General features: G+C 41.5%; 1 protein-coding gene across 9 annotated transcripts; it reads left to right on the forward strand.

Annotated features, from left to right (window-relative positions):
- The first annotated feature begins 14,540 nt into the window (after nucleotides 1–14,540).
- Nucleotides 14,541–104,845, forward strand: LRRC3B (leucine rich repeat containing 3B). Of its 9 annotated transcripts, none has more exons than XM_047738450.1 (4): nucleotides 14,541–15,202; nucleotides 21,582–21,612; nucleotides 22,132–22,134; nucleotides 103,590–104,845. In XM_047738450.1, the coding sequence occupies exon 4, from the start codon at nucleotides 103,754–103,756 to the stop codon at nucleotides 104,531–104,533; it is 780 nt and encodes a 259-aa protein (XP_047594406.1). In that variant the 5' UTR covers nucleotides 14,541–15,202; nucleotides 21,582–21,612; nucleotides 22,132–22,134; nucleotides 103,590–103,753; the 3' UTR covers nucleotides 104,534–104,845. The 9 variants fall into 9 exon arrangements, with proteins under 9 accessions (XP_047594406.1, XP_047594423.1, XP_047594383.1 ...); XM_047738457.1 differs by lacking the exon at nucleotides 14,541–15,202 and adding an exon at nucleotides 16,620–16,718; XM_047738443.1 differs by lacking the exon at nucleotides 14,541–15,202 and adding an exon at nucleotides 16,737–17,492.
- Nucleotides 104,846–144,179: the final 39,334 nt, after the last annotated feature.

The following is a 144,179-nucleotide window of genomic DNA, read 5'->3' on the forward strand; positions in this document are numbered from 1 at the left end:
TCCCCTTGGGTTTTGCTCACCACACCTACAGTGCCTGCTGTTTTGCCAGACACTGAGCGAGCAGACCAGCATACAGACACAGAGTGGGCTGTGAAGGTGTGTTTACAAAATCATGGATAAAACAGAAAGTCAAACCCCACTGCTATGTATTTGTGTTGGTGTTGTAAGATGACTAAACGTGTGTCTGTGTCCTCTATTTGGATGACCTACATGCAGGGTTCCTACTTTACGAGATCTATCGATGCTTTTTATTAAATGAAAAAGATAAATCAACTTTCTATATTTATCCCTGCATTCTAGCTTCTCCAAGCTTGGCCACTTCCAGAGCCTTTTAAGGAAAGCAGAGTCAGCTGAATGTGCCTGCCTCTTTTTTGGCTTTTCCTTGAATTCTGGATGGCCAGAAACTTCCTTCCTGGCCACATTCAGTGGTCAATGCTTGCAGCTAATTGGTGAGTTAATTTGTGGCATTGATTACTTTAAATTAATCAGTATATGGGGACACCTAAGTGGCTCAGGGGGTTAAGCCTCTGCCTTCAGCTCAGGTCATGATCTCAGGCTCCTGGGATCGAGCCCCGTATTGGGCTCTCTGCTCTGCAGGGAGCCTGCTTCCCCCTCTCTCTCTGCCTGCCTCTCTGCCTACTTGTGATCTCTCTCTGTCTTTGTCAATATATAAATAAAATCTTTCAAAATTTTTTAAAAAATTAATCAGCATATGGGTAGAGTGGTCCCAAGAGGGCTGGATCTGGTGACTCAGACCAGGGCAACCCTGAGATGACTTTCATTATTCTGGTGACAATCAGGCAATTAAGCTTTAGGAAGATGGCAAGCATGTTACCCACCATGGAGAAGACCCAAGATTTATTGAGTGTTTTGCCTCTGAAAACCTCTGTTGAGCAACACTCTGCCTGGAAAAATGGTTGGATAAGAGAGCAGAATACATTTATTGCCCAAGGCAGATCAGGAGCATACCTTTGAGTCTATTATAGCTACCTATAAGAGGTTCTAAAATTCTCATTGGCTGGAGGAATTACAAAAATCAATTACTCCTTTTATGCTTTCATTCAACAAATATTTGAGTATTTGTTTTGGTGGAGCTTAATGCAGGGCAGGAAGGAGAATAGAAAGGTCAGTAGGATGTCGGGCCTACTTTTAAGGAATCCATGAAGTTGTATGGGTCAGATTGCTACAGGTAGTTCTAACTATACTACATGTATGTGGCAAAATAAACACATACCATGATAGAGGGGTGGTCAAATATTGTGGAATAACGGGAGAACGTACAATTCATTCTAGCTATAAAAGGAGCTGTATGTAGTGAGTATATTACTTAGGATGCCTCAAAGGAAGGTAACATAATACTCTTAAAAGTGGCTTAAACTGAAGCTGGGGATTTTATTAAGATGCAGATTTTGAGTCAGAGTTTCTGGAAGAGTGCCCAAGATTCTGCTGGGGTTTTTTTTGTTTGTTTTAAAGATTTTATTTATTTATTTGACAGAGAGAGAGAGATCACAAGTAGGCAGAGAGACAGGCAGAAAGAGAGGGGGAAGCAGGCTCCCCGCTGAGCAGAGAGCCTAATGCAGGGCTCGATCCCAGGAGCCTGAGATCAGGACCTGAGCTGAAGGCAGAGGCTTAACTCACTGAGCCACCCAGGCGCCCCCCAAGATTCTGCCTTTTTAACAAGTTCCAGTTTATGTTGATAGATTTGGTCCACTGATGACCCTTTGAGTAGCAAGAACTTTTAAAACAAGGCTTTGTAGTGTTTCATAGAACAAAAGTTTGGAGGTAGATGGTTTCAGGGTGGGTTTAAAAGCTCAGATGACATCAATAAGGAATCGAGTTCTTTCCATTCTTCTTCTCTGATCCTCAGCATAATGTCTTCTGTCTTCACACTTTTCTCTCATGGTCTCAAGATGGCTACCACGGTTCTAGGCATCACACATAGGCATGACAAGGGGCACACCCCTTGCCATTTCATAAAAAGATAAAGCTAATTTAATCATTATTTAATAATTTATAATTAAAATTTAATAATTCTATTATAAATATTTTATAATAAAAATTTAATAATTTTAATTAAAGATCATTTAGTACAAAGACAAAGATAGTAGAAACAGAAGAAAGATACTGGTCCTCTGGTGACTCTGTATAAAGAGAAAGGCCTTTACTAAAAAAGTCCTGGCAGCAAGCTTCGCCTCAGTTTTCACTGATTGCAGTCATGTCTGATGCCCACCCTTCACTGTAAAGTCTGCTGGGAAAAGCAGGTTTTCAGCTTCTATAGAGAGGTAAGTCCTCCACTCTAAGAATGGTGGGGAAGAGAAGGGACATTTGGTTGGGCAGCCAACTGCATTTGTCAAAATGGGGCTGGGATTCTATTGGCCATAGAAATCTTGATGGGCTAGGAATACCCCACTGAGTTAGCATGTGGAAGGGGAAATTGGAATCCATCATACAATGTGTCATGTAGAGAACATCAGATGCCTTAATTTACCTTAGAATTATCTATGTCTCCCCATCCACCCTCCTGTTGTCTTGATTCTAAGCACTAACATTTCTCACCTTGATTATTGTTCTAGAGTCTTTTTTTTTAATTTATTTGACAGACAAAGATCACAAGTAGGCAGAGAGGCAGGCAGAGTGGGGGTGGAGGAGAAGCAGGCTCCCTGCTGAGCAGAGAGCCCAAGGTGGGGCTCGATCCTAGAACCCTGGGATCATGACCTGAGCTGAAGGCAGAGACTTTAACCCACTGAGCCACCCAGGCGCCCCTTGTTCTAGAGTCTTAAATGCTCTCATTATCCCCACCCATCTATTTGTACCCCCCATCCATCTCGCATACAGCAGTCAGACTGCTGGCCTGCAAATGTGACTGTGAAGTACTTGTTCAAAACTCTTCAGTGGTTCCTGATAAAATATTAACTCCATAATATAGTCTCCAAGTCTTGTTATAATTTCCTGTCTGCTACTTGTCTTGCTTCACCTCCCAACACGCCCCACTAAAAGTCAGTCTTCAATGCTAAGGAGAATAAGAGAATAATTTCGCTGGGAGCTATGATTAAATCCTATAGGTATAAAGTCATCCACTTAAGAATTCCTTTTAATATCTCTACAGATCATGAGACATGATTACGGCATTCCCATTTTGGAGCATCTACATTTTCTGATCCACTCCAAATGCTAGATGCTTGATAATCACAGCAATCCTCAAATATGCTTGCAGGCATTAATAGTGAGAACTCCAGGGGCCTTCCACTCACCAAGGGAGTGGGAGTCCTTTGGAGTCAAAGTACTTATTTCCTTAATAATACCCTTAATTTGTTTTTCCCTCCATGATTTATTAAATTTTACCCAAGACTCAAGGACTTTCAGGCTTATTGACTTTTCAATATGCATGATTTATTATTATTAATATCTCTGCCCATCCTCTCATTATTTTTATCACTCTCCCAGATGTAAATCAGAGGCTGCTTACTTTCTCTTCCTATCCTGCACTTCCCCAAAGTCAAACATGGAGTCTATCACATCTTAGGTGCTTAGAAAATGGCTCTTTCCATTCTCATCCTAAAACATTTATTGAGCACTTCTTAGCTAGTGTGGTGATAGGGAGTGGAAGGTCTACCACGTGGTCTTAGCCTTTAGATGATCATGCTTGAATTCTCCCTGAAAATGCTAAGTTTGATTATAGCCATATTGAAAGTATGTACATGGAACATTGGAAATGAGAAGGAAGTAGTCCTTGGTGTGTTAGGACAGGCAATTTGGGGAGGATGTTGGTGAGAGACACATAAAAGTTAAGGAGAACCTGGAAGCAGGAAATGGGAGATGCCAACCATAACCCACCGAGGGGTACACAAGTTTGGTGAATTTGGGAGAACCACGAAGAGCTAAGTTTGGGTGGACCCTTGAAAAAAAGGAAGTGCCAGAGGGTGAAGCTAGTGAAATTGGCAGGTAGATTACAGTGAGACTTATAGGCTGTATGATGAAGTTCAGGTTTGATTGGGAACCATTGAAGAATTTTGAGCAAGGCATGTGACCAACACATTCGAAGGCTAGGGGATCAACTCCTGTTGCTGAGCGGGGAGTGTAGGGAGGCTGGGAGCAGAGCTGAGGACAGTGATACCTTTAGGAGGGTAGTACAGTACCTGGGTGAGAAATGATAACGTTCTGAATCAAGACAGCACTGGAGGAGGGATTGATAGTGTGGTGTGGACCATTAGAGAGATATTTAGGGGGCACACGTAGCTCTCTTTGGTGATGCATAAGGAGGCTGAAGGTGAATATGTGGTGAGTAGACAGAAGAATAGGATTTTAGTTTCCTTTATTTTGAAAAGCCCCTCCACACCCCTTGCTGGAATTGTTGCGTGACTCCTTGCGCCTGGAAGTGTGTGGCAGGCAGATTCACCCAACCGCCTAGAAATCAAACTCAGGGGGCGCCTGGGTGGCTCAGTGGGTTGAACCGCTGCCTTCGGCTCAGGTCATGATCTCAGGGTCCTGGGATCGAGTCCCGCATCGGGCTCTCCGTTCGACAGGGAGCCTGCTTCTCTCTCTCTCTCTCTCTCTCTCTGCCTGCCTGCCTCTCTGTCTACTTGTGATTTCTCTCTGTCAAATAAATAATAAATAAAATCTTAAAAAAAAAAAAAAGAAATCAAACTCAGTCTTGATTCCTGCTAAATGCTAGCAGCATCTCTCTCCATTTAACTCTTGAGGAATTGAGGGCTGTGGCTCAAAGAACTTTGGCCGTGTGTGAATACTGCCCCTCTCCTCTTGGGTATGATCTCTATTTTTATTGAACAACTGTCAGTAGCCCATGAAGCATTACCAACAACACTCCAAAAATAGAATGAAGGCAATTACCTCAGCAAAGATTAACGCAGAAAGTAAAGTTGCACTTATGTAATACTCCTTTTCCAGGCACTGAGACCAGCCTTCCGTTGCTTTCTCTGTGTTTCAGAATCGTAACAGAAAGCCACCATCCCCATCCATGCTGGAGGCATCCACTGTCCCCACAATTCCTTCTTCCTGTGTTCTGTAAATCTGTTCTCAGACCAGACACCAGAACAGAGGGCTGCTCCCAGGAATGATTTCCCATCAAGATGCTGTAAACAAATGAGAGATAATATTAGCTAACAACATATCAGCACTTGTCTAGTGTTTGGCAACTACTTGTCAGTAAACTTCAGGAAAATGGCTTGTGTTGTGGAGAATGTCAGTCCTAGGAGGAACTAAGAGTTACAGAAGAGATGATTTAGGCCAATCCTCTCATTTTATAAAGGAGACACTGACGCCTGGAGAATTAAATGGCTTGTCTGAGGCTTCCTTTGTCCCTTAAATCTAGAGAAAGGACAGAAACCCCAGCCTCCACTACAACAAGGGCATTTCCCCCCACGCCCTTGGCTTCTTACAAAGAAACAGGGACCATGGGTAAAGCTTCCTTGTCACATCCCTAACACCCCCAGTGGGTGGAGAAAACTTTAATACAAAAGAAGAAAATCAACCCCATAATTAGATACAGAACTGACTCCAGACCAGCCAGCAGAAATATTGTGCTGGCTTCCATAAGTGCTACAGAAGGAGGAAAGGAAAGCCTGCATCAGCAACTTGAGGCTTACATGTGGGTCTGATGGAATGATACCATTTCACAAAACACAAGTAACAACAAAAATAACTATGATGGGAGGCAAAAGAAACAAGAACAACTAATTGCTAAGGCGGGCCACTTTGGCATCCATTGTCAATGTCATCCAGCTTCTCTGCTCCCCCCCACCCAAATTTTTGGCATTGCAAAATGAGTTGGCTCATTATACCTGTTAAGTTGTAGTAATGAGAATGTTAACCTCTGATCACACCTTGTCAGGCCAAACCTCTTATCTGAAAAGTAACGAGGAGATAGGAGGATAACGGAGATAGTGGGGGAAAAAGGAGTGCCTGATACACACTGTCAATTCTGCCTTATGCTCCTAGGTCTCGATGTTAGTTAGAAAGAGAGAGAAGGGGGTGCCTGGGTGGCTCAGTGGGTTAAGCCACTGCCTTCGGCTCAGGTCATGATCTCAGGGTCCTGGGATCGAGCCCCGCATTGGGCTCTCTGCTCAGAAGGGAGCCTGCTTCCTCCTCTCTCTCTGCCTGCCTCTCTGCCTGCTTGTGATCTCTCTCTGTCAAATAAATAAATAAAATCTTAAAAAAAAAAAAGAAAGAGAGAGAGGTTATTTGCCAGATATAGTAGTGTTACAGACACTATCTCAGTTGATTTATGAGATGATTATCATAGTACTGTTCTCCCTTAAGGTAGGGAAACTGAGTTGGAGAAGTTTTGGAACCTGTCCAAATTTAGACCCAATTTTAAAAATTGTTTATTTTGAAATAGTTTTACTTCTATAAAAGAGTACAGGGACGCCTGGGTGGCTCAGTTTGGTAAGCGGCTGCCTTTGGCTCAGGTCATGATCCCAGCGTCCTGGGATCGAGTCCCACATCAGGCTCCTTGCTCGGCGGGGAACCTGCTTCTCCCTCTGCCTCTGCCTGCCACTTTGTCTGCCTGTGCTCGCTTGCTCTCTCTTCCTCTCTCTCTCTGATTAAAAAAAAAAAAAGAGTACAGAGCATTCTCATATACCTTTACCTAGTCTCCCCTCATGTCATAGGTTGCATCACGGTCTGGGCCTAACTTTGAGAGCTTTGTTGAGATATAATTCATATACCAAAAAAGTCACCTATTTAAAGTGTACCTTTCAATGGTTTTTAGTATATGAAGAGATATGGGCAACCACATCACTCTACTCAATTTTAGAACATTCTGATGGCCTCAGAAAGAAACCCTACACCCTTCAGCTGTCTCCTCCCTTCCCCACTCCCCTCCTCACACCCTAGACCTAAGCAACCACTAATCTATTTTATGTCTCTGCCGAACTCCTAGCCGTTGCGTATGAGTGGAATCATACGATATATGATTTGTGACTGTATTTTTTTACTTACCATAATGTTCTCAAGATCTATCTATGTTGTAACAAGTATGAATATTTCATGCCTTTTAAAAGTCAAATAATACTCTGTTCTCTGGCTATAACATATTTTCTCTATCCATTCATCAGTTGATGTTTATTTGGGTTGTTTCCACATGTTGGCTTTTATGAATCATGTGAGTCTAATCTTCATGGAATCAAAATGTCCACTAAATTGCCGATAAAGCTGATTGGAGAACATGAGTCTAGTTCTGTAAGGACCTGGGTAGTGTCCTAATACATTGCTCCTGAATTAAACTGACTCATCCATCCAGTTGCTAACTGAAGACGTTCCCGTGAAGGCAAGTCTTTTAAACCCATGCAAAGAGTAGTCCAAACATGCAAGTCCTGTGAACTTGCCCTCTTCAAAAGAGTTGAAGTAATAGACAGTGCTCAGTTTCTGCTTTCAAACTCATCAATCACATAATTTGATCCTCTCCATTAGGGATGAAGATTAAAGAGTCAGAGAGATGACTTAGCTTAGGCTAGCCCAGAAGTAGAACCTTGAGATAAATGTGAGAGTTTGAGTAGTTTATTTGGAAAGTTCTGGGAGACATCTAGGTAAGTGAGAAGGGAAGGGAAGGAAAGCACTAAAGGATTTGCTTTTGAGCAAATTAGTGTTATGGGTAATTGAGGCACAGTCACACTGAGGACCTCTCAGAGACAGTGTAGAATATTCCAGAGAGTCAAACCAGCAGAAGAGTAGTGTGTCGGGTATTTATCCATTATTCCCATTAGTCTTGGGCGTAAGGAATAAGGCCCCTAACACTTCCAGTGTTTCCCTTTAAGGGACCAGGAGTAGCGGGAGCTTGCAGTAAGAAGCTGTGGGATTAAGAACAGTGATGCCAAAGGGTTGCAGTGAAGCACCAGTAGCTATCAGGGATTGGGGGTGTAATGAAGTTCCCTTATGGGAAGATAGGGGAAATAAGAGGAGAGCCTCCATCCTGATCATGAGACTTTCTAAGCAGATTTTGGAGTACTGGAGGCGGCACTGTAGACATGTACTTATTTGTCTATAAAATGAGGACTTCGTCTGTGTTCACTAAATCCTTGATAATTAGAGCTGGAATTATACATAAAGCAATACTCCAGTCCAACACTATCCCCTTTAAGTTTATTGCTCCAGAAGAAATCTCTGCCCTATATGTTAATATGTGAGTGTGATATGTTAGAGAGAGCACACATTTTGGAGACTTATGCTCCTGAGTTCAAGTCCTGACCCTCAGCATATAGAATCTGCATGCAAACTGGAAAAAGTGTTTAATCTCAGAACAAGTTCTTTTCATCCCTAGTGGCCTCCCAACTCCACTCCAAGGTCTGGTAATAAACTAAATGATGGGTCTGATGAGAACATTGACTAGTTTATAGGGTGAGTTCAATAAGTAATAATTTTTCATATTTTTACTAGGAGTGAGGAAGAGATACAACAAATAAATGCATTAGCTCATTCAACAAATATATATCAAACCCCTAATATCTACAGAATTCTATTCTGGTTATCAGTGTACAGTGGTAAAAAAAAATCCAAATTTCTACTCTCATGAAGCCTACATGCTAGTAAATCACAAATACGGGGATCCTGCTTTTACATGACACATCCTATTTTTATTATCTGGAAAAATAGGGTTCCAATTCTATTATTCACTGGGCTTTTAACTTCTCAAAGTACAAGCCTCATCTCAAAGTGTCCCCAAGTGCTCTCTCTCCAACCTTTTAATTAAACATACTCTGAGAAGCATTTCTCAAATCTTTTTTGATGTTGCATTTGTTGGAATTTTTTTTTTTTTTGGTCCCAAGTGATGGGAACTAAATTTGAACTAGTTTAAGCAAAAAGGTGATTTCTTGAAAAGAGATGATGAATAAAAGAGAGGATGAATAAAGGCAGAGAAAAGCAGAGACATTCTGAACTCCCAAATGGCTGGACCCAGGGACTCAGACCCTACAAGGACTCACTCTGCCTCTCACCTCTGTCCCCTTGTGGCAGCTTCGTCATTCACGATGCAGTGTGGCCTTCTTCACATGGCAGATGTCATGCCATCTTCGAAGCGATAGTTTGCTTCTTGCAGTGTTAGCCATCAGAGAGATGAGCCCAGTCTTCCCAGTTTTCTTTCCCAAAATTCCCAGGAACAGACTGATAGCTCCATCTGCTAGGATTTCTCTATTGGATCACTCAGCTTTGTAGTTACCAGACATTTCCAACAGAAATTATATGGCTAGGAGACTAAGCGTGCAATCCTAGAATTTCCTAAGTACCCATACTACATATCAAGATGTAGAACCTCCACAAGGCTGATTGTCATATCATGGGTACCTTTCTGGCAGGAAGCTCATATAATAGCAGTTCTGAAAGCTAGAGAAATGAACAAACAACAGAGCCAAAAGAGGCCACATCTTATTCAGTCCACACAGGTGTCCATTAATAGAAATAAGCCAACAATGCATTACTTCTTGCAAATTTGTTGAGCATATTCAAAACAAACACATTAAAATGGATTATTTGCCATTTATGTGTCAGGGAAGTAATAATAATGTCTTTATTACACATATTAATGTTCTTGAGTACTTCCAAAGTACTGTGGAACTTCAAAACATTTTCTAGTTTCAGAGAATTAATTAGCTCCCCTGTGGAGCAGCTCACGAGCAATATTGCCATTTTGGAGATAGAATGAATTGGAAAGGCAAGGGGTGTTGAATTATTCATCTTTTCAATAAATACGTATAAGCACCCACTCCTTGCATGGCTCAGCTGACAGTGTGGGGGAATATGCTGATTGGAATAAAGTCTCTGCTCTCAAGGAACTTTAGTGCCCTACTATAAGTCTACTAAGAGGGGTGAACTTGTCAATAGCTAGCCTGAATATGAGTCAACATCAGGCCCAGATGAGATGGATAAACGTAAGAAATTAGAGGAAGCTATGAGATAGAGCTAGAAAAAAAGTTTAATTGCAGAGGCCTATGAAAATCATGATAGGGAAATTGGTCTTTACTATGTGGAACCATCATTAAATACACACACACACACACACACACACACAGAAGTTATGATGAATTTATAAATGGCTAGTCCTCCAATCCCTTTATTTTTATTAAACAATAAACCCATTTCTCCCATCTCCCCCAACCCCCAGCTCTGGCAACCACCAATCTGTTCATTGTACCTAAGGTTTTTTTGGTTTTTGTTTTTGGTTTTGTTTTGTTCCTTTAGATTCTACATAGAAGTGAAATCATACAGTGTTTGTCTTTCTCTGTGTGGTTTATTTCACCTAGCATAATACCTTCAAGTTCCACCCATGTTGTCACAAATGGCAGGATTTCCCTCTTTTTTAGGTTCAATAATATTCCAGTATGTGTGTGCACGCGCACACACGTGTGTGTGTGTGTGTTTCTTTATTCATTCATCCATCAGTAGACACTTAGGTTGTTTCCAAGTCTTGACTATTAGAAATAATGCTACAATAACATGAGGGTACAGCTATATTTTGAGATAGTGATTTTGTTTCCTTTGGATAAATACCCAGAAGTAGAATTGGTAGATCATGCAATAGTTCTATTTTTAATTATTTTTAGTAATCTCTATATCGTTTCCCATAGTGGGTGTACTAATTCACATTCCAAATGATCTCAGTAAATGGAAGAAAAATTGATCCATTTACCTAAATCGTCCAAAGGATGAGTTAGATTCACTGGTCTACACTGCCCAGTGAATTCTGGATTAATATTTATAATATTGTATAAAGACTAGATTGTTTGTGTAATGGGCAATGATTAACTGTTCAGGTTTTCACTATCCAGGCAAGTTCTGATTCCTATTGGGACTCTCTCTGTGAACTTTAATGCCACGAAGTGAGGAAATCTATGAGAAACTATGGAGAGATACGCATGGAGTGACCATGTGTAAACCGAGGTCCTTGACTCTCAGCTCCTGTTGAACAGCAACAGCCAGCAGAGACTGCTGGGTGTGTGAATGAGTCATTTGGGAAGCGAATCATCTTGTTCTGAATCCAGTGGCCCTAAGCTGACACTGACAGGGCCCGAAGTTAGACTTCCTTCCTGAGCCTTATCCAAATTCCAGATTCAGGCCAATAAAAGATTGTTGTTTTTTAAGCTAAGAAATTCTAGGGTGGTTTGTTGTTATGAAGAATAGTTCACTGGAACATGTTCCACAAAGGATTCAGGATATTAATGTCTTCTTGCCTTGATCCCATTCATTTAAGGTGCCCCAACTACTTGGATTTCAGAAAATCAACTCAGGTGGTCAGAGAAATGCATTTTTAAAGATTTTTTTTTTAAGATTTTATTTATTTATTCGTCAGAGAGAGAGAGAGAGAGAGCGAGCACAGGCAGACAGAGTGGCAGGCAGAGGCAGAGGGAGAAGCAGGCTCCCCACAGAACAAGGAGCCTGATGCGGGACTCGATCCCAGGACGCTGGGATCATGACCTGAGCCGAAAGCAGTGGCTTAACCAACTGAGCCACCCAGGCGTCCCGAGAAATGCATTTTTAATTTCTCTAGAGAGTTTCAAATGGAGAATACAATTCAAAATTCAAGGGATTTCCTTTATATGCAAACTTACTTGACTATATTGATTTTAAAACAATGCTTGCTCCTATTTCTAATGATAGTTAAACTGAAAAAACATGCAAATGATATTCTCTTGCACATTTTTGCAACATTTGTGACACACACAGTAAGTTTTACAAAAGCTCCACCTTTGGCCCAGAGGGGTCACTGCTATAGATGTGAAGGTTATTGAATCCCATGACCCTTCAATGTTAGGTTTCCTTCTTACTTCACTAATTAAGTTACAGATATAGCTTTTGATACCTTCTCTCTTCTCTTCTTCTTCTTCTTTTTTTTTTTTTTTTTGTAATGGGCTGTCAACACAAGTCAAGGATAATAACCAATCAGCTCCTGGTATTAAACAGCATATTTTGCTGAGCTGGATTTGACTCCTGGTTGCTACAAAACAAATCTAAGTTTATATCAGAGGTGACAAACTCCATGCCCTGTCGTTTATCCTTTTTATAGCATGGGCGACACCGATGGTGAGCAACTATTGTTGATGATTATGTGAGTCAACTAGAGCAAAAAACATCCAACTTTAGAGGTTTCCTGTGTCAATAGTTAGAAATCATTTGTTTTTAATTAAAAGAAAACTGAATTAAAAACAAATTCCTCTGCTTTTGATTATCCTATATTATTTAAAAGATACCTGTAATGCCTGTATTAACAGGGATATGCACTGTTAATACTGGAAAGTTTATTGCCTTTGACAAGAGCCTAAATATATGTAGGTATTTATATTATACATTTAATGATTTCCAAGAGAAAAACATATTGAGATTTTACCATGTAATAGGCACTGTAGTAAGTGTTTCACAAATACTATTTCTTGTAAAACACAGCACCATGAGCTAAATAACATCAACCATTCACACAGTTGAGGAATTCAAAGTTCAAGTCTAAGATCACATAACTATCAAGAAGAAACGTCTAGCTCCACACCTACATCTGTTGACTCCAGATATTAATTTTTATTATTGCATCTCTCATCTTGTGCATCTAATTTTTTTTTCCATCTAAAAGTGTAACTGTCATTGTTGACAGTATTCACTCATTCACTTACAACTACGGTTTAATGTCTGACCAGTATCCCACTTATAGACTTACAAAATATTTCACCGTTTCTATCCTGTTAGACATTTCCACTTGGTTTTGTGTATTTTCAGTTTTTCACTAGAATTAAACAACACCGCAATGAATACCCTTGTAGATAAATCTTACTGTAGATCCTTATTTATCCCTAACGATGAATTTCTAGGAGTAGAGTCTTAGGGACAGTGGCATGCAAAAATTTCATGCTTTCAAGAATAACATGATATTTCCCTTCAGAAAAATTATACCAAATTACATACCTGCCATCCATATGTACCTGTGTCTGGGTCCTAAAACTTCACTTAAAAAAACAATAAGCAAAACTTAAGCTACAAAAAAACACAAAATTTCCAATCACAGTATCATCTTAGAAACATAGTGGTCATTTTCTCTGATCTCCTACCCATTCTGGACCCTTTTCATAAAGCATCCCTGATCTAGGGTATCCATCCTACAATGGTTAGGAAGTGGGCCCCCAAAATTAAGAACAATTTTAAATATCCCTAAACTCCACAGAACATTTCTCACCTCTCAAGAATGAAATACTGTCCAAACTATTCTAAAATGCATCCACAAGGAGACCCTCATTGGAAATGAAGACACCTTGACAGGCTTTCAACATACTTGACACAGGTCTTGAAATGATCAAAGAGGTTTTGGTCATTCTCCACCTGGAAGGGGTTTGCTCTAGGTGTTGGCAGCTGAGTACGAATCTCTTGCTCTATGCATTTGTCCAACAGCTTAGTTTCCCTTGCTTCTGGGAATTCAGCAAACAGAGGTGGGCTTGTAAGTAGAAGAAGAAAATTGTTTAGAAACACAAATGAATTACATAGTTTTACATTACTAGGTCAGGAGAGCTGTGAGTAGAACTCTATATGTGTCCTCCCCTGCCCCAAACTCTTAAAAATTTCATCACCCAAGTTCCTTTAATTCTGGAGACACTAGGATTTAGATGTGTTTAAAGGAGAAAACAACCTTCAATTGGTTAAGCTTTCCTTGAATACCCATTAGCTACATACAAAGCAAGGCTGGATGTTGCAGGGGAATCCTGAAAAAGGAGAAAAAAAAGGTGAGTAAAGCAATAGAAGTCTATAAAAAAATCTATAGTATGTGAATTCTGCAAGTGATTGGCAAGTAGGATAGTGACAGCAAAGAGAAGGAGAGAAGTAATTCTGCCTAGAGTAAGAGGTTAGGGCTGTAGAAATGGGCTGTCAAAGAAGATGGTATCTGTAGATGCTGGAAAACAGGTTCATCTGGCCCAAATTTCTTGTTTGTTTGTTTATTCATTTATTTATTTAGGAGCAGATCTGATGAATAATTTAAATCATGACATAAAACTTCTAAAAGCAGTAATTTGCTTTAATCTTAACAAACACGCACACACACACACACATACTTTCTTAGGGTCTATATACACTATACACTCCATTTTGGCTGTAAATTCAGAGTCATCCCTGCAATGGGAAGGCAAATTCAATTCTCCTTGCACCTTCTGCTTTAAGAAACTGGACTGGTTGGGGGTGGGGATGAGGGGCCACAACTCATCCCCAAAACTTTGGGCTTCAGGAGCTGCAGGGGATCATTCTGGTATTAGATCATGGAGCCTTGGACGGGTATATCTCACTTTAGTCATCTTACCCCAGAACAGCCTAATACAGTACTTGGCACCCAGTAGACATTCATTTGTCAAATAGATTTTAAGCATCCGCCTTTTCCCCATTAGAGGACAATCAACCCATCACCATGTTACGCTGCTTCTGCCAGTTTTATTCAGCTCTGATCTCAGTAGTTAGAAAAACAGGAGAAAGAATGGGGCCATAGCTTCCTGAGAGTGGAGCTATGCACCGGCGGGGCGGGCGGGAGGTTGGAGGGGGGGGGGTGTTGGTTGCGAGGAAGGCAGGCAAGGGAGGCGGAGGGAGCGAATACTCCCACCTCAGCTCATCTCCTCCAGCAGTAAACGCTCAACCCCCGCCCTCCCTCTCCATTCCGGACCCTCCACCCGGGTGGCGACAGGGCAGCGCGGGCGAGGCGGCGGCAGGTCTCCGACTGTCACGTTCATTCCTTGCTGCTTTTCCAGTCCCCTGCCTCCTCGCCCCTCCTCCCTCATCCCCAGCCCGGGTTTGGAGGCGATTCCCCTCTAGTGACTGAGACGATCGCATCTGGGCGAGCGGCGCTTCGCCTCCCTCTCGTCTTTGTCTCCTCCTCCTGCGAGGCTCCGGGGCCGGACGCAGGGTCTGCAGCAGCCGCCGCAGAAGCGGGAGCCCAGCGGTGCTCTGCACGGCCGCCCGGGGCCGCACCCTTGCTCGGCGGAGGCGCCGGAGGACGCCAGCTAGCCACGCACTGCCCGCGTCCCGCGCTCCAGCCGCCGCGCACTAACGCCGCCGCGGAGACCCGGAACGAGCCCTCCCAGCCGGCAGGGTTCGGGGTGGGCAGCCGGGCTCGAAGCGGGGTGGGAAGAGCGGCCGCTGCAGTTCTGGCAGCGCACACCCCCAGGCATACGCATCCAACGCCTCCTCCCTGCGCCACGAGGATGGAGCAGCCACCCCGGCCCGGGACTGGCGCAAGGTAAGGTGCAGCCGCCTGTTGCTTTTCGCAAAGCGCGGTGTCGTCCCTCTGACCGGGTGCCTAGGCCCTCCCTTCCGTAACAAGTAGAGGAGAACTATCACTCTAGGTCAGAGCCATGTCCAAACCCCCGGCCCCCTTGGCGCCGACCCTGGAAGAGACCCCTCCTGGTGAGGGGGGAGTCGACCCTCTGTTCGCGTGCAGTCGGCTGCGGTTCAATAGTCTGCAAACTTTTGTGCCCCCCTCCCTGCGCGGTGCTCACCCCGTGCTGTGCAAGTTGCACGTCTAGTTCTCGCGTGCGCCCTTCCCCCAGTCCTCCCCCACTACCACCCCCGGACGTTTGCATCTGCCCATTTCTCTCTCGGTGTTCTTGCTAGTCGACTTTTCACTCTCTGCAGCTCCCGCTAGGGAGGCGAGGGTTTGGGACCCAGCAGTGCTCATCCTGCCTGTGGGGGTTGGATAGGACCAGAGATAATGAAATAGGAGGGGTGGGAAGTGGGGATAGGAGGAAGGCTGCGGTTACCCTTGGGGCTCAGTCTAGCACGGCAGGAGCCGGTCCATCCTTGCGAATGCCATCCCCAACTCGGTAATGAAACCCTTGGAGTGGCTTGCGGCTGTGTGCCGCGGGAACGGCAAGTGCAGATCCGGGTGGGTTGAAGTAAGTCATCTGGGGAGGGAAATGTTGCTGGAGGGGTGGGGGAAGAAACCGAGGGTCGGGGGTAGATCGGGTAGAATCGGTACCAAAGGGCTCTGCTTTTAAAGTGGGCGAGGGGCCAGCCCCGAACCGTCACCTGACGTGCAGGAAAAGGGATTTGAGTCTGGAGGGCTCTGGCTCGGGTGTGTAAATACAGATGGGGGAGGAGCTGGGCACCTGGGGAGGCGCAGAGAGCCAGAATGGAGCCCCGGAATGCCAGGGCCCGAGGGGGACTTGGGGAGGCAGGCTTCTGGGTGCCTGGGATGGGGCGATCTTCCTTTCCAGGAGAAACAAACCTCCAGGCGAGATTCTGAATGCGTTGGCATCTTAGGCGGTGACTGAGTGGTCGGATCATGGACCAGGGATGCCTTTCCTGGCTCTAAGAGGACTGTCGTCCCCTCCTTTCTCCGGCACCCAGTTATACACCCTTCCACCTCCGCAGCCGGGTCCGTAGACCCACGCCCATCTTCCCTGCCCGGCGCTCGGAGTCAAAGAGGTCTGCACAGCCGCAGCGTGGGAAGGGGATTCCTGGCCCCCCGGGGAGGCGTGTGTGCGGGGTAGGGGGGAGTCCCCAGCGCCTGGCGAGTAGGCAGGGGTTTGAAACGTTTGGAGGAGAGCGCAGGGGCGGAGGCTGCAGTGAGAGCCACCTCCCCCCCGCCCCGCCCCTCTGCAAATCGCACCTGGGCGGAGCGAGGGAGTGGGGGAGTCCCACGCTGCTCCCGGAGGTTCCAGAGCGCAGAGCTGGAGGGCCTGTGGGGCAGGCAAGGGGGTGTGGGCATCAGGTGAGGGAAGACTTGGCTTCAGGCTCCGGGCGCTAGGGCCGAGGTGGGTCTATCCACCTTTGGACACTACGTAGATCCTTCTGGTTGTTCCAGACGCTTTGGTGGATGCGGGAAGGCGAGGTTCTTTTCCTCCTTTGCACCCCAGCAATCTGGAATGGAAGACCATCTGCGGGAGGGGACCTAGATTGCTGTTGCAAAGAACGGGCAGTCCCCGGGCTCCGTTTGTCCAGCTGGGGAACAGACTGGGCTACCAAAGGCCTGGAAGCACCTCTTTTAACCCTTCTCTCTCTGGGGAGGTGCACGCCCCTTTCCAAGCAGCGCCTTTGGCTGAGAGTCTGGTTCCCAGTTCCTACTGGCCCATAGAAGAATTTGGAGGTTGCGTGGGTTCTGGAGCTGTTGAAAACCCTCTGGCCCTGCCTGCTCGGCCTCCCACGTGCAGGCGTTTAGGGGCACAGCCTTCTCTGCGACCGCCCTGTATAAGTCTGCTGCTCTCCTGGAATCAGCGGGGAGAGAGCAGAGCTCAGCGCAGTCCCCTTTTCTGGGCCCGGCGCCTTGGCCAGACCCTTCCGGAAGAGACGTCGACTCCTCAGGGCTCCGCGGAGGAATCCTGAGGTCGGTCACCCCCCTCCTGGGGCACCCCTGGAGCAGCGAGCTCCCAGTCTCCCCACGGCAAGCTTCAGAGCCCCAAGGAGCGGGACGGGGATTCCCTCAGCGCAGACTCCGGGTGCAGCTCCTGAGCACAAAGGCCACACCCTCACAGGCCAGGCATCGCGGGGGATAGAGAATTGGCTTCTGCCGAATTACCTGGATACCTGAGGTAGGATCCCAGAACTAAGTCCCTCATCCCGGGAGAGCTAGCTTCGGACACCCCAGGGTCCATTTCTTTCCGGATGCTTATTACCTGGGTTTGTGCTCAGACCACTTCCCTTTGCCCATAGAAACAGGTTGGAGCAGGTCCTTCTTGTAACTCTTGAAGGGAGACTTGGACTCCTCACCAAAGTGTCCCTGCTCGCCCCCTCCACCGCTGCTGCGCTACCCGAGACAGGTAGCAGTCATAATCAGCGCTAAATTTATTGAGCTCTTACTCTTTGCCAGGCACGATTTGTGATATTTTGCGTGAACTGTTTTTGGTTTTACTCTTAAAACAACCCTGGACGGCAAAGTCTAGGTTTTTTTTCCCGTTTTGTGGGGAAGAAAACTAAGCTACGGAGAAATTAAGTTATTTGCTCCTTGTCGTCCAGCCAATAAGTGGTGAAACTGGTTAGTTCTTGTGGGTAGAGAACACTGGGTGTGCCCCCCAAGTTCTCAGCCCCATTTGGTACTAAAGTTCCTTTGTCCATGAGAGAGTATGGGTGAGGTCTCCAGCCCTTTACTCCAAGCCCCAGGGGCATACTGTGTAAGTGTCTGTCCTTGCCTGTGATGATGGGGAGACTCATGGTGCATATTTGATCCTCTGGAGTCTGTTGAAGTGCATCTTGGTAGGACGAGATCCTGGTACTGGAAGTAAATTAGGGAATTGTCTACTGGCAATGGACTTCTTTTCTGGAACTTTTGGTAGACATTCCCTTTTTAAATATGAAGAGAAATGGCATGATGGGGGAGATTCAAAGTTGTGGGGAGATTCTGTAGTCACAAACTGTAGGCATTTTTTTTGGGGGGGGCAAATGAGTACCTTTTTAGTGATTGAATCACAGAATATTAGAGCTAACGGGACCTCAGAGAGCACTGCTCCCAGTCTCCAGGCAGGAGATTCAGTGATGTGCTCAAGGCTGCTCAGTGTGTTCCCACCATAACTAGTACTAGAAGCATTGTCTTCTGATTCTTGGTCAAAATAAACTGTATTGATGCAAAATAGATTATATTCACTGCTGTTGTTTTTCATTATCTTAAAATTAATTAGGGAAAAACTTGTCTATTAAAAAAAGTTCACTTCTCTATTTTTCATCAATGCCTCAGTCTGCATAAGCAGCAAAAGTAACGATCATATAATGGATAAACCATCACAAATGTGCCTCATTTGCAAAAAATTGTAACCCAATACTTATACACCTTCTGATTAACAGAATCTAACTAACCATGCAAACCTTTAGGTGACTCTAAATAAAATTAAATGGATTTTCAATCATTTTAGCAGTCTTTTTGTCAAGTTGAATAGCTCTGTCTGGCCTCATGCCCACGTATTTGAGAAAACAAGAGAAATCCTCCTGAGTACAATGAAATGATTCGGGATTATTTTTTCTGGATTTCTGACTCTCAGGTCAAACCTCAGGCTGATGCAAATCTGAGGCAAAACAGTATCTTTCTAGTGGATATACTTGGGACTCAGAAAGGCGGAAAATAGTTCATTGCCGCTTCCTCACCCACTGAGCCCCTATAACAAAGGGACCCTCTCCAACAGCTTAGGGGTTCCATATACCTCTAGGCATTCTTGTAGGACAGAACTGTGGCTTCTAAGAACATCCCCTGTCTTTTCTCTGTAGTAATAGTATCAGGATGTCCTGCCCCTGGAGACAAATCAAGAAAAAGTCAGCTGGAGTAAACAGAGAGGGGGACTGGGAAAAGCCTGTTTCTCAGAATCACATGAGGGGTAAGAGTTACAGGCAGACAGATGGTGGAAACTTGGTGCCTTGTATGTCGCCTGGAATAGGATTTCCATCCCTGATGTTGCGGCAAGCCAAGACAGAAGCCCAAAGGCAGGGAATGGGGGTGGAGGAGGAAAAACTGGAGGTGGGGGAACAGAACCTGGGGTGGGGGTCTACGGAGGTTGGGCTGATAAAGGGTTTTGGGGTGATGGGAATGGCCATGGACAGCCTGCACAGATGCTCTTCTGCCCTCTTCCCTGCCTGCCCACCACTTTAGTTTGCCATCTGTGTTGGGTTGACCGATCAAAATCCCAGAATCCCTAGTTATCTCAAGCAAAGCATTCACTTTCTAGAGAATTTATTAGACATGAATATTGTCTTATGTAAGTCAGAAAAAAATATGCATAGTTACCCTAAGCTTCAGGGAGAACCATGAGAAATCAAATTATCCCAGAAGAGTAGCCTTCTGAAAGTGGAGATGCTGGTTTAGTTAGATTACAGCAATGTGAGAGGGAAAAAGATAGAACATTGACATCAGGTATGACAAAATCCAAAAGAAATGGTCTCTCTTTTAGGAACCACAGGAAGAAGAATCCTTTTTGATCCGGGCAGACATCCTGGTTCCCAACTCATAGCTTTTCAGGGATGATAGGAGGCTTAGCTGGAGTCTCATCCTGTTTATGTGTGGGCACTGCAGGCATCCTCCCTACCCAGTTTACTGTGGCTTCTGTGCGGTGTGCTTTTTTTCTTTTTTTAAGATTTTTATTTATTTAATTGACAGATCACAAGTAGGCAGAGAGGCAGGCAGAGAGAGAGGAGGAAGCAGGCTCCCTGCTGAGCAGAGAGCTGGATTAGGGCTAGATCCCAGGACCCTGGGATCATGACCTGAGCCAAAGGCAGAGGCTTTAACCCACTGAGCCACCCAGGCACCCCTGTGTGGTGTGGTTTTAAAGGGTCCACACAGCACTTCTGCTGGGACAATTCCTTCTGCGTGTATTTATCTTAAATCGTATAAACTGATGTCAATGTGTTGGCAAAATCACAATTACGTGTTAAACAACATGTTCTGGGGGAATGTTATGAAAAAAAACGAAGCTCTTTTATTCAGAACACAATGAATACACTAATTGATGCGATATGTAGCATGCATTAAAATTCTCAGTCTGGGTTAGATATTTGAAAATAAGAACATAATCAAGGACCAGAGAATCTGAACTTGACCTAGTTTTAGTGACAAGAGAAGCCACATAATAAGTTTCTGTGGAGTTTGAAAAAGATGTTGGCAGGGGTAAAAAAGTATCCCTAACGGTGAGTGCTGTGAAGTGTGTAAACCTGGTGATTCACAGACCTGTGCCCCTGGGGATAAAAATATATTATTTGTTTATAAAAAATAAAATTTAAAAAAAAAGAAAGAAAAAAGAAGAAAAGGAAAAAAAAAAAGTATCCCTAAGAAGAACCTGAGAAGTTTTACCCTCATAGATTTTATTTTAAATAAATATCTGAAATCTTAATTTATATTTAAGTTTGAATATTCCATATGATCAATAAATTTAATATTTTATCTTCAGATTGTGGCTTTGAGGAGCTTTATTCTACAAGTGGTTGGGAACTATGAGGAACTAAGAGCTAACAGGTTTGGAACAGACAATTTTCTCAAAAGGGATGAGTTCATAGTAAGGGTGGTATAATTCATTTAAAATAAATAAATGGGGGCTCCTGGGTGGCTCAGTGGGTAAAAGCCACTGCTTTTGGCTCAGGTCATGATCCCAGGTTTCTGGAATCGAGCCCCGCATTGGGCTCTCTGCTCAGCAGGAGGCCTGCTTCTCTTCCTCTCTTTCTCTGCCTGCCTCTCCGCCTACTTGTGATCTCTGTCAAATAAATAAATAAAAATCTTGAAAAAAAAATAAATAAATGAACAAATATTGAAAAAGAACCACCCTGATAAAAATAGATTTTCTTTCTTTAAGAGGATCAAAGAACAGATCAGTGAAGTTTATAAAATTTGTGGTTTCAATTTATCCTAAATTCTCTGAGCTGCTTTTTATGTTAGCAACTGTCCAATGAAGTGTCACTACACTCTCAGTTTTTTTTTTTTTTAAGATTTGTGTCCTTTCTTAGAAATAAGATAGAAACAAATAAAAAATATATTGTGAGCCTGGTTCAAACACAGAATAATAATAAGTATAAGTAATAAATAATAATAAATAAATAAACAGAATAATAATAAGTAATAAAAATAAGCATATTTTCAAATGCAGATTAGGTTCTTTGTTTCTTTCCTTTATTTCTTTCCATTTTTTTTGCTTTCTTCCTTTCTTTTTTAGGCCATTGATAGGATTTTCAGTCTACATGTGAGTATTCAATACCTTGCTGGGAGAGTTGGCTGTTTCAGGACAAATATTTCCCATGGTGAGGGCCGGGAGGAGGTCCGGTGCTCTTGTATGTTTGTCCAAAGCTAAAGCACAGAGGTCATGAAGTCACCCTGGCTTTTCCCCTGGTCTAACCTCATCACTTCTGATTTAGAAAAGCGACGCTGGTCTAGGCCTGCTTACAGAGGGCTCACCCTGTTAGCAGTGACTAAGCAGTATACTTTCCTTTTGCTACTCTGGGAATTTATGCCCTGAGAAGACTCCTTGTCCAGTCTGCTGACCTTCCTTAGGCATCTGGTCATGAGGGATTATCAAAGATTCTCCTACAAATTATATTTAAGCTTGGGTTGGCAAAGATAGGATACCCCCTTACCATGGAATGTTTTGTTGCCCTTTGCCCAGGTGGTCAGTCTGTTTTTTAGTTGCATCTTAGAAACACACCCTGTAGACAAAATTAATTCCCTTCCCTAATGCAAGGAATAGTGTAGACTCTTGGTGCCCAAAGCATGTACTGCAAAACCCAAGAAGGAGGGATGACTGATAGCCAGCCAGGTCAGGAGGGCCAAGAGAAAGGTAACTGAGATGCGCAGAGAGTAGGCAGAGGAGAGAAAGAGGGGAAGGGAGGAAGACCAAGAGGGAAAAGAGACCACCTAAAGGAAGAGAATGCAGCCATTGGACAGAAAGACTAAATGAGATTTGATTGTAAGCCAAACCTAAAAGGGCATAGCAATCAGGGGCTAAAGAAAGTGAATGGGAGTGATAAAGAGCTAAAGAAGTGTACAAGGAAAAATAATGTGCCCAAATAATTCTTCAAGGTCTAGGTCAACACAAAGGCAGGCCGACTAACTGCTCAGACAGAGGGCATGGTCTCGTATTCACATTCACCTGTCCCTTGTTAATGTGGCTCCTCACTTACCAGGCCAAGGGCTCTTCATCTCTTTGATGCCTTGCAGCCCTTTGGCAGTCTGCCAAGCATAGAGACCCCGGAATGATGTGTTTAAATGCTTAAAAAGCAATGCAGATGATTATAACCTACACACACACATACACACCCCCCACCATGACCTGCTAATGCATGTGTAACAACGAGATCTATTGATGGGATGGATGGCTACCATCTCTCCTAAGTAGGGGTCAGCAGCAAAGCTGCCTCGAGTTAACGGCAACAGCTGTGTTCTGATATGAAAATATCTGATTTATATCAGTGGCGAAATCGCTGGTTCTGCTACTACATATCAGGTTTGCAGCCTGCATTCGTAATGGAATGAAATACTAAATTGTAGTTCAATGTTAGTAAACAAAGTTGTGACTTTTTTCCCATTCAAGTTTGTAGATCGCTGGAATTCTATTGATAGATGCCCCAGATGTCTGTGACCCCCAAGTACCCGAACCCATATGCTTCAACGTCTGCAACTAATACTGTACGTGTGCATTGGAACAGATGTGGGCAAAGTGTAACAGGGTCCTCCTAGCTCTTTTTACCTCTCTGGACTAATTTTCACTTTTCTGGCCTAGGAAACTGGCTTAACCTGCCCTATTCCCAGGGATGTGGTTGCATGGCTATTGGCAAATAAGAACACCTTTAGAAGAAAGTCATAGGTCTGGGGCACAGCCAGGCTATGGGATGCCTTTGTAAGAACTAGAAAACGAGCTTCCTTGGAGCAGCAGCAGCCTCTGGCTCCTGGCTAGATGAATACTGGCCTGGGTTTCTGTTCCCAATGGCTGCCTTGGCTCCGTGCCCTGTAGCCTTGGCTAGTTTCACCTGAAGTGAGGTTGAATTATCAGACTGCATTGCATTTCAGCTGAAAGTTTTAAGTTCTCCCCTCCGACGATTTTTTTTTTTTTTTTCCCCAAAGCAGAGCTGCCACAATGGCTTTGAAAGGTTCACTTCCTTTCCTTGCTCGTTTCCTGATTATCAGGAAATGGCCTCAGTGCAGGCAGGTAGATGGAGATCCATGGAAAAGGTCCAGATCTAGAGAATTCTTAAGCTGGATAATAAGGCCAGGAGTGATAGAGAGGGGACTGTGGTCATAGATTGTTTTCTAAACAGATGGTTCATGTTGTCCTACGTGGTGAGAAGATGACAGGATGTCCCTGATCTTGGAGATCACCCTGTTTCTGTCTGTTCTCTTTGGTGAAGTAGAACATGCTCATGGAAAAAGCTCTCCTAAAAAAACCTTTGACTTTGCAGGGGGCAGCAACATTTCAGAAAACATCCTTTTGATATGTAGGTAAAGTATGTAACTGGGAACCAGGCAACATCATTCTGCTTCTAGCTTTGACCTTAACCAGCCTGATGTCTTTGGTCTGGTTAAGTTGACTGTCCTTGGCTCTATTGCCCAATAAACTTGAGGCTTTCTAGAACCCCTACCAGTTCTGTGGTATTTAATGTCAAGGGCACATCCGACATGGTTTTATTTATACTCCCCATGATGGCTTTCCTGTTCAGCTGGTTCAGGCTCACTTCTTTGCTTAGGCCTTCCGGCCCTGACATGCCACAGAACCAGTAGTGATAGTAGACACTCTGCAGTCTGAAAGACTGGTGACACTCAGAGCACTTCTAGGAGCCCAGAAGAAGGGGATGGTGGTGGTTGTCAGGAGTAGTGGTAAAAGGAAGTGTAGCTGATGCGAAGTAGAACAGAGTAAGGAAAAGGGTAGAATAGTTGATAAGTTTCCTTGCAGCCATAACTGTCAGTCAGGAAAGTTGTAGGAAAGATGAAGGAAAGCTGAAAGTTATCGATTGCTTCTGCATTGCACAGTTTTGACTGTGTGCCCGTCTTCATAACCATGTGATGTGTGTCACTTCCTGCTTAAAACTTGAGAATCACTCCTTGTTGCCCGGAGAAAGTTACATCCTTAGTATGGTTTAATAGCTTCTGCCTCACCTGGTCCAGCCTGTCTCATCCTTAGTCACTTTCCTGGGCATGTCCTGTCCCCTCGTGTGTTCCAGCTGAGGGGCTGGCACTGGGGAGTTCCACAACTGGTCACATTTCCTCCTTCCACCTCTACATTCAGTGATATCATGTTGGTAGCCTGAAATCCCCTCTGGTAGGATTACTGACACCACAGAAACTCACAGACACTACAAAGCAGGGCTTTTTATTGCCAGAGAACCTGTTGTTAAAATTTGCCAGCTCACACAGCTGCCCTTGCCCCCAGCAGCCTTGTAGTTCCTGCCACAGAATGTTCACCTGCCTGGTTCTCCCTCCTTCTCTTTCTCTTTCTTTTCTTCTGTCTCTCCCTTCCTTCTGGCTTTCTATCCACCCATCTGTCCAGAGGTAGCCAGACTCGGTTCCAATTCCTCTTCTGCCACTTAACAGCAAGCTTAGTGACCCCAAGAAAATGCCTCAAACTTTCAGAGGCCTCCATTTTCTCCATGTGAAAGCCTTGTGAGGCTTAAATGAGTTCCGATGTCTAAGGGGCTCGGAACAGCATCTGGCACATGGTAGGTACTACTTACTTCTTTGCTTTTATTATTGATCAACACATTGTTGATTGCCTATCATGGTCCAATACTGAATATGCACAGATGAAAACAGGTGTAATCAAATAAACACAAGAAAATATTCAAGATCCCTGAACAAAGGCCAGTGAGTTCTTCCAGGAATACGAGGAACTGACCTTATGGAGCCAGAGGCCTTTGAATTGAATTCTGAAAGATGGCTCACCTACCCCCTCCGAACTGGCGAGACAGACAGACGCATACGGGAAGAGGAAAGTCACAAGAGCACAGGCATGGACGCGGGAATAGCACAACAGGCTAGCGGGAGCAGCTGAGTGTGAGCAGCTGAGCGTGAGCCCATAGAGGGAGAGGGAGTCTTTGATCATGTTTTGGTCATGGGTTATCCACAGGGAAGTGAGCTATGGTCTCCGCTTAGCTCCACTCCTCTGTTGCCTGTGTTGAGGATAGATCTGAGCTTTGATTTTCCCAAAAATGTCAGAAATCCCAGTTGTTAGGTGAAAGCTCCTGATGTTTAATGGTTGAACTAATTCAATTAAAAACAGGACAAAACAAAACAAAACAAAATGCAGAACACATCCGCAGGCTGTAGCCAGCCTCCTGCAGAAGAATGGAGTTCTAGTTCCCAAGCTTGTGTGACGATGATAAAATCTGCACTTGGAATTCCTGATTTTGAATAGGATTCTGCCAGTAACTGTGTGACCAAAGGCGAGAGTCTCTTCAACTCTCTGAGCCCCAGGTTTCTATGAAATGGCTGTCACATTTCTCGTCCCATGTAACTTGCTGTGAGGATCCTTCTGGACTATGGAGATAAAAGCCCCTGCAAAGAACCAGACGTGCATTAGAATTATTCCCAGACCCTGAATGTGTGCCAGAGCCATACATTCGCACAGCCCCAAGCGTGGGTTAAGTCACCCAAAGATCCCTGAATATCCTCACCTGCCTTTTAATTTTGACACTAGATGGGGGAAGAGAAATGTAGGAGTGCTTTTTCCCCTTCATCTGTGAAAAACATGAAGGAGCTTGACATTCCATTTTGGAAGTCTGTATGTCAGAGACCCAGCTGAAAGTTATTGATTGCGTCTGCATAGACTCAGGACCCTGGAGAAAGGCACGTTCAACCTCTGTGGTTTGTTCTGGTTGTTTCTTTGAGGCGGCAGAAGATCGTCGGAAAGGAAGTCAGCTGCACAAAGTTTTAGTCAGAGTCAAAGCCTGAGCTTGGATTTCTGGAATTTCTCCTCTTTGATCCTGTCTGTTCCAGGCTGGGTTTGATCATATGGGCTTTTAAGGAAATGATCCAGGCTTGGAAGAGTCAAAGCATTTCTAGTCGAGGGGCCGGGCTGGGTGGATGTTGGCTTTCCTGTAGCGGAGGGGTGAGTATGCAGCTGGCCAACTTCCTCAGGCCTGGTTAAAAGGGCTCCGGAATGGCAGCTTTATGAAAACCCCAGCCTAGTATCCTACATTGAATCTTGCTGTTACTCTGATTTTGTGTTATTTTTATTTGTTTTGCTGTATTGCCTGATTGAACTCTACCATGAGGAGCTTCAAAGAGGCAGGCAGGCCTTGAAGTAAGGACACCTGATTTTCAGAAGCCTATCATTTCTGGATTTTTGACCTCACTGCAAGAGATCTTATGTTTTCTGCTTCAGATGCTGACCTGAGCTTGTGTCACCCTCCTCTAAACCCCAGACCATCTGGGTCCTCAGGACTGAGGTGTCTGGTGCTGCTGTAGCTCTCACCCTTTGTTGGTGTCTGGGCCCTCATCCCTCACCATAGCGACAGGCAAATCGTAGAAGAACCACAGTCCTGCTCTTCTGAGATGGATTTGAAACCGCTAAGTCTACTGAGTTGACATTGTAGGTGACAGCACATTTGATATTAAAGAGGTATTGAAGCCCTAACCCCTGACATGACTGTATTTGGTTATGGGGCATCTGGGAGGTAATTAGGTTTAGGTGAGGTCATGAGGGTGGCCCCGTCATCGTGAGTTAGTGACCTTATAGGAAGAGATACCAGAAAGGTGGCCTCCTCTCTTTCCACCCACACCCACTGAGGAATGGTCTTGTGAGGATACAGCATACATAATGTATCTGTATACATACAGCATACATAATGTATCTGTATACATACAGCATACATAATGTATCTGTATACAGATACATTAAGAACAAGGCCATCTACAGCCCAAGGAGGTATCCTTCAAAAGACATTGGCCATGCTGTTCCCTTGGCTATAGTATTTTGTTACTGCAGCCTGAGATGATTAATATGGGAGGTTATTCTAGGTTAGTCCAGGCACCTACCCACCTTGTGAAACATTTCTTTGAGTAAAGACATGCCTGTGTTTAGACCTCTGAATGTGATGTTCTTTACCAGTCAGACACATAGTAGGCCTTCATTAATAGCTTGTCGAATTAATGAACACTAATGAATGGACTGACCAGCATCCATTTTAGAAACAAACATTTGGAAGAAAATTCATTTGAGTATTGGGGATTTTCTGCAGTCATGGTTTGAGATGAAGGAAAAATAAACTCTTTTAGCATATACTGTGTGTGGGGTGTGTGTGTATGTATATACCAAGCTGTTAACAGCTTGCACTTTTTTACTAGCCCACCCCATGGAGACATAATGATAGTAAAATAAATATAGTCAGCATGCTTTCCTATTTACCCAGCATGCAAGCAAGTGACTATTTCCAAGCATTTCCAATTTCATCAAGGTCTCCTCGAACCATTCTCCATAAAGAAATACTGAGTTGGGCTGCTGACCTACCAGAACCTAATTACCCAAAATTTAGTAAAATAAAAAAGAAAAGGCATTTAAAGAAAAGTCGCAGAACCTCAATATTAGAAAGGACTTCTGAGATCCCTTTGGATTTCAAATCCCCAGTGGGCAAGTTGCCATGGAAGGATGTGATTTTTCCTGACAAAATGGTGGCTTCAGGGTTCTTTCTTGTTCCTCTGAGAAATCCCTCAGATACTGTGAGGTGTTTGCTCTATGGCTTTTGCCATTGGAGAATGGAGAAGCTATTTCCTCAAGATGCTATTCATCTTTATTCATATCTGGGTGCAGATGAGTTCAGAATGTGTGGGTGTGGGATTTGAAGAGTGAAGTGCTTAGGTAACAGTTGGTGTGCCAGTTGTGTAATGAAGAAAATATATTGACAATATTAAATTGTGGGCTGAAGCTGGCTTTTGGTGTTATTAAAAAAAAAGAAGAAGAACAAAATTTCCAAAAGTGACAGCATTGTTTTTATGCCAGGGGTTTCTAAATGTTGGAACAACAGTGCTGAGAAATACGGGTCTTCAATGTACGTCACTTTCCTCTGCCTCGCCTGGGTTTACCCTCTAAGCCCCACATCGCTTTCTTTTAAATTGGAAGGTGTTGCAGTGTTTCTAAATATACATTCATGTTGTATTTAACTGAGGGAAATAGATTCAGTAATAACAGGCAAGGTTTTAATTCACTTTGCATATTGCAGGTGGAAGAGCCAACTGGTTTCTAGAAAAATTAATTTTTTGAATAATTTATTTGATTTATTATGGTAATTTATTGAGTCACTAAGAAGTTACTGTTCACTTCCCAAGCTCCAAAACCTCTAACGCATCTTAAACTTCTAGGGTTTTAACAGGTGAAATTGTGCATCTTTACTTCTTTTTAAAAAAATCGTGTTCTTTTCTCTACTTTAACTTTTTTTGGTGCTGATAACAGTAGAGACTAATACAGAGAAATCTTTCTTCTCCGTGTGGGTGGAGGGGGTCGGGGGAGGTGAATATGACTGTGACCAGTGCCAGGTAACATTTGTGGATTCCACCTGTAGCAGATATTTATAATAAATACACATGGGTGTTCAGGGTCCTGGATTAGTCATGCAATGCCTAATTCATGGGGTTTTAACCATTTTTTCTAGCTATGTATCCTTTTGGAAGTTTTCTAGCTATGTATCCTTTTGGAAGCTATGTATCCTTTTGGAAGTCTGGTTAAACCTATGTACTCTTTTTTATTTTTTTAATGTAAAATTAACATTTTTTATTTGTTTAAATTAAATTTTAAAATATTTTAAATGTAAAAATTAAAATATGTAAGATTACAAAGAACCATAACAACAACAAAAATACCCAGAAAGCATTGATTCTCAGGGATTCTTGAAATTTCTGTCAGACTGAACTTATAATACTATGCATGACCTATATCACTACCAAATCTGTCATTACTATCAAAAAAATAACACACTTCAGTAGTCTGCTTCACCATAAGATATGTTTGAACTTGCCTGGTCTAGACTTGTAGCCCACATACCTGTCATATTTCAGAAGACAGTGCTAACTTACGAAGAATTAAACATTCTCATTTAGACTGTCCAGTTTTGCAAAACTATAACAAATAAATTAAATGGTTGACTTCTATTTATCCATGAAGAATAAATAAGTGTAGATAGAAATAGCCATTAAGCAACCTAGGTGTCTGGATCACTGAGTGAGGAGATGCTCCTTTCCCTTTTGTGGCAGCATGACTACCAGGTGAGAAGTTGACCAGTAATTGTCTCTCTGTATTAGGAGGCGCTTTGGTCAGGAGAAATTAATTATTATGACTTTGAAGTTGTGATATGCATAAATGATATTTCAAGATTTCTGAACAACTGTGTTGCTATATATAAAAAAAACAAAAGGTGTGATTTTTAGTGGTGATGTCACAGGCCCTGGTGACAGTCGTGTAGTCTGTTGCTTGTCTTTAAAACTCAAGAAAATACCAAATCCCGGTTGTTGATCAGTGGGGGAAAAAAAAGTCAGAAAAGACCTCCCACAGTTGTGGATTCCCTGCCCTATAGTCATGACCTCTCAATGGGGGACTGTGGACCCCTGGAGACAGAGGACCTCATCCTCTGTCTCAACATGTGAGTCAGTGCCTGATAACATGCGAAATAACAATGAGAGCAGTTTTGGACAGATGAAACCCACAGAAGGGGTTTGTAAAGAATGTCGCTGTCTGGTAATTTGTTTAACAAGCATGCTAGAATTCTACCTAAAGAGTATGGTTGGCTTACTCATTAGTCTCTCTGGAGAGAGATGCTGTTGCCTTTATGCAGTAGAGCATTGGGTCTTCTTTGAGAGCTGGTGGCATGTTGTGAATAGTCTCATCAGAGAGAATTCTTAGACTGTTTAAAGGTGGGTCTGGTGTTTTGAAATAAGCCAAAGTCATTTGAAGTAAAGCTGCTAAAGGCAGAGGGTGATCAGGTGTGTAAACAACAGCCTGAACCTTGAAAATTCTGAGGGTTCTTTTCAGCAGGGACTCATTAGCTATCCTGGAAGCCACTCCACCATCGGGGACGCAGGAGGGATGAGATCTGGAAAAGACTGAGTTTCCAAAATGATAGCATCCTTGGAATCTGCCTGCAGTCCCCGGGGTGACTAATTTATAAAGGAACAGTCATTTCCCTCTATAAAGTAATGTTCCAAGATGGTTTCATAATATTTAATGACAATATTCAATAGACACATTCTATACCATCTTGAATGGAATTGTGTTCTCCAATAGAAATATAATGCTAACTACTTACAGAATTTAAAAATTTCCAGTAGCCATATGAAATGTAAAAAGAAAAAAGTAAAATTGAGCTTAATAACATTTTTTACTTAACCCAATATATCCAAATTGTCATTTTGACATGTGCTTGAGTTAAAATTTATTGATTTTTTTCTTCATAGCAAGTATGAAACTAGTAGGTATTTTATACAGCACATTGCACTTTGGACACGGAATTTTCATCAGAAACATCTGACCTATGTTCAGGTTTCACAAAACTGACAATTGAAAAAGCAGGTTCATATATCCACATTGTTTCAAATATACTTGAATGTTTTCCAATAACTGACATATTGGGTTTTAAATATAAATTAATCACAAATAAAATTAAACATTTAGCTCCTCAATCATGGGAGCCACACTTCAGGTGCTCGGTAGCCACGGCCACTAGTGGTTGCTGTATTGAGTGGTACTGAGTGGGTCTAGATTACGTAGGGAGACAATGGGAGCAGGATCCGTAAGCATCGTGTGGACACTGCAGTTCTGGAAAACTTGGGAGATGCTCATCCTTCCAGATTTTTGGTCCTTTCTATGAAACAGTTCTTTTGGTCTTTTTGTTAATCTAGTATTTTCCCAAAAGGTCCCCATCTTCTCCATAGAATCTATTTATATGACCCTCCAAAGGGTCTTTCCTTATGAGTATTTACCATTACATCCTGGGGCACCATATGGTCTGTGCATCATAGATGGAGGTTCAGGAAGGAATGGCAATGATTGAATGAATATATGAAGTTAATACCCCTGCTCCAGTTCTTATGACTAAGCACTTTAACCACAGGAGTAAAGGTTCCTGATTCTAAGCCCCACAGGATGCACCTCTGATTCTGACTCTGATTCTTATTCTGATTCTGAAGACTTGGGGCAAGTCTCAGGAAACCACATTTTTATCAAGACTTCCTTACTCTCCCTACCTCCCCCTCCCAGGTGATTCAGCCCAGCCTAATCTAGTAACCACTGCCCTGAGTGTCCCTCTCCCCAGCCTATTATTTTTGCTAGTGGTTCATAAAGTGTGTTCCAAGGACCCCCATCATCAGAATTCACCCTGTGTTTTGTTGAACTGAAGCGTTCTAGGTCTGCCCCCAAACCAGCCAAGTCAGAATTGCTGCATCTGTAGAACTAACAATCTGCATTTTTAACAAGCTCCTTAAGTTATCCTTGTGCCTAGTGACTTTAAAAATCACTGCTTCATGCAGACCCCTCCCCAGCTTGGACATATGACATTCTTTGATCCCACCGTTTCTCATTCATTCTCTTTCCCCTTGTCTGATGTTTTAACATCCATTGTCACATTTATTCCACCTCCCCTGTGTTCAGGTCATTTAACAAACACGTATTTGTTCCAGGGACCAGGGATACAAAGATATAGATTTTGAGATTCAGTCTCTGACCCCTGAGGACTTGTGGATGTAAGAGGGAGAGAGAGATCTATGGAGAACTGAGCTCATAAAGAAAGCATTACAGGCAGAATGCAACATGTATGTGCTGGGAGCAATGAGGTCAGAGAGAAAAGAGTCATATTTTCTAGGGCCGTGAGTTGGTGAGAATGGCTTCAAAGGGGCTTTAGAGACCCTGGATGGATTGAGAGAAAGATCAAACTGATAATTGCACCTGACAGAGAGGAGGGGCAGAAGACCTAGAGATCTAGTATGAATTAGGATATGAACAGGGAAGCAGAGCTATCATGAATGAGGGATTTACTGTATTTACTCCATACTGTATGGAGCATTAGTTTTTGTTTATGTGGATTATAGTATCCTTATTTACCATATTAGAAATTAAAACTGAAAATTAATAAAATGATTACCATTTCATTAAAATAATACTAAACCCATTACCTATTAACATAAAAGCGCATATTTATGAAAAATAATTTATTTTCCAGAACAAAAATTCAATGAGAATAGTGACATCCTTATACATTTCTATACATCTCTAACATCTTGCTTAATAGAAGACAGTCTGATTCTCATATCTGCTCCTGGTTTCACTCTGTTGTGATATCCCATGTCAGAAAACCTTTGGAAAACTCCCCATTATACTCTTGATAGAATAAGCATAGAAAAAGCAAGTCATATCTTTGATATTATATCTGTAGTGTTGTGGAAATAGTCTACATAGTGTCTATAGTCAAATCATGTCTACAGTATCATGGAAAGAGTCGTGTCTTCATGTAAGGTCTCAGGGACCCCCCGGAGTCCCTGGACCATACTGCGAGAGCCATTGGTGTAGAAGGCAGCTTGGTGGACAAGCAGTGGGCAGGGATACCGGAGTGAGGGGGGTACCTTCTAACAGCGTAAGGGAGGAAGATGAGGGCATGCACCAAGGTGTATCGGTAGGGAAGGAGAAGAGCGAATGGAGGAGACAGACTCTGGGGAGAACTTAGTAACCAATCGGATGTTGGGATGAAAGAGAGGGGAGAGCCCCTGAAAGCATCCAGGGCCAATGGATATTGTTGTCTACCAGCTGCCAGTACAGGTGTGGGCTTTTCCCCAACCTATCCTTGAGCCACCCAGGCCTTCTGCTCCACAAGGCCTTGACCTGAGATAGGAAGGAGGTGGAAGGTCTAGCCCTAGAATATTTTTCTGGAGGTCTAATGCTGAGTTTCATAGTATGATTATACATTGGACGAAATTGGGATGGGTAGAACTACTAGAAGCATTTGAGTGTGGGCTGGCCTAGGCTACGTGTTTCATATATGAAAGGCCACAGGGAAAGATGATTATTTTGTGAGTAGCCAAGATGACAAGGGTAAGGTTCAGAGAACGGCCTTTTCATGGGGGGTAGGAACATTTGTGGTTAGAAGAACTCTTAGGAGGGATTCAGGAAGCAAGAGTGTGTGTGTGTGTGTGTGTATGTGGTTATATATGTGTATATATATGTGTGTGTGTATAAATATGGTTTTATATGTGTAATGGTGTATATATGTATGGTTTTTATATATTTAACAACAACAACAACAAAACTATATTGGCTCAGGCCTCAACACGAGGTATGGAATGAACTGGCCCTGGGGATCTGAAGTTGTAGATGAAGTTCCTTATTTGCCATCAATGGCAATGTGACCTTGGACAACCCACCCAGCATCTCTGGGCCTCAGTCTCCTTCTGGAAGGCACAGGGGGTATGAAACATCAGGAATTCTGCGATCCACTATGCATATTTCGTGGGCCACAAAGAGTGATCTTCTGGAGGACACAGTGATTCCTTCCTTAGTGTCTAAATTTGCCTGAGTAGCGTTTTCCTGAGCCTGTTTTCTATCTTGCCTATTGAGGGCTGGGAAATGAATAGAGAAGCAATCACTCTGGTGTCAGGGGACTGGAGATAGCAGCTGCGCCTCGCAGGAACTGCAGGACTTGTCATTTATTTGGATGTTGTTCCTGGCTTGGCCCGACAGCCTTGGCATCTTCTTGTTTCCTTAGTTCTTGAGAAGGCCTTTTATGCCAACTTTGTCTTCACTCACACGCACAACACACACAGCAATATGACTACACTCTACTCAGTATTTCCCCAAGAAGCCCACTGTGGGACCGGAAGTCATTTTAGATGTGCATAAGTTTGCTTTGGGTATTTTTGTGTACTTTGATAGGTATTAGAAAAATAGAGCATGCATAGCAAAACCATTTTTATGGATATTATTCCTTAGGATGACAGTTTAAATAAATAGACTGAATTAAAGCAAAAGATAGCACACATGTTAACACACATCAAACCTGGGCATAACAAAATTCTTGAAGGTGGTATGTGTGAGAATGATATGTGGGAAGTACTAACTTGATTGCATTTATGAGACATTTAACAGATGGAGAAGGCTCTTCTATCAGGTGAGATCTGGTACCTATGTCAGAAGTGTTCTTATTCTTCATTGGTTTGGTGTTTCAGCCTAAATATTCTTTTTGGGAACCATAATTATTTCACATCTACTTTATATTGGTCATGTTAGGTTCTTCCAACAAGAGACTTTAATAAACTTGGATATAATTAGAGGAAACGATCAGGTTATTTTAAAATGAAAGGAAATTCTGGAAAACAGCTGGCCCAGGACTCTACACAAATGTCAGTGTCGTCAAGGGCCTGAAATAAACAAGCAAACATGGCTGGGGAACCATTCCAGATTAAAGGAGACTCCAGCAAGAGGACAACTAAATATAATGGGTGACACATGATTGGACCCTGGATCAAAAATAAGTTATGAGGCATTTAAGGGATTTGAAAACCAACTGCTTATTAGAAAACCATATAGTTATAAATTTTACATTTCTTGAGTGTGATAATTGCAATAGAGATGACTATTCTTGGTCTAAGGAGATTTATGCTGAAGTATTTAGGGATGAAGTACATCAAAGTCTGCAATGAACTCTTAAATAATTCAAGCCAAATATACATAGATACTCACTTGTGCACCTAATGCCTGTGTATATGTAGACACAGATGTGTACACACACCACACACGTGTATGTGCATGCACACATCCACACAAGCAGACTCACATATGTACAAGAAGAAAGAAAATAAATGTGACAGAATAGTTATGTTTTAAAAAGATTTATGTATTTATTTGGGGGAGAGAGAGAGAGAGCAGGGAAGGGACGGAGGGAGAGGGAGAATCTGAAGCAGACTCCCTGCTGCGTGTGCAGTCCAATGCAGGGCTTGATCTCATGACCCTGAGCAGAAATCAGGAGTCCGTTGCTTAACCAACTGAGACCCCAGGCGCTCCGAGACAGAGTATTTAACAGCCGGCCAGTCTACAGTGTTCATTGTGCAATTCTTGCATCTACTCTAAAGGCTTCGACCTTTAGATTTTTCAAGATAAAAAGTTGCAGAAAAATCCTGGAGTTTTGGAGGTAGAGAAGTCTCAGAGATAATGGACGATTTTCATTGTGCAGCTCAAGAAATAGGTGTTGAAGAGTTGGATGACATTTTCCTTGAGCTTACTTTGGTGTGGAGAACCAAAACTGCCCTGTAGCTGTCCCACAACAAAGGTTCCCTCCCCCAAGGAACTGTCAGACATGCAGCCAATCTCTCATCAGCAGATGGTTCACGGTGACTGCCTGGATTCTTGCTTGCATAGGCTTCATGGTTACAGCTGATAAAACAACATGCTTGCACACAGAACGACCTTTGCTTTTGTATAATGAGGTTTGTGTGAAGTCCACAGTCTTTCAGTTTGTATTATTGAGTGCCTACTCTGCTCCAGGCATTATTGTTAGAGGCTGGGGGAGGGTGGTTAAAATTCTCCTTCTCATAGAGATCATGTCCCATCTCGTAGGATGGGAGGGATGGAAGTAGCCAGTCAAGTAATGAAAATTAACTGGGCGATTTCAAAACTTGTTTCATCTTATAAAGAAAAAGAAAATTATGAGGGTAACATGACAGGGAGTGATGAAGCGGGGGTGGGGGTGGGGGAAATAGGATGATCCTGGAAGACTTCTCTGAAGGGATGGCCTATCATTAAGATCACAAGGGAGAGTACTTTACTTTAATGTCTGTGCTATTTATTCCTAATTATCCTGACCTTTTAGTTGGCTGTCAAGGTCTAGGGTCTCTTGAAGCCCTACTGTCCCCCTCCTCTGCCCCCTCCGGCTGCCACAGGGTCTGTGTTTCTGGCATTGGTCCATGCCAAGTGACCAGAACGGAGCCAACACATGGATGTGCCCTTGCTCTCACGTGTGTCCTCATTGTCTGGTCGGTGAGTGCAGATGTTCTCTGTGCACTTTTCATCCCTATGGTGGGCTTTTTTAAAAGGGTGAATCCAAAAGCCACAGGGAGCCCATCGTTGGCTCATACTGACACATGGTGATGAAAGTGAATTATTGTCCCCAAATATTCCTGCAGAGGAAGCCTTCCAGCCAACAATTTTCAATAATGCCACATTGGCACCCCTCTGAATTACTATCTTCTTTTGCTAATTCAATATGACAGGTTTCTAAAGCAATTTGAACTTAGGTAAAAGCAGTGTCAGAGAGAGTATTCAAACTTGCTTAAAGGAAGGTGGTAGAAATAACTTATATTGGATCCTGCTCGCAACACTAATCAAAATCCATTTGGATTCATTTCCTAGAGGCATTAAATATGCTTTATTTTTTTTTCTTTTCCAGTCACCTTTTTAGTTTCATCTGATAACTGTACTCTATCTTCAGTGCTTGAATTTGCCTCAGAGTGTAGAGACAGTCAGCTGAATCTTTTTTTTTTTTTTAAGATTTTATTCATTTATCTGACAGACAGAGATCACAAGTAGTCACAGAGGCAGGCAGAGAGTCGGTGGAGCGGGGAAGCAGGCTTCCCGCTGAGCAGAGAGCCCGATGCGGGCGGATCGCAGAACCCCGAGATCATGACCCGAGCTGAAGGCACAGGCTTAACCCACTGAGCCATGCAGGCGCCCCATAGTCAGCTGATTCTTTAGACCAGAGGCTGCCAAAGATAGGAAGTGAAGACAGTATTCTTTTGCATTTAGAGAAATTGCAACTTTTTAAAATTTGGGCCAAAATTATGCCCCTCCTAGGAAATCACTCAGGACATAGGCCAGCAGGTAAAAAGGATCCTGTGTGGGATTCAGAATATTATTATTTTCCTTCCCTTTCTCGTTTCCACCGGGATGAACCAAAGCTGGCCTTCCAGATGGCAGGGTGTGGGCCAGGCAGCATGGCGTGGTATAAGGCATACAGGATTTGGCCTCAGGGAACGTTGGTCCCAGCCCCCAACACTTAAGACTGTGAACTGGGCTCAAAGCCCAGCCCATAGTAAACACTCAATAAATAGGAGCCCCGTTTCTTCCCCCTCCTCCATCTTGTTTCTTTATACATGGTATAAAGAGGAGGGAGACCCTTCCCACCTCCCCAAACCACCTCTTACCATTCTCTCCAAAGCTCGCCTCCATCATGCTGACCTTCCTGCTGTTTGCAGGATATGCCAAGCAGGTCCCTGCTTCACAGTTGCTGCGCTTCCTTCCGCTTGACACGACCCTCCCTCAGATCTCCCCATCGCTTTCTATTCGCTGCTTTCAGTTCTCAGCTTGAGCATCACCGGCCGAGAACAGCCTCCTTATCTCTAACACATGGCCCTCCTGGATTCTCTCCACGGCTTCTCTCACTATCTTACGTTATCTAGGTGATTCATTTGTGTTTGGTATTGATTTATCTGCCTCTCACGCTCAGCCCTGAGCGCCAGGGGAGCAAAGGCCTTGACTACCATGAGCCTACCAGCACCTGGTACGCACTGGTGGCTCAATACGTGTTTATTTCATGAAACTCACTGGAGACTCCCTGAGAGGTGGAACGGCCTCACAGGGTTATTCTGCAGATCGGATTGCCCAGGTTTCTGAGAGTCCTTTAGAAACTTAACCCCATGCAAATAACATTATTAATAGTAAGCCTTCTCCACCTCATCCATGAAGTACCCCTTCCATTGCCCCAGCCTGAAGTATCCTTTTCATATTCTTAGTAGCCCTCTCGGTTAAGATCTCGTGTTTGTGACATTGGCAAGAGTTTCACATAAAACCTAGAGGAATTCAAAGCAAGAGAAAAAAAAAATTCCTCCAGCTTGGAAATTGGTGCTCAGTGAACAGTTTACAGGTGTAAGCTTCGATCCTCTAGAGTGCACTGAGTGTGCAGCATTCAAACAATGGCCAGCGTCAGAGGGAGACTGTATCAGAAATTCCAGTTACACACAGCTTCCTGGGCCAAGTTCAGCTTCAAGAAAATGGCATCATACACCTGGTTCTGAGAAGTCAGGATAATGCAGAGGCTTCAGCTTGGAGGCAAGCACAGTGGGGTCCCAGACCCTCTTTGTTCCTTGCATTCTTTCACAATGTCAGTGCAGTGATGGAGGACAGTGTTGACAATGAGCTGCTGAGTACATCTTGCCTGTGTATTGATGGTATTAGGAGTTTTTTGTTGTTGTTCATCTACCTACCTTTGTGGAAAATTTTCAACCTTTACTATTTATAACCTTTACAGGCTTCAATCAAGATATAGTATGTGGCTTTGAAAGAGCTTGATTTAAATTGTGGAGGGAAAGGAAGGGGTTTCAGAAATCTCCATCCATTATTCATGATGTTTAGAAAGATGGGTTTTTGTAAGTGTGAAAACCATCCTGATGGAGACTGAATCAGGCAGGGAACGATGTTGATTTCACAGTAAAAACCCCTCTCTCTCTGCCACCTTGTAGACACTGTTTATAGGGCTGCTTGCCTTTTCCCCTCCCGACTCTCTCTGCATTTCCCCAGGAAATTAAAAGGGCTTCTTTAAGTTTCAGTGGAAATTGAAATCTCTAGTTTAAGAAACTGAAACCAAATCTTGAAAAATGTTGGGAAAAATGACTTCACCTGGTGGCTCTCAAAATGGGTGTTCTACTCCCTGTTTCTCAAAGTGCAAGGATTTTGATAAACTGACTCAGAAAAGGAGACTGAATATCCAGTCTGTTTCTTCCTCTCCCTTCCCCAGAAGGTCAGAATCCTGCCCTCATCTCCTAGGATATGAGCATTTTTTTCTCCCAAGAGAAACCCTCACACAAATGCTCATGTCTACTGAAAAAAATTTTTTTGGGGTAGCACGAGGACTTTGATCCTTGATGCATAATATTTCATTTATATTATTTTGAACTTGAGTGACTTGAAGAATGGACATGAAATTTGTAATATGGACCATACCTTAAATTCAGAAAATTATTTATAATGAAAACCAATATACCAACTGTCTAGACTCTCTTAAATTTGCATCTCTCCCTTAAGACAGCTCACAAATGAGAGTGAGATATTTTTCTCTTTTGAAGAGCTGAAGATTTCTTGTAGGGAGCTTTATTTAAAGAGGAGAGGTGAATTAGCACAGGAGAAATCACAAATTAAATGCAGCCCTGAAATAGAGCTCGTTTGGAGGATTAATTTTGGGGTGTGTGTGTGTGTGTGTTTATAATTGAAGCCACTTATGTTTTCAAGAAAAGAATTAGAAATAGAAAGTAGATCTTACATTTCTAAAGGGTTTCATATTATATCAGCTGACTTAAGGCTGGGCTGTCCCAAGTGGGGCCAACCACCAAGACAGAATTTTATTGGAATTTCATGCGAGTGATTCTTTTGTTTGTTTGCTTGTGTTTGAGGATGGAAAGCTTCTCATTTTTGTGGAGAAACTAACGTTTGAGCTCTAGTGTTCAAAAAGAACTCTTTGCCCCTCTGACTTTTCTATATTGTTCCTGTGGGAATGTAGCTCAGAATCTTTAGCTCCGATTACCATGTCAGCAAATATAAGGGAATTTGACTAGATGCCAATTGTGTGACTATTTTCCCCAGACCCATACCTTCACATTCCCCAAATTAAAATTTAATACAAACTCTGAGTTTTCATTTTGTGATGTTTGACTCTTTGTCTAATGTCATATATTCCATTATATTTGAAGGAGAATTTCCTCAAATTCTTTTATCACTTCATGCCTGTATCCAAATTTGCTCCTTCTTTACACCCTTCCTTTACCTCAGTCCTTCATATTACTTCATATCACCGCCAGATTCATTTTCCTAAAATGCCACTTTGATGTGGTTACCGCCTTGCTTAAAGCATGTGGTGACCCTTGGCTGTCAATAAAGTCAAACTCCTTAACCTGGCTTTCAAGGTTACCCTTGGCCCCATTCTATTTCCCCTAATAAATTTCATGGTGCATCTCAACGCTCATGTTGGATATCATCAAAACTGTTGCTTGACTGTTTAACACACAGCATTTTCTACACCCCGATATAGTCTTCACTGAAGATTTCCTCTCTCCTCTTCCTTTTACTCGTCCATGTCATCGCATCCTTTGTTTTAAGAGGATTTTATTTATTTACTGTAGATTGAAAGAGAGAGAGTGAGAGAGAGAGAGCGGAGAGGCAGAGGAGCTGGGAGAGGGACAAGCAGACTTTGCATTGCGTGCAAGCCCGACATGGTGTTGATTTCAGGACCTGAGCCAAAATCAAGAGTCAGACGCTCAACCGACTGAGCCATCTAGGCTCCCCTCATTGCCTCCTTTTGAGGCTTGGGTCAAACCCTAATGCAGATGTTTGCCTTGACAACCCCTAATTAAAGTAGTCCCTCCTTTTTAATAAGCTTCTGTCTCTTGAATTTATTTGGTCTATGTTTTTTGCCTTTTCTAAACCATGTCCGATCTATGTCTTAGGTTCCAAGACAATGTCTCATAACTTTGTGAACCCCTATTCACTGCCTCGCTTGCCATCTTACATATTATAAATATTCAGTCAATATCTGTTGCCTGCTCTCAAGAGGGACGTAATGCTCTTTCTGAAGGGAAAACACAAAGACTGAGTGGCTCCATTCATATAGGCATCAAGCAGGTTTTCCTGCTGAGCCTCGGTAACTCTGTCATTTCGCTTTACTTGCAAGATATGGACTGTTGTATTCCAGAGCCTATAAGGTGTCCATGAAGGAGTGTGTGAAACATATTTTGAAGGCAGGGTCACACTTAGATCTGGAAATGAGGAGAGAGGGATTACTCAGCTCATCCCATCCGTGGCATGTCCAGGGTGGGACAGGGAAGGTAACATACCCTGGGGACAGGCATTAAGCAGGTGCACAGAGGATTTAAAACTGTCATAAAAGCCACTGAGTTCTGCTTATTATTATCACCAAACACTAGCACGTCTAAACAACATCAGTGATAAAATACTCTTTCCTCCCCAAAATATGTGTTGCTATGGGTACTGTTAAATGTTAGTAATATATGTAAACTTCAAATTAGCACATTATTATTGTTATCTAATAAATGCTAAATTATACATGGATGTTCATTTGGAGAAGTTCCAATATGCTGACTAGCACACACGGCCTCAGGGGTCCACTTAATAAAAGGACTTAACAGATCCGGGATCCTTCCCTTGCTTCAGGCAGACTTGTGTCCCCAGCCCCTGTGGTATCATGTATTCCACATTTAAATCATAGATTGGGAATTAGCAGTGGAGAACAATGATCATAAGAATGAATAGATCTCGAGTTACCTTAATTCTTTCATCCTCTGTGAGCACTTGTGGTTTTTGTTTGTTGGTTTGTTTGTAACATTTGGATACTTCAGAGTACATGGATACATATTTACGTGACACAAATATATATGTCCCATTTCATAATTATCATTGAAAATCATTTTTCATGTAGAGAAGGGGTGTATGATAAGAATGGTGTAGTCCCAGAGTCATATATACTGAGAATTCTTATGTGTCACATGTGTTTGTTTTACTGAAGAACAATTTCCTAGGGGGTCCCCAGAGAAGGTTCTACGCAATGTCACCTTATTAGATAAGTTTCCTCTGAGCAAACATCTGCAATGAGCAGTCACTCCCCCCACTCTCTATCAGCTTACCCCAGATTGTTTTTCTCCATAGCACTCATCATCCCCTGACATATTATATGTGAGCATATTATATTTGTGTGTGTGTGTGTGTGTGTGGCTATTCACTTGTTTAGTATTTGTCTTCTCTGCTACTCTCAATTTCCATGGGGCCAGGAAATTTGCTTTATCAGTGCTGTATCCTAAATAGCACGAAGATAGTCTGACATATAGTCAATGCTCAGTAAATATTTGTTAAGTGAATGATTGAACGAAGTGTCATCATACACCCCACAGAGACCTTTCGTTTATTTTCTTCTCTCTGGAGCTCATCTGAGTGGGGAGAATGAGCAGACCTTCAGATGGGTTAAAGAAGTGCCTTTTTGCCCAGACTTGCTGTCAGTGGAAAATTGCCCCCAAATTTTCTACCCATTGGTTCAGCCTAGAGGCCTAACTCAGAAGGGGGTATATAATAAAAATTAACATTTGTTGAAAATTTACTATGGTTAGGACCTTCAATATGTATTAGCTCAATGAATTCTTAAAAAAAAAAAAAAAGGCAGTTTAATAAGTGAGAAAATGATAATACCAGTGTGATTATCTGGACCTGCCTTGTCCCTGGAGTCAGGGAGGAAGGACAGCTGGGCCCGGTGAGGCAAAGCCCGACCCTTCATGGGGTCCTCTCCATTTCTCACAGACGCCACGGCTTTGGCACCTGCTCCTTCCAGCACATGCTGCCGGAAAGTGTTAGATGTCACCGCACAGCTGTGAAGCGGGGTGGAAGACAGAAGCAGAAGGAGTCGCATGGAAGAGCTGGGGAACTAAATGCAGGGCTTCAGAGGGCTCGGAGAACAGCGTCAGCGCAAATCCCGCGAGAGTGAAAGAGATGGTCCTTGGGGGAAGGAAGGTGTAGAAACGCGTTAGTTCACAGAGTCAAGTGTGCACAAGGAGGATGGCCGAGTTTCCAACATCCACATACTAAGAATGCCTCCACAAAGATACTCACTATTTTCTGTCTCATTCTTGAATTACCCACCCCTCGACCCCCCTTTTTTTTTTTTTTTTGAAACAACTCATGGACGTTTTAGAGACTTGAAGTCAACTTTTTAGAAAGTGCATACTTTTTTATTTGAAACTTCAAATTTCTACTATAAAATACTGCCATGACAAAGTTATCACAACACTAGGGAAGTAAACAAAGCATCTCCTGAAATTTCACCATGCCAAACAGTATTTTCAGGTTTTTTTCTGGGTTCTTCCCTTCCCAGTTTTTGTCGCTCTTTATGCACAATTTTATTTTGGCATAAGCCTGTATCTGGAATGTACTGGAATCTGCTTCTGGAGAGGGTTGCCATTTCCATTGCCGCTAGAGCAGGACATGGCCAGGGTCAAGGAGGACGTGAAGGGATGACAGCATACCCATAGATTCACACATAGAGAGAGATCACCTCAAAACCAGAGGCTGAGCTTGTGAGATTAAAAAAAAAAAAAAAAAAAAGAATGAGATGTCCAGGAATAGACTAAGGAAGAGAGAACAAAAATGCTTAACAGAGTGTATTAAAAAAATAAACAAATACAGGTGGGGAAGGGAAAAATGAGCTAGGAAGAAGATATTGAGAATTAATGAAAGGAAAATGACTTGCACCTTCCTGACACTCAGTTCAGCCAACTTCTGTTAGCCACAGCCTATATCTGGGCAGTTTCTCCATGAAATCTAGAATTCCTGTCATTTTTCTTCAGGCAGAGTAACAAAGACTGTGGAAAGACTGATTTGAAATATTCTTAAAGATGGGCTTGGATATACATGTGAGTTCAGAAGTTGCAGAAATTGGCCTGTCATTAATAATGTTTTAGGAGAAACTGACATGCCATTTCTCACTGATTTAAGCCTCTGGGAGGATGAGAGAGATGGAGTATAAAACAAAACATGTAAACTGTCAGGAAGAAGAACTCACAGAGAAGAAAGCTGACAGTGTCCTTTAAACAACAGTAAGATAACCTGAGGTCTAGCAGAGATTTTGAGAGCTGTTGATCGTGCTGGCTGTTTTAGACCATTAAATCATTTATTTGATTATTGCTCTGAGCCAGGTGTTAGATTTTACTATGAATTATAATATAACCCACTCTGAGCTGTTTGTTTTCGAGAACAGACTATAGCCAGGTGCGTGTCATGAAATAGTTACGCACGGCCATACTGAAAGCCACCATATTGAAAACAACACTTCATCTCCTGGGTGGCATTTAGTTCATTAACAGGCAAATTATATCATGTGGATATTGGAGAAAAAGTTTGTAGTGTCCATACTTGGTGGCACCAGATGGCTATTTTTTCCATGTCTAATTAAGAACCTAAAATAGCCTGTATGATACATTTCCTAGATGCAGAAGCAGTCCACAGCCTGGCTCAATTGTGATGCCTTCCTACTCCTGGTGGTCTGTTTCCAATAATCTGCACAAGAGTATCATAGGATCAGACTGAAAATCTGTCAGAAACCTAGAGGTTCTGGAACGAGACCAGCATAGCCTTTTAGCCCAGGCTGGATCCGTTCAGAATGTTGAAACGGAGGCTTGCCATCCCTCTGTACCAAGGTGGGCAAACATAAGAAACTCACGGTCCAATAGCAGAGGCATGGAGAAGACTGTAAGTATGTATATCAATGGTTCTCAAACTTCACTATATGCCAGAAACTTCTGGAGAGGTTCTAAAATCCTCCAAGTTCCACCTACACTCTGCACACGTTAAATCAGAATTGCTAAGGCTAGGGCTAAGCCATCAGTAGTTTCTCTGCCAGGTGGTTCTGATACATAGCTATCCAATAAGATTAGCGTAATAAATGCTGGCCAGAAATGTGGATCTCTGGAGGTACTGCAGAGGAAAATGAAATCGCAAAGACATTCCCGGCAGGGAGAAAAGACGATGTTCCAGAGAGCAGGAACAGGGTAGGCAAATACAGAGATGAGAAAGCCTGTAGTGGGAAAGTGCAAAGATTTTTGTTGTTGTTGTTCTGTTTGGTTTTTTCGCTGTGGCCTGGAGGCGTTAATGGAATAAATAGCAGGAGATAATATCACTGAGGGTCATTATATGCTGTAAAGGGGCTTGGCTACCAGGTGGATGAAATCTTACATGTAGTTTCCTAGGTAAAGGTAACCATTGCAGACAAATCTTTGTTTGTTTTCATTCATTTTTTGGATGCTTTATAGTCTCCCCCCCCAGATACCATTTTCCCCTGCTGATAACCACAAGCATTTTAAAGATATCATCTAAATGTTTCTTACAATAATATCCCTTTGATGTTCGGGTCACATAAAAGAGCCCCATTTTATGGGTGACAGAATTGAGGTGATTATCCAGGTCATATGTTTCTTAAACCATTGAGAAGTGGCATTTGGTTCACAAGCCCTCCTCTGCCTGGCAGAACTAATTTTTGCTGAAAAATGGGACCATTTTGTTGTATTTTAACCTCCCCTTGACTATGGTAAAAGAGAGAAGAAAACTCTTTCTTTTCTTTTCCAGAGTCCTGTTGGGTGCCTTGTCCTCTAAGTATTTGCCTGTGAACCCAATTTCTTCCTGATGAGAGTGGGGTCCCCGGACGGGGGTTAAGACTCTAGCAGGAGAGTGAGGACACAGGGGTAGTAGACCTGAAGTTGTCATTTGCAACTTGGCTGAATGAGTGGTACGTGCACTGCCTTGCTGTCCAGGGAACCATTTTAGAGAGAAAAGAAAACAACCATCACCACCAAACCTATTATTTTTGACCTCTTAAAAAAATTTGCTCCAGGGCGCCTGGGTGGCTCTGGGTTAAAGCCTCTGCCTTCGGCTTCGGTCATGATCCCGGGGTCCTGGGATTGAGCCCCGCATCAGGCTCTCTGCTATGTGGGAAGCCTGCTTCCTCCTCTCTCTCTGCCTTGCCTCTCTGACTACTTGTGATCTCTGTCAAATAAATAAGTAAAATCTTTTAAAAAATATTTGCTCCACATTCGATAAAGCTGAGGAAAAAAGCACATTTTCCTTGGACAAAGCAGCTGCCATTTCTTTTTTTTTTTTTTAACATTTTATTTATTTATTCAACAAAGAGAGACATAACGAGAAAGGGAACAGAGCAGGGGAAGTGGGAGAGGGAGAAGCAGACTCCCCACAGAGCAGGGACCTGATGCAGGACTCAATCCCAGGATCCCAGGATCACGACCTGAGCCAAAGGCAGATGCTTAACGACTGAGCCAACCAGGTGCCGTGCAGCTGCCATTTCTTGCAGGATACCTGCCCTGCCCTTGAAGAGGGGCTACAGCCACTGTGGCCTCGGAGGCCGTGCAGTGGCATGTGAGCCTGGGCAGATGTGAGCTCCGGGCAGGTGCGGCTTGCCTTCCAGCCACTGTGGTTCTGCTGAAAAAGAAATGAGAGCTTACACTTCAGGACTCACTTATCTCCAAAAGGCTGCTTCCTAAAACTGCCAATTGTGCATGTTAAACAGAAAGCAGAGGCTCCCAACGGCATCTCCAACTCCTCTATGCCGATGTTTTATTCTACTGGTTTTTTTTTGTTTTTTTTTTTTTAAGATTTTATTTATTTATTTGACAGAGAGAGATCACAAGCAGGCAAAGAGGCAGGCAGAGAGACAGGAGGAAGCAGGCTCCCTGCTGAGCAGAGAGCCCGGTGTGGGACTCGATCCCAGGACTCCGAGATCATGACCTGAGCCGAAGGCAGCGGCTTAACCCACTGAGCGACCCAGGCGCCCCTACTGTTTTTTTTTTTTTAATGAACATAGCACTGGTGGGCACCAAGTGCCCACAGGAAAGCAGAAACCACGACCCTCCATCACATTGGGAGGCTCATGTTGCCATTCATTTCCTAACTTTAGTCAGTCATTAGCTTATATCTTCATGATTTTTGAGTATAATTTCCTAATATATTTCTTTAAATGGACTTATTTTTTTTCACATAGGTTTTATTTATTTGAAAGAGAGAGTGTGAAAGAGAGAAAGAGCACAGAAGCATGGAGGAGGGGCAGAGGGAGAAGCAGGCTCCCTGATGAACAGAGAGCCCCATGAGGGTCTTGATCCCAGGACCTGGGATCATGACCTGAACCAAAGGTAGACACTTAACCAACTGAGCCACTCAGGTGCCCTAAATGAACTTATTTTTTACTTAAATATATCTATAAAGAATATGTCCATATGTATCTCTATCAATACTTACACAACTCCCTCAATGGAAAACTAGTAGTACTTCTCATAGATAGAAGTTTAACCTTAGGTTCCAATACTATAGAAATAAAACAAAGTCATTTCTTGTTAGTAACTTTCACCTGCTGATGATTCTGACTTTGAGGCTTGGACTTTCAGTGAAGAGGGAAGATTTGCTAGAGGTGTTAAAGACAGAACAGCACCAGGCCCGGTGGTGGCCATGAGTCTGGAGAAGCGGGGATAGAAATGAGACCACTCAGAAGCAGAGGCATCCAGTCTTTGGCCAGTGGCCCTTGTTGGCTCTGTTCTGGGGCAGTGGGCATTTTGTCAGTGTTGCCCCAAAGAATTCACTCACAGCCTGCCATGTGTCAGTTTGAATGCACAAATTCCTACAAGGGATGTGGCTGAGAAACATGGTAAAAATCACAACAACAAATCTTTGAGGATTCTTTGAGATCTAATCATTCCGTTTTATTCTGCGGGCAGGAAAGGCAACTCCCGATGGTTTGACAATCCCAAGAAGAATGTACTTGCTGTCAGTGTGAATGAACTTAACTGGTAATGTATAGTATAACTAGATACACTTGGATTTAGTGATTGTCATTTTTTAAATAGATTTATTTATTTACTTTAAAGAGAGAGAATGCACACATGAGTGGGGGGAGGGAAAGAAGGAGAGAGAGAGAGGGAGAGAGACAATCCTCAAGCAGACTCCGTGCTGATCACAGAGTCCCAGGAGGGGCTCAGTCCCACAACCCCGAGATATGACCTGAACTGAAACCAAGAGCCAGCCACTTAATTGAGTGAGCCACTCAGGCACCCCATGATTGTCATTTTTAAAATGCAGTACCAAATAAGAGAATAATGAGAATTTGGAATGCAGTGGAACTTGAAAATCACTTACTGCATGGCTGTAGTTTTATACGGGCACATTTTATTTTTGAGAAGGGTTGATCAGGGTTGAAGTAATGGTAGCACTGTGGTATCCATCTACGTGTCTGTGTGTCTGTGTTTTATATTCACTAAACATTACGGTAAATGGAAACTTTCCAAAGTAGTTTCAAAATTACTAGGCAAAGAAAGTAATGAGAGAAATAAGCCTGTAGTCATAGAGCAAATATTATGACCCTATCTTTAAAACCAGTGACCAATGGAGAAGGAATTGTAATTCTTGCTAACCCTCTGGAGTTCTCTTAAAGCCTTTGAGAGGCATAATAATGTCCTTATCTTGAGCTACATGCTGCTTTGTTTATGAAGACTATTAGTAGAGTCCAATCTAGAGCCTGCTACAATTGCATGACTAAGGCATTCTGCTGGTAAGTAGATTTACTTGACAGGTTGACCTAGGATTATGAGTAAAACCCAGTAGTTCTGGAGACAAATATACTTGGGTTCATTTCACTAACTCATCTGCCCTGTTTGCATCAACAGCAGCTACCTGTATCTTTTAATGGTTTTTACTGTCCTTTGTAGCTGTGTCCTCTTTAGAATACCAAATGAAGCAGAGCCCATATCTCTGCTTTTTTATTACTAATTACCCATGTTACCTTCGGCTGCAATTCTAGTTGTGTTGTGGGGACAGAGAAGTCCAACAGTGCACGCGCAAAATGTTCATGATGACTGCTAGTTACTGGGCATCCTGTATGGGCCAGGGTCTATGCCAAGCATATCACTTAAACTGTGACATGGCTTAAAATTCACCATCACATCATTGTTGCATATCATCAGCATTTTATAGATGAGGAAACCAAGACTCAGAAACTGAGGGACCAGCCAGAGCTTGCACAGCTAATGAATGACAGAGTGAGCCCGAGACTGAGGACTGCTCTCGGAGTTACTCTCCTCTGCTTCTCTACACTGCCTCCAAATGGCTGTGCCTGAGTGCTCATCTCCCCACGTTATTTTGGTTCTGTGATTTATGAGCACTCTGAACAATCACTTCAGGGAAGGATTTGATCGTCCCTGTGAAACAGAGCAAGACTCACGTTGCTGCTGCTGCTGCTGCCCCAAATGAGCTGACATCCACAGAGGCTGGTTGTGTATCATAGCCAAGATAATCTCACCATTTGAACAAATTGGCCTAAACATGTCATGACTCAACACAACCCAAGTTTTATTTCTGAATCACATGGTTGTCCAGGGCAGTTTGAAGCTGATGGGAAGGTGGGAGGGAAAGGTAACTTGCGACAAGAAGTCGTTCAGGGACCTCAGGCGACTATGGCTCTATTACCACCAACACGTGGCTTCTGTGTTTGCTATGGTTCACCCTTTCAGCCAGCCAGAAGCAAAGAGGTTTAGAGGAGTGTGCGTGGGATACTTTTGTAGGCCGAGCCTTATGAGGGGCACGTATTCTTTGCACACCCATTCCACTGGCCAGAATTCAGTCAAATGGCTACCCCTCATTACGGGGAAAGCTGTGGAATATAGTCAACCCAGGCTTCCAAGAAGAGGAGGAAATAAATTGCCGAGAATACCCACATCAAGCGAGCAGAGGAGAAAGCTCCCCAGTCAGGGAGCCCAAAGACTGGGTTTTCAGTCCTGGTGACCCATTACTGAGAGCCACTGGTCAAGTTTCCTATCTGAAAATCAGAATCAATCACCTCTGCTGCTTTCTCCACAGGGTAACTAAAGATCAAAATTAGAGCGAGGTAAGGTATGTGGATATGCTTTGTATGCAACTTAGCACTTAGCATGGGATAGTAGACAAAGACCTAGATTGAGTTAACAGAATCCAAGTTCACGTTCTTTTTCTTTTGCCAGTTCCAAGCTATGGAAGCATGACTCACTCATTTGAGCTCTCTGAGCTACAGAGCTTTTTCTCTTCAGTTAGGAGGAAAAGCACCTCCTTACCTTCTTTGTAGGCTTCCAGAACATACACAGATCAGTAGCTTATATGTGAAAGTGATTGAAAAAGACTTAAATGTCAAGGAGATAATTAAAGCATTTAATATTTCATTTTTTGTATCATCGGGGACTTCTCCTTAAGGTCCCATTACCTGGTGAGTGCTTTCTGAACCCCAAACTCCATGCTTTGCCCTTTCCCCACTGACTGAAGTAGGGCATTGATGCATGAAAATATTGTTTTTTTTTCCCCCAAAGATTGCAATAAATGCTTGCTGTCAACGCACACCATGAGCTCCTGAGGGAACAGCGGGAATCACCTCCATGGCTGAAGTTCCCACCATCTACGTACATAATCGCAGCCCAATTGGTGCTTACTGAATTATATTCAATTTTAAAACACATTTTCTGGCCAAAAACAGAGTGACCAGAGGGCCGGTACAATAGTAGTTCGTGACTGACTCCCCTGAGATATAACGTGGGCTCTCACCGCTTCCATTTCTCTCTTTTAGAGTAATTTATCCTCAGGGATCCCATTCCAACTTTCTTATTCGCCAAATCATTTTTCAGAATTGACGGTATCAGTCAATTAAACAGACTCGGACTTTCTTTTCTGCATTGAGTATTGCCACAACTAGAGGGATTCAGTAAGTGATTTTCCTCCTCCTGTTTCTTTCTTTCTTTCTTTCTTTCTTTCTTTCTTTCTTTCTTTCTTTCTTTCTTTCTCTCTCTCTCTCTCTCTTTCTTTCTTTTTCTTTCTTCTTCTTCTTTTGTTGTTGTTATTGTTGTTGTTGGAATCTATAGACACTTCTTAATTCTGGCCAAGGAGCTCATGATATTAGAGGTTGCTTTCTAAGCCCAGTTTCACAGAGGGCTGATTGACCTGGGCTTTCATTCATTCCTGGGCTCACCCAGCTTGAATCGAGGAGCAGTGCAGCTCTTCAAATGGTGGAAATGGGATGACTCACTCTTTTATGGTTCTGAGACTGGCTGTCTTTAGTTCTAGAATGGTTGCCGATGTGGATCCTAGTACTGACTATCAAATTCAGCCTAATCTTGACTTTACCTGCCCACTAGACAGCTAGCAGGTGTCATTCCTTCAATGGCCCCTCCAGTAAAAGAGAAAATTGCAAATAAATGTCCCACAGAGAGGTTGCCCTGGGCCTCTCAAACTTTCATGTGCATGGGAATCGCCTAGAATCGTTTTAAAATGCAGAGCCTGGGGACACCTGGGTGGCTCAGTTGGTTGAGCAGCTGCTTTCGGCTCAGGTCATGATCCCAGCATCCTGGGATGGAGTCCTACATCAGACTCCTTGCTCGGCAGGAAGCCTGCTTCTCCCTCTGCCTCTGCCTGCCATTCTGTCTGCCTGTGCTCGCTCTCTCTCCCTCTCTCGCTCTGACAAATAAATAAATAAAATCTTTTAAAAAAATAAATAAAGTGCAGAGTCTGATGCAGGTGCTGTGAAGTGGGGCCTTTGGCATTTCTAACAAGCTCCCCAGAGCTGCTATTGGTCCAGCCACCACACTTTGAGGAGGAAGGAGGAGTTGATGCAGCTGAGACCGTTCTTTCTTATCAGGCCTTTGGCGGGGGAAGGGGGAGAAGCAGTGAAGGGGAAGGCAAGCAGTGAAGGGGAAGGAATACACATTTATTGAGCATTTTCACTGACTGGCTGTAAGCTAGGAACATCACATAACACCTCATTAATACTTAATGCCTACAACTATTATTATCTGTATCTTAAACCTCTGGCAAATGAAGTTATGATAATTTTAAAAAGCAAACTCTAAGCTTCAGCTTTTTCAAAAGTATGTTGTTCATGTAGCACATTTCATTAGCTCATACAGTATGGCTATTTCCTCTGAACGTATTAAAATTTAAAGAGAATAATGACCATTCATCAGAAATAGCAACTGACAATGAGCTCTCCAAGGAATATTTTTTTTCCAACGCTCAGTTTCTGGGAGTTGAAATTCAGGGTGATTAAGACGACCAATCTGGTAGGTTCTGCAAGGCCTCCTTCTTTATAGAAAATATTTTCAGGTGATGTGGTCTCTGCAATAAAGAGTAATAACTAGGTTGCACTTGTGACGGTAGATAAAAATTGCGATCAGGAGGAAAGGGGACCTTTTATTTATTTTTTTTTAATCTACAGTATTCTGCAAAGTGCCTCTTCTGGGTCCGGATGAGTTGGCGTAATTCAGGCAGCTCTTGCTCTAAGATTATGTCTACACTGTCAGTGAATGGGAGGTTAACGGAGCCCATTCTGTCTGAGTGGTACTATGAGCATGACTACAACTAATTACCCAACAGAAGGCATGGTGAACTGTAAGAACAGGGGTATATCGGGATCACAGAGCATTGAGAATCTGGCTTGGGATCAAATGATAACTTGCTAATGGTGTTGCATACTTAGTGCATTGGGAGTTTGGACATAGCCACATATAAATATTGGAGACATAATTTCATAAAAACATTTTTTATGTTTAAAAGGGGAGATGGAACCAAATATCTGTACATAGTTAATGATAGTACTTACTGGGCACCAGGCACTTTGGACATATTAAATCACTTTATCCTCACGACAGCCCTGTCCTTGTCTCCACTTTATAGATAAAGTAACTGAGTCACGGAGAGATGAGGAACAGTCTCCAGTTCAGAAGAGCTCAGATTTAAAATCTGAGCAGGCTGGCTGCCAAGCAAACTCATCATGTTTGTCCTGGGCTCACGTACGGCAAGAACATGGGTGTTCAAGTTCAGATTCTGCCATTTGCAGTTACCTTTTGAGTAAGTCCTTTGGTCTCTCCGTGTCAGTTCCATCATCCATGAAATGGGTCTAATGAGATCCTGCAACCTCTCAGGATTGCTGGGAAGTTGAAATAAGATAATACATCAAAATTGTGCAGATCCTACACAACCGTATGGACAGTTCAAAGATTAGATGGACACATTCGAATTACCATTGGTAGATTTTAAATATGATTGTGTAAAGACCCAACTTATGTTTCCCGAGTCTCTATTTTTGTATTTTTGCTGTTTCCTCAGGAAGATCTAGTTTTACTTGGACACTTAAACAGAAAACAACAAAGAGAAGTCTTTTTGGACTTAGTTTCTTTAGGTTTTCTGAAAATAGATTATTTTGCAGAGGCCAAAAACCAATAGAAACCCCATAGCTGCTTTCATTCATTCCTATTTTGTGAAATATTTTTCCCTGTAGGTTCTTCTTTGAAGTGTCAGCCCATCTGGATTGCAGTGATTCTCCAAGGCCTCTAGAATTTAGCTCTTCCTTTGGAAAGGTGTTTTGTGATGAAATCCATTTCACCATCGAATTTTGCACTCAGATTTAGTCCATGATTTTTCGTGTTGCCTTGTCTCATGCCAGCATATTTCTCATTCTGCAAAAGCCGTCACTTAGAGTTTTAGCGTTCCAGCTGCACACACTTTTTCTCCCTCTGAATTTTGTTAAGCGATAATGTAGGGCTCCCCTCATAATTGCATTACTATATCCCTCCTCCACCCAAGAATTCAGTAGACCTGAGAATCGAGATCACAGGGGCTTTGCTTGTGTTGCTGGGGTCAGGATATCTACGTCTCTGGTTCCTGGATGAGTGTGGTGGAGGTGTCTCCTAATTATTAAATTATAAAAATTATAATTAGAAATTAATTTTCTTTTCTTTTTCTTTCTTTCTTTTTTTTTTTTTTTTAGGTCAGAAAGCCACGGAAGTTAAGCAAGTGAATTTTAAACCAGAACATTATTCTATTCCATTTAATTTTGCCAGATCAGAATGTGTTTCCTTTTGGGCAGCAAGTCATGATAAGTCTTTCAGAGTAGATGTTAGAGTTAGATATGATTAGCTCTCTTAAATAAATTAGCAAATTTGAAACAGAACAAGGATGGAGTGAATTTTATGTGTGCAAGGAGATGACATTTTAAAGCTGATTTAATCAAAAGAGAGCCATCAGACAATGATATCATCATTTTCCTTTACCTGTAGCTTCTACGATAGGGTTCATGTAGGTATCTGAAGTGGCCAGTATAAGAAACTGCAGTAGTTAATCTGTGTCTGGGTGTTCCTGAAAATGGCTTGACATCTCTGGTATTGGTTTAGAGCAAACATTGACAGAGAAATATGGTCTGTGAGGACTACTGACTTCCAAGGTATCTAGGTGTATATTCCTCCTGTCCAAAAATGCAGACAGTACAGGACATGGTCAAAGACACAGACCTTGATGTCAGAGAGCACGCAGTTCAGATCCTGCTTTTTTTTCCTTTCTTAATTGCATGGCCCTGAGAGAATTACTTATCTTGCCCAAGCCTCTGCCTCACCCTTACATGGAGTGAAAATAGTTTCCACCTCAGTGATGCTATGCCAACGTGTTGTGTGGATTACCATGTATTTCTTATAAAAAATAATAAAACTTATCAAGGTAAAAGTCAATTTTGAGATAATATTATCTTTGGCTTGCTATTAATCCATGTGGGACCCTAATAACTGCCATGATTTGTGTTAGACATTTGAAGAATCTCAAAAACACACTGAATGAATCATGAGTGCCTTTTCAAACCAGTCCATAGAGATGCCACCCCAGAAATGTGTGCATTTTTAAGAGGAGCCCCCTCACTACACAACACACACACGTGCGCACATGCACACGCACACACATTAACATTGGCCTTTGTTTAAGGGAAGGTCTAAAAAGAGAATACAAAGTATCATGACTTCTAATTTGGAGCCAAAGGGTAATTCCCTTCCGAAGACCACATTTATTACCTATAGAATCCATGTAAGTATGTGTATTTCATCCAAGACACATTATTGTTTTTAATTCATTATGTTAATACATGCTTATTTAAAGTAAATTGGGAAAATACTAATAAATAGGAGGATGAAGGAATGCCTCACCCAAATATTATTAATGTTTTGGTGGTTTTTATGAATGTAGGTGTTTTGTTGTTGTTAGTTGCCATCATACTATACAGGTAGGTAATTTTATATCCTCCTTTTTCATTATGTATATTAAAAAAATTACAGTGTCTTTACAAAGATTATCTTAATGGCCATGTACCATCACACTGAATGGACGTGCTATTGATGGTCCAGCTGCCTTTGTAGAGTAAAACACTTATGCTTTCCCAGTTCTTCGCTGTCATACTGACCCTTCAGCGTTTGTGGCAATGGTCATGCACATCCTGCATAGGCCAGATCTGTCAAGTCATGAGAGCTGGAACTTGGTTGATTCAGCTGCCACCAATGTCCCATGCTATATTTCCTGATGGTCTTAGATTCCTCCAGCTCAAGATCAAAGCCCAAAGTCAGTCTCTGACATTTCTGCCTCTTTTAAGGCTAGAAAGTCAGGAAAGTGCAGAAAGGTCTGGAATGGAGAGAGGTTACTCATCTTGCTCAGATACCCATGTTCTCCGGGTTACAGGTTGTGATCTCTGTGACCCCTCAGAAACCTTTAATAAATATCTGAGTATCCTGATGCTCTTCTGAGTGCTGCTGCCCTTGACCTACCACCCCAGCATTCTGATACCAGTCCCAGAAAACCAGGTATATTAACTCTTTACAGGAATATGAATTTCAGATCTTCTAGCCAAACCTCTTCTTTTTCCTTCTCTTGAGTTAACATAATTGAAGTCATTTCTTCTAGCTATTAAAGCTAGCCTGCCTTATCTCCCCCCTTGATCATTATAATCAGTTTAATTAATTACTGTCCTTAAATTCTCTGGCATGCCCTACCTGTGCTCCACATTTTGGGATTTAGAGAGTTTAATACAAGAAAACTATTCTTGTGGGGCACCTGGGTGGCTCAGTGGGTTAAAGCCTCTGCCTTCGGCTCAGGTCATGGTCCCAGGGTCCTGAGATTGAGCCCCACATCAGGCTTCCAGGAGGGGAGCCTGCTTCCTCCTCTCTCTCTGCCTGCTTCTCTGCTTACTTGTGATCTCTGTCTGTCAAATAAAAGAAAGAAAGAAAGACAGAAAAAGAACGGAAGGAAGGAAGGAAGGAAGGAAGGAAGAACTGTTCTTATTTGCTAGATGGTACCAGCACAGCCGTCATTGAGTTATTGAATGCATTAGTACTGAAAATAAATAGTTTCTACCGCTCTGTCCCCTGAAAGGGCCCCCTCTCACTCCTTAATTTTCTCTCTCCTCCGCTCTACCCCGGCACCCCCTTGGAAATCTCTGTGCCATGTAGCTTCTCAGCTCTGCTATAGATGTGGCACTGTCCACGCTGACAGGTTTCTGCTTAATCTTAAGACAGACAGATGCCTTTGCTTTATTCAAATTGGGTTTGGAGTCTTTACGAATTTCTTGGACAGAATGCAGCTACTTTGGTGGTAAGGACAGCCCTTGATTCCCACCACTGCCTCTCACTCTTGCCAAACCCGACTGCTTCTTTAAAGGAAGACTTTTCTAAGGTTGATGAGGGGATGATGAAGCCAACTGACATCTCCATTATTTCTACAGAAGCCTGAAGGTGGTGTTTCTTATTGCTATTTCTCTTATTGTGCATACCACAGAGTTGAAGTCAAAGGGAGCAGAGAGGAAGGAGAGATGTGAATCTGTGCAACTGTATTACCCAGGGGGCCTTTCTAAGAGCCCCAACACTTGGACAGAAGGGGAGCTGGGTTCTTGTGCTGGCTTGGCCATTCCATCACTTTGCTCCTGATGAATCATGTGCAAAAGGATGGAGCTATACTGGGTTACTCAGTAGGCCCTCCCAGGTACACTGGCCTCAGTTAAAAAAAACTCTTCCAAGTCAGTTCTACCAACTCCTCCCTTTTGCGGGCAGCAAGTTCTGGCTTTGAGAAAAGGGGCACATGTAATGGGAATATTTATGTACCAGAGTTAGGTGTTGTGTTTGTTTCTGTCCAAGTAGTAACTTGCAGGATTTCATTTTGCAGGTTGCCTTGTTGGCGGCTCACATTGGTTATGTTTTTGCTCCCTGCACCCCGACACACACACGTACATCTTCATTTGACTGTTGGTTCTCTAGTAAACTTTTGCTCTACATCTAATTCTCTCCAGACTTAGAATTTTATTAATTATTTAAGAAATCCTGGGTAATTTCATAAACTTTCCATTTAGGTAATCCTGACTAAATTGCATTTAACTGAAAGGGCTTGTGTATTAACTGTGCCTGGTGTTTTTGTTGATTAGGCAATTCTGTATCTGTGCTAATCAGAGTTGCCTTGTGTCTGTCGACACTGATGAAGTCTTCCGTCAACTGTGTTGATTTAAAATATTGTTATATCTTGCTTTTCCAAGGTAGGGGAGCAGTTCTCAGCATGACTGTTTTAGTCCTCACTCTGAACTCACAAAATGGAAATGATTATGACTTGAAGTTAATTGCATCACTTAAACCAGAAACCTGGATTTGTCCTTGCCTCCTTGTTCCCTGCCCCTGTCATTCAGCACAACATTTATGCAGTCAAAATCCTGCCAGTTACCCCCCCTTAAATATTTCTTGGGTTATATATTCACTTCTAGCTCAGGACCGTGGTACATCTTGCTTGGACTATCTATCTCTAGAGTCTTTGACTTGGTCTCCTGATGATGGAATAGCTCCTCCTAATTCAGCCAGGAGGATCTTTCTATGCACTTCTGAACAAGTTACTCTCATGCTTAAAAGTTATCAGCAGATACCTACCATCTACAGAAAAAGGCCATACTACTTTGCAGGGCACAGAAGTCTACTTGTGCTTCAGTACTTTCCCATTTTTTTCAGCTTCATCACCTGGCCCTTTCCAATTTGAACTTGACACTACATGAACACCAAATCACATGCTTTTTTTCTCTGTTGCTCATTTTCATGTTTTGGTCCATGGCTTGTGATAGAATATTTTGTTCACTTTGCATATCTAGACTCACAAGTCCTCATCCACACTTCAGCGGCGAGCTTGGCCTATTGCCTCTTTCAGGAATTTGGGGTTTTCATAGCACTCTTGAATTTCAGTTTTGATATATTGATGATATCCATCCATGTGTCTGCTTCCCACCACTACTGTCAGTAGACCTATGTTCTCTGAAGGCAGAAAGGGCTTTATTCGTCTTGTTATCCCCAACTTCTGGGACAGTGCCCGGAGTCTAGTAAAAATGACAATGTCATGCTGGACCACCAAGCTATAACCAATGAAATGAAGTGTTTTTTCACTACAGGACATATTTTTGTATAGATCTCTAGACTCAGACTCTGAGCTGAAGACTCATGTGAAAATGATTTATTAGGAACTGGTCCTAGGAAAAAACTAGTAAAGGAGTAGGGCAGTGAGGCAGGGAAGTAAAGGGAAGGAAGCCAATATGGGAGTGCTATCAGGAGAGTCTCAAAGAGGGTAATGTTGGCTCAGTTCTGCAGGGAACTGAACTTCAATTTGTCCCCACCAGGGGACAACACCCACCTGGGGTGTTGGATACACTCATATCTACCAACATTGGCCCAAATTGCCTCTCCCCAAAAATATAAACTCCCAGTCATTTGGCTTTCAATGTATACAGGTAGGTCCGTGGAGCTCAAAACTGCACACAGGTTGGAATCACCTAGAAGTCTTATTAAAATACAGATTGTTGAGCCCTCCCCACAGTGGATCTGTAGTTGGGCTTAAGAACTTGCAGTTCCAACAAGTTCTCAAGTGTTGCTGATGCTCCTGATTTGCAGTTCATACTTTGAGAAGCACTGATTGATGCAAAGTGAGTTACAGCAGCCTGAGGCCTGAGAGTCCTCCTACAATAAAGTCATGAGTACAGGCTGCCAGGAATGAAAACATACCAGAACCATCAAGGGATCCAAAGGAATATGGATAGAGCATCAGCAACATCTGCTTCCAGAGGCTGGGCCCTGACTTATGCCCAAGACGATTTGAGCTGCCCAGAGCAGAGTGGTGCTGTCCCCATTTCTACTCCAAAGCCAGAACCCAATTTGAGGGACTGGAAAACATGAGTATTTAAGCTCTAAATCAAATTTTACTCGGCTGTAATTGAAGATCATACTTCCTAAACTATTTCTTCATATCATCTTTGGTTCTCTTATCCTCCTCATTAATATCTGCTAAAAGTACTTTCTGGAAGCACTATTGGACATTGTCTTGTTAACATGTCTTTCCAGCTGACTTCTTTGTGTGTTGTTTTTTATTATAATTTACCAAGAGAGACGACAAAATATTATCTAATCAGAAAAGAGTAGAGTGTAGTAATCTAGAAGAGAGTTGAGGCAACAAACTAAAAATACAGTGGTAGAAAAAAAGTGTAGTGTAAGAAATGAGTAACCGGATACTAAAATAGGCTAAATCAGCAAGAAAGGACCTAGAATTAAAAAAAAAAAAAATAGAAATTAGTTTGTTGACTTGTCAGATGCTCTTTGGAAGTAAGTGGAATCTTGGCAATTGTGGAAATTTTGGGAACCTTAGGCATGATATTATTTTACTAAAAGAGGATTTCCTTCACTGTTTTTATCCTGGTTGTTTGAAAGAGTTCATGGAGCTCCCAGAGGCATCTGATTTTCACAGAGTAGCTTATGATGTACTGGAAAATTTGTCTAACTTGTTGTTTTGAAATAAATATAAGAGAGCTAAAAGTTTAGTGTTGTAATTAAATCTGACATCATGTTGGAATCTTTGCAAAGGTAATAAATCATTCAGGAAGCATGAAATGGTCCTTTCACTATACTCTTTGTTTATTAATTTAAATCAATTTAACAGAGACATACTGAGAACCTACTCTGTGTAAAATCCCAGGGAGAGAGAGGAGGGAGAGAACCATGGAGAAGGAGGCATTTGCCCTTACAAAGCTTATTGTTGGATGCCTTTGTGAGAGCACTTCATGTGACTTGACTCCTAAATTTACTCATATGTTTAAAACTTAGAAAGACTGCAAAGAAAAAAGACTTTAGGGAAGAAAGAAATATAAGAGGAAAACTTGATGACAAATAGGTAATTGATGGTGAAGAAAATGATTAAAAAAACCATCTTCAAATTTATGTAAGTTTATGATAGAATAATTTTTTCAGGTATGCCTAGAGAGATGAGGTACATATCAAAGAATTTGTCTGTATTGAAAGAGTTGATGGGATTTCAAGGGTTTCCTTGGAAGGAAGGATATTACTACTTATTGGATCCCTTCTGTAAATCCATGGTTTTATACCAATTATTACAACCAATCTACCAGACTATGGAACAATAGATATTGCCATTTTTTAAGTAAAATTTTAAAATTTAGAATGATTTTAGATGAACAAAAAAGTAAAGTTAGAACAGATAGTTCCTGTGTGTATATATATATATATATATATATATATATATATATGCACTCACTTTCCCCTATTATTCATATCTTCTGTTACTCTGCTTTATTTGTCACAATGAAAACTCCAATATTGGTGCATCACTACCAACCAAGCTCTGGACTTGAGTTGGATGTCACCATGGTGCTTTTCTTTTCCAGGATCCAATCCAAGATCCACACTACCCTTATCATCTTCTCTGGTCCCTGACAGTTTCTCAGTCCTTCCTTGTTTTTCATGATCTTGACAGTTTTGAAGAGTACTAGTGAGGTATTTTGTAAAATTGAGATTGCCATTTTTTAATGGAAGTTTATCAACTATAACATTTTCATCAAAGAGATTTGGTCTGAAAAGAAAGGTATCAGTAATAACTTTTGCCAGCAACAACATTAAAAACTAAGAATGCACTGTTTTGTAGAAATGCCTGGGCTCCTTAAATTCTAGGAATGCTCTCCTTGTGATTTTTTTCTCTGTTACTAATGGCCCCTTTTTGAGAAAAAAGAAACATACTTTCATTTAGACCAGTATACCCAATCTCCTGGCCTTTCAGTTCCTGGAAGATTTGATGAGGATGCTAACCTTCTAAGTGAATACTTAAGGATCACTAACACTTTACTATTCACTAACTGAATGTAGTGCATTATTAAGTTTATTAAGAGTTCTAATTCTTCATTCTGCTAAAATGTCTTATTGTCATACAAAGCTTCATATATCCTTTCATATTAGGTAGGGCTGTAAAGGCAGAGATTTGGAAAAAAATGACTAGTAAATATAGAGACTTAAAGAAGGCAAACATTTATTTTTCTCTCACCTAGAAACAATTCAGAGTAGACAATTTAGAACTGGAATCAGAGGTGTAGAAATTATCCACTCAGGGTCATAGGCTTCCTTTGGCTCACTATTCTGTCATCCCTAGAGTATGGTCCCATTCTTCTGGTCCAGAAGGTCTGGTAAAACTCTGTTCATCACATCCACAATACATGCAATAGGAAGGAGCAATAAAAGAGTGTGCCTTCTCCCTTATAAGAAGATTTCTGGAAGTATAACAGAATGCTTCCTCTTTATATCTCCTTGACCAAAACTTAGTCACTTGAATACTCCTTAACTACAAAGGAGACTGGGTATATGACCTATATTGTAGGTGGTCATGTACCTAGCAAAAATTGAATATCTCTTATCAAAGAAGAAGGTGACACTGGAAATTGGGAAATAAATAATGGCCAACACTACACTTGGCAATGATGTACCATCCCTCCCACATATGTAGACACAGATCACTGGGTTACTAACAATTTTCAGTGCACCATAATGGTTGAGTTTTCAGACTCAACATTGAACCTATCATTAATTTTTACACAAATAGTCTTTTGGACCTGTATTTTTCAAATTACTAGGTGATGGGAATGTATCTGGATTGTGGCTAAATCCTAAAGAAAATGGATTTGCTGTCTTGGTAATCTCTTTTAGGAATGGATAGAACAGTGGAGCTGTCTTTTTCCCTCCATAAATGAATTGGAGAGGCTTCGTTCCAGAGTATGTGCTCTGGGAAATGACTAAACTCTTTCAAGAAGTAGCAAGCAAGATGGCTCTGGAAGACCATGACTGAGCCAAAGTTGGTTACTCAACAGAGTGGTTAGGCATTAAGCTAGAGAGGTTAGAGGGGCAGGATAAGAAAGTTCTGAGAACTTTGAAATTTTCCTCCAGGTCAATGGGGGAGCCATTGAAGGATGTAAGCAGAAGCACAACAGGATGATTTTTGTGTTGAAGATGCAGTTGTTCTTGCCAGAAACTCAGTTTTTGTGGGATATGTTGTGGTAGTAGAATGCACATTTACATTCTCATAGTTTCCCACATTGCTTTGCAGGACTGGGTCTCCAAGAGAGAGTAGGAGCAGCTATTAGGGACATTTTCCAAGAATCTGGGTGGTTTTTTTTTTTTTTTTTTTAAAGATTTTATTTATCTGTTTGAGAAAGATAAGAGAGAGAGCATGAGAAAAGGAAGGGTCAGAAGGAGAAGCAAACTCCCCCTGAGCAGGGAGCCGGACACAGGACTCCATCCCCAGACTCCAGGATCATGACCTGAGCTGAAGGCAGTTGCGTAGCCAACTGAGCCACCCAAATGCCCCCAAAATGCAGGTTTTTAAGTTTACAGAGGATGGCTAGGGTCTTCCTAATATCATAGCATGGGGACCTTTTGTTAAGTTTTCCTTGGCTTTTTTGTTGTTTGTTTTTACTACAAAAGGGGTAAATAATTGCTGTTGAAATTTTGGAAAATACAGAAAAGCAAATAAACCTCCCTAAACTATCGTAGCCAGCGATGAATACTGTTACCATTTTAGTGTATGATACTCTGGCTCTTTTTCAATGCAGATAGACTGCAAATTTTTGCAAGATAACATGCTGGAATGCCTTCTAAAAGTCTATTTTTAGTCCATGGAGTCTTTAGTAGAAGAGAAAGGGTTTAGTAGTTCCCATCTGGCAGCTGAGGAATCCGGGGGAGACACAAATTACTCATAAGGGTCCTTAAATCCGTTTATCAACGTTTATCAAACATTGTCCGTGGATTGAACAAATTAATATGTTACACACACATGTATAACCATTGGGTAAACATACGAAGATGCTCTTCATTGAGATTAATAAATGGAAATTCATTCAAAAGTACTACTGATTTAGAGTAGCTTACTGTCATTAGTTATTTTTTAAGTCAATGAATATTAAATAAATTCAACTATCTTAGAGTAGGCCCACAGATGTACTGAAGTTCCAAAGGGGTCTTTGTGCTTGTGTTGAGGGGTGGATGACCTGTGGAGCCATCGCTGTTTCCGCCATGTCCTACTTCAGTCCATGTGAGTCACACGCTTCCAGAACACCTCCTTTGCCTTTACTTTTCTTACTTTGTTCCTTTCATCAAGAAGAAGTGAATTGCTCACATTGTTGGAAGGTCCTTCTTCCTTAGTTTCATTATGAAACCTGTACTGGCTTAGGTAGAAAATTAAAGCTTTGATTATTGAAGCAAAAATATTGTCAAAATGTACCAACATTTGTAAAATAAGGAGATGATTTTTGCTCTTTTACCTCTGATGACTCCAAGATTCATGAACACCAACTTTCACTAATTGCTTGATTCTCATTCCTTATGATTCACTCTCTTAGTGAAATCTGCCCTATTTGAAAAGAGTAAACCATTAATTTGGAAAATAAAGGAGGTTTCTTATTTGCCATTCTGAGGAAAAAACTATTTCACACTTGATTACATTACTCTGGCCAAAGTTGAATCTTACTTAAGGTCCCACGGTTGCTGGTGAAAGATGATTTCTTGGATTTTCCATAAGCAGTATGTGTTAACAGATGCCCTTTCCAAGCCAGTTATTTCAGTTTGGTTTTGTTTGTTTGGGCTCGGTTCTGTTACTTGGGGGTGCACACTGGCTCCGAGGCAAAATTTGAAGTCCTCCTCACCTGTTTCAGTGCATTCCAAATGTAATCACATTTCCCAGAGCTTAATAAAATGCTTTCCCCCACTCCACCCCACTTAGACTTCTCTTTTTAGGTGGTTTGAATTAATATTCCTGACCTTTCTGCCCCTGATTGAATTTGCCATCCGTTTAGCACTTTGTTCTAATCATTTCTATCCTTTGTCCTGTTCATTTTTATCCATGGGTGCTGTTAATTAATCTATTTTTTTCATCACAGATAAAGGGAGGATGGTTTAGGGAAGGAGCTGCATTTCCAGGTGGATGCTCAGTTCTGAAGAGAAATAATTTCATTACTTTGCCTTTCACAAGTGAGAGATGTGAAGCAGTCTTCTAGAATATGGAGAGACACATGAGTGCCATGTTTCCCAAAATAACCAAAGGGATTAGTGTGGAGTCCCTTCTCTCCTACCCCACGGCTTGATAAAAGGTCTTGGTGGGTGATACAGGGGAATGTTTGTTGTATTATTATTTCGGAGGCTTGAATTCTGTCCACTATGCCACTTAGATCCTTGGGCAAATCATTTCTTCTTTCTGAGCTTTGGGCCTTTTAATCTATCAAATAAAGTTCCTGCTATTCCAAGGTTTTCTGGGATTCCCATGAAATACCATATGTGCTATAAAAATATCAGGAATCAAAGGTTTTATTAACAAGCTGAAGGCAAAAGTCATTTTGTTTCTTATTTTTTATTGAACAACAGTCCAAAGAGATAATACACCTGGGTGTGAATTTCTTCTAGTCCTACTCATGTGTCACCTTGAGCAAGTTACTTGACTGCTTTGTGTCTCAGTTTCCCTGAGCATAAAATAGAGTTGACCATAACTATTACCTCATTAGATTAGGCAAGTGGAAAGCAGTAGTTTACAGAAAGAGCTCATTGCGGTACTGAGCACATCGTAAAAACTCAGTAACAATTAATGTCTTTATCAGTACATACAAACAACTAGCAAGGAGAATTCTGATATTTCAGTTCTTTCATTCAGAGTGTGTTCATCACATCCTACACCAAGGGCATCATAGTGACTCTGCATTGAGAGAGGTGAAGAGAGTCCTTTTCTCATGTATCTTACAAAAAAGAATATCTCTATTTAAAGGACCAAAACTAGTTCCATTCTACTGACAGAGGAAACAAGGCTCAGGGATGTAAAGCAGATTATTTTAACCAGGACCATTGTCTAGGTCTTCAGATTGTGTCCTAGAATTCTTTCTTCTGTATTTGCCAACTGGATATTGACATCCTTCCTTAACACAGAACTCTCCTAGAAAGGCCAGGATATAAATGTAACTGAGGTGTTCATCTCCCCAAAAAAACCTTTGCTTTCTGGTTACACAACTGTGTCACTCTGTATATATTTTTAGATTTACAGGAAAAATATTGAATATAATAATATCCAATACATACATTCACATTGATAAGGCAATGTCAGTCTTTTTAAATGGAATCCTTAAATTTAAAATTGAGTAAGTTTTTTGTAAGACAAAATGTATTTTGAAGAGAATATTCTTGATTTTTCAAAAGGCAAAGCTGAAGATATATCAAAGAAAAGGGAACACAGCTTTTAATGATATGATATCCTGGCAATCACAGTCAGTAATTTCGAGGGAGAAAGGTGGTGATAAGTCATTTGCAATATGCCATGCAGTTGTCAGCTGATTTCTTCTTTTCATTGTTCAGTCACAAGGTGAGTTCTTAACTCTCCGATAAAAGTTGTGATACAAGCATATGGAAATGTCTTCCCATAATGTCCAGTTAACTATGAAGAATCAAAAAAAAAAAAAAAGAAGAAGAAGAAGACCTGGGTCACCCGGGTGGCTCAGTTGATGAAGCGTCTGCCTTCTGCTCAGGCCATGATCTCAGAGTCCCATGTTGGGTTCTTTGCTCAGTGAGGAGTTTGTTTCTCCCTCTGCATCTCACCGCACTCATGCTCTTTCTCTCTCGTGCGCTCTCTCTCTCTTTCTCTCAAATAAAAAATTAAAATCTTAAAAAAAAAAGAAGGAGAAGAAGAAAAAGACTCTTTACTTGGGTGGTTACATTGGGAAGACCACCCACCTTTTGAAAAAAGAACATTAGGTTTGCCATGCATTTCCTAGATGAGCAACTCATACTGAGTCTCTGCTCCCAAACTCCAACATTGTCAGCCTGGTTTTAACATTTTTATTATTAGACATAAAATCTCAAATTGATTACCCAGTTTCCATCAGAGGCTGAAACCTCGGCCTCAAGTCTGTTGTTCAAATTACTGTAGCGATACTAGTAGCAACTTAAGATTTTTACATTCAACATATTTGATATTTTCTCCTTTATCATATCTTTGAAATCAATCCATTTTGAATAGAATATATCCACATTGTCTTTGAACATCTTAATTCAGAAAAAATTTCATAGCATACTATTTTTAGGGGCCACTCTTTGGAAACTTAGCAATATTCTTTATCATTTTTCACCTCAGTAACTCTATAAGGTGACTGTGAGGAACAGCAAGGCTGCTCATGAGATGAGAATGCTGGGTGGCAGGCTAGGTTTACTCGCTGTTCTAAAGTTTCACTCCATTTGCCCAGCTTCAAAGCATTTGGAATTCCAGTTCTAACTTCAACAAATGTAAACGTTGCCACAAGAAATGAATCTTAGAGATCGCTCTTGAATAGCTGGAAAGCAACTTTCTGTTGCAGTATTTTTTGCACGATTGTCAAATCAAGAAAAATTAAAGTGTTCATGGATGACTTTTTTGTAGAAATCATATCCTTAAAAAATCAGAACACAAAGGATCTGAAACTAAGTTTATGCTGTCTTTTATTTCTCTTATGCTAAGGTTTTCAGTTCAAGCAGCAACTGTAGTGCTACATCTTTAGATAGTCCTTGAGTGAGATGAAAACCCAATGATATTGAAGGGGTAATTGCAAAATATGTAGATAAGGAGAGAAAAATGGCAACAGAGTTGAGGCGCAGTACAATGAAATTGTACTTCTATTAAAGTTTTCTCAGCTGTGTAGGGAGATTTTGAGGGACAGTTTTAGAAAATGGGACAGTGCAGGGGGGCTAGGGGTTGGATAGAGACACTTACTAGTGGGGGCTTACCTGTTCCACACCTATTCCCAGCGTGTAATCCAGACAGAAGAGAATTCCAGTGGAGCTAGTCCCCTGGCACAGGATGGGGTAGAAGCTATGCCCTCAGTCTTGCTTCCTGTTGTGGATGTGTCTGGCTGCTTTGCCTTCTACTGTGTCTATGGCATACAAGACACCCGGATAGGTAGATAGATACCATAGAGGTAGAAATTTAAGCCATTTTATTAAAATAAAAGAGAGACATGCCGGTATAGTACATTCCTGAAAATGAACCATGGATTATGTACCGCATTGGAAAGCTGGCAGGCTGCAGGGGACCCAATCTCATCTTCTGGTGTAGTGGAGATTATAAATAACAAATAATAAATAAGTAACAAGGAAATAAATAGGTTTGCTGCTGATGAGATTTTGGACTAAGTCAATTCCATGATTTAATAGAAATTCATTTAAACCCCTTGAATTTTCAAAACAAGCATACTCTGCATTTTACAAGAGAGGTTTGTGTTGGGGTAGTTAGTGGATTCATGATGGAGCCCTATCAGAAATGTGGCTATGGGGCACCTGGGTGGCTCAGTCAGTTAAGCATCTGGCTCTTGATTTCCAGTCATGATCTCATGGTCATGGAATTGAGCTCTGTGTCAGGCTCCGTGCTCAGCACAGAGTCTGCTTGAGATTCTTTCTCTTCCTCTCCGTCTGCCCTTCCCCCTGCTTGATCTCTCTCTCTCTAAATAAGTAAATAAATAAAATCTTTAAAAAATAAATAAATATGGCTGTGACTCTCACCCCGAAGTTAATTTATGGAGGTATTTTTGAAGCCTGTGGGAGGTTGCACCACCCGATTCAACAGGTTACTATGAATATTTGGTAAATATATTTTGTCATACTGTCATAGGACAAAAGCAAACACATTTACTCATGAATGTGAAAAATATTAAGATAAAATTAAATGAACTGAAATAAAATGTAGGCTCTTGACTAATTTAGCCAGATCAAAATAACAAAAGTAAAATGTTAGGATTATGCAAATGTTACAGTACTTGATTCTATTCCTTTTTTCTTATTAAAAAAATGGAAGAAGAGAATAAGGCATATGGCTGGCTCAGTCAGTAGAGTGTGCAACTCTTGATCTTGGAGTTGTGAGTTCGATCCCTGCATTGGGTGTACAGATTACTTAAAAAAAAATGTTCTTTAAAATTTTCCAAATAAATTATGTATTTAAAAATGAGTTTTTTTCAAAGAGTAAAAGCATTTAATCAGTTATTCCAGAAATTGTTCCTATTAAAATGTAGGTTCTCGTACCGCCTGGGTGGCTCATTGGGTCAAAGCCTCTGCCTTCGGCTCAGGTCATGATCTCCGGGTCCTGGGATCGGGCCTTGCATTGGGCTCTCTGCTTGGCAGGGAGCCTGCTTTCCTCTCACTCTGCTGCCTCTCTGCCTATTGTGATCTCTGTCTGTCAAATAAATAAATAAAATCTTTTTTAAAAAAATGCAGATTCTCTGTGGAAGCAGAGTCCATGTTCTTGTTTTAGTCCCTAGAACCTAGGGCATGGTTTACCAGTCATTAATCACACAGTTGACCCTTGAACAACATGGATTTGAACTGCACAGTTCCGATTATATGTTAATCTTTTCGGTAAATTCTGCACAGTATTGTAAATGTACATTTTCTTCCTTATGATTTTCTTAGCATTTTTTTCTCTAACTTAGTTTGTTATAAGAATTCAGTATATAATACGTAGAACATAAAAAGTACGTGTTAATCAACTGATTATATTCTCAGTGAGGGTTTTGGTCAACATAGGCTTTTCGTAAAGTTTTTGAGGAGTTGAAAGTTACACACAGATTTTCAATTATGAGGGGCTGATAGCCCTAAACCCTGTGTTGTTCAAGGGTCACCTGTATTTAACAAATAGTTTTAGATGATTAAATAGATTATAAGTACGTATGAGATCTCACAACCTGGAAGTCTCACAAGTACATCAAACTGAGCATTCCTGGAAGGGAGTTCAAATTTACCCCTTCCTTACCTGCTCCAACCTACAAATTACTCCTCTCATATTTTCTTTCTTAGTGAAGAGTCACCAGGTTCGACCTGTGACCTGTGACCTGAAACATGTTGACTATCAACATATTTGACATCCTATTCATCATCCCTCCTGATTGTCTCTCAAATAGCATGTGCTTAAATATAATCTGAAATGGATTTAGGGGCACCTGGTGGCTCAGTCGGTTACCTTTGGCTCAGGTCATGATCCCAGGCTCCTGTATCCAGCCCTGCGTTGGGCTCCCTGCTCAGCGGGAAGCATGCCTCTCCCTCTCTCTGCCTGCTGCTCTGCCTACTTGTACTCCCTATCTCTCTGTCAAATAAATAAATAAAATCTTTTAAAAAATAAAATAAAAAATAAAATGGATTTAACATAATTTTATATTGGACTCTCATGTTGACATTCCATGACTTGACTTGAAGTCATTGGAAACATCCTGGGGTATCACAAGCAGGAAGGCCCACAAATCCTTCTCTTAATGTTTTCTAGTCTTTGAATTATGTTTTCTCTATACTCTTATAGAATGTCTTCCCTATGGAGTTTTCCCACCTAATTTCTATTGCATATAGGAAGATACCCATGTAGGTAGATAGACACCATGTAGGTAGGAACGTATGTCATTTTCTTAAAATAAAATTGAGATATTCAGGAATAGCATGTAAACACAGCCAGTGATTCTTAAAATCAGATTGGCAGTGCAAATGCCTGTGATACCCCAGTCAGATGATTTGGAGCAGGCAGGGTTGTGAGTCAGGCTTGTGCCTTTGGCTCTGGGTCTCAGCAGTGGCTCCAGGTGCTGCAGCCCCCTTCCTGCAGTGCTTGCTACCTTCAGCCAGATGCACACCCTGCCAACTACCTCCCACTGTCTTCCTGGAGTTCCAGGGGGAGAAAGAGTCAGAAAAGCAGCTAGTGGCATAAAAACAATTAATTCTCAACTTCTTTAGGTTTGCCCAAAAATATTCCAAACTGTGTGAAGAAGCCCTAGTGAGTATCATTTCCATTTTTACCAAATAGTATGTGAAACTGGAGGTTTGATAATATTGACAGAAATGAAGTTAATTGAAATAACTGGTTTTCCTTGCAGTGTTGAATATATCTAGAGAGAGACACACTCGGATTGACAGTGTCAATTAATAATTGCATATAAAGTATAGTTAAAGGAAAATTGTTTTCATTTTTTCTGCATTTTAAATATGAAAATATAATTATTTTTTTAAAAATAGAGTGGAGTCGTATAAAACGATTTAATGGTTGTTTTTTAGGCAAGACTAGTTCTTGATCTAAAATGTTTTCCTTTCTATTTTTGTGGTGAACATGTCACTTCTTTTATGAAATAATGGTGGTAGCTGGCACGATAAAATGTGACAGCACTATATCAATCCTTGATTTGTTTCATGCTTATATTTTGTACGTCCATGAGCATTGGTTTAGAAGCATGGTTTTGGAAGGTGGGAATCTTGGCTTCAGTGCAGGCACTGAGTAGATGGGCATATGGAATGGAGATGTTTGTGCTTCAGAATCACAGCCTAAAGTAGGACTTGGGGGCAGTGTCATGGTGGAACCAAAAGGGCACTAGTCTAGGGGTCAGAGAGCAGGCTTCTCAGTCTAGCTCCATCACTGACTCGTCATGAAGATGAGCCATTAATCTCATCTGCAAAATGGAGATAGAAACTATGTCTACCTAACCCACAGGGATGTTGAATGATCAAAGAAAATAATGTGTATGAAGGATTTTGAAAATTTTATGGGACTATACAATAATAAGGCATCATTCAGGGAAGCCATATATTCCTCTGGGGAAGTGGGAAGGTGTCTAAGTTGATTTTGAGACTACTTAACCCCCAGTGCTGTGTTCTGCAGAGACTGCCCTTCCTGTCAGCTTCCACATGAGGGCAAATATGAGGGAGGTTGGGCCAGTGATGGGCAATGGTCACAGTGGTGGGGGTTGTTGGGGGTGGGCAATGGGCTTATCATGGAACTAGCACTGCTGCCAGGAGACAGGCTTCTCCACCATGGTCCTGGCCCACTCTGGAGGAGCTCATTGGCTTATATGTGAATAAGAGATAGTCTATGTGAGTCAAAGCAGATTAGTTAGTGGGCCAGTTGGTTGAGGAACGCTGGAAGCTCCCCTGTGCCAATGTCATAAAAATGTACAGGTTATTTAGAGCATGTATGGACAGTAATGCTATAATTCCAGAGAAACACAGGTACACATGGAACACATTTTCATTGTTAGCCAAAATTTAGCTACCAAGATGATCAATGGCAAGATTAGGATTTTTAAAATATGTTTTAAGGACATTCAATGCACCAGAGAGGGCTTCTTGATGAAACTTGTGAATGTCTGGCAGAAGTAGAGACTGTTGGTTAGTGTTGGTGTCTGAGGAACCAGATTTTACCCTGAGAGCCAGGGGACCCTCAAAGCCACATGCCAATAATGATGCTGATTCTTGAAGCTTATTCTGGGAGAAAGTTTGGAAAAGCATCACAATCAGAGAACATAAAATCATGGATTCATAGAACCAGAGATAAAAATGATTTTGAAGGTCATCTGATACCCAATTCACATTCTGTTGAAGGTTACTGTAAATGTCTTTGAGATAAGGAGGGGAGACAACCTTCCTGGGAGGAATTTCTTAAGTTCTGCCTATGAGAGAAATGTTTGTTTTCTACAGTCTCCAATTAGAAACAAAGGGAAATCTGAAATTCTTTAAAAACCTCAGATCTTCCAGGAATATTTGGGTGGGCTTTCTGCTGATGATTTGTCTGTTATCCTACAGCAAATTCAAATAGATATGGTGAGAAAAGATCTTCATGAATACGGCATACGGTTATTTGCTTTGGGGTAGCCCAAACTGGGGCAATCAGAACCCTTCACTCACTTATTCATTCAGTTTTTGACCCAGTCATCAAATATTTAAGCAAGAAGATACAAAACCCTTAAGGATGGACAGTCTGGGACATTGTAAGTGTTTCTGCAGGAGAGGTGATGGCCAGCGGCCTTGGTATGATCACAGCCAGCCAGAGTAATCTTTTCAAATATGTAAACCAGACTGTCTTGCTTCTCTGTTCACAGCCCTCCAGTGGTGTCTCATCATGCTTAAAATAAAATCTAATCCCCCATTGTGGTCTTTGAAGACCTCCAGGGTCTGGCCCCTGCTGACCTCTCCAAACCTACTTCTATCACTGTGCCCCATCTGCTTTGCTTCAACTAAGCTAGAGTTTTCACTCTTCCTCAAAGTAGCTGAGGATGTCTCAAGGTCTTGGCACATGGTGTTCCTTCTGCCTGGCACACTGTTCCCCCACTCTCTTCAGAGATGGGTTTCCTTACTTCTGTTAGTTCTCTGCTCCAAAGTTACCTCCTTGGAGAGGCTTCTACCAACCCCTACCTGAAATAGCCCCATTGCACTGCAACATGTTTTTCTTATCCTGCTTTATTATTACCCAGAGTTACTCCCTGACATGGTTTATGTTTGCCTCCTGTCCATCTTATTCTCCTCCACCCTCACTGAAGCTTTATGAAGGTAGGGACCTGGTTGGCCGTATTCAGTGCTGTACCCTCAATGCAGGCAGGGATAGTGCCTGGCACCTAGGAGTCTCCTAGAAAAGTAGGTGCTTTGTTGCTTTGTTGAATGAGCATATGCATGAATGAAAGTGAGTGACAGAAGGCCAGGGGTGGCGAAAAAGACAAGGAATGCCACTTTCAGGAGAGAAGGGGGTCCCTGGGCTTCATTTCTTCCATGGGCCACTACCTGCCCCTCTGCCATGCTCATGTGCTCTCCATCAGTCTGCAGGCGAGGCTGAGGCAGGGTGAGTCACACCATCAAGGGCAAGAAAATCACCTGGACCTTGTGAAGGGTAGATCCTTATGCAGGAAGTCTGGGTTGGGGTCTGAGATTCTGCGTTTCTAAGAATCTCACAGGTGCTGCCAGGGTTGCCAGTCCATAGGCCAGGGGAGGCCAAGGGTCATCAAAGCTGTCTCCTCCACACCAGGCCACAGGTCCTACTGACCTGCCACCACCCACCCCCTTTCCCCACCTTTGGGTTTCCAGTGAGGTGGAGTCTTGTGCAGTAAAAGGCAAAAGGGAGAACCTGAGGATGGTCGGAATCTGCTCCTCACCCCAGGGCAGTTAAGGTAAAATCCCTCCAAGTGAGTTCTCCGGAAGATCTCATTCCATGCTCTTTTTGATTTTTAAGGAAGTTATTAAAGGTCAAGGAAACTATAAAATAACAAAACTCAAACTAGCCAGAATTGTGGGATTTACATTTTCTTAACTCTATGTGTTTAAAAAAAAATAAACCATGTTTTCCCAGGTGTTGTTTTGCATTTCAAGGGGAAAAAAAGCTCTTTTGCTTGTCCTAAATCCTCCTCCTCTTCCCTTATAAATTGCATAATTTCAATTTCTGTGTGTCTCATCTTTGCTGAAGAGTCAAAATAACCTAAGAGCTTTTTAGTTCTTTAATGCATTTTGATAACAATTTATAAAGAGTTATTTATCTTTTTTACTCTGTTTCTACTGATCGTGGAAATGATGCCCACTGTGACAGACTGGTTACACATTTGGTATCATGCTAGCATGACTAGATAATTTCTTGAACTGTTCAGAGTCCTGAGGTAGTCAGTGAATTATGATGGTGGGTAATCTCCTCTAAGAAATGATGGCTGAGTGCTGGATAGTATTAAGAATCCTATATTGACAGTCCTCCTGAAGATTTTCTTGTCAGAGCAAGAAAGTCACTTCTCTCTGCATTTCTTTTAAAATTAACAGGTAGAGACAAAAGAAGATACACTAGAGGCCGTATGGTTTTACTTTCATTTGAAAAATAAATTCATAGAATTTTAGAAAGGTTAAGTCATCTGCCCAGAATCACACAGCTGACCCTGGACTCAAACTCTTTCTTCCTCCCCATGGCCCCTGTTGTCACTAAGATTGAGACATCAGAAGTCATGGTTGAATAGGGAGGTGTGTCCATCTCACTCTCGTGGTGTCTGTAGTCCTTGTTGTGAGGTTAGGGGCTCCTTCTGTTGTCTTAATGTCTGCATCCATGGCCCTTTAATCGGTGCCTGGGGCATAACAGACCCCCAGGAAATGGCTGTTGAATGACTGCATGTCGTTACTCTTTGTTAAGGTGAGCAGTCCATTTTGCGGAGACTTGTCTGGACTCCCAGGATGTGGTAACATCTGTGCTAATGAGAGAGTGGATGTTTCCCTAGTCATCTTCTTTCCCTCTAGGAGGATTTTACTGTCTCCTTGTCCTCTATGGGTTTATTCTCTTCTCCACCCCCAACTCAAGAGGCACAAGGTTCTGCCCAGCATCCTCATCCAGGACCCCTTACTTGAAATCTCTGGCCCTTTCTTGACCACCACCGCTCCCCAATCAGATACATGGAAGAAGCAAGGCATACCTTATGAATGATTTAGACACTGGAATTTAGGAACCAGACACCAGTCTACCACCTACCCATCACAATCCAGCAGGAAAGTCCATATTTATATAACATTAAGGATGTATTACATCAGTACAGGTAATGACCGTGCTATATTTGGCAAGCTGCAGAAGAGAACAGCTGCCCTGAAGATCCATTTCATTGTGAGTTTTGTTTTGTTTTTTAAGATTTTATTTATTTGACAGAGAGAGAGATCACAAGAAGGCAGAGAGGCAGGCAGAGAGAGAGAGGGAAGCAGCTCCCTGCCGAGCAGAGACCCCAATGTGGGGCTTGATCCCAGGACCCTGATATCATGACCTGAGCCGAAGGCAGCTTTAACCCACTGAGCCACCCAGGCGCCCTGCAAGTTTGTTTTTTTTTTTAAGATTTTATTTATTTATTTGAGAGAGAGCAAGTGAGTGAGAGAGCATAAGCAGGGGGAGTGACAGAAGGAGAGAGAGAAGCAGGCTCCCCACTGAACAGAGAGCCTGACTTAGGGTCGACCCCAGGACCCTGGTATCCTGACCTGAGCTGAAGGCAGATCTTAACCGACTGAGTCACCCAGGCACCCCTCATTGCAAGTTATTTTTTTTTTCCCATTTTGGGAGAAGGGTGTTATGAACACTATCTTTGCTAGATTATCAAACGTTACTTGGTCAGCATGACATTCTCTTCTGTTTCACCTGCGGGCCTGGATCACCTGTCCTTACTGTTCCACCTAAGAGTCAGATGGAGAAGAGAAGAATGAGACTATGGAAGCAGATAAGCCAATCCTGAGGTAGGAACAATCAATGTCCCCATTTTATAGATAAGGAAACTGAGTTACAGAGAGGTTAAAGCAACTTGATGAAAATTACAGTTGATAACCAGCTTTGTTTTTATACAACTTTGTACAGAACAACTTTTTTTTTAAAGCATTTTATTTATTTATTTGACAGAGAGAGAGAGAGAGATCACAAGTAGGCAGAGAGGCAGGCAGAGAGAAAGGGGGAAGCAGGCTCCCCGCCGAGCAGAGAGCCCAATGCGGGGCTCGATCACAGGACCCTGGGATCATGATCCGAGCTGAAGGCAGAGGCTCAACCCACTGAGCCACCCAGGCGCCCCTGTACAGAACAACTTTTTAAACAACTTTGTTTTTATAGAAGAAATGTCAAATGTGCTTGATAGTTAAGCCTTTTTCTTTTCTTTCTTTCTTTTTTTTTTTTTTTTTTTTTTGTTTAATTGAGAAATAAACGCACAGGGCTTTAGTATTAACTGTAATTGGTGGGAGATCCTTGGAAAAATTTCCATAAAAAGCTGAATCTCCTACTTCTTGCCATATCAAAGATTTTCCTACTTATGTTAATCCAAAGTTGCCAATAAATTGTGAGGATTGTCCCAAAGTTTCAAGAACTTTCCCAGTAAAAATATTCTCTGAGAGAGAAAAAAAATTATACAATAAACTTCCTTGAAGTTTCTAGGTTTAGGAATCCCGCTAAGTTGAACTTTTGAAATATAGGCCTTGTTAATCTACTTAGGAATGGACCATGTCTTTCTTTCACAAGTGAAACAAAAGAAGATTTTAATACCATTTCCCCTGGATGAAGTCTAATGCCATGGGCAGAAACTACAAATTTCCCAATGACCCAGAAACAGGATTTTCTGTCTTATCCAGTTGTTGGAAGATTATCCCAGAAATGTCATGCATGAGGCACTTTTGTAGTTCCTGAACCCCAACTCACAAATGTGCAGTTTCTACCCTGGAGCCCAGAATTGCTCCAACAATTGACTTCTCCCACCTTCAAATAATGCAGACAGCCTGTGGGTAATATGCAAAAATTGTTTGGGTTTGGGATTTGTAGAGGAAATGGTAGCTGTCTTCTCCCTCTTGGGCTCAACATCCTTTGTTTTATTGTGGTTAAAAGAATCAAAGTAGAGTCCAGCCCAGAGAGGGGTCCTATCTTGGTATATCTTAAAACACAGATTTCCAAATATTTCAAGCAAGTATCCTAATCCAGAAAGATGGTTTTCTCTTTCCTATTTCATTATTAATCATAGGATTTACTTTTGGAAGCTAAAACCCAAAGGCTCTATTGGACAGAGAAAAGAAAAACTGTTCTTTTTCTCTCCCAGATGTGTATTTTTGTCACATACATAATACACAAGACAGTTTAAATACTGTGATCTGGGTCAGGCTTTTTAAAAAATAGCTTTTGACAGAGCAAGAAAGCAGTAGGGAAAGGTTGGAAAGTGAGATAATTAATATATAGTTTCTGTTTCCATTGGCATTTACTTGTCCTTTTTTTGTTTTTATTGTTCTTTTGTGTTCATATAAGTTATTTTTGCCTTATGTAATGTAACACCAATCCTTTTGGTTCCCATTATGGTTAATGAAAGGGTAACGTTAAATACGTAGCTGTAGCGGGGAACTTATTTGAAAACTAAGGCTGAATTAAATATGTGTATGAGAACATATTTGTGGCACATGAAACCCTTCCTCACAGGGTTTTCCTTCTCTAGGAAGGAAGGAATAGATATAAACCCCATCAGTTCTGCCCAGCAAGAAATGAGGTCCCATAATGTTGATGAGCTCAGACTCTTGAACTGGCAGACCTGGGTCAAAATCCAAACTGTGCCCCTGACTCAGGCATGCTTCTCAGAGCCTTGATTTCCTCCTCTGTAAAAGGGAACCATAGCGGCCCCCACATTTCTAGGTAGTGTGGCATATGAAATAAGATGATATGATGTATGCAAAGCATATAGCCCCAAGTAAAGGCTAACGAAATGTCAGCTACTCCAACTACAATCATCATTCTTATCACCATATTTTCATTAACATCAATCACTATCAGACACTAGAGTAGCAACCAGATGGTTGATGAACTTGGTGTGACTAAAAGTATTTCTGCAATGGGCAAAGGCTCTTGAACTGAAAACTTACCAACAAAGTAATTCATATAATAAATCACCATGTGCAGTGTATTCACCAGATTGAGCCATTAACCAGATCCATTTTACTCTATAGCCAATTCAAACAGGGACCTCCCCCCCAAACCCTTCTCACTCAGGACTCGCCGAGCACAGTATAGCCAGAATGTCCTCTTTGTCCAGTCACTTATTTCACACTTACTTTGTTCTTCTTGCACACTGCCTAAGATTGAGACCCGTGCACATATAATGTGTGTTCCCTTACTGTCACCTTCCCTCTCAGGTTCACTCTCTCTTTCTGCTCCTATGCTCCAAACCCGCCAAGCGCACACACATTGTACCCTGCAGAAGAGACGTCTTTGGTTGCTCTCTTGTCATCTGGTTTACTCCTTTACTACGTTTCATTTGCTTTTGTTTCTGGTGGGCAGAGCTATTTCTTTACCCCCAGGAAGTCCTGTCATGGAGACGGGAAAACATGTTTCTTGGCCGAGTGCCACTGGAAAGACAGTCCCCAGCCTAGAGAAAAATCAAACACTCCTTTTGGTGGTGACATTGTTCACTTCAAAGCACCGCTGGACCTCTGAGCAGCCCCCACATTGGGGCGCTCACCCCAGGGCATTATGACTGAAGTAGGATGGTGCTTCCCGTTCCCCTTGTGCACCCACAGAACGATAGCATCAAAAGATTGCTGTTTTTCCTTCTTCTACATCAATTAGCTCTGTATTTCCTATTTCACTTTCCCATTGTGTTTACCCAAAACAATGCAACATCTGAGATTTCCTAATTTACACCCTGTATTTCTCTGCACAGGCATTCCACAGCGTGTATTAAGAATGACACACAAAAACAATTCTGTCTGCATTTTTTAATACCAGTTAAACCCAAGCAGCTCAACTCTGAGGTCTTTTGTATTCTAGTCATGCTTAGCTCCCAGGCCCATGGGAACTACAGAAACACCATGTGGATACGGGAGGAGGGAGGAAAGGTCGGGATCCGGGAAAGTGAAGCTAAAGCAGCGATGGGGCTTCCCACACCCCATATGGGAAGGGGACAGCCGTTCAAATCACACTTCCATGGGCATGGTAAAAACTGGCTTGGTATAGATGGCACCAACACCCAGCTGGCATCTCTAATCATCGGCAAAGCCAGATTTCAGTTGCGGTATTAGAGTTCTTGGGGGCCCACCAGTTTAGACTAAGCAGAAGCTCTAGCAAGGTCTAGAGAAATGAAGAAGGGTTTGGCAAGGATATGCATGGAGCTGGATCCCCCAGAAACAGAGAGGTTCATGGCAGGGCCCCACCAGGGATTGTAGGATGCAGATCAGGAGTGAAAGCTCAGCAGTTTTCGAGGGCCTGATTCAACACGGAAGGGCAGTGACAGTGTGGACACACACGTGACTGCAGCTCAGCAGGGAAACTAATCCCAGATTCCATCCCTGAAATACTGCCTACTCAGAGCAGACAACTGCCACCAGTCTGTCTGTCAAGCCCAGAAGTTATCTGTTCTTCTGGCTCAAGAGAGCAGCCTCTCCACATTTCCATGTTGTAACCCTCTGCTTCTCTGTGCAGAGCTGCTCACTTTTCCTGAGACACCTGTGGCAGAATTTCTTGTGAATAAACCTCTTCTGAATTCAAACCATGGTGCCTGCTCTTTGGGCACTTTCCTGAGTGTAAGACATGCTGATGTCTGACAGAAGTGGACCCTCAGTCCTCGGGGCTTGTCCCTCTCAGTATTTCCTCAAGATCCTTCTGGCTGAATTGTCTACTGTGGCCTTGTCTAGTTTCTGCTGGTGCATCAGCCAGTTCGGATGGTTTGCTCATTATTCAGGCAGGATCACAGCTAGATGAACAATTCCCCTGGAAGCTTCCCCCACTTAAAAACAAAGTCAGGAAAGTTCCAACTCTCTCTATGAAGGCTTTACATTTTCTGATGGCAGCAGAGGGATCAAAGGTGAAAGCCAATTGCACGAAACTGGTGGGTCCAGCTGGTTCCCAGGAAATCAAGTCAGAATCTCAGTCCACGTGGCATTGAAAGGACCATGCAGTGGCAGGAACTGAGCTATCTAAAAAGTTCGAAATGAACTCATTATTCAAGTGATAATCGGAACTATTTTACTTTTCCTCCAGTCAGAATCTCTCTCCATTCAAAAAAAAATGGAATACTTGTAGTTGTTCAAATATACTTTTTTACCTTCTTGACTGCTAACATTGGTCTTCCTTTCTGAAATGATACTGGCTCTCATTCTCTGCTTGTCAAAGTGCTTCCCATCTTCCTGGTATGTGACTGCGTGAGGCATGAGACTTCTCTGAGCCTTAGTTTCTTTATCTGTGGAAGGGGGATAAGCAGCTATAATAAACCCATATCTCAGTGGGATAAGAAGACAAGTTTATTTCTCATTCATACCATGTGTCTAGCATGGGTCAGGGAGGGGGTTTGCACTGACCCCGGAAGACGGAAGTAGGAGGCAGGGAGGCCTGAAAACTCACCTAAGTTCTGCTCAGAATTTACTAGTCAAAGTGATCACATGATCACAGCTAACCTCAGGGTGGAGAAGTACAGCGCTACCACTTTCCAGAAGAAGGAGCCCTGAAAGTTTTATTAAGCCCTGATAAGGCAGCCACATCTCCAGAAAGCCCATGATGAACCCATACAGATGATATCATTATACTTCTCTCGGCCGGCAAGGTCCAGCTTCAGTTAGGTGAGAGAGAGAGATTTTTTTTTTTTAAACTAACCCCTAGTTAACCCCTAAACCCTTTATTTATGCAGGTCTGATAAATGAGAGAAATAGTTACTTTTTTTTTTTTTTTTTTTGGCTCTATCTCAATTCACTCAGGCAGTTTGAGTGGTGAAAAATTCCTATGAGACAATTCGGGAAAACCTTGGTTTCATGAATTTCTACTCACTGAGCTGTTTCCTGCTTTATTCCTCTCAAATGGAGGGTCCAAAGACTGTGTCTAATGCCATTCAGTGGGAAAGTGTGTTCAGATCTATCAGTCATTTAGTCTAGACTCTGTTATGATCTTGTCTGGTGGCAAGCATGCTCTGAGACTGTACTGCCAATAATTCTCCCAAATAGAAGATACCATGTTCTTAGGCTTAGGGGAAAAAAAAAAGATAAATTTCCCATTAATGGACTCAGCTATGGTATAGGATTCATTCATGCACACTCTGCCTCTTGCCTTGCTCAGGTAAGCTCAGGCTGTCCCTTTCCCCATTCTCTCCCCAGGGCTCCCCTGGTATGGATATGACATACATATTTCTTAAATAATGTTGTTGTGACTCCTTGGTGCCCAATATTTTGTATGGTTAATTCAAAACTGCTTCTTTAAACATTGAATCCAAAGCCCAGTCTCTTTATTCTATTCCCACTGGCTCATTCGTAGTCTTGTTCTCTCCGACATCCCCTACCTCCCCAACCTGGGTCTCTGAGTGTTTCATGGCTTCTCTTCCTGTACATCCCGATCTCATACATAAGAGTAACTCTTAAGCTCAGAGAAGCGATCAGCTCTCCGTGCCAGGTAGAATGAGGAAAAGTAGTGACCATTACATGCTGAGCTGCACAGGTAGAAGTCTCTGGAGGGAGGATTCTGTATAGGAGAGTTCCTTGGGAAGTAACCCGAAGATCCACATTTGTGAATGGGATGGGATGGACTAGAGAGAGAAACTGAGGGGTACGCTCACCCAACAGCAACCTCAGCCAACCCCTCAGGCAGTGCTGAGTCTAGAATGGCCCTTCAGAGCTGCCCCAGATAGAGCTGAGAAGGCCAGGCCTTTGTCCTCCTACGTTGCTCAGTCACTGGACGTGGGCTGTTCCTGGAGGGCAGGGTGACCCTCTGCCACAGAGATGAGCCTCCACGGGGCTTACAATGGGGAGTTCTCCGCCACCAGCACTCTCAGCAGGTGGGACAAGCCCTCCATTAGGGGAACATCAGGGTGGCACCTCCCAGTGCCCACCACGGACCAGGACAGGGCATTGGTAACCACAGTCCTGCTCCTTCCTATTCCTGAAGCTTAGAGAGGAGGGCATTGCCTTCTGCAACAGAGTTCCATCCTCTTCCTGCCATCCTCTTTTTGCTGGGGAGAGTGGGTTTAAAGGTCTTACTGTGGTTTTCTTCCCTTTCAGTATCCATTAAGGTTTTCATACAGTCCTTGCTTGCTTCTGCCTTTGCTGTCCTTGGCATCATCTTTCAAGAATACTTTCTCATTTTCTTTTTGCTGCTATGACAATCAGTGCGTCCTCAGCATTATAATTGCTCTAAATACGGTCTCAGCATCCCGTTTCCTCCAGTTCTGAGGGGATAAGATGCTTCCAAACATGAGTTTGTTTAATAAAATTTGGGCTACTCTGGGTGGCAGGCTGCCACTGAGCATATAATTCCTTTCCCTCTTATTTGAAGAAGCTACTGCTGGAGGCAGCTTCCCCCTCTCCTTTTTTCTTTCATCCCACAAATCATTTCCATACAGCCCACTCGATATTGCCTGGCAGCACCAGGGACCAGAATAGCACAGAGGATTTGAAACTCTCCTCCCCCTTGTATACTTGCCAGCTAAGCTATTCCCAAGTGGCGGGATCGATTCATTTGAATTTCATCTCCCTTCATTTCCTTTGCCTTCTCTCTGGTGCTTATGATAATGAGCAGTGAAAATGACCCAGAACCTAGGAGACAGATGGAAGTGGGTGAGAATCCAGGGCTTGAAGACTCAAGAGTTAGCTTTGGTTCTTTCTCCTCCCACAACTTTATCTCAGATGGCCACTGAACAAAGCCACTGAACAAGGATCCACTCCACAAGTGGCCTCTGGAGAGATTTCTGTCCGATCCTCCTTTTTGTTGACACTACAAAGACACCTCCTTGAAGCTTTCATCTCAGTTATCTCACAAAGAGGCTCATGAGTGCACTTGGGGAGACATAACATGGGAGTTTTACAATCACAGGTTAATAGAAAAGGGATGATGCTTCAAAAATCTGTCCACAGCCCTTTCCAGACTCCTGGGCATCTGTCCTTCTCTGGTCAGCAGATAAGGAGTAAAGCACTCACCTGCGGAGGATAACAGGGAGAAAAGATAGTACTTGCTGCGCCTCTGTGGGGGATGGGGAGAAGTTGAGCTTAGTTGGGGAGTGTCTGTCAGCACCAGCGGAGGATAATGACTGTTCCAGTCTCTCCCACACAATCCCTGCCCGGAGTACACTTTTCTAGGACTTCCTTCTAGCTTTGACTCTCACAGGGCAAGAATGGCATACCTCTGTGACGCTGAGGAGTCAGTGCCAGACCAAGGCAATAAAGTGAGGCAGATGACTTTTTTGGTGTCCCAGTGCATAGAAAAGTTACGTTTACACCGTAGTGTAGTTTCATATGTGTGCAGGAGCATTGTGTCTACAAAACAATGCCTATGCCTTAATTAAAAAAGACTGTTTTGCTAAAAAAACAATGCTAACCATCACTGGAGCTTTGAGAGAGCTGTAATCACTGATCACAGTTCACCATAACAAATAGAATGATAACGAGAAAGTTTGAAATATTGAGGGTTCCCGAAATGGCAAATGCCATTGGAAAAATATCACTGACAGATTTTCTTAACTCAGGATGGCCACAAACCTGCAATTTGTTTAAAAAAAAAAAAAAAGTATTATCTGTGAAGAAGGACAAAATGACCTACACCAGGATCTGTCCCTACTTGGTCAACAATAGTGAGCCCTCCAGGAACCTGACTTCCTGTGACCAGGGTCATCTCTGGTGTGGTTTGTGTGGAGTATAGGTGTCACCTTCCTTTATCCTGCTAGATGTCAGGTTTCATGAACTTGTTGCTGTCTTTTCCGTGTCCACAATGTGAAAAGCTCTGTTTTTATTCTGAACCTGATTGCATATTAGTGGCTCTTACTCTCCTCCTCCATTTCTACATGGACTGCCATGCAGATAAGTGGAAAAGTCTGCACTGGGAAGGGGAAGGTGGCTCATCCCCAGGACGCCAGTCTCCCCCAGCCCAACTTTCTGTGTCAGGGGCTTTAGGTCCTTGAGAAGCTAACATCTGGCCCTTCATTGAGCAAACATGTCCCAAGCACGTCCTCTGTCGCTGGCCCAGAGATGCTCACAGCTGAGACACTCATAGGGTCCAGAGGCCTACCACATAGTGGAGTTTGGCTCTGCTCTACCCAGCCCTTCCATCTGTGACTTGAGGAATTGCTGAAGTGGAAAGAGAGAAGCAGAAAAAGAATGCCAGGGGTAGGGGTGAAGGGGCTGTGTGCTCACGCTCAGACCAAGTGTTACCAAATCAGGGAATCAGGGAGACCAGTCCAGCCTCACTGCCTCTTCTGTTATCACATTCTGAGACTCCGTGCAAAGCAAAAAGCAACAGGTTGGGTAAAAATAATACATTCTCTCCTGACCAAACATTTTTTCAGCCGAACATGTATAAGAGCTGGTTAATACGATTGCAATTTACTCACAATTCCAGAAACCATGCTGCAGGAAATGAAATTTGTGACTGCATGTCAATATCATGATGGCCTTTTTTTTTTTTTCTTTTCTTTAATTGTGCAAGAAGTTAGAGGAGACAGGATGGGATTTTATATTATCTTTTTCTGGGAATGGCTGTCTCTTTTCTGTTTGACTTAGCTTCACCTGGACTGATTCTTACCTTTTTTTTTTTTCTTTTTTTTAACTTCTCTTAACCTGGCTGGTTGGTTCACTGAGATGGAGTAAATACTAGGATGGAAAATACCAATTCAGTTTTATTTAAACTGGCATATGATGTCTGAGCAAGGAGATAAGGGAAGCCTTCCTGCATCCTGCAGACAATTAAATGAGTTTGGAAAGTTTTATTTGGTTTGTTGTTGACAAGAGCTCAGTCCCTGGGTGGCTGTTAATTTTTCCGGGTGATTCCCAAAGGAAAAGCAAGCCAACTCAGAGCTACACATTTCCCTGTAGAATTTCAATGAACCACATAGTATGGAAAAGAGAAAACCATAGATCTCAGTTCTGATTTCCTTTTTTTTTTTTTTTTGATGTTTTGTTTTGTGGGTTTTTTTTTTTAACTATGAAAAGAAGATTTATTGATTTATTGATTTATTTACATTTGAGAGAAGCCGATGTTTAACTGGAAAGATAAAGGGCTCAGGTGGAGAACAGAAGAGGCAAGAACATTTCTAGAATAGATGCAATGCATTGATCTGAAAAGGGCTGAGTCTTTCATCCACTGGCATAATTAGGTAAATAGGAGGCAGCCTGTCTGATGATCCTTCTGTTAGAATAATTGCCATCAAAGGTATCCCCGAAAGTTCTTTGTATGACTTCATTGTTCTACAAACACTGGTTTGTTTTTCCATTCTGTCTTCTTCTTTAGGGAGAACTTAAGTTTTTTGTTTGTTTGTTTTTTGAAAAATACATATCACAGGATGAAATAAATGAGGCCATTTGTATGTTCCACGATCCCCAGGTGGTCCCTGAGAAGATGAAATTTGAAACTGAACATTAGAGAACTTCACGGAATGAAGAATCTAAATCTGAAATCGGGGGTATTACGTGAGGATTGGGCTGATTTATACACCACTTAGTTTCTGCTAACAGATTGGAGGAGCAACAGTTCTACTTTCTTTGATAAAATAGCAATTCTGGAAGGGAAAACCTGAAGTTCTAGAAGGAAGGATAATATGAGTGTCAATTAATTGTCTCTTCATCTTTCATTTCAAACCAGGGTCCGGGGTCAGACTCAGGTCATCGGCCTGGATTATCCGGTGAGAGTGTCTTTGAGGTCCCAGGTCTGGGCAGGCTCCCTAACGGGTTAATTGCCAAAATGAAATTAGAGGAGGTGGAGCCTCAGGGTTCTGCCCTTCAGCACTATGTTTTGGAGATTGGGTTCCATTCCATGGGAAACTTTTTTTTTTTTAATTAATTTTTTATTTTTTCAGCATAACAGTATTCATTATTTTTGCACCACACCCAGTGCTCCATGCAATCCGTGCCCTCTACAATACCCACCACCTGGTGCCCCCAACCTCCCACCCCCCACCCCTTCAAAATTCTCAGATCGTTTTTCAGAGTCCATAGTCTCTCATGGTTCACCTCCCCTTCCAATTTCCCTCAACTCCCTTCTCCTCTCCATCTCCCCTTGTCCTCCATGCTATTTGTTATGCTCCACAAATAAGTGAAACCATATGATAATTGACTCTCTCTGCTTGACTTATTTCACTCAGCATAATCTCTTCCAGTCCCGTCCATGTTGCTACAAAACTTGGGTATTCATCCTTTCTTTTTTCTTTTTCTTTTTTTTTTTTTTACAGCTTTATAAACATATATTTTTATCCTCCATGGGAAACTTTTGCAGACCAAACAACAGGTGAGAACCTCAGAGTGTCTACATGAAGACTACAGCTCCTGAATTAATAAAACATTATTTATTTCAATTCTGTTTCATCACGATTGCTAAGATATGACATTGCAATTCTTCACTGCATCTCTAGAAACTTCACTTTCTTTGTAGTTGTTGCTTTGATGTTTGCCTTGGTGTTTGCAAGATAAATAGCTTCCGAGAGCCTGAGAGATCCAGCAAATACTAGGATGGCTACTCACATATGCTCAGAACCGCCACACAGGCTCTCGGTTCACGACTATGCTAAAACAAAAATCCCTCCACAAAGAGAAATAACTAACATTTATTGTGCCATGTAGGTACTTCACCTAAAGAATATCACATCCTCCTTCCTGCAAATAGAAGCGGTAAATACTTCTGTTATCCTCATTTGCAGATGGGGAAACAGAGGCAAGGCAAAGTTACGAAAGGAACTGGGATTCCGACTGAGCCCTTGCTCCTAACCACAGGGCTATACTGAGTGAGCCCTGAGTCTGTGCTGGTCAGGGGGCCTGGCACTAGCAATATGTGAGCCAACCATATGAAAACATATTATTCACTTTTGACCTAAGAATGGGAGGGATATCTTCCATCTGTGTATCAGTTTTCCTGGGCTACTTGCAGGTTATCATAACAAATTGGAATATGATTGACTATCAGGGTCAGCAAATATAATCACATAATTTAGTTTCCATTGATAAAATGACTGCTGATGTTCTTTAGCTTTGAGCAATTATAACATTCTTGAAAAATGTCCCTAGGATACTTTTACTGAGAAACATACTCTTCTATTAGTTGTCAGTATATATACAGTAAAAAATAGCAATCAGTTGTCACAATAAGACACATAGATATATTAACTTTCTTAATTGTTAAAATAGTCAGCTGACTCTTAGCTAACAAGCACTCCCAAACTCAGTGTCATTTGTGTTGCTCACAAATTCATGGGTAGCTGGATGGTTTTTCTGGTCTTGGCTGGGCTCACTTATGAGTCCGTGATCAGCTAGAGATCAGAGAGTTGACTCTGATGATCTAGTCTGGACTTTCTCATGGGCTGGAAGCATGGCCAGGTGTAGGCTAGAGTGACAGGCTAGGACAACTGCCCCTCCTCTCCTTTATCTGATTGCTTATCATCCAGCAGGCCAGGCAGGGATTGTTCACAGGGTGACTTGAGGTGATGGAGGGTTCCAAGAGCAGAAGCAAGAGCATGTGTGGCCTCTTGGAGAGGCATACGCTTGGGACTGGCATAAGGTCACTTTTGCCTCATCTGTGGTCAGAGGAAATTCCAAGGCCAGCCTAGTTCAAGGAGTGGAGAAATAGACTCCACTTCTTTTTTTTATCTTATCTTAGCTTCTATGGTTTTATCTTATCCTATTTTATTGTATTTAGAGAGAGAGAGAGAAGGAATGTGTGTGAGTGGGGAGAAGGGGAAAGGGAGAGAGAGAACCTCAAGTAGACTCCACGCTGAGTACAGAGCCCAACATGAGCTTTGATTTCAACACCCTGAGATCATAACCTGAGCCAAAATCAAGGGTCAGCGGCTTGACCAACTGAGCCACTGGGGCACCCCTAGACTCCACTTCTTGATGGGAGGAATTTAAGGTTACCTTGCAAAAGGACATGAATAAGACAGGATGGGGAATAATGAAGACCATTTTTTTAAACAATCTACCATAGCACATGAAATTAAGTATTATCGTGCTCATTTTATAGATGAAAAAAATTGAGGTCCAGTGTTAAGCATGTTAGCCCTAAAAACTGGTAAGTAGTAAGTTACTAGCACTAATTCATAACTAGTAAGTGGTTGAATGACAAATTAGGCAAACTTAGGCATGTCTAACTCCAAAGCCTTTTCTTTGACCACTCTGTAAGGTCTTTAAGGATCATGTTATTAAATGACCTTATCAAAAATGAAGTTGGTGCCTGAGGGTAAGGAAATAGGACAATATATAATTCAAAGATAAAAATAATCCACTCATTTTCATTTACTTAAAGGCATGAATAGTTTTAATCAAGGGCCACTTCTTTAACTGAATAAAACCATCCTAGTGATAGTTACGGATTATTCATTTCTTCATCTCTGCCTATAATAGACGTTAGTCGTCATTGACTCTTTCTCTGTAGTAATATTATACAGCCTGAGAGGAATCAAGTGCAAATGGAATTTTCATTTGCAAAACTTGTCACTATATACCCCTCCAAATATTCGGGTAAAGTGATAGTGTATTAGTCATAGCAATTGAGTAGAATTAAATGTTGTTTAATTAGATCTGAATCAAGCCAATAACTTCTGTGAGTGTTTATGCTATAAAAGTAATGGAGTATGGGGAGGCCTTTGGCAGGGGGACCAAGTATGTTGGCAAATTCTGAGCTAACACGTTACTTTGCTGTAACTTCTCAGAACATTTCACAGGCTGATGCCCATTGTGACTCTCAGAGAGGGTATCTCTCAGACTCAGGGGACTATAGGATATTTACTTGCTAGAACTCTCAGATACCTGGTATTCCACAGGACCCTTGGGAAAGCTGAACTGGATTCTCATCCCTTTGTATTCAGAGTCAATAGTATTGGTCAAGCATCTGCTATGAGTTGGACACTATCAGAACCAGACATTATCTGAAACCCATGAAATAAGTAGGTCCTTTTATTTATAGTTGAGGAAACTGATCAGTTAGTTTTCTTGCCCACAATCCCCCAGCTGGTATCATAACTGGGAGTTAAACCTGGTTTTACCTAACTTCGGGCCTATAATGTTTCCTTTACATTATGCTGAGATTTAGAAAGTTTAAAGGACTGCCCATGGTAACTCGGCTGTTTGGAAGAGACACATACTTTTAAAATCCCTGTAACTCCTGACAGAGAAGAGGTTATCTGTCAATGCTTAGTGGCCAATCCCTTTATTACCTAGTTATTATGATCACGCTCATGACAAAAAAACTGACAATAGTACAAAAAAGTGTAAGATAAAAAGCAAATAGTCTTTTCCATTTGTTCAGCTCCAGAACCATCCCTAGAGGATAAGATTATCATTTTTTATTGTTCTCCTATAACTTTTTAATTATACATGTTTGTTGTGTGTATGTATGAGTGTAAATCTATTTTGTTTTACACAGATGAAAATGTACAGTTTTCACCTAATATATCTTTGTCATCTTCTTTTTAAAATCAGGGTATGTAGATTGCTTCTTTGTTATTGGTGTACTATTTTTAAGCAATTTTTTTGTGATGGATTTTTAAAGTATTTCTGGTTATTTTTGAAAATTTATTCTTTTTAAAAAGTTTTCTGTTATAGCAAACAGTGCCCCAATGAAGGAACAATCTTTTTTTTTTTTTTAAAGATTTTATTTATTTATTTGTCAGACAGCTAGAGAGAGTACAGGCAGGCAGAGTGGCAGGCAGAGACAGAGGGAGAAGCGGGCTCCCCACGGAGAAAGGAACCCGATGTGGGACTCGATCCCAGGACGCCGGGATCATGACCTGAGCCGAAGGCAGCCACTTAACTGACTGAGCCACCCAGGCATCCCCATGAAGGAACAATCTTATCCATATATCTTTGCAATTATGTTTTTATTGGAAAACAAAACCAAAAAGCCATGCAAGGCATTGTTTCCCCTGGTGACTTCTCCTAGGAAAAATTGTGGACTATTGCCAAGAAAATGTTATAGGGGCTGTAAATAAAAGGTTCTTTAAAATACAAATTTTGGACCAAATATAGTAGTCTACTTCTTTGGTCTACTCTGTTCTCCCCAGGGAGCAAATGGACTGAGCCAGTGGTTCTATCAGATGCCGCTGTGACTAAGATCCAAAATGACTAAAACCAGGAAAGGGTGACTCAGACTCTTCAAACTCTTCTTGCCCAGTGGAACAACTCTACATATTTTGGTTTTGATGCTATGGACACATATTCAACACAAAATGGACAGATGCAACCAACTCTTGGCCATTTAAAGACTTGCCCATCATTTTATGCAATTGGCCCTTTCAGTGACATAGACAATGAACAGAATTCAGATGAGAAGCTTGACTCTAGCAATTCCACCTCTGGGAATTTATCTTAAGAAAATGATCCAAGGGGCACCTGGGTGGCTGAGTCGTTAAGCGTCTGCCTTCAGTTCAAGTCATGATCCCAGGGTCCTGGGATGGAGCCCCACATCGGCTCCCTGCTCAGTGGGAAGCCTGCTTCTCACTCTCCCACTCCCCTTGCTTTTGCTTGTGTTCCGTCTCTTGCGTGTCTCTCTCTGTCAAATAAATAAATAAAATCTAAAAAAAAAAAAAAAAAAGGAAGTGATCCAAAGGGAAAATCTATGAGCTAGAAACATTTATTTCAATTCCACATTTTTTATCATAAATTATTAGCAAAAATGGGAGAAAATAAAAGTACCTAGCAAAAGAATAATGTTTGGCTAGATTTAATATATAACTCCATTCACTGGCACATGATGCTGGTATTAAGATAATGAGGATCATGACAATTTAGAATCTTATAAAAATAACAAAATTGTCACCTGTGCTAAAATGGCAATTAAAAATTACCTAGAAGAACAAAATATTTGATTTGCTAGCTCTTTGAATTCTAGGCAGTCTTTTTCACTTATAAAACATTATATCTATTTTATAATATTACTTGTAAATGTAATAAGTTAATAGTTCACAGAAGACAATTTATGTGGCTGTCTAGGAAGAATCTGAAGTTTGAACAAAAAGTCTGTTTTAGTCTCAGTCATATTCTTTTAAAAAGACAGATTTGACTAGGCTCTCTCCTAACTTTTAAGGATGTTGCCTGTAAGCAAGATAATCTACTGCATGTCTCATTTTGTCTGGGACAATTCCTGTTTGAGCATGTTGTCCGAGCATGGTTGTTACCAGCCCTGCTTTTCACTGCCAGAGGTGACTTTGCTTGCATGATAAACCTTGCGGACTCCGACACTACAAAGGAGATGCTAATCATCCCAATTTTATCATGTATCTCTAGTAAACATCATTCCTATATGATAAGTTAGCCTTCTATAGCTTAAGAAGTCTTTCACAGAGCAATGACTTACATGATGCCCAAAGTCAAAACAGAATATAACAGTGAAATGTTAAAGATCTTGCCCACCATGTCATGTGGTAGCCCTTTCACAAGATCTTTGAAAAATTCTGAAATTTGAAAACGTTTTTCTCTGCTTACTAATCATCTTTCATTATATTAATTAGTAATAATTTTGTAATTTGACATTTTTGTCTTCTTCCTTTGATGCCCAGGAAACTCAGAGCTAAGCCAGGTCTTTAGTTGAAGCAAAAATCATTAATCCAGTGTAATGGAGAGTCAGCCACAACTGACTCTGTGTTCTAGTCTCCACTTACTACATAGTTAGTTTCCTGTGGCTGCTATAACAAATTACCACAAACTTTGTAGTTTGAAGCAACGCATATCTGTTCTATAGTTCTGGAAGCCAGAAGTCTGAAGCCATTTTGATGGACCCAAATCACTTTGTCAGCTGGGCCCATTTCCTCCAGAGGCTCTGAGGGAGCATCTGTTTTCTTGCTGTTTCCAGCTTCTGAGGGCTGCCCACATTACTTGTAGCCACATCCCTCCTACCTCTGCCTCGATGTTATATTGCCTTCTCTCCCATATCAACTCCACCTCTGTCTCCTTCTGATAAAGACATCTGTGATTCCATTTAGGGTTTACCTAGATAATCCAGGATGATCCCTGCATTTCAAGATTCCTAACTTAATCATATCTACAAAGTCTCTTTTTTCATAAAAGGTAACATCCATGGGTTCCAGGGATTAGGACCTAGATACTTCTGGGGGGAGGTGGGGAGGGGGGGCAGTATTTTTCAGCTTACCACAATCTGCCTTCCGCTCCCAAAGATTCACATCCATTCCCCCATGCAAAATATATTCATTCATATCACAATATCTCCCAAATTCCCAACCCGTTATGACATCAAATTGAAATCCAAAATTTCATCTAAATATCATCAGCTCAAAAGCCCCAAATCTCGTCATCTAAATCATCCAAAGTAAATATGAAGGAGATGCTGGGCACGATACGTCCTGGGTTGAAATTTCTCTCCATCCTCAAAGTAAAGTGTTTGGTCCAGTGCTTTACACATAGTAGGTGTCCACAAAATGTTAACCACCATCGGAGTTATTCCCTTTATTGCATTAAGGATAGGGTCACACTCTGGCCCTACACTCTCCTATCAGAGAGAAGACGAGCTGTAAGGTTATGATGGCAAGGACAGTAACAATAATAGCAGTGGTTGAAGGGACAGTGGTAGTAAACTCACATGGAGATTTTATCATGTAACAGAAATTTTTCTAAGTGTTTTATAGCTGCTGCCTCAATTCACCCTCATTAAATCCCTTTGAGAGAGAAACTATTACCCCCCCATGTTCGATTGAGAAGACTGTGGGGTAGAGAGGTTATATAATTTGTAAGAGGCTAAGCCATGATCTCCATGCTCCCCGTTTAAAACCAGGTCCACGCTACACTGTGTTTCAGTTGGTGTGCTAGTCCTTTCATAGTCCTGGCATAGATGAAATACAATTTCAAAAAATTGTTTCTCATTTCACCTTGGGTTTCTATTCTGTGTCACTATAAGGAGATAAGTCATACTCTAATGGGTATTTCTAAAACTCTCTTGCTTTATCAGGAAGGGATTTTTCTCTTGAAGTTCTGTTGTTGTTGTTTATTTTTTAAGCATAGAATCTCCCATTCAAATTTTCTTTTAAGAAACTTGAAACTTTCCAACAAGTTGAAAAATTGGTACAATGAATACGTTTATATTCATTGCTTTCCATTTGCCGAGTGTTCGTCTTTTGCCACTTTTGTGTCCCTCTTTCCACGTAAAAATATAGTTTTGTTTTTCCTGGGTATTTTGAAAGTTCCAATTATCATGACATTTTACCCCAAAATACTTCAGTATGTACCTCTTAAGCATTCTCTCCTTCCGAGTCAAATCATGAAAAACCCCCCAAATTTATATTTGATACAGTAACATCTATTTTGAGTTTGTGTTCGAAAATTTTCCCTAATTGTTCCAAAATGCTCTTTTCTAACCTTTTTTTTTTACATCCAGAAGTCAGTCTTTTGCATTATTTCAGTTGTCACATGTCTTTGTTCTTTAATCAGTAATGGTTCTGCAGACTGTTTTGGGTGTGTGTGTGTGTGTGTGTGTGTGTGTGTGTGTGGTGTTGTCGTTGTTGTTTTGTTTTGTTTCCTTTCAGTGACCCTTAGAAGCATCCTCATCAGTCACCTCCGAAGTGTCCCAAGTTCTGAACTGGTCAGTTCCTTTCCTCTTGATTAGGTTCAGGCTAAATATACGTTGGCATGCATACTATTACAGGTTATGTGAGAATCATATCCTAGTTGGTTATGTTTAAGAAAAAGACATGTACATCTCTGGAAAAGGAGTGATCTGATATTTGAGGAAAACAGTCAAATACTGAAACCCACAATAGAACATAATCTTTAAGTGTTCCTTGATGGTTTCTGAAGCACCTTTCACATATATTTATCTATTGTGTCCTCATTACTGTGAGACCAATGAAGTGGATATTATTGATTGTAGTTCTAGGACAACAAAGGCTTAAAAGTGTGAGTGATTTGCTAAATTCCTGGAATTCATTCCTCAGAAGCTGGGGTTTGAATCCAGTTTCTAGACTTTGGTTTGGATCTCAGTCCTGTACTTTTCCCACCAAGTCAATGGATGAGGTTAATCAAAACAAGGTTCATTTGTTTGTTTGTTTAAAGGGTGTAACAGTCACTCATCCTACTCAGAAATCCAACTGAATTTGACATAAGTTAGTGTTTTCTAAAAGCAACTTTCAGGTTGCTTCAGGACCCTGGTGAGTTTTAGGGAGCCTACATTTATGTAGATTATGTGTTAAGAGCTTTCAAAGCTCTCACAGTTTATGTCATAGGCACTTGCTGAGAAGTAATAATAGAGAAGCAGAAAGAAACTGAGATGGATAGGTTCCCACTCAATCTCCCTACAAACTTGGAGCATGTTGAATAATAAATACAGATGTTCGCAAAGACAGTCTTATCTTTATTCTGTGTTTAGTCCCACAGAGAGATACATACTAGGTCCAAAACAAAAACAAACAAACAAAAAGGAAGTGGTTTTTATTTGTGTGTTTCTTTGCTTTTCTCTGTTTTTCCATTGGGTTTACTGGTGGGAAGAATATGTCAGTCCACCGGGAGACCTATGGGCATTAGGTCATGTAGAAAGGAGGCAATGTGTTCATAAGAGTTGGGTTTTTTTTTTTTTTCCTTAATAAATTGAGGGTTTGCTTAAAGAATTATTTTGTAAAATAGGTTGAAAAGAGGAAAAGCAGTACCTGAACTGACTGAAATCTGGGACAGATGGATATCGTCATTTTGATAAAAAAAAGTTTTGTATGAATAGCCTTTAAAAGATTCTTAAAGGAAAAGGAGTTTCTCTTCTTGTTATTAACTTTCCCCAAGTTGTAGGAAGCAATCAACAGAGGACTGGTTTGGCATTTAAAACTCAGTACTTGTGTGTACAGACTCTCCATATCAAAAAGTGGCCAATAGAAAAGATACATAAACCAAAGAATGTTGAATGGGATCTATTCTGTGCTAACCAGCTGTGTGACTTTAAACAGTCTCCATTCAGTGAGTTCTTCAACTGTACTAAAATAGAACCAGTGATGCTTATCATGTATATCTAAAAGGACTGGATAGAGATAATTACATAAGAGCATATCCATGGACTTGTCCCACAAGCATCTAATGTAATGGTAGTTCACAAATGTAAGGCAAATGTAATTTTAGAACTTTTGGTTTAGAAATATAGGGGAGGAAATTTTTTCTCTACATTTGTGGGTTCATTTGGCTGGTCCATTAATTAAATTGATGTAAGATGGGTGCTTGGGTGGCACAGTGGGTTAAAGCCTCTGCCTTCGGCTCCAGTCATGATCTCAGGGTCCTGGGATCGAGCCCCGCATCAGGCTCTCTGCTCAGCAGGGAGCCTGCTTCCCCCTCTCTCTCTATCTGCCTGCCTCTCTGCCTTCCTGTGATCTCTGCGTGTCAAATAAATAAATAAAATCTTAAAAAAAAATAAAAAAATTAATTGGTGTAAGATAAGTTAATAGGGAAAAAAAATTTAATTACATACAGGGAGTATGAGACACTCCCTGACAGTCAGGCAGTTGAGGTGTGCATGCCATTCTGAGCTAAAATGAAGGGGGTAGGGGTCTAGGGTTTTAAAGGGAAGGAAGACCATTCCCAGAAAGATGGGAAGAGCAAATGTTTAGCAAACATATGTTTGTGGGGCCATGAAGAGACAATGGGACACAGAAAGGAAGTTGAACAAACAGGCCCTGCCAATTTCCACCTATCTCACCACATACTCTTTGTAGTTCTCTCTGGTGCTAGCTGTCTTCCTAAACCAGGCCCTCTATGTGAGTTCTTAGAGGCAGTTAAGAGGGTGGTATAAAGCTTTTCCTGGGTCTTTTAGGATTTGATTGTCTTCAGTTCAAGATAAGCATCACGCCAGAGTAGTGCTCCCTGGAGAGACCTGTTCTGAACCCCTTCAGAAGCATATGCCAGCTGTTCTCCCTCCTCCCATCCTGCCAGTCTTCCTGCCTAGCAATATTTCTCCAGTGTAAAACACATTATGGTCCTTACTCCTCATCTTAGTGGAATCAGTTGAGGAGGAGGAAAAAAATTATGGTAGTTCCTCTCTAAAGAGGTGTGTGGTATCATGTCTGACCACATGAGCTCTGGAAGGCAGAGGACTTGAGTTCAGATTGTGCCTCTTTAACTGAGTGTCTATGTCTAGAGGACAAGTGACATCACCTCTTTATGCTTCAATTTGCCCATCTGTGCGAGAGTCATAATTGTTACCTTTAATGATGGAACTGAGGATTATACAAGGTGATATATGTATATCCAGAATAAAATGCAACTCATTTTCTGCTTCCGCCATTCCTTTCATCTCAGTTCTGTGCAGATGATCATCTTCCTCTAGTCCCTGGATGAAAGCATCAGTCAGCCCCCATGATTTTGTGCCAGTCTCAGGTAATAGATTGTCTTGCCATTACTTTAAGTCACAAACTCATTAACTTAAACTGAAGTAAAAATTAAATATGGTAATGGAAATGTCTCATTCAAGAGATTAGCCAGAACTTTGAATTTCATCTAATATTTAGCAATTCTCCCCTCTCCTTGTTTCAGCCATAAAGGAAAGGGAAAGAAGGTATGGTGGGTAGCTTGATTTCTCCTCTCTGCCCGTCCACCCCACCCCTCTCCCAGGCCTTCAGAGTCTGGGTTTCAGCTGCTATGCTCAGAGGCTCACTAGAAGGTGGAATGAGATGCACCTGGTGCTTCTTTCCCAGGGCTCCTTCAAGCCCCCTACCTACTCATATGACTCTCCTGGTCCCCGTGGTTGATCTATTCCAGATAGTCACTTCCCCCAAATCTAAGCATCTGCCCTTCAGTTGCTTGTTGCTCAGGACCCTCTGCCTCACCAAGGAATCCTATGGGACCATGGAAAGGACTTGAAATACTTTTCCTGGGAATCTTCTTCCCTCAGGTGGCCAATCTAACCCATAGGAAATAGTTTTCTATCCTTTTTCTGACAAATTCTGGGAGTGCAATCTCACCCCAACATCAAAACATTACCCAACTCTACCGCCAAACAATGGGTCAACCTTGTTCTTGTTCTAGGACATTCTGCACCTCCACATAAGCTCCAGGAATCCTGTAATAACTCTCTCCTCTCCTTGGGGAGATGACAGGATAGGTACCTCTTGATGCCTTTTACCCTCAAAGTGGGCAAGGACATATGTGTGAGACTCAAAGAATGTTGTCAGCAACATGGCAACCTGACCCCTCACTTTGGAATTCTATGTCCATTTAACCCAGGACCTAGTCAGAACTTTAATTTTATCATCCATTATTCATGTTAGATGAGTTCATCACTTAATAAATACTTGGCATGGAATAAATGCCAAGTAAACAATAGCTATTTTAATGATGAAATGAGAATGGATCCTAATGATTTTGATAAGAATTTATTAAATTCTTACCATGGGCAATAAGAGAATATAAAAATGAGTAAGACATTGGTCCTACCCTCTGAAAACCCGTGGTCTGATAGCGAAGATAAACAGATAGCTTTAATTACAAAAGCAAGAGTTTCGAGATTTCAGGAGCTCCTGATTTTAAACATTATGGGTCTGCAAGCAGATTAAATTCCTTCTAAATATAAGGATCCTTAGTTCCTCCTGTATCCATCAGCCTTATCAGTTCATATCCTTAACAAGTGATGATAACTGCTCTTATAAAGCAGCCACATAAAGGACTCCGGCGCCAGATCTTCCTCGGCTGGAAAGCGATTCCAGGCTGGAGAGGCCTTCGCTTGGGATGACTTCTGATGAATCTCATATTTGTGCAACAAAGTGCTGTTCATCATCACTTTTGGAATTGCTGATCTCTGTTTATTGAGCTAGGTTTCTGTGTCTGGGTGAGGAAGCGTAGTGGGACATAGGATTGGAATAGGAGAATTGTTATAAACAATAGGGGGTCATAAAAGCTTTACAACCACTGGAAATACATGGTCAGAGGGTTATTTTAACCCAACGTTAAAAGAAGAACAGAAGCTGCATGCAGGCAGTCTAGGAAGGACATTTTTGCTCCTTTTGGAGCAAAAAGATGGAGGTTTAAACAGGGAAGTGGGGACCCAAAGCTCAAAAGAAGGGGGACAAGGAGGATGAAAAAGAAAACTGTTCTCAAAAAATCAGGAGGGAAGAACTGGTGGTGTATGGCAGAGGAAGAAGGTAGTTGGATGGGGATAAAGGGTGAAAATTTTACTTTTAGGATACCCATTTCGAAGCATGGGCTGAATCTTGTGGTTGTAAATGAAAGGGTAGAACTGAAGCTCCTGGCAGGACTCAGTGCAAAAGACATGAATGAAGGTGTTGTCTCTGTGAACAAGATCTCAAAGAGTAGCAATAGAGAAAATATCTATACAGTTCACCCACCTCAATCACTCAGATCCCAGTGGTCCTTAAGTTTTCGGTCAGGAATTACACATTGATGTCTTATGCAGCCCATACGTAGTCTATAGAAAACCTGAGCATATAAAGAAATCCTTATATATTCTACAATGGGTTATAAAGCTAATTTTGGAAATACTACATTGAAAATATCACATACTCAAACTGTTGTCTTTATGGAAGTAAATGAAAACTACCCAAATGAGAACGAGTAGAGGCCATTTTTCCCAAGCTTTCTATAGCAAGAGAGCCAGCCGCCATCCCCTGCATTTGGCAGAGACTCACAGGCAGGCAGGGGAGTGGAAAAGCTTGATAGTGGGAAAAATTCTGGAAGGCTTCAGAAGTGCCCTGGTTGGGGGCTCCTGGCATAGGGAAGTTGGAGGCAGTCTAGCTAGAACTAGAGCATCCCATGCAATTGGCGAGGGGAGCAGATTTGGCTTTTCCTGGTTAGTCCTAAATAGGAAGTAGGAATGAAAATGAAGGAAGCTGGCAGTTACTGATCTGGCTGAACTGGGAAAATTGCTATTGATGTTGTAGTCCGTATTCCTGGGCTGGTTGCAGCAGGTTGGGGGTTCAAGTTCTATTTTTTTTTAAGATTTTATTTATTTATTTGACAGAGATCACAAGTAGGCAGAGAGGCAGGCAGGGTGGGGGGGGGGTGGAGGGTTGGGAGTGGGGGGGTGGGGAAGCAGGCTCCCCGCTGAGCAGAGAGCCCAATGCAGGGCTGGATCCTAGGACCCCAGGACCATGACCAGAGCAGAAGGCAGAGGCTTTAACCCACTGAGCCACCCAGGTGCCCCTCAAGTTCTATTTTTACGTACAGTCTCACCATTGTCCCTTTGTATCTTCAGTCTCTCATGTCGAAACATGTTCAGCTTTTGAAAATTTTTTGTCGTGTTATTTGCCCAACCTTCTTAGCCACTGTTGTCCAACTGTTTCACATGCTCAAATATTACCTTCTGAGACATCATGTTCAGATTGTTTTTTTTTTTTTTTCAGTTTATCCCTGGTCCTTTTGTATTAACTTCTTCTCATTTTTATGTAAACCAAAACAAACAAAACACCTTTATACCACAGAAAGTTAAATCCATCAGAAGGGTACTAAAAAGCAAAAACAAAAACAAACTCCTTTTCTTCCCCTGTTGACCCTGAGTTCCACTCCTCAGGCACAATTAATAGTTTCTTATGCATTTCCTTCCATATGGATCCTTTCAGAAATGATCTATGCATATGGAAACTTATAAATTCTATACCTATAGCTGCACATTTACTTTCTCTTTTTAAAAATTTTGCACAAATAAGATGATGCTATAGGAAACCCTTTCTCCAAGCTGCTTTTTGAGGTCATCTTTGGAGACCTTTACGTCGGTACAATTCAGTCTAAGTTGTTCTTGTCTTTTAAAATTTGAATAGCTATTCCGCAGTTGCTCATACAAGAAGAGAGCCCCAAATGTCCCCTTGTCAAGTTTTGAGAGTGTTCTTTACACCTTCACTGACAGTGGATATGCTTCCTTGTTTTAACCAAGATGTTAGGTACTTTAACTTGAATTTATTTTACTGTCAGTGAGATCAAAGATCTACTCATGTGATTTATTGGTCATTTGTGTATATTGCTTTTCTGCCCATTTTTCTGTTGGATCAAGTTCTCATCCCTTTGTACGAACTTCTTTTATACTAAAGAAATTAACCCTTTATTTTATCGCCTGTCCTTTCTTTTTGTGTATGGTCTTACTTTTTGCCATGTAAGTTTTAATCTCAAGTACTTAAATTTATGAGGTTTGGTTTTTTTTCCCATTGATTTGCATTTTCCCTCCCAAATCGAAAGGCTTCCCTGTGTTGCTCTCTTCTGCTTTTTAATCAAATCCTGTGGGTAGCAGAGTTGCATGGAATGTAATTGGGAGAAATCGGTGTGCCTGGTATTTCTTCCTGAATTGGTACACTCACTTATCTCAGAAGAGTTAATGAAAGCTTTGGGTTAGAAGCCCTGAGTGTCCCTGAGTGTCCCCAAATGATGGGAAGAAAAGAACAGGAAGCAAGATAGAGTTGTTAATCAACCACTGAAAGATCTGTCTTCTCAGGCTGTCAGCTAAATGCACTTTTTTTTCCTTCTGGAAACAGTACTTGATGGTTGCCACCCAATGTAGGCATTAATTGCTGTGGCTCGGAAACCTGTGTGACAGGGAAATGTGAGCAAGGCATGGGTCTGGGGATAAAATGGCCCCCTTTGGGAGCACAGCTCATACCTAAACACCACATCCAAAAATACCACAGTGTCTTAGTGTCCTGCCCCAGACATATTGGAAGGGAATGAGGGAATGAGGATAGGGTAGTGTAATGAGTTGAGAAGTGGAGAGGAGGAGTCAAGAGGTAGACAAGATGCTGTTCAATTTGCTCTGCCCCTTTCGCTGGTCTTGTTCCTTATCAGGAGGACAGGAAGTGATGCTGCTTCTGTTCTTGCCATCACCAGTGTGACCCCTGCCCTTCTTTGTGCTCTGTATCTTCATTCTGAAGTTAGTAAGGAGGCCCTCTCTTTTCCCAGCAGGATAGTTTGTTTGCTATTTTGCGTTTGTGGATAGACCTGACTGAAACAGAGCAGGAGGATGTTTGAGATTTAGAATGTTTGTTTCAGAGTTCGCTGCTCTTTAGACCTGTGCTATGCTGGGTGATAACCCATAATACCCACATTTTTACTATGAGGCACATCTCCCCATGTCTTCCCTTTCCAAGAAACCCTCTTGACCTAGGAACAATATAAGACAATGTCAAGCTGCTAAATCCCTTTGGAAAATAATAATTTAGCATAAGAGAGTGGAAAGGCAGTTCTTCCATCCTCCTTGCTGAAGGTGACCTTGACTCAATAACTTTGGGCCTCTGTCTGCCTCCTGGAAATCGAAGGGCTCAGTTCTCTATTTCTTACCTCTCTTCTCACTTCGTCTTGGCTGAGGGTGGAGGTTCTAGGGGCTGAGTCATAGCAGCCCAGTCATCTAGCCAATCCCAGAGCTTTTATTTCTCTTTTTATCAAACATCGTAGAAAGAAAAAGGATACTTAGTTTGAGTCCAACCTCTCTGAATACAAGAGACACTCTGTATTTTTGTTCCTCATAGGCATTCTACTCATTGTCTAGATAGATCATTTGGGCATGAAGAGGTATTACACTCTGATGTTGAGAACTCACGGTGTGTCCTAATCATTTCTCAGCTGTTACCATGACCATTGGACTGGTCATTCTGGAGAAATCAAGATTAAGTGTCAAGGAACCTACTGAAAAGAAGCTCCATTCTTTCTTCCATCAACTAAGAGCCTGCATAATGATTTTTTCCAAAGACTGCCATGTCAACATACAAAATCAATAGACATTGGATGAACCAATGTATATATTAAAAATAAAAATAGTCACCATAAGGAAGAAAAAGCATAGCTGGATCCTTCAATATTCTATTGGACCATTCATCCTATAGACATTTATTTAGCCCTTACTGCATGCCAAGAACTAAGGTAGTATTTGAGAATATATCTGGAATAATAATAGTAACTATAGCCAACAATTTTGAACTCCTACTGCTTTTTGAGGCATTGGGCTAAATGCTTTATGTAGATTATCTCATATGATTCTCAAATCAACTCTGTAATTGGGTTCTTTTATAATTTCTATACAAAGATAAGGAAAATGAGGTTTGGCAAGGTTAAATAACTTGCCCAGGAACACATTGCTAACAAAGATTTCAGCTGGGACACAAACAGGTGTAGTTTTCACTTTTTAATTGTTTGCTGTTGTTTCTTCATGAGGTAGAAACAAGATCCTGCCCTCCTAGAACTTCTAGTCCCAATTGGTGGACATTTTTCTTCAGATAGACTCTAAATCCATCTCTGGAGAGATGTGGAGTATCTCCCAGAGAAGGCCTTTCACTTTTCAACAGGATCTGTGCTGTTGACGGGAGTTGGTTGATTACATGGACTCTTTTTATTTTCTCTGTTCAAGTTCATGTCTCCCATCTCCTGTGTCCTTCTATGTTCTCATCCTGGCATCCTTTGCTTTATCCTTCTGCCCACCCTCTTTCTTCTCTGAGTGCCCTCCCCTCCACACCTGTTTATTTTTTCTCTCTCCTATCTAGAAAATCACTAGAGTGCCCAAATACCATGCAATGCACTGTTGAAGGAAAACATGGAAGGGAGGGAAACTCACTGCAAATGAAATGAGCTATTGATGGATGGCTTCATAAGCCTAGGGGTCCTTCTTTAGCGTTCTCTGGCATTTAAGGGATTCAGGATTCCAAAAGCACATCCACTCCATTCTGCTGGTGCTAATCTCATTTTTTCCATGATTAACAGCCCCGTTCATTATGTTTTCAGCTCACATTAATCTTCTCTTCTGTGAGTTTGGTAACATTTGGAGTCATTTCCCTCTGTATTTATCCATCTGGGATCTTTAGAGAAGATAAGTTTGCAGAGAGTCATTTGTTACTTACAGCAATGAAAGGAAGGAACATTCTCCTTATTTCTCACATCCTGAAAGAGGACCCTCTGAATTCATACATGGAGCTCCCTCCAACTCCATAGGTTACTCAGTTTGGGATTGAGCTGCAACATAACAGCATCAGAAATCACAACAAGCAATGCTCCATGGATCCTGAGTCCTAGGAGGACCCCTAGAATGGACGAGATCAGGAGAAAGTTGTGGGGGTAATGGAGAGAGTTAGGAGATTAATAAGTCAGAACAAAGCCTTTGGCTTGAGTCCTGTCTCTACCACCTACAAGCTATATGACCTTGGGTGAATCTCATAATCTCTCCAAAATCTGCTCACTTCCTCTGTGAACTGGTGTCAAAGATGCCTGTCTTCTCACATGAAAAAGTAGGTTTGAGTGTTCACTTATATTCTCATCTCTGTTTTTGAATAAGCTTGTATCCTTACTTATATCACTTAATTTTTGTCATTTTAGAAGCCTTGCCAACAATATTGTATGTTTGTATATATATACATATATATTTATGAATAATATATATATTTCGACAATCATATATTTATGATTAGAAAGAAAAAAATAGGTTATTGAGAAAGTTTTAGAGGCTAATATATTTAAATTCTTATCTCATATTTTATTTTAAAAAGTCTTGAAGGGGCACCTTGGTGGCTCAGTCAGTTAAGCGTCAGACTCTTCCTTTCATCTCAGGTCATGGTCTCAGGGTTGTGAGATTAAGCCCCATGTCCAGCTCTGTGCTCAGCGCAGCATCTGCTTGACAGTTCCTCCCTTTCCCTCCCCCTCCCCCTCCGCCCCTTTCTCCACTTGCTCTCCATCTCTCTCTCTCAAATAAATAAATAAAATCTTTAAAACAAATAAATAAATGGATAAAAATAAAAAACCTTGGAGGTGTGTGTTATATTTGAAGATCTATTGGGGAGAGGATAGTTCGTTTAGAAAACAGAGAAAAATAGGGAGAAAGCCCTTTCGGAGAACCTGGTCTATCAGCCCCTAGGGACATTCTGTTGTAAAAGTTGGAATGCATTTATTCCTTTCTTAATTCAAGTAAGATGTTTCTTTAGAGAAAATATTCCAACTGGACATCCATTCAAAAACCATGACAATTATTGCTATCTATGGTCATTAACCATGAAATATCGGTGTTATTTCTCATGGCTGCTGAAGAGCAGGTCTAAATTGCATTAATGCATCTGTTACTATAGAAAGGGGGGAAGGTCTAATTAAATTTTATTGATGTCTAATTTAGAAGGGGTTCAGGACGTTGAGAGGACAAGTAGAGACAAGAGAAATCTGGACTGTTTGCTGTAATTCTGCAGAACTATAACCAAGGCAACAGGATTCGGAAATGTCATTTATTGACAGTCCTTTTGCCCAACACCTGGGATCTGAGCAAGAGACTCCCATTATGCAGATAACTCCCAGTGCTATCGATGAAAATTAACTACATAACCAACTCTCCTGCCCACATAGAACACCAGACGCCTGAGAGCACTTTTAATTGCAGTGTACCTCCCTCTGCAAAAAAGCTAATTACATCTGCTTCCCTTTCCTTTAGGTACCCAAGCAAGGACAGGAATAATGAAGAGACACGTGTGTTAGTTACAACCTTTTGAACCAAGCAAGGAGGAAATCAACAGTGTGGACAGGGCTGGAACCGTTGCCACGCTTGCTTGTTGGAGTGAATGAGGAATGGGCTTGTGATTATGCTGACATTTCAGCATGAATCTGGTAGACCTGTGGTTAACCCGTTCCCTCTCCATGTGTCTCCTCCTACAAAGTTTTGTTCTTATGATACTGTGCTTTCATTCTGCCAGTATGTGTCCCAAGGGCTGTCTCTGTTCTTCCTCTGGGGGTTTAAATGTCACCTGTAGCAATGCAAATCTCAAGGAAATACCTAGAGATCTTCCTCCTGAAACAGTCTTACTGTATCTGGACTCCAATCAGATCACCTCTATCCCCAACGAGATTTTTAAGGACCTTCATCAACTGAGAGTTCTCAACTTGTCCAAAAACGGCATTGAGTTTATCGATGAGCATGCCTTCAAAGGCGTGGCTGAAACTTTGCAGACTCTGGACTTGTCTGACAACCGGATTCAAAGTGTGCACAAAAATGCCTTCAATAACCTGAAGGCTAGGGCCAGAATTGCCAACAATCCTTGGCACTGCGACTGTACTCTACAGCAAGTTCTGAGGAGCATGGCATCCAACCACGAAACAGCCCACAACGTGATCTGTAAGACTTCTGTGTTGGACGAGCACGCCGGGAGACCATTCCTCAATGCTGCCAATGACGCTGACCTTTGTAACCTCCCTAAAAAGACTACTGACTATGCCATGCTGGTCACCATGTTTGGCTGGTTCACCATGGTGATCTCCTATGTGGTATATTACGTGAGGCAAAATCAGGAGGATGCCCGGAGACACCTGGAATACTTGAAATCCCTGCCGAGCAGGCAGAAGAAAGCAGATGAGCCTGACGACATTAGCACTGTGGTATAGCGTCCGAGCCGACCAGCGCTGAGAAAGAAATTTGTTGGCAGTTGCGATAGATAAGTGGTTTACTTCTCCCATCCATTGTAAACATTTAAAACTTTGTATATCCATTTCTTTTGACTTATGCCACTGTTGAACTTTTAACAAACATGACAACATAACGAATCATTTTAGTTTAGGTGACCCACCCCTTCCTTGTACCCCCAGTGGTATATTCCTTGAGTAAGCTACTCTCTGAACATAAGTTAGATCCATCTCACTATTTAATAATGAAATTTATTTTTTTAATTTAAAACCAAATAAAAGCTTAACTTTGAACCATGGAAAACAGAGTGACTTATTGGTCCAGAAAACAGTATGGCCATTCGGTTGCTTTCGAGAGAAATAGACAACCCTTATGACCCTAAAGAACTATCATAATGAAAGATGTGTTATTAAGCCCTACTCTACACCGGGGAGCCATAGTTGAATTATCGACCAAGGAAAGTATCTGTCAGACTTTAAAATACTAGCCTTAGCAAACCCGAGTGATAATGCAGTGTGGCACCCTACAGAGACTTCAGTGGGGATGCTGCTAGGTGCTTACTGTCCAACAGTTGAATATATATATTACATAAATATATATATGTATATATGTCATATAGATATATGCATATCTATCTATATATACCTAGCTAAACACAGTATTTTTACTCTATACTAGGAACATGTAAAAGAAGAGGACAGCGCACATTCTGTCCTTAGGATCACCTTTTGTGGGCAGGGGTATATAAGTAACACAGAAATAGAGATGCTGAAAAGGAAGATGCTAAGAGTGTAGCACCCACTGTGTGTAAGGCATTTTTACACTATGATTATGGTTCTCAACCCTCACTACAAAAGGAGAACGTGACAACTACCCCATTTAAAGGAGACTACAGTTGGAAGGAGTTCAATGGCCTACCAAGTAGAAAGTACTAGAACATGAATTTGAAGTATATCTTTCTCTCTCCAAAAGCTGGGACCCTCTCATGTTCCTACTAGGTTGGTTTGTAGAGGTATGAGTTACATGCTAAAAATGTGGCCATGTTAAGTGTATAGTTCCACAAGATTTGACAAATGTATATTCCTGTATATCAAGATATCATGCCTCTGCTACTGTTCAGAAATAGGAGAAAGCTCATTCAGTTCTTGAGTAGGAAATTGTTGGGGTTTTTTGGGTTTGAGGTACCATTACAGATAACCTTTGGAACTTGGGTGGGATCTCATCAGAGAGTAATACAGGCAAGGAAGGTAGCTGAACCAGGGGGAGCAAAGAGGTAAAAAGTGTTGGCTGGTATTTGGGATGAAGAAGTCTTTGTAGGGGAGTAATGAGAGACAAAGCTGGAGGCCCATCAGAAGGATCTCAATTCTTGGGAGTAAGAATGACTAATAGAATTTATGGAACACTCAGGACACACCAAGTACTTTCTTTGGGTTGTATTAATTAATCCTTCCAATTACCTTATGAAATAGTCTTTTGCAAATGAGGGATCAGAGACACAGGAGTTTCGGTAATGAGTTCAGGATCCTTGCCTTATAAGAAGTAGAGCAGATACTGAAATCGAGTCCATCAGATTTAACCACTGTGCTGCATTACTTTACAATCAAACACTTTACTACTGAAGTTTCAGCTTCCCCAGACCAAGAGGTTTGCAGATTATCCGAAGTGATGATCTTATTAACAGCACAAATAGCCCTTTATGGGGCTTAACTAGGAAGGATTGATCCTTGGCAATTTTGACCCACAGATCCTTCTCCAACCCACATCAGGCTGTCTTTGGAACCTCCAGGAATCACATTTCTGCCCTTGGAAAGCACAGCAGCTCCTGTGCATATCAATAATCTCTTAAAAGCTTCCTGGCATGGACCATGAGAGTCGGCCAATCCAAGACCTTCAGTAGAGCATTCAGAGCAACATGGCTAGACTACACTGGCATATACTCCAGGACCAGAGGATTGGCAGACCCACCCTATCCTTACTGAAAAAATGTAAGCCCTCTTCTGAAAGTCTGGGATGTGAAATTCAGAATATGGGCACTTCGGCATCCCAGTGAGAAAGAAGCCAGACTGTCTGCTTTGCTAACTGGGTTTGAACAGCTTCAAGAGAAATCAGAGCTTTGCTGGAGATTTAACGCCCCCTGGAGGACAACTTTAGAATATATCTCGGTAAGCACGACCACAGAGAGATGCCTAACGGAAAGCACATTTTTATTTCCCTAAGGAATAGGAAAGTAGAGCCATTGCTAAGATAACACTTTAAAAAATTAATTGCGTTTATTTGAGTATGTGAGTCACATACGTTTTAGGAAAGCGTTCACAAATCACATAATCCATTTCAGTTTGCTGCTTCCAAAATACCCTTTATATTCATATTAGTAATTTATTTTCCTAATGGTTAATTGCATTAGTCAAGTGAAAGTATCTATAGAAAAAAAATCCCTGAAGGGTGTTGTAGGATAGTCACCTGCTGGTTCACAGGTGGCAATGTGAAATTCCCACTTTTGCATTGGTAACTCTCTGCATACATAGAGGTAAGAAGCTGTTAGTAATCATTCCCCTGCCTGGATTCTGTGTGTAGATTTTCAGTTAACGGTGCTGTAAGTGCAAGTTAAGTTTAAAAACAAAACAAAATAAAAATCCCTGTAAGGCAGGTTGCCATGAATTGGAGTAGTTACGCCATTGAAGGAGAAAATTAATTCTTAAAAAACAAACCAGTAACAGGCTATAAGACACCTTCATGAGCAGAACTGGAAGGAAACACACTTCCCATCAGTTTGTAGGGATATTCCATCCTCCTGGACCAACAGCACACGATGCCAAGGGGTGGCTTCCTAAGGCTCACAGCTGGCTGAACAGAAAAAGCCCTAAAATGCCTACTTCAGTTTCAATCCCAGTACACTCCTTAAGTTTCTGAACCTTGTGCATATTTATATACATGGAGAATTACCTATTTTAAGAATCTAAGGTTTTTGAAATTCACTCTCAGCTTATTATTGGAGCAGTATCTGTACCATCTTGCCTTTTAAATATTTTAAATAACAGCCTCTCTGCTCAACCCCCTACTTTGGCGTCTCTCTGCCAATCTCAGCCTCTTCAGTTCAAAAATACCTGGGAAGTTTCATCTCATCATTAACAATGTGCTTATCTCTGAAGCAAGGCAAATCATAAAAGATGCCAACCTGACTGGAACATTTTTTAAGAAAGTGATAAAAAGTTATATAATGGAAGATATAACTTTCAAGAACACTTTGGCAAATTGCAATGCACTGATATACAAATTCTGCCAGGTACGCGTTGTTCTTTTTTACGTCCTTCGATGATTACCCACAATAATTCTTGTTCTGACATCAACAAGCAGAAGGCAGTCTGAGATGTGGGTAGGTTTTCCTTATTGGCTCGAGACTTCCAATTCATTCAGTAAGTTATCTCATCTATCTGGCACAGCTAGAGAATGGAAAATTCTGCCTAATGAAATGTTCAGGTTACTAGAAATAGGCGAACTCCTAGAATCTCAGGGCTGGAAGAGTCCTAGAGAGGATCTCATGCACTGATTTTACAGGTGCTGAAATGGAAACTCTTTAGGCTTGGGTGTTGGCACACGCGTGCCCATATTCCCCACTCAGTGTTGTTCACAGGTCACCAACTGCCTCTCCCAATGCACTGTTCTGCAGTCTTCCAGGAAACAGAAAAATGTAACAATATAGATTCCATGAAAATGTCCCGGCTCTCAGCAGCAGTTTCTTTGAGGATTCAGAAGGCACTTGAGGTTCCTACATTGTCACAGAGTTGTCATGAAGAATATCTGTGATTCTAAAAAGCTTCTTGCTCCTTCAAGATAGGATGAAATCATCTGTTTTCCTTTCACAAACAGCCCCCAGATAACATGCTCAACACTAGGCAAGATCTGGCTTCTCCGGGGAGAGATGGAGAAAATGATTTGGTGCAGCTTCCTAGGGAGGTAGGGTTGGTTAGCATGTATTTCCTTGAGTAGCAGCACGAACCCGAGTGGTCAAGTACAGCCCTGTTGGCAGGAGGGGAGTCCCTGCCTCTACCTGATGTTCTCTCTTCCCGGAAGTGGTGCCCCTGATTCTTCAATTTGGCTTCTCTGATGCAGACAAAGCAGACCAAAGGCAAACTCATTTGCCATAGATTTGGAAATGCCCTCCCCAGATCTTTTCCAAATCCAAATAGGTGAATCAGGATTTAGGGACGAAGAAGACCTGAATTCCTTATCCCAGATTTGCCCACATTCTCATATGGATGGTCCCAGATGCACCAAATGAATTAATGGATCACATGGATTCATCAGGGGGCACTCCTTAAGGTCTAACACTTTTTCCTGCCAACTCAGGGAAATTACGATCTTGAGGCCACAAGATGGACTTAGGGTCCAACTGTATCATGGGTGGGAGACAGCAGAAGAAAACTCACCCTTATTTTATGGCTCTAACTTATTTAATATTAAAAGAATCAGAAGCTAGTGTAAATTGTTTAAGAAGTGTGTGTATGTGTGTCTGTCTGTCCATGTGTGCAGGGGAGTAACATGGTGGGGAATTGGTTCCTGAAAGCATCAGGAAAAGAGGTAGTGAGATCACTAAAAACAAAATCTTTACACAATCTGATCTAGAGATGGCAGAGCTTTGGGATTTCCAGGGAAATTATTAGATGTATTTTCAAGGCTGTCCCCAAGTTCAGAGAAAACATATATGCTTGTCACTAATGGCAAAGTTTGATTTGATCAGGTTTGAGTTGATCAGGTTTGAGAGTTATGCTCTTTCTTTGACTGACAAATGTTCTGCATTTTGCTCACCGTTTTCAAAAAAGAATCAATGCATTTACTTTTTTGCCTAGAGATAAATGAGCATCGAACCAACAAAAATTTGCTAAAGTTGACCTGAAAAGCTAGGCCTGAAATGAATATGTTGTAGGTCTCCCTGGGGTTGAATTGAAATTCTTTTCTTTTCTATTTCATTTACTTTTCCCTTCCGAGAAGAGCTTGCAAAATGGAAGACAATTTAAAGTCTGGCTGTTGCTCTAAAGATTAACAAGCCATCTGTTGAGCTAATGGCATTGATTGTTGAATAGATTTTAAAATAAAATGGTCTCCAGGGATTGGGATGGGGCTAATTTACACAAATCCAGTTTTCTTAGACTTGTCCGCATTCCTTCTGGAAGAAAGATATATGAAAGATGCTGGTCTGCTCTCAGAGTCTTTCATCCTCACAGACTGTCTTGCCAATTCCCTGGCTCTCTGCGGAGCAAGCTGCAGTGATGAGAGGAGAATGTGAAATGAAGAACCGGGGAGAAAAACCAGGGAGAGCATTCCCTGGAAGAAGGCCCGGGGGAAGCAAACAGGACTGACCTAAACAGACATTTTCAGCATTTTATCATTCACGAGAACTTCTATCTTCTCATTAAAACAGGAACTGAGGAATCCCTATGTGTAAGTCACAGATAAAGAACCCCTTTTATCAAATAAAAGAACATTTTGTCATATAAGTCCCCCTTCCCTAATAACAGTTATCATTTACCTGGCATAGTGCCAGTCTCCGTTTCTCCCTTCCCTAGTACTGACAACAGCTCTGCCAAGTTGATATTATCACTGTTCCCATTTTACAGATGAAGGAACCAAGACTCAGAATGTATCCCGCCCGAGTCCTCACAGCTAACATGCAATAGTGGAACAGATCTAGCTGTCTGCCCTCCTTTGCTCTACCTAAGCCCCACTGCCAAGTTTTCACTTCACCCTTTAGTTTTATGAAGTCTTAAGTCTCACAATAATAAATGAAGAAAGGACAAGTCAATTTTTCTTAATTTGCAAAGGAGAGAAAGGAGGTACCAAAAAAAAAAAAAAAAAAAAGCAAGTCTTAGCTCACTCAGCCAGGTCACAGCGCTGGTGTTTGGGGACTACAGTGGTTCATCGCCATTTTCCACCCATCCCTCTGTGCCCAGCTCTGAAATCCCATGTATACATAAAGTAAACTACACTCCCAGGCAGGGCCAATGTGAACATAGCTCTGGGTCATGGGGATGATGACTACAGTTCCACAATTGCTCCCAGAAGGGTAGTGTGATGGGTGTCCATTGTTTTGTGGCCACCATATTTGTCCTCAACCCTACCATTTTCGTGTCCACCCACCAAATTTCAACTGGCACTTCCTGCATGCATTTTCCTGAAGGTTCACCATGGCTGGCACTCACACAAAAGGTTCAGGATACTGGGGAACCTCCAGCCTCTAGGAGCAGCCCTCACTTCCTGATTACTTGCGCTTGCTACATAAACGCCCAGCTCCCTTGCTCTCGGAAGCATGGGTCCCACTCTGTGTTACCGTTTCCCCAGAAAGATGAAGCGCCCTGGCCCACTGTGCTAATGGACTTCATGACACCCTCTCTACCTTTGCTATCTTCCTTCTCTTGTCTTATTTCTCTACTGTCCTGTGTTTCCTTCACCTCCCAAATAAACACTCTGTACTCAAATCCTTGTCTCACTGTCTGCTCACTGGGAAAACCTAAACTAAGATCCCCAAGTATACCCTAGATCAGTGCTTTCCAAACCCCACTAAGGATCAGCAGACTGACAGTTTTTGAACAATATAAATACCTCTGTCTCATTCAGACCTGCTGAACCAGAATCCTTGAAGGTGGGACTCTGGTCTCTTCCCCAAGAGACCTAGAGTCACCAGTCAGGGTAGTAACTCTGACCAAAAGGACATTCTGCAGTGGAAATGTCTTCTCAGACATTGTGCTTGGCGAAACTTTGCTGCCATATGAAAGTGAACAGCTGTCCCCTCACGGAAATGAGTGTCATGTGAACCCTTAATAAAGTTTCTGTTTTTTGCTGTTTTTTGCCTTACATGCCAGAAAATTAAGAGAAAAAAAAGTCTACACTTCTATTTTAGTAACACATGTGATCTCCTAATCTATCTAGCTGTAGTTTAGTTTCTTCTGCTTTTAACCTGCTATCACATGTAAGTAGTAGGTGATCTGATTGTTTTAAATTATTACTCACATGTTTCTATTTTATTCCAAGTATGTCTTCAAGACCCCTCAAACTCTTCATTTAGTGACACAGGGAAAACATTTATGTTTGTTTGCTGCCTTTTACATTGCCCACAAATTTAGAGATTGTTTCCAACTCATTTCCTATTTGGTACTGCTTAAGTTCTGATTTTTTTATAATTTGTTTTCCCTTGCTTTTATGTGCCCCAAATGTTTGATACCCAATCATCCTTGGCTGTGAAACTATGCCTTAATTACCAGGATTCAAGATCAAACACAACTTCAAGCCTCAGAATCCCACAGGCCTCCAGTGGCCCCTGCTCATGAGATCCCCTCTCCCACCATGGCAAGAAGGAGGTGGAGTGTATGATCGTGTCATTTTCCAAATGTGGGGACTGAGACCCAGAAATGCTAAGTGACCTCTCCAGTGTGTCTCTAGGTAATAAGTGAAAGAGCTCAGACTTGCAAGGAGTTCTCTTGACACCAAAGTTCATGCTCTAGCCACTTCTTATTTATGAGGCATGAACACATTTAGAGAGGCCTCAGATAATTGTAAGGAGAAGGGTAACAATCTGGTTCCAGAAGACACTTGGTTTTAGGGGATAAAAAAAAAATCCCATATTCATCTCTACTCAAACTTGGCAGATAATATTATCATTGTTGCTGGCATTATAAAACCATAAGCAATATTTTAGTGTTTTACTGGGGTTTTTTTTTTTCCCCTCCCTTTATTGTTTTCAAATGATGCCACATGCTACCGGCTAAATTGAGTCCCCCTCAAAAGCTGGATGTTGAAGTCCTAATCCTGGGTATCTCAGAAGGTGTCTGTACTTGGAGGTAGGGACTTAAAAGAAATAGGGGTGCCTGGATGGCTCAGTCGGTAAGCATCTGCCTTCAGCTCAGACATGATACCAGGGTTGTGGGATCAAGCCCCACATAGGGCTCCATGCTCAGCGGGAAGCCTGCTTCTCCCTCTCCCACTCGCCCAGCTTGTGTTCCCTCTCTCACTGTGTCTCTCTCTGCAAATAAATGAATAAAATCTTAAAAAAAAAAAGAAAGAAAGAATTAAGTTAAAATGAAACCTTTAAGGTGGGTCCTAAACTAACATGACTGGTGTTCTTATAAGAAAGAGGAGTTTAGGACACAGAGAGAAGCACCAGAGATGTTTATGTCCAGAGGAAAGGCCATCTCACATCACAGCAACAAGGTGGCCATTTAGGGCCCATCTGGGAGAGGCCTCTGAAGAACCCAAACCTGCAGACACCTTGACTTCCAGAACTGAGAGAAAATAGCTTTCTGCTGTTTCAGGCACTCAGTCTGTGCCATTTTGTTATGGCAGTTAGAGGGCTAATACTAATACCCTTGATTTCTGGGAGTATTTTGGAAGGTTTCCTTATGAGGCAATGTAAGAAAATTTTAGAAAATGCAATTAATTAATGCCATCCCATATCTGGATCTTTTTTTGTTGTCCTTAGTTTTTGGAAACTTTTTTTTTTTTTTTTTTTTGGAAAGGATCTACCTCTTAGTTCTGGAAATGCCCCATACTGAAAAGTAAGTATAACAACTCTGAGAAATGAGGACTTTCATGTAGATATATGAGAACAAAAGAGACAAAATGAATAAATTATCAGATAGTGCTTCATTTCCAGCTAAGACTATTTTAAAGGGGAAAAATGGCCATAGGTAATAAAACATCTTAATTGGAAGAATGATATAATTATCAGCGTGTCCTATATTTAACTTCAGCCCAATTCCTACTCCATCCCCTGCCCTAGCTTCCTCAGAAATTTTCGTCAGAGCAAAAAATCTCAACTACTCCATTATTGTAAAACTTAAAACTGGGAAGCTTTATCAATTCCTTTCCAACAATTTCACAGTAGATGGGCTTAGTTTACAATCCAATGATCGCTTCTCTGATTAGAGGCTCTGAAAACTCAGACCAGCACGGTAAATGAGGACTCTTGCCTCTCACCTTTCAAAGACCAATAAAAACACTGTAATTAGAGTTGGCTGGCCATTTGGTGGCTGCGGTACACAGCTGGGTCCCCTCAGCAAGCACTGACTGTGGTTCAGCCAGTAAGAGACTTGAAAGACTTGGGTAGACAAGAACCTTCGAAGCCAGTGACTGTGGGAAGCCTATTAGAACACTGTTCCCTGTGCCACAGATTCAGCTATTGTGAAAGCCTACGTGTAGAGAGGTCCAATTAACCGAGGGTTTTAATTGGCTTTGTGATGTGGTTAAAAAAACAACAACAAAACAAAATAAAACAAACAAAACAAAGACGTGCTTTCTTTTGCTTGCAAGATGAAAATAACCTCAATGTTTAAAAGCCTGAAAATACAGAATCATGTTGAAAATGAGAGTAATTTAAAGATCACGAGGAAGAAATATAAGTTCCTCCAAACCTCACCACTCAGAAGTAACAGGTCAACATTTTGAACTTTCTTCTGGACCTCTCTCTCTTTACACACACATAGAAAACTCTGTAAAAAAGCAATATCTTATGCATCTTTTTCAGACACATTGAACGGCTCCCTGTTTTCCCTTCTGTAATGCCCAGGCCAAACCCCTTAATGCCAACATAGCTCTTATTAACCTGTCCTGTCCAGTTTTCCAGAATGTTCTCTTACCTCCACCCCCACCTCTTAATGCCAACATAGCTCTTCTTGACCCATCCTGTCCAGTTTTCCAGAATGTCCTTTTGTCTCCATCCCCACCCCCCAACTCCATGAGGTTCCTGTCTCTCAGCTCACGAATTCCTGAAAACTTCCCTTGCCTCTCATGAGGCTCTTTGAAGAGTTCAAAACTGGTATAGAGTGTAATCAGCCTTGCATTTCTGGCAAGGCTGGAATTGTGGAGGTTGGGGGCGGAGGGGGTGCGGCAAGGGATGGTCAGAGACAAGGAACCCAGATATTTGTTGTACAAATTCAGGTGGAAAAACCTAGTCACCTAGGTTAGTATTGTGGCAGTAGTGCCAGAAAGCAGGTGAATTTAAGAGCTGTTTGGGAGATGCATTCCAGCAGGCAGTAGATGCGGCTCTCCTGCTCCTCTTCCTCCTCCTCATCCCCACTGTCATCAAGTAGCTTTTATTACTATAGCTGTGCTCCATCCCTAAGGTTTAATGATTATACATGAAAATAATGGACTCAATGAAAATACATGGACTTAACGAAGCTTCAAGAAACTAGCTTAATTGTTCTAGCCAGGCCACATGGTTTCATTGTCAGGCTCAACCTGATGTAGCCAAAAATAGGTTTGATTTCAACTTCATTACAGATGACATGACCTCCTTTCTTTTCTTCTGGTTGTTCAGAAAAGGATAAAGTTCATTTTATTTGAAGACCTCTTCTTAATGAAGGCTTTAAATCAAAAACCGCAACCGCTTATCCCCTTGCAGGGAAATGACTCAGCTCACGTTAATGTCATTTATTAAATTTCTTGTCTAATCCTTGACACGAGAATAGTAATCAGCCAGACCTCCTTCCTTCTAGTTTCTCCCCCATCTCCACATATGTAGAAAACTTTTTTTGGGAGGCCTGTGCAATCTCTGCACTTTCATTCAGGAGATTAGGCTGTGAGATATTTGTACCCTGAACTCCCAAAAGGAGATGTTCTTTAATGGCGGGTGGAAACAACTGGAATATTCTTTTCTATGCCACTCAAAAGTCACATCATGGTCCAAACCAATCAAAAATGTTGTATTATCAAAGGATTTTTGTCAAGTTGTCAAAAATAAGATGAAATACATTGTTTTTAAGACTCAATATAACAAAATAGTCTCTGGGACTCTGGTCTTACGGAAATTTAATATGTTAACTCCACAAAATAATGAGACCATTTATTGATCAACATGTATTGAGCAATTACTATGTGCCAGGTATCCGGCTTAGCACCTTTCATGACTTTCTTGGCTACTCTTCAGAGCAGCCTTCTGAAGTAGACACTATTCTGATTCACATTGGACAGATAAGTAAACTGAAGCATGGAGGGACAATGAACTCATGTGAGGTCACACCTCCAATGTATAGCAGGAACATCAGTGCAAGCCATCCCCACACAGGTGGCCACATAACCACATGCTGGCTTCACAAGGCTGCTCCACGCCAGGAGGACACGGTCCGTGTGTTTTCATCATTGTGATAATTAACACTTGGGTTACTTCATCTGAGCCTGAGAACATGATGCATCATTATGGTCCTCATTCTCTAAGTAAGAATGTATACCAGAAGAACCTTCAGTGAGTGACCAGGGTCCCTGAGTTGGTAAGAGAGAACAGGGATCATGACCTCAGTCTTCTGATAGGGTGCTGCTGCAGGTGCATTTCTATGCCCCAATAAGAACCCATTCCAAGATGCTTCAGGGCTGTCACACCGGATGTTAGTTACCCTCTGGCATGGGGAGATGAAGCTGGACATTCTTCACATTAAGGGACATTGGATGTCATGACAATTAATCATTTGTATGTCTTGTCCAAGCTGCCATGATTTCATAACTCTTGTTCATCATAAGTAATAGGCTATGCAATTTAATAGCTAGATGAATGTCTGGTTATCACCTAGATTACAGTACTTTGCCAGTACTGAGAAGCTACCAACCATTTTAAAAGCTAATAGCTAGAGGTCCTGGGTGGCTCAGTCAGTTAAGTGTCTGTCTTTGGCTCAGGTCATGATCCCAGGGTCCTGGGATCCAGCCCCATGTCATGCTCCCTGCTCAGCAAGGAGCCTTTTTCTCCCTCTCCCTCTGCCCTCCCCCTGCTTATATTCTCTCGCTCGCTCGCTTGCTCTCTCTCTGCATCAAATTAAAAAAAAAAAATCTTAAAGAAAAAAAGAGTTAGTAGCTATAGTCAAGGTAAAGGGTCTTCCTGAAGACAATAAATTATAATGTTTCATGTGATGGGTAGATGATGAATCCAACTTATGAATGTTCCAATTTCTTCTCTATGACAGGTTGGGTGCTCTAACCATATATATACTCTTCTCTTTAAGAAAGTATGGAGTAATTTTTTTTTAAAGATTTTATTTACTTATTTGACAGAGAGAGAGCAAATGCAGGTAGAAGCAGCAGCAGCAGAGGGAGGGAAAGAAGCAAGCTTCTCACTGAGCTGGGAGCCTAATGTTGGCCTCAATCCCAGGACCCTGGGATCATGACCTGAGCTGATGGCAGACACTTAATGACTGAGCCACCCAGGCGGCCCTGCAGTAAATTTTTCTTAAACATGAGATTTTTTATTTTTCCTAAACATGAGAGATGTCTCCAAAACACAATTTTGTGATTCATCTGGAAAAAAAAATTTAAAGTAAGAAAAATAACAGCTTTGGGAATGAAGTAATCCTGTATGATTTAAGTCTTTTTTTTTCCCCTAGAGATTTCGCCCTGCCTAAATTAAATGACATTTTGAAGTGCCTTTTCATATATGTATATATGAATTAGAAGGTATAATTCCAAAAGCAAATAGGAGGAAAACAAGTATTCCTGTAATAGATTGGTCCATGCTCCCATCACATCTTACCTAGGATTAAGTGATTTGCAGTACCTTTTTCTGGACAGAAGTAGCAGAGTCCAAGCCTCAAAGGGGCATCAAATGCTTCTCCTCACCCTCCTGTGCTTCTGGTACTTGCCATGAGAACAGCATATATCTCAGCCATGGGGCTAAGGAGCATGATAGACCCATGAAACAGATTTCCTGAACTTCCTGAAACAGATTACCTCGTAGCTTGAAGAGAGTCACCCTGCTGACTTTCAGAACTGTGAGCAGGATAAACAAAAATGTTTCCTCCTTCCTCAGTCTGTTCAGGCTGCTATAACAAAAATACCACAGACTGGCTGGCTTAAAAAACAAACATTTCTTTCTGACAATCCTGGAGTCTGGGATGTCCAAGATCAAGGTGCCAACAGATTGGGTGTCTGGTAAGAGCCCACTTCCTGGTTCATAGATGGCCATCTTCTGGTTGTGTCTTCCCATAGCAGAGAGCACAAAGAAGCACATTCTCTTTGAATTCTTGTAACAACACCAATGTCATCCATGAGGACTTTCCCTCATAACCTCATCTCATTTAATTTCCTCCCAAAGCCCCACCTCCCCAAACCATTACCCTGGGGGGAGAGGGTGAATATAGTCTCAACACATGGATTTCAAGAGGACACAATTCATTCCATAACACTCCTTTAAGCCACTGAGATGGTTTGTTTGGTATACAGTAAATGGCAGCAATAGCTGACCATTACAGTTAAGAAATAACCTTAAAGTATACATACAGGTAAAGGGCTGAGCAGAAAAGTGCCCCCAAGATTCTGTCTACTGCTTTAAGTGAATGGCCTTCAACATCGATGGGGAGAAACAGACCAGGGTTACTGCATTCTAAGCCTGGACGACATACTTTATTTTAAGAGGAAACACACTTTGTGTGTGATGTGCATAGAAAAAAATCCATACTCTTCCTTTGTAAAAATTCTTTGGGCAAACCCTTCTTCAATACCAAAATGCCACCTTCGTGTGTCAGTCTGATTCTCACATAAAAGCAAATGACTGTAGGGATGAGTATTAGAAAGTGTTTTGCTTATTTCTAAAAATCACCATATGTAAGATTGATTAGAACCATGCCAAATCATATGTCTACATTTTATTGTAAAGTATCTTCCTGAGATTGGCTTGAACAGTTCATAAAACTCAAAGGACACATAGTCGATAGGGAATGAAATGTGTTGAGGTTTTGCAAGGTAATTAGCACTTTGCTTAAGAACCAAGATACTCACTGTACACAAGGATTTCCCATCCGTGGAAGTGCAGCTCATTGAGAAGATAAGTATGTGGCAGGAGAATCAAGAACTTTCATTTCACTTTCTTATTCACATCCTGATGTTGAAATTCACTGTTAATTGCAAATATGGACTGTTATGATTTGCAAAGTATCCCTCACAAATTGAGTCACTGTGTGTGTCACAGCTATAGAGTAAGAAAGAACCAGCTTTGAGTCCTGAATTTTCCATTTCCTGGGAATCACTTGGGGTGACTTAAATACTATGAACTTCAGGTTTCTTTGACCATAAAGTTAGAAATAGCAATAACTATCTCCTGGACTTATTATTATACTGTGTCAAGTGCATGGTATGACACCTAAGTAGAAGACCTAAGATTGAAGTTCAATATTGTATGTTGCTTTGAGATCTGGTAAAATGGGGAGGGACACAAATGGCCTAAGTGCTAGTTCCCCTCTCCACCACTCCACTCCCATGGACAAGATCCCCTAGCCAAACAACACTTCTTATCATGGGGACCAGACAAAGTCCTTGCTTACCCCAGATAATGAGCTACAGTTTCCTGCCTGCTGTTAGAATTATTCAAGCAAGCCATCACTTCCTCACAGGGGAAGGAAGGGCACCTCACTCTCTTGATATTTCCAAACCTTCCTCCCACAGCCCCTGATGCTTTACTCCCCAAGCACAACCCTGTGTAACCCTGCATGGCACACAGTGTTCTCCTGCCCTGGGTGTGCATATAGGCAACAAATAAGTAGCTGTTGACCCTATCTATTCAATGTTGGCTGTCTTGTGTTTGGCCATCCCTATAGTTCAGGAATCTCTCCCTTAACAATGTGGTGAAGAGACCATCAAAACAAATATATAACCCGATGCAAATAACAAATGGTAAATGATGGCGTAATTTTCAAGAAAAATAAACCTTAACATTGTTCTCCAGCCTCTTAGAAACCCCTTAAGTTGTTTTCCCTCCAAGGAGAGAGGTGACCATCCTCTGTCTTTTGTTATCCAGAGCTGACATTTGGACACTGAGACCAAAGGAGAGGAGTAAGTACCACAGCTGGAAAGAAACCAATGAGCCTTTGGCCTGTATGATTCCTGCTCAGTGTGACCCATAAAATAAAGAAAGCAGGAATGAAAAGTCAGGTTCTGCAGTCACTATAATTCTTTCAACATTTCTAAGATGTCTTGCCCAGCTCTGAACTCATGGGATGACCCACAACAACATAGTTGTTGGCTATATCTCAGCACCCTGGGAGTTTCCTGGGCAGCCCAGTGGGTGAGGAGAAGCTTGAGTCCCAGAGAAGACCTCTGAGAGCTCTTAGGAAGCTGGAACTGAAGATCTTACATCCTCAGTTGCTGGCTGCCACTGCTTCCTAAGAAACATTTCACCCTGAGCGTTCAACCATTACACTAAATAAAATGGAGGAACAACACTGTTTCCTGTTGCCTTCAAAGCACTTGGTGCGATGCCTCACATTGACAGAGCTCCCAACAAACATGGCTGAATGAATTATTGACCGAATGAATGAATGCAAAAGTCAAATGAATTTACTAAGCACCTCATACATGGTAAGACTGTAAGGATTATAAAATATGGTCCCTAAGCTTAAGGAGAATATGGTATACTTGAGGAGATAAAAACCAGAATCAAGGAGCAAGAAGGAACTCAATGTGGAAAGAAAGAGTTGCTGGAGGCTCTGTGAAGAAGGTGGGGAGGGGAGGTGTTGAGGGGTAAGAGGAGTCTGAAAAGAGAGAACTGGGCAAAAAGGAGAAGTCAGCTGGTGGTGGAGTGGGGTGAACAGATGCCTGTGTTTTCTCTTTGTGGAATACCTTCCATGTTTCTTGCAACTTATTTTCAGAAGAAACAAGAAAACAGGAAGAGGCATAGGCACATAGATGTCCTGCAGGAAATGCTTGTGAGCTTTGAAAACAAATAGCCATGCTCTAAGTATGCAAATTAAATGAAAGGATTTCCTGTGAAAAGAGTGAGCAATTTTATCCCATTTAGCTTTCTTTTGAAGGACAACATTATCAGTTTTGCATGTTCTCATCTGTGAAATTTAGTGTACTCAGTGTGATACTAAAATACCGTTGATACAATGGAAATGAAGCCCTACTTCAGGATAAATTCAAGAAAAGTGTCAGTTTCCCCTTGATGTTCTTTTTCATTATGTGCAGAATAAAAAAGGGAGCCATGGTGTAATGAAGACTTGACAAAGCAATGTTGAGATGACAAATATCTGAGGCGCAGAAGTTGAAATGTGACATAAAATACGATCACTAAAAGAAAATAATGGTACCTTTCAAACTGGTTAAAAAAAAAAAATCCCATTATAGAAATAGGAAACCAGGAGTCATGCTTTTAGGAAAAGCCTTGAAGCCAAATTCTTTCACTCCCTCTCTGGGGGTGTGGTTCTATGTCAAAATATTGGAATCAGAAGTCGAAATATAGCCTGAAAAGCCTGGCTTAATGGACAAAATCACATTAGCAACCTAAAAGGAGTCGATAACCTTAAGAATAAGATAAATTTTTATATTTTGAGAAATCGTCCCAATTCCATTGTAGATAACAAAGATACAAGCCACTTACTGATATTTTTAAAATGTTTTATGGCTGATGTAAATAGCATATGAGTACCCATTTTTACCCTATGCATGCACACACACACACACACACACACAGTTCCCTAGTTTTATTTTGAAATAGAGGCTTCACTTTTAAACCAAACTGACAATATCTGTTGGTATGTGATGAATATGCCTCAATATCTCACAATTTCTAAATAATCTGAAGTATTTTCTTTCTTTCTTCAGCTAGAAACCCAAGATGACTAACATTGTGTGGCATTGACTGAGCCTTTTCAGTGTATAGGGATTTGTGATTTGGGTTTAGAAAGTCTCATTGTCATGGTAATGTGAGATGATTTTATATATTTATATATCTAACTCAGGGAAAGCTCTGAGTGCTTTGTTAGTCATTAAAAGACCAAGTTATTAGTTTATAAGAAAGAAAATCAAAATGAAATTACTATGAGAGATAGTTTTGTTTTGTTTTGTTTTGTTTTCAAGTTGTCCAAACTTAAAAATCTAAGAAGGAAATTCAACACTTCAGTATTGTGATGGATTTGGATTTAGGTATTCCTGAAGAGAACCATCCATTCTTGGAATAAAACATTCTCTCATCCTTTCCCCTCCTGACTTTGCTGCTTCCCCACCCTGAGTGCCTGGGAGCCGAGCTCAGCCCCTCACTGTGGGAGACTTGGACACTAAAACCAGAGGATAAAGAGCATTATCAAGCAATGTCCGAGATTGCAAATTGTATGGGACATTAGGAGAGACAGATGGAGACTAAGATTTGATCTGATTCTTGGTAAATCTGGCAGTTCCCAAAAATAAAAAACAGACAGTGGAGACCCTTGAACGAACAAGTGTTAATGGGGAAAACTTTAGGAAGGGGGAAGAAGACAAAAATGAACAAGGAAGTCCATCACTAGCAGCTCCTTTCAGAGGCTTACAGGGTATGTATTGCCTGTAATGTACATGTACATTACCTACGACTGGGTGTGGGGTGGGCTGCCGTGCACGCATCCGCCTACCTCAGCTTTCTATTCCTTTGGGGTAATCCCTCAAACCCCTTCCATGAAGGACTATTTAAGCCCTCTTTGGGATCCACTGAGTGGAGAAGCTCTGTCCCCTTCATTCTGATCCCTGCTGGGCAGAAATAGCCCCCTCAATGCCAGCCCTAAGTAGGGGAGCTTTCTACCTGAGACCAACTACCCAGTAGAAAATACAGGCTGAGGGTGCCTGGGTGGCTCAGTGGGTTAAGCCTCTGCCTTTGGCTCAGGTCATGATCTCAGGGTCCTGGGATTGAGTCCCGCATTGGGCTCTCTGCTCTCAGGGAGCCTGCTTCCTCCTCTCTCTCCCTCTCTCTCTGCCTGCCTGTTTGCTTACTTGTGATCTCTCTCTGTCAAATTAAAAAAAAAAAAATACAGGTTGATTTCCACCAACCTGCCAATGTCTCTTTCCACAGATCACAGTTAGAAGGCCAACCTGTGAGCAAGGAAATGAGGTAGAAGGAGTTCCTTCTGTGGTTAATATTCCAGTTATGTTTTCAGTTACAGAACTGATTGGATCAATGTGAAAAAGTAAATAGAGGAAATCAATTGGGGTCTGGTATATAGGAAGACCAATAAGTCAAATAGATAATGGAAAATTGCCTTGTGTCAGGTCCTGTGAGTCTGAGGCCCAAAGAATGGGTGCTCACCTTACTCCAAAGGAAGAAGTCTCTGTGGCTGGTCCACCTTGTCAGCACCTGCAGAAATTCCACAGGGAATGGAGGTGGGGGGAAGAAAAGAGGGACTAAGGTGAAATGTTCTGGGCTCTGTGGCCTTGAAAAAGCCCGGGGAGTCTAGATCTTGGCTGCATGTTCGAAGCACCTGGGGGAACCTGAGACGTCTATGATTCTCCCGCCACATCCTGGACCAGTTAACTCAGCATTTTGATGGGTGGGACCTGGGCATCAGTCCAGGTGATTCCAGTGTGAAACCAAGAGTGTGAACCACAGCACAGGGGCACGGTCATGTCAGACAGCTCTTAGGAAGCATGGATTCAGTTCCTCCGAAGCTTCAGAGTTTGGGGCCAACCTATAGTAACACGCAGACCTACAGGAACTGCTATTGATGGTTCTCAAACTGAGCTGTGTATCGGTATCAACTGGGGATTTTTTTTTTTAATCCCACGATTCAGGTCACAGATCAGACCAGTTAAATCAGAATTTTATGGAGGCAGAAGACAACCATTAGTACTTTTTGAAGTTTCTTGGGTTATCACAAGTCCCATTCCTGAGCTCAAGTGCTCTCCACAGTTCACTATGCAGTGAAATCACCTGTGAATGCTGATGAAATGCAGACTCGGACTCACTAAGTCTGGCGCAGGGCCCATGATTCTGTCTAACAAGCTCCTGGGGAATGTTGATGCCGCCAGCCCATGGACAATACTCAGAGTAGCAAGGCTTTAGTCCATTTTCTTGTCAGAAAGCCACTGGGGTGACACCTGGCTTAGTTGGCTAAGTGTCTGCTCAGGTCATGATCCCGGAGTCCTGGGTTCGAGCCCCACATCAGGCTCCCTGCTCAGCTGAGAGTCTGCTTCTCCTTCTCCCTCTCCTGCTCCCCTTGCTTGTGCTTGCTCTCTCCCTCTCTGTTAAAACAAAACAAAACAAAACAAAACAAAAACAAAACAAAACAAAACAAAAAAACCACCAGGGGGCATATATACTAGTCTGTAACTGCCTTAGGGATTTTGGAGAAGCCCCTGTACTCTTGCCAATGATGACAGAGAGAGAGAAGAGAGAGAAACAGAAACATAACTCACCACTTCATGATATATACATTATCAAACCACTCTTTATTAGAAGGTTATGTGTCAGTTATACCTCAATAAAACTGGGGGGAAAAAACCGTGTCCCCTCTCAATACCACACTCTTTCATAACCAGATCTAAATCAACTGTTTACAAGGAATAAAATGCACTCTGATTTTTGTGGTCTGTGTGTCCTTGTAATAATTTTGTGTTTCGGTCCCACTTTTGCCGGTTATTCTGTGAGCAACAGAGCAACGTCTTCTCTTTAAATGACCGGACTGAACGGACCATACAGCACTGGGCTAGGAAGTCATCTTTCAGAAGGTGTTTGTAAATGTACATAGCAAACATAAGGGAAGGGTTAGATTCCCAGGAGTGGAGACGTGGTTCCCAAAACAGAAATTAAAAGGCAATTCATGGTTCTCTAGCTGTCACCTCTTCCCAGGAACATACTCCTTCCCATGTCCTACTTTCTTTGATAAAACTGTGTGAAGAGGGACACCAAACCATGGCTAGTCCACACTTGCCTAGCCAATGAAAGGGGTTAGACCATTTGGATCAATAATAAATGGAATATTCCACGCCTTTGGACCAAGAAATTAACTGCACAAGTTTTGGTTGGGACGATTTGATGTAATAGGAGTAATTAAGGTAAAAGATGTATATATTTTCACTGAATGCAAGCGCAAATTAAGTCAGTGGGGTAAGGTTGCTGTTCTTTATTCATTAAATTATTCAAAAAACCTAGGTCAAGTCCAGTGCTAAACTCTATGCAAGCAGAAAATCAGACAGGGTCTCTGGCCTTAATGAATTTATCATCTAGCAGTGAGGAAGTTATAACTAACGTAATCAACTACAAAATGAAATCTGGAGTCTAGAGCCGAAGCCATATTTGTCTGCCTCTCCTTCACTGCTTGGTTTTCATCTGGAGTGTGTTCATCTCTGGGACAAAGATCTTAAGTGGAACGTTCACAAAACACAGATATTCAGGAGGGTGCCATTAGAAGAAGTCTATAAATAAGATTAAGTTTGAAAAAGAGGAAAACCTAGGAGAAGCTGTGCTGTGATTTTCAAATATGGGCAGAGTGTTTATTCAGAAGTGGGTTGGAGCTAATTTTATGAATCTGTGGAAAGATGGCTCAGGGCCACTGGGTGTCACTTAGCAGGAGGCAGATCTGGCTTGGAAAAGAGTGGCCCCCCAAGGGGAAGGCATTTGCTCAGAAAACACCACACCACACGTGTTTTGAGTTCACGATACCCAGTGAGTTCACACCTGCTAGGGACCATCAGGCTGGTGCTGGCTGGCACTTTGTCAGGAAGGATATAGGGAGGACCATGGCTATGAATAAGAGCACAATATGATACTCGGGAGAAAAGCACAAATTTAAGATGTGCTCGAGTTTCTTAGACCCTCTTTTGGCTCTAAACCCACACATCTAAAAAAAAAAAAAAAAGAGGCAGTAACACAAGGGGCACAAATTTAAGATGCTCTCGAGTTTCTTAGACCCTCTTTGGCTCTAAATCTACACATCTTTTAAAAAAAGAAAAAGAGAGAGTGGGCTACAATTGGTAGGCTTTCCCAAGGGCCTTGAAAGTAAAATATTCCAGGGGACCGCTAGAGTAACTGACAGGAGGAGACTCCAATCAGGATTGAGGAATGACAAGTAAAACTGAAGGGGGAAATGAGGCTGAGAAATAAAATATAAGTGGCAAAATAAAGCCTTGGAAACATGATCTGTCCCACCTGGGTTAGTGGACTGGAAGATGATGGCGCGTAGGAAGTGGTTCTGGTAAAGGATGTTGAAATAGACCACGGAATGTCCTAGGGTTTCACAGGCACCTGCATTTGCTATCAACTGTGACTGAAGCCATCCAATCATTCTGGAAAACCAGACACATCAGCTTAGCCCAGATCACGGGACTACCCGGTGGGCCTCACGCTCACGAGATGGGGATAGGAGTGAACCTCCTTTTCTGCTCTCCCTCCAGTGGAAAGGTGAGAGCACAGCTTGTGGAAATGCTCTCCTTCCCTGAATGACAGGCCTGGTGAATCTCAGCCAGTAACTAGTGCTGAAATTCCCCCACCCAGCAAGGTTCTGGAGAGGACAAAGCTTGGTGCTGGCCTGGGTGAGCGGGGAGAGCCACTTTTTTGCAAATTTCGAAAACATCTCATCTTATAAATAGCATCTCTGCTAACTCAAAAGGGAAAGGATTTTAAACTTTAACATCCTTCTTGTCATTTTCATACTTCACTCATTCCATGCAAGGGAAGCTTAGGTTCAGTTTCCTAATGAGATCCTATTTCGTTTTATTTCTCATCATAATTAAATGCAGGTTTCTAGTGATGGTAGGAACCATTTGTAAAAAGTTACTTTCCTTAAAATCACTGTCCTACTGTTCTGGAAACAGTCCCATTTGCACTAGACTTAATAGCAAACCATTCACCCATCCACCAGCCTTTTTAGGATTCTTACTGAAGCCCATATTTGATTCCAAGTCATTGAAATTTTCTCCTTTAAATCACCAGTCAACAAATTCTGCTTGAACATTGTAGGATTTGGGTTTAAACATTAGGTTTAAAAAAAAATCAGGATAGGAGAAGAAACCATTCCTTGACTCAGAAAGTTGATCTGGCTAATCCAACTGCAAATCCTCCTGTTAGGGGCAGATTTGCAAAACTTCAATCAGCACAAAGGGAACCTTTCATAGAAGCTTTTCTCTGCCACATAATGTTTGGCTGCCTTATTCTCAAAAACCCGTCTTTCCATCAAGATACATAACACACCATTGATTTAAAGTCTTTTTATTCTGTTTAAAAATGTTGCTGCATTAAAAAATAAGATCAAGGAAGAGGAGCCATTACAATAATAATATGCATATACAGTTTGAAAAAAATGTTTTATGCCTCTAATTGCGTATTTTGCCCTATTACTTCCCTTCTGTACGCTTATCATTATCCTTTTCTATTTCTAGTTTCTCTCTTTGCTGTCTCTTTTACCGGCCTATCCTTCCATTTTTCACTTTTGCTTCTCTGTGCAGAGCCTCCCTAGCACATATTCCATATGAAATTTCTTGAGAAATGTTTCCTTTTTTCTGAATTTTCAAAGAGATGGCTCCTTCTCATGAAATCCTATCTCCTTTGTGATGGGATGTGGTGTTTGGGTTACAGGATGCTTCAAGGCTTCTCAGCTTCTTTGGATCTGGAGATGAAGGGGGAAAATGGAAACTGGTGACTGGTGGAAAGTTTTCTATTTTTGTCTGTGAAACTTCTAGTCAACCAACTCTGCTTGTAGGTGATTTTTACTGGGAGGACAAATCCACTGATCCACTTTCTCTTGAAAGAAAAAGATCTACAGCAATTAGAATAATTGTGTAGAAACAATGCCCTCTCAGGGACAAATTGCTTTCATTTGAGAGGTTTCTGGGATTCTACAGTATTTTTCTGACAGAATGACTGGGTGGTCAAAGGATGGAGACTGGTGTAACTCAACTGGAGATTATCCACCAGGAAAAATAAGTGGTCATCTCCAGAAAGATCCATCGTGATAGAATTTGGCACCTGTAGTCAACTTCCCCAAAAGCTATAGCTCAATTCAGGGTCAGTTACAGCCAATGTCCCTCTTTGCGAAACCATGCTGCTGGAAGGAATTGTTCGTGTCAACTAAATACATTGATTGAGTTACTCTAAATGCTATCTATTAATTTTACATCAGCACTTATCACATTGTACTGTGAGCATGACCCTACGGTGGTTTTTTTCCCCTCTCCTTCAAATAGCTGTTCATTAATTGAAGTCAAAGGCCATTTTATGTTTATCTATGTGGCCCATACCCATTATATAGGAGACATGACATGAGTTAGGCTTTTTCTTTAGTGAAAGATTTTAGTCAGATTTTTCTCTCCTGGGGAAATCATTTTTAAAAATTGCGTTAAATCATGTTAGCTAGATGCCTGTGTCTAGCTATTTTTTAGCTTGCTATTTTTTAGTTCTGCTTGAAGGTCTTGGATGGGGATTTCAGTAAAGTCCATTTTTCAGTCGTTCTTGAAGGAGACACACCATTGGGTGGAGGGACCAATGGGACCAGAGCACCAGAGTAAATGGAAGAACCCAGCATGCTACAGGTTAAGAAAAAAAAAAGATTTTATTTATTTATTTGACACAGAGAGAGATTGAGCATGCAAGCAGGGGACATGGGAGAGGGAGAAGCAGGCTCCCCGCTGAGCAGGGAGGCTGATCTGGGGCTCGATCCCAGGACCCCAAGATCATAACCTGAGCCAAAGGCAGATGCTTAACCAACTAAACCATCCAAGTGCCCCAAAAGTCCTCTTTTAAACCAGCAGATGTTGATTGCAGCTTCGGGAACTGTTCCTTCACCAAAAACTCAGCAACTGTGCACCAAGACGTGTTCTTGCTCCTGCAATACAGAGTAGTTTCTTTACATGAATGAGAAATAGCACCATCAAACACACTATGCCCAACTGGGTCCCTTAGAGCACTGGCCCAGCACACTGTCAACCAAAGAGTTCTCTCAGGCTAAAGAAGCTAAGATTTTGAGGTAACACCATGCAGTGATGACAGCCTCTTGGGAGCTCACTCATTTGTTAGTTCATATGCTGTTTGTAGCCAGTTGCTTTGATGGAACAAAAAAAGTAAATGAAGGAAATAGACATAATGGTGAGAAGCCAAGGTCCAGTTGTGTCTGGGACACATTGCCTCTTAGTGGAATTTAGGTACAAACCACCAGACATTTGGGAAATAATGTGAAGCAAGAACAGGAATCAGAGCACCTGGGTCCTACGTATAGCTACTAATTAGTAGTGTGGCCCCACACAAATCATTGTTTTCTCTGTCAGTGAGTTTCCTCAATGAAACCAAGAGACAAGGGCTTATCATTCTGGAGCCTTCTACCTTCATGGAGGTCATGGATTGTCTATTTTTAAGTCCTATCTTCTTCCTATGGTTTATGAAATAAAATTCAATTTTATGACTTTGACCCCAGCCTATATTCATGTTTTCATTCCCCACCCACACTCAACACACAATCCATTCTAAAGAAGGCAAGAGGTAAATACACTCAACCTGAGATTCACAAAACCAATGACATATGTTGGTGTCCCTACATAAGTCCTTAACAGGAGTAAGTCTTTTCTTCTCCTTCTTCTCCTTCTTCCTCTTCTTCCTCTCCCTCTCCTTCCTCTTCTCCTTCCCCTTCCTCTTCCCCTTCCCCTTTCTCTTCCCCTTCTCCTTCTCCTCCTTCTTTGAGAGTGCAAGCTAGCCCAGAGCCTGGCATATTATAAGTGCTCCATAAATACTTACACAATGAAGGAATACAATGTGCTGCTTCTCCCAGGAATAAATGGAAATGCACAAAGCTTAAAATTGATTTTCAAGTACTTGTAGCCAGCTCATTTGTGAAGGCTGAGGAGTTTGCTGGTGCACTTGAACATCTATCTCCTAGATGGCCATATGTTCTGTGTAGCTCCCAAATGCTGTGGTCATTCTGAGCCTGAGTCTTATGTTCAAACATTTTCTGGGGCCTGGCATGTCTTTCTCTTTGCCTTTAATTTTCCCAAGTCCTGTACCATCCATGAAGCCTTCTCAATCTATAGGCCCATATTTGTCTTTCCTCTTCTAAAGTCCTGTATCGCTTGGCATGTCTACTTTTATTCAACTTTTATTGATTAGTATTTAATATGTCAAAGGTAAAAACACATGCATGAACTCAGGAGACTCAAATTCTTGTCTTAAGTCAGCACCGACCAGCTCTGAAATTACTAGTAGGGGCACCTGGGTGGCTCAGTGGGTTAGGCCTCTGCCTTCGGCTCAGGTCATGATCTCAGGGTCCTGGGATCGAGTCCTGCATCAGGCTCTCTGCTCAGTGGGGAGCCTGCTTCCTCCTCTCTCTCTGCCTGCCTCTATGCCTACTTGTGATCTCTGTCAAATAAATAAATAAAATCTTAAAAAAAAAAAAAAGAAATTACTAGTAAATCTCTTAACTTCCCCAGAACTAATGAGGGAATTTGATGAATCTGGCCCTCAGTTAAATTTCAACATTTGTGCTTAGTGATTGGTAGGGTCTGTCTGGAGCAGGGCTCTGTAAAGATTTCGAAGGCAATCCTTGGGATCAGTGGGGAAGAGTCTGACTGGCGACGGTTTCTGTGCTCAGAGCAGGAATTACATCTAGCCCTAAAGCTAGGACTAACCTCTAGGAGTCTGTGGACACATGTATCTCCTTTCTGAGATCCTAACATTATCCTTGTCTCACACTGCTTGCTGGTAATAATCTACAGCCTTTAGCTCTGGGTCTTGCACATAGTAGTTGCTCTATGAAGATATTTTCAATGAATAAATGAATACTTAAACTTTGAACAATTCCAAAAGTAAGCCATTTAAATTAAATCAAAACATGCTGACAGAAATACACAGATTTCTTTCTCCAAAGCATATTTTATCAAGACTTTATTTTTACTTCCCTATCCTAAGACTTAAAATGTGGGTTTCTCTGGAAAGAATTCCGTATATACAGTGTGATGATGAAAAGCTTTTAAATGCCACTAGAGGGTTATAGCCATATGCTTGATGTATTCCCTATGATTAGGCAACTAAGATATCAGATATTTCTTTTTTTGTATGCAGCATTTATTTTTAATTTTTTTAAATAACAGCTTTATTGAGATATAATCACATACCATAAAGTTTACCCTTTTAAAGGGTAGAATTTAGAGGTTTTTAATATATTCGTAGAGTTACATATCCATCACTGCTATCTAATTCTAGATATCTATCATCCCCAAAATAAACCCCATATTCATTACTGGTTATCCTCAATCTAGCATATCCCATTGCATCCACTCTCTAGCAACTGCTAAACTATATTCTGTCTTGATGGGTTTGCCCATTTTGAACATTTCATATAAATGGAATCATAGAGCATGTGATATTTTTCTGTGTTGGGCTTCCTTCACTGGGAATGTTTCCAAGGTTCATCCATTTGTAGTATGTCATGTATCAGTACTTCATTTCTCTTTATGACTATGTAATATTCCATTGCATGAATATACCACATTTTGTCCATTCATCAGTCAATGGGCATTTTGGTTGTTTCTACTTTCGGGCTATCATGAATAATGCTGCCATGAATATGTACAGCTTTTGTATAGACACTTGTTTTCGATTCTCTTGGGTATATACATAGGAGGAAAATTAGGTCAGACAAGAAATCTTTAACTTGTGGAAGAATTCCCCAAATTGAGGTATAAGAGGGATATACAGGTATCATCATATTTTAATTATATTGTTCCTGAATGATAAGTTCTAGCTTACCCCTCTCTTTTTATAACCAAGCAACTTAGTGATATCCCTGGTCAGTAGCAGGGACACTGAGGAGGAAATTGGACGTGAACTGGCATAAAATGAACTAGCATGGATGGGAAAAGCCTCACCACATCTCTGTTCCCCACACACCTGGAGATCATGGTGCCAGTTTCCAGAAATCAGTGGGGCAGGAAATGTCAGCCAAGGCAGCAGTCATCTCAGGGAATGGGACCTGCGACTAATATGCATAGACAGGCAGGCACCAATCTTTGGATGATCTGTTAACAATTCTTCCTTTTTCTCTCTTCCTTTGCATTTTTCTTGGAATTTCTACTTTTCCTTCTCCATCTCATAGCCATGTTATTTTTAATAAGAATATGGGAGCAAATTTCTCAATGGAGATTGACTGGCTGTGATACATACTCTGGGATTTATCTGTGGGATATCGGTGGGATATTCCGAGCTGTGTCCTTATTGGAATAAGACTAACTGCAGAGCATTGTTTTGACCAAATGTAAGATTATAAATGAAAAATATCCAAGATGGTGCCTAGTGCAGAGAATATCCTAAGTGTCACAGGTGCCACCTTTTCTCTTTAATACGAGGCAAATTTGGGTGATCCAAAGAGCAGTAAGCTTGTAGCCAAAATAAATGGTTGCTTTTGCTAGCTTCATGAATTTCAGACAACTCAGTATAAGCTTGAGTTTCTCTGACTAAAATGCAGACAATCATACCTCCTTTCCCTTGCAACTGCCTACCTCCCAAGACTCTTAGGAGTGTATAAAGAAGTGCTTTGTAAATGTATGAGTGTTCCATAAATGTGTGTATTAATAGGATTTTTTCCCTCCAAGTTCCTGACAGGTCTCAACCCGATTCATGCCCTCACTGGCAACAAGAGATCAGAAGGAAAAAGAACACACCCAAACTTTCAATATGGGTGCGGCCACAGACTGCTCACCTCACTCACTTGATGACAGGTAGATTCCAATATTTGTAGACAAAACTTGTCTCCTGATTTCTGAAACTCAAGACTGGGATAAATGCGATGTTGCACTGAAATGAAGGTAGAATCTTCTGGTACGGGGCAGTAGCAAGTCCCAGAGATGCCACAGAATCACTGAGCATCTGACTGAGCTTGAGAGTACCCACACCCCATGTAATTTTTATTACTGACCTTCCATCCTGGCATTCGATGCCAAACACATGTCTCTGCATGTTCCATGAATGCTTTATTTTTAGGGAAAAAAAAAAAAAACTTCAAAGAGGGAAGCCCAATACTTATGGCTTTGGATTGCTTGACAACCCAAATTCTAGCCTGCTTTCCTAAGCTACAGAATCTGCCAAACTAAAAATTACACTCTAAAACTCTCAGGAAGGTAGAAATCCACAGGAGAACTTACATTTCACCACACAATTACAATCCCACATGTCTTAGAAAGCAAAGGAGAAAATTGAAGCTATACCTCACACTGGGAAGAACCAATTTTTGGCCAGCAAGTATATGGGTATGTCGGGCCCTAGGAAACATTCTAAGGACTGGGCTTTGGTATCATGTTGCTGAGTGGTAGGCGGTATCAGCAGTTATGTGTCTGGTAGAGAGCTCCATGGTATGTTTTGTTATATTTGGCTGCATTTTTCTTCATTGAATAGTGTCCAGGCCTGACTCTCTGTGAACTGCTTAATACCGTTTCAGATCTCTTTCTTATTAAGAGCTAAAGTGGATTCTGCTGTCGGTGATTAACAACCCTGATCAAGAACATGCCATCATGGCATCTCTATGAGAGTGAAAAGAACTCCTGGTTCTTTTCTTTCACTCACAGATTTAGCCAAATAATTAGAAAAAAAGTAAAAAAGAGGTGTCATCATTTTGAAATTAGTTTTATATAACCTTTATATTATGAAGTTGAGAGAGAGAATTAGGAGTGTTTTTTTTTCTATGATTATAGTCAATTTAATGCTATATGTTTGCAAGGCTTATATAGTTATAAAATTGTTTGGGGGGTATCATCTATTTTTCTTTAATATTTTCAAATCTCTCTTCTAAATCTGTTTTCTTCAAATTAAGAACAGCAGTTGCCTGCCAAAAGCTAATAAGGTTATTTTAATTAGTCTTAGGAAAGCCTCCTTCTTAGCAAACACAGATATTTTTAAATTATGATTTATAAAATTAACACAGTGTTAACCATATTTTGCCCTTCTGGGGACTTTCTGCTGGAGGACTGTTAGTTTTTCAGGCTCAGGCTCTTTAGGCACTACATTTAAATCATGGCTTGAGTCTTAGAAGAAATGTGAGAGGCAGACACTTGTATTTATTTTAGTCAAGAGAGCCAGCCAAAGGTCATTCTAACAACTAGCTACTGCCTCATTCTTATGAAAGAAGAAGAAAGAGGGTGGGAAGAAGGAAAGAAGGAAGGAAGGAAGGGAATCTTCACATTACTCTCCAGGTCCAGTAGTCAGACACTTGTGCCATTTCTTTTTTTTTTTTAATTCTAATTTGGAGTCCTGTTTACTCTTGTTTAATATCTAGACTTTAGACCTTCTTTAAACCTAATCACTTTGCAAGGGGACTGCAATCTTTTGAAGAATGTCAAAGATGATCTTCCTGTTTCAATGCTTGTTATGTTCTTTAGTTAATTAGTTTTTCTTCTCCTGAAAAGACCTCTGTTAGGTGAGGCTCTTTTGGGTAACTATCATACCAGAATTGACTCAGGTACATGTTTATTTCCACCTGGGAGCTCCAAGGGTCCTTGGGCATGTATCAGTCAAAGATAGAGTTAAGAAAGTGGGAGGAAGATATGCCAGGATGGTTAACCAGCTAGGACCAAGGATTAAAAAAATCACTTCTACTCACATACCATTAGTCAGAGCTGGTCATTTCATTTTCTAGACACAAGGCACCTGGGAAATGTAGTTCCCGGTGATCATTTTCCATCAATTCCTGTGAAAGGGGGAACATAAACCACAAATGGTCACTGGCTACTTCTACCAATCATCATAGTCAACCACTTTAGAAAGATTTTCTCACTCAAAGAAACTCCTTCAGACACAATTATAATTTCCCCTAATTTATAGATGAGGAAGTCTCAGAAAGATTAACTAACAGACCTGGTAGGGTGCAAAGCCAGGATTCAAGAAAGTTTTCAGAGAATTTTATATCCTGAAAATGTACACAGTCCTACAGAGCAAAACCTAAACATGAAAGAAATAGACAAAAAAAAAAAATAATAAAGCATAACAGAGGCTAGAACCTACATTTTGTGTTGCAGAGATAGATAGCCCATCACTCTCAGAAAGGATTATTTCCGGTTTTAGGGAACAGGAAGAACTTGGAAGAACATGAATGTCCCCTGGCCTTGTTTGCAGTGCCGAGGATGTTTCTTCCTTGACCTCCATTACCCCAGGAGCTTGTCCTGTCCTCATGACAGGACTGTTCACTGTTGGGGAAGCTCTGGTTGTAACTGAACCTCCCACCATAGTCTTTACATTGTCTATATTCTCCTTTGACATATTAAAACATGAGATAGATTTCATGCTAAAAAATATTCATCTAGGTGTGAGCATTCCTTAGCATTTTGCTTTGGGCTCCTACACCCTCAAAGCAATGCTGGAGGGTCACATAGCTTCCCCACCACGCTCACCACTCCTGCCATGGAGAAGAAGCCAAAAGAATCCATTGTTTTGTTTTTGGGTGCCCCGCACTGGGTGATTAGCTTGGCTCTTACCTTTGAGCCAAGGGAAACTGGATGCATGCTCACCATTCGGCTGCAGAGAAGGGGAGGGTTTTCCTTTCCAAGAGGCCTTCTTCCTGTCATGCCTTCATTAGCCCTGCCAGGCAGAGATCATTGTAGCTGGACCTCATATCTGATTTCACTGAGTCCCTTTATGTCCGCCTAGCTCCAAAGCTCCACTGTTAGGCAGAGCTGGGATTGTTAGGGGCAATTTTGTATCAAGGATCAGAGGAAACCATTACATAATGCTAACAGTATCTCCTATTTTCTCTGCTTCAACTGCTATCTGTACAGACTCTACTGTGTGGACAAGGTAGTGAGAAGTAGAGAAAAAAAGACCAAAAACACCTTAGTTTAAAGCTGATAAGGAGAAGGGCACAAGGACCAGAGAGTAAAAAGGAAGAGCTTGTCCCATGTAGAAAAGCATGTTGATGAGCCCAAAGCTAGAGGAACAAAAGTTCCCCATACAATCTTCTAGAAGGGTTTCCTCTGTGAGAATGAAAGGTTGTTTCTGAGGTACAAAATGTTTTACTATGTCTGGGAGTGTTCAAAACACTAACAGAAGGACATTTTCCTGAGCGGGGTAGTAACTTAGACTTGAGGAAGAGAGGAACTTGGGAGAGCCATCTGTTCTGAATGTTCATGGTCCCTCAAGATCTGGGATGAGAGAGGCAAAGCTCATGTTAAGATTCTCCAGAGAGAAAGAGAGAGTGTGTATGTGTGTATGTGTGCATGTGTGCATCTGTGCATGTGTGTACATGGGGAAAGAGAGGGGGGTTTAAAGGAATTGGTTTACTCAATTGTGAGGCTGGAGAGGCCACAATCCACAGGTTAGACTGACAGGCTGAAGACCAGGGGAGGAGTTCATACTGCAGCTCAAGTCTAAAGTCTGCTCCTGGCTGACAGATTTCCCTCTTGTCACAGGAGGACGGTACTTTTTCATTTGGTTAAATGAGGCCTACCCACATTATGGAGGGTAATCTGTTTTACTCAAAGTCTACTGATTAAAATGATAATCTTATCTAAAAATACCTTCCCAGAAATTCTAAAATAATGTTTGACCAAATATCTGGGTCTCATGGCTTGGCCAAGTTGACACAAAATTAATCACCTCAAAGTGTTTCTGTGAGATTCATCCAAAAGATGGCTGGTTTTCCAGGGGCTCTGTTCCCTCTCCTCTGCTTTTTCTCCATAGTATAGGGGTCTGGAGTATTGGATCTGACTCTCCCGCCTTAACAGGAAAGGCCAGGTTTTGTAAGGTTTAATGCTTATGTAATCTGAGGGGCCTTCTTTAAGAAAAAGAAAATGAAACATATAAAAGTATGTCCATATTTCATCTCAGACGTTGCTGGTAGAAGGAGAGAAACATATAAACACTTTGGAAATTAGCTAGGCAGTTTTTTATAAAAGTAGCCGTTCATCTACCCTGTGACAAAGCATTTCCAAAGGAAGTAAAAACTCATGTCCATAAAGAGTAAAACAAGTGTTTTATGGCAGCATTATTTAAAATAGACCCAAACTGGAAAAAATAAAATAAAATAAAATAAATAAAATAAAATAAAATAGATCCAAACTGGAAACAACCCAAACCTCTATCAAGGCGAATGGATTAAAAACAACAACCGTACATTCACACAATGGAATACTACCCAGCAATGAAGAGGAATGGATTAATGGTGCACACAAAACCTGGTGAAATCTAAAGAACACGCTGAGTTAAAGTTCCATACCAAAAAAAAATAAATAAATAAATAAATAAATAATAAGTATAGTGTATTATTTCACTTATATGAGGTTCTAGAACAGGTGAAAATACTGTACCAGAAGCAGAAAAGTAGTTTGCCTATGGCTCGGGTAGAAGGTGACTGGCCACCGTTGACATAGGGAACTTTCTGGAATGATGGAAAGGTCCTAAATCTTGACTACTGAGGAGGTGACTCTTGTCCAGATTTGCCAAACTCAGGAAACTGTACATTTTAGATTGATGCATTTTTATGCAAATTATCCCTAAAGAAAGTTAACTTAAACAAGTTATAAAATAAAGTATAATAACTAGAATTAAGACATTTCAGCAAATTAACATTTTAAGATGAAAAATAGAAGTATCTCCAAATCTAGAAAAATATCATATTTTTATTACTATCTTTATATCTGACATACCTCTATAATACATTTTCCTTATGTTTTTGACTATCTACTCTTTTAACACCTCCTCATATGGCAAAGGTCTTGTAATCTCTCTAGAGGAACTCGAGAAAGTTATTTCAATATTTCTTATGGCATGAATACATGAAATTTGCTTTTCTATTCTCGATAATTTAGAGGTGCTCCTTTCAGCTTCTCGGTGCGCTGTTGGTCATGCCATATCTGTCAGTTCTTATGCAGTTTTTCCCAAAAAGGTGTTTCTTTCTCGGGAGCATCTTTGGGTGTCTATAGACAACTGATGTCCTTCAACATGGCACCCAAAGAGTCATGTCTTCACTGTCTTCAGTCAAGTCTTCACTGGACCCTGCTCTTGCACTCCTCAAACCTGCATGGCTGATCCTGGAGGTGGGACAACCATGAAACCTGAGTCCTAGTAGTCCCTAATGGAAAGCATCTCCTTCGGATGCTTCTCTTTGGAGTGAAGGAAGAGTCCAGTTGCTTGATGCTTGCGTAAGATGCAAGATGTCAGTGTGGCTGAGAGGATGTACAGCTTGAGCTGCCCCAGGACCGCTTCCAGGGCATAGAAGTCATCCTCAGACTGGGGTATTGCTCAGTGTCCTGGCACTGGATGGAGCTACAGCTTCCTGTCCACACCCTCAGAGAGCACCATCCTAAGCCTTGGAATGGGACCTGCAGGAGTAGGCCCCAAAGCTTAAGCACCGTTATCATTTACATAATACCTTTGTGATCTTGTTTCTGCTAACCTCAGTTTCCTCATTTGAAAAATGAGAATGATGATGATAATAATAATACCTGACTGAAAAGATTGTTGAGAATTAAATGTATATAAAGCTCTTAACAGGTCCACAGTAAATTCCCATTGAACATTGGTGCTTAGATGACCACTCAGTTTCCAAATCTATTGTTTCCAACTGATCTCCATCTTGAGCCTCCAACCCATGTATTTAACATATGTACAAAGTGGAGAGCGCCACATGAAAGTCCAACAGACATTTTGAGGTCAACACATCAGAAATAAAATGCTTTGTCATCCCTCTAGAACTTCCCACTTTCTGTCCTTTCTTCTTTGTTCAATGACAACACAGTTCTCAAACAGCCCAAGACAGACACCTGAGGAATCACTTTAGATCAGTGCTGTGCATTATAAATGTAACACAAGCCATAAATGTGAGAAACATGTGTAATTTTAAAACTTCTAGTGGCCACATTAAAATGGTGAAAAGAACCAGGTGAAATTAATTTTAATAATACATTTTACATAACCCAATATACCCCCAAATTATCATTTCAACATGTAATCAATGTACAAAGTTATTAATGAGATAGTTTATATGGACTTTCATACCAACTCTTCAAAGTTAGGTGTGTGTATTTTATACTTAGAGCACATCTCAAATTCTATTAGCCATGTCTGAGTTGTTCATCAGTCACACATGGCTAGTGGCCACTGTATCAGACAGCAGAGCTGTAGACTCTTTCCAATTTGACCTTCTACCCAACACATCCCATTAATCACCCATTATCATTGATGCTAGCTCCTTGTTGCCTTCACAGTCTCACCTTCTTTTTTACCCATCATAGATAAGGTTTTTGATCCTCTGAACTGATGCCTGACTTATAACCAATTTCCCTTTCTCACCAATACCACCCTTCCAGCCTCTATCTCTCCTCTACTGTTGGATCCTCTCCTATTTAGAACATATCCAGAATAAAGTGCTAAGCCCTTACTGTATCACACAGAATCTGTTATATAGGCCAGGAGACATCCCCATAGCTCTGTCTCCCTCTGCTCTCTGACATACTCCTCTTTCTAACATCATGGATCATTTGAAATTCTCTCAACAGATATTTACTGGTCAAAGAAAATGCCTTGACCTCATTGGATGTCACATTTACATACATATGTGCATACATCTCCCTATCCCTTTCATGACAGGGCTCTGGCTCCTTTGCCTTCAGAGCTCAATTTGTACAACATTATCCTCTAACCAAGTCATTCTCCCCACCTCATTTATCAGGATGCTGGCCCCATGTTCCTATGCTTCTCTCTTAATAGAACCATTAAGATGTTCATTACACTGTTCTCTGCTTGCTGAGTTTCTCATTTCTTTAATGTTTCTTACACTTTACTGTATTGAGTAAAGACAATATCTTATTTAAATTCTTCATTTAAATTTCTGTCCCAGGACTTGGCATAAGGCCCAGCACATCATGGGTCTTCAATAAATAATTTTTGAGCCTATAAGTGAAACCCAAAACAACCCTGAGTCCTATTTAGTTTGTTTTTTTTATCAATAAAACCTAATGTTCGTATTTTAAAAGATGAAATAAGTCTTTTCCCCCCACTGTTTAGCAAAAAGGATACTTCTCATCCTCATTTGAGAAGATTAACTAAAAAATTATAGGAGAGCTTTTAAAATGTTTTCAGAAACATACTGTACAGGAAAGGTAACTCAGAAGAAGGTAAACAAGCATTTACTTAAGAAAATCTGACAATAGTATATTTATGTGGGAGTATTCAGGGCTCCCAAGGATTCCAGCCAAGAAAAATACTAGCTTGTGTTCTTGTCCCAGATCTTGTTATTTTAATAAAAAGTTTTACTTTTAGGCAATCTACGGAATGGGAGAAGATATTCACAAATACCACTACAGACAAAGGGCTGATATCCAAGATCTATAAAGAACTCCTCAAACTCACCATTCAAAAAACAGATAATCACATCAAAAAATGGGCAGAAGTGGGCACATGGGTGGCTCAGTGGGTTAAGCCGCTGCCTTTGGCTCAGGTCGTGATCTCAGGGTCCTGGGATCGAGTCCCGCATCAGGCTCTCTGCTCAGCGGGGAGCCTGCTTCCCTCTCTCTCTCTCTCTGCCTGCTTCTCTGCCTACTTGTGATCTCTCTCTGTCAAATAAATAAAATCTTAAAAAAAAATGGGGAGAAGACATGAACAGATACTTTTATCCGAAGAAGACATACAAATGGCTAACAGACACATGAAAAAATATTCATCATCATTAGTTATCAGGGAGATTCAAATCAAAGTCACATTGAGATACCACCTTACACCAGTTAGAATAGCCAAAATTAACAAGATAGTAAACGTGTTGGAGAGGATATGGAGAAAGGGGAACCTTCTTACACTGTTGGTGGGAATGCAAGTTGGTGCAGCCACTTTGGAAAACAGTGTGGGGATTCCTCAAAAAATTAAAAACAGTTACCCTATGACCCTGCAATTGCACTACTGGGTGTTTACCCCAAAGAGACAGATGTAGTGAAAAGAAGGGCCATATGTACCCCAGTGTTCATAGCAGCAATGGCCACAATCACCAAACTGTGGAAAGAGCCAAGATGCCTTTCAACAGACGAATGGATAAAGGAGATATGGTCCATATATACAGTGGAATATTATGCCTTCATCAGAAAGGATGAATACCCAACTTTTGTATCAACATGGATGGGACTGGAAGAGATTATGCTGAGTGAAATAAGTCTAGCAGAGAGGGACAATTATCATATGGTTTCACTTCCTTGTGGAGTGTAAGGAATAACATGGAGGACATTAGGAGAAAGAAAGGAAAAGTGAATTGGGGAAATTGGAGGGGCAGACAAAACATGAGAGACTGTGGACTTTGAGAAACAAACTGAGGGTTTTGGAGGGGAGGTAGTGGGGCATTGGGCGAGCCTGGTGGTGGGTATTAAGGTGGGCACGTATTGCATGGAGCACTGGGTGAGGTCCATAAACAATGAATCTTGGAACACTGAAAAAATAAAATTAAATTTTAAAAAAAGTTTTACTTTTAAATCAGTTTTGCAGTTTTGCAGCATGTTCCATGAACAACAATGTAAGCAGGTATGCTTCTCTTTTAGCCAACTGATTGATACAAAGTCTGACCCATTAAAAAATCATACAGAGGTATTTTTCATTTTATGAAAAGATTGACCTTACCATGTCTCTCCATTTAGGGCTCACTACATGTTTAATGTGATTTGCTTTATTAAAATATATATGCATAAAAATTTTCAGAAGTAATAACATTTTAAATTATTTCAATATTTAAAAATGCTTTCCAAAAATGCTAGACTCTTGTAACACTTTCACATAATTTTCTGAAGTTTGGAAGGCAGTAATAATTATCTAAACCATGACAACAATAAGAACAATACTAATTAACTTTAACGAATAATGGTAGTGATGATTGCTAATGCTTATTGACTATTTACCATATGCCAGATACTATTGGTTTTTTTAATTTAATTTAATTTAATTTTTTTCAGTGTTCCAAAATTCATTGCTTATGCACCACACCCAGTGCTCCATGCAATGCATCCCCTCCATAATACCCATCACCAGTCTCACCCATCCCCCACCCCTCTCCCCTCCAAAACCCTCAGTTTGTTTCTCAGAGTCCACAGTTTCTCACCTGTCTTCCCCTCCGATTTCCCCCAACTCTCTTCTCCTCTCTATCTCCCAATCTCCTCCGTGTTATTCCTTATGCTCTGCAAGTAAGTGAAACCATGTGATAATTGTGTCTCTCTGCTTAATTTATTTCACTCAGCGTAATCTCTTCCAGTCCCGTCCATGTTGATACAAAAGTTGGGTATTCATCCTTTCTGATGGAGGCATAATACTCCATGATCTATATGGACCACATCTTCCTTATCCATTCATCTGTTGAAGGGCATCTTGGTTCGCCAAGTACTATTCTTAATGTTTTTTATATAATGACCTCTTTGATCCTCCCAATGACTGTATGGGGAGTTTATTGCTGATGTCCCCATTTAACAAGTGAGAAACCGAGTCCCACTTGAATGAATTGCTTTCAGTTTCTCATTGTGTGTGGATTAAATAGTATCTTTAAAACAACATGTCTAGGTCCTAACCTTTGGCACCTTTGAACAGCCCTTATATGAAACTAGTCTTTGCAGCCATGACTAGGTTAATGATCCCAGGATGAAATAATCCAGTATTTAAGGTGGGCCCTAAAGCCAATGACTGGGATCTTTATAGAGGGAAAAAAAGAGATTTGAGACACAGAGATATGGGAAAGAAGCCCATGTGAAGACAGGGGCAGAGTTTGGAGTTTTATGCTGCCATAGCCAAGGAAGGCCAACAACCATCAGAAGCTAGAATTTGCAAAGAGAGATTCTGCCCTATTGCATTGGAAAATCATGGCTCTGCTGACAACCTAATTTTGGACTTCTGGCCCTCAGGATTATGCTATCCTGAATTTCTGATGTTTTAAGTCACCCTGTTGTGGTAATTTAGTATGGCAGCCCTAAGAAATTAATACAGTGACCATGCACCTTTCTGTTGTAGATTTTTACATGTGTTTTTCCCTCTGTCCAGAATGCAGGAAAAAACAAAGAAAGTTCCTGTATCAGTGGACTCTTACCATAATCATGTCGCTTAACAATCACAAAATCTTAGTGATATCCAAAGATAAGCCTCTTTTTCTCATACATCCATGAGTTGGCTTTGCTGGCCTTACCTAGGCTCATTCATCTATTGGCAGGTTGCCTAAGGGTCAGCTGATAAAAATCCAATTGGTTGGGCAGCTCTGTTTCAACCTGTGGGTCCAGGACACTTGGTTCTTTATGCTGGATTGGGTTCGAGTCATTTCCACATGCGATTCACCTTCAATTACCCTAGTTGGGGTGATTTTTCTTACTTAAGAAAGGGTGAGTGGAACTGTGTGGTGCCTCCCTAGACCCAGACCCTGAACTGTCACATTGTCATTTCTGCCCATATTCCATTGGTCAGTGGAAGTCACACAGAATTGAGGGGAAGGGATATATACTCCATTTATAAGGGAAGAAATGGGTGAAGAGAAGAAGAAAATATTTTTGGCCAATATTTAAACTGTTACAGACACTTTGGTGCTTTGTCTCACTCACCCGTCCCCATGTCTACCATCTTCTACTTGCATTTCAAGAAGCAGTCTAGATATCACCACCTCCAGGAGACCTTCCCAGCAATCCAAATCTGAGGTAGGTACTTCTTCTACCTTATACTTTCCCCTTTATATTGCTAGGACACTGGATATAATTCATATATCATTTTTTGCCTCTCAGATAGACTGCAAGGTTTCAAAGGTCAGGACTCAAGCCTTTCTACTTCACTGGTTTCCTAGAGTCTTGTCCAAAATCCACATCAATGTTGAATGGAAAACGCATTCTTGAGCTGTTCATCTATACTTTCTTCCTAGTCTTACAAAATGTCCACAGAGAATGAGGGTTTGGGCAATGCTTTCAGCATATTTCCTCATAGGTGGCTCAGAAAAAGGTCTTGTCTCTGGTAGAAGAGGTGACCTGAGAGATCCCCTAATTGAACTCTCTCATTCCAGAAATGGGAATTTGGAGCCCAGAGAGATGACATGATTCTCTGCAGGTTATCCAACTAGAGAAGGGACAAAGCTTGCTATATCTAAGTAACACCTTTACTTAGCAGCCTTACTGTGTGTTCTCACCCATTTCCATCATGGATCAAAGTCAGATAGTAAAATTCTCACAACTTACTAAATGAAGACCAAATAGTAAGAATAATGTGGTAGATAATGTTGGTGACAGTTATTCCTTAATCTGGAGGAGGGGAAGGATTCTTTTTGAATTTTACTATCCTTTTAGACTACCACAAATGTCATTCAGAGTGCTAAGAGGAAACAGGATTCTTCTCAGATGGCTTGAGTGGATTTTACAGAGATGCAAGAAAAGTTGAGGGCAAACCATCAGAGTCCAGCAGTGATGGGGAGCCATTACCTCCCATGATAGCTTTATTGCATTAATGGTCTCAATTAATTTGCCCTATAATATTCTCTGTGTGATAGTTAATTTTATGTGTCAACTTTACTGGGCCATAGGGTACCCAGATATTTGGTCAGGTTTTATTCTGGGTGTGTCTGTGAGGATGTTTTGGGATAAGAGTAAAATTTGAATCCATAAACTAAGTAAAGCAGATTGTCCTCCCTAATGTGGGTGGCCCTCATCTAATCAGTTAAACTCCTGAATTGAACAAAAAGGTCAACCCTCCCTTGAATTTCAGGGAACTGCTCCTGCCTGATTGCTTGAGCTGGAACATTGTTCTTTCCCTGGCTTCTGACCCAAACTGAATTATTGGCTCTTTTTGCGTCTCAAGTCTGCCAGCTTTTGGACATAGACTGATGAATTTCCTGGTTCTTGGACCTGTAGACTGAGACTGGAACTGCACCATTGGCTCTCTTGGGTTTCCAGCTAGCAAACTGCAGATACTGGGATTTCTCAACCTTCATAATCACATGAGCCAATTCTTTATAATAAATGCGTTAAATA

The sequence above is a fragment of the Lutra lutra genome, chromosome 1, assembly GCF_902655055.1.
Source record: "Lutra lutra chromosome 1, mLutLut1.2, whole genome shotgun sequence".
NCBI classification, from domain to species: domain Eukaryota; kingdom Metazoa; phylum Chordata; class Mammalia; order Carnivora; family Mustelidae; genus Lutra; species Lutra lutra.

Coding starts and splice junctions, on each gene's coding strand:
- LRRC3B (XM_047738450.1), top strand. CDS start 103,754: ATGAATCTGGTAGACCTGTGGTTAACCCGTTCCCTCTCCATGTGTCTC.